The sequence below is a fragment of the Caloenas nicobarica genome, chromosome 12, assembly GCF_036013445.1.
Source record: "Caloenas nicobarica isolate bCalNic1 chromosome 12, bCalNic1.hap1, whole genome shotgun sequence".
In the NCBI taxonomy this organism is placed as follows: Eukaryota; Metazoa; Chordata; class Aves; order Columbiformes; family Columbidae; genus Caloenas; species Caloenas nicobarica.
Window position 1 is genome coordinate 19,590,135 of NC_088256.1, and position 142,461 is coordinate 19,732,595.

The 142,461-nt window shown below is 48.1% G+C and overlaps 2 protein-coding genes across 2 annotated transcripts; both read left to right on the forward strand.

Annotated features, from left to right (window-relative positions):
• The first annotated feature begins 5,210 nt into the window (after positions 1-5,210).
• GABRA3 (gamma-aminobutyric acid type A receptor subunit alpha3) lies at positions 5,211-65,802 on the forward strand. Its single transcript, XM_065643024.1, has 9 exons — positions 5,211-5,314; positions 9,614-9,735; positions 33,942-34,009; positions 37,981-38,201; positions 50,065-50,147; positions 53,859-54,002; positions 55,357-55,509; positions 58,083-58,294; positions 65,473-65,802. The coding sequence occupies exons 1-9, from the start codon at positions 5,226-5,228 to the stop codon at positions 65,800-65,802; spliced, it is 1,422 nt and encodes a 473-aa protein (XP_065499096.1). The 5' UTR covers positions 5,211-5,225.
• A 33,449-nt stretch (positions 65,803-99,251) lies between these two features.
• Positions 99,252-133,235, forward strand: LOC135993363 (gamma-aminobutyric acid receptor subunit gamma-4). The gene is made up of 9 exons (XM_065643173.1): positions 99,252-99,316; positions 104,659-104,807; positions 105,008-105,075; positions 125,147-125,367; positions 125,952-126,034; positions 127,479-127,616; positions 129,148-129,300; positions 131,614-131,816; positions 132,942-133,235. Exons 1-9 carry the CDS (start codon positions 99,261-99,263, stop codon positions 133,233-133,235), a joined length of 1,365 nt encoding a protein of 454 aa, XP_065499245.1. The 5' UTR covers positions 99,252-99,260.
• The last annotated feature ends 9,226 nt before the right edge of the window (positions 133,236-142,461 follow it).

The window sequence follows — 142,461 nt, forward strand, 5'->3', positions numbered from 1 at the left end:
CCCCACACCAGCTCTTCATTCCATAACCCTCCCCGAGATACCTGACTTGGCAAAGATGTGGAGCAGCTGCAGGTCCTGGGGGCTGTGAGCTGTGTAGGATGTGTAAGTGCTCAGCACTCCTTCAGCTGATGCCACTGGTATAGGTGATGACCTAAGGACACTGCAGGTACTGGGGTACTGCAGTGACTGGGCAAATATGTCCTTTGGGCTGCTTCACGAATGCTACCTGCGTGATGGAGACTATTGCTCAGTGAAGCAAATTGTTCCCTTGACTGTGCATGTTCCAAAGAGGCAGTAATTTGGGAGACATGCTGATGTAGCTCCCACAAATGTACCTAGGTGGGTTTATATGGACCTTTTCTGTCTTCATTCCCTTTCTGGTGCTTGCAGTTCCCCCCTCCCTGGGCTGTTCTCCCAGATTTTCTTGCAAGCTTTACCTTTCCGTCTCCACCTCCAGAGCTCTATCTGTCTTTCCCTTGTCAGCAGTAAGCCTGTGCTAATCACTCTTTCTTAGGGAGGCATTTCAGAATATTTAATGGTTTCTAGAATACAGATTTCTGAAAAGATCAGGGACAGTATGTTAAGTCAGGAGATACCCCATGTTAACGTAGTTACTAAGGTACCTTGCTGATCTGGAAGGTACCAGCACGTTTTGGTGGTGGTTTTTTTTTTTCATTCGCAAACCTACCTCTGTAGGAGCAGGTGTTGAAGTATGTTGCTGTCTTGGGGAGAAGGAAGCTTTTCCAATTCTCTTTTCCAGGACTGCACATCCAACAGAAATGCTGTATTTCTCAGGAGTGTTGTTATGCTATGATGCTCTGGAGATTGGACAGACTGCATGTGTTGGAGAGGAGTTGGTATGTTTATGATGCCTTTAGGTAGGTGGTTATAAAGAAACCTGCCAAAATCTGGAGTGCTTAGAATTGTAAACCTAAAGTATTGCTGGATTCCAGCTGCAAAGTGTTAGCGGGGCTCCTTAGAAAATCTGCATTTGATTCAGCTGTGGAGGTTACCAGCAACTGCAGAATTGGTGACGAATGCATTTGCTAACTGTGCCATTAAGAAATGAGCAATGGACAGATGGAAGAAGGAAATGTGGAGCTGCTTGGAACACGTACCATCCCTATAGGCTCCATCTCACACAGGCATAGATGAGAACCAGAAGCTATAGGGTGATGTTATGTGAAAGAGGGTTCAGTCTAAGGAGTTGTACCACTCTATTCCGAGCTTAGAAATCTTCACATTCTGCTTTTTTCTTCATGGATATGATGCAGTTTCCTTTCAGTGAGACCTGGTAGGAGATTTTGTTGTGGTGTGTGTTTTTTTTGTTTGGTAGGGTTTCTTCGTGTTTCTTTTTTTTTTTTTCTTCTTTGAGACTATTACTATCCAATTAACATTCCTAAACCCTCAGTTACATCAGACCAGGGATCCCAGCAGGTATTCAGATCAAGACATTGTTTCAGAGGCTTCCTGAGTGGGGAAGTGACAGCTGAATAGCATTTTGTCTAAGTACCTTCTGCAAGGACAAGCACCAGTTTGGGCTGGAGGACCCCAGTGTTACTTTTCCTGAGGCAAACTCACGGGTGTTTTCATTCCTTTCCTTTGCTCGAGACAGTGCTCCAGACCCCCGCCTGCCTGCTCTGGGGTGGGCAGTCTTTGCCAAGCGCAACTCTTTTTGTCTAACATCTGAGGAGCTCTGTTACTGGGCACTTGAAAGCAAGACTGGTTTTACACTGGCTGAGATTGTGTGTGTCCCTGTGGTTGGTGCAATGCCTGGACTAGCAAGAGCCCCAGGAAAGGGGAGAGGTGATGCTGAGAGCTGCTGTGCCCTGGGGACCTCACTAGGCTCTGGCTATGTGGAGGTTTGGAAGATTCCTTAAACTGTATGAAGGGTGAAACCTCCTCCTCTGCAAAAGTCTCTTTGCATCCTCCAGAGACACGTTTCCTGCTGGGCAAGAGGGTCATGAGCTCTGGAAGGGGGGTTGTTCCTCCTGTTTCTCCAGCAGTACCGCATGGCCAGCCCTGGCTCAATGTCCCAAGGCTACCAGGGTCCATCACCAACAGTTAAAGCCCTTGTGTTAATCAGGAATGTCAGCCACAATCCTCAGGACCGAGTCTGCTTTTCAATCCATCTCGAGGTGTAAAGGAGGCAAAGAACAAGGAAAATGCCCCGCAGCCTGTTCTGTCCAGCTCCCCAGGAAAAATATACAAGAACCAAAAGAAAATGGCAGAAAACAGTGCCAAGCTATTTTTCATGCTGTGATATCCTTCCTAAGCCCATAAGTGCAGCCATAGCAAACCAGCCATCTGTGTACTCTCATACCCTGTTTTGGGGGCATTCTCTGTGCCAGCAAACCAAGCTGTGGCTGGCAAAATAATCACTTCGGGCAAAGAGCGAAAACAGATTTTTCTCCCAATGCAGGTATATAGAACTGGTTCTGATGCTTAAAATGAGAGTTAAGCACATGTCTAACTTTATTCAAGTAGCCCTGTTATTCTTGGCTAGCACCTTCTTCAACAGAACTATCCAAAGTAGAGAATTAGCACTTCATCTCCACGTAATATTGAAGGAAACTGTATGAACCAATGTTTGATGGAAATGCAATTGTTTTGAGCTTCTTGGCACAGATGGGCAGGCATGTCTTATACACACCTACATGGAAGATGTAAGTGCTTCTGGTGTTTGTCACTGTTCTTGACCTTATCTCTTTCTGAATTACCTTGCTGCTTCATTTTCTGGCTCTCTTTAGCTGCTCTGTCCTGCCTTTTGTGTGTCATCTTTCCAGCCCACAGTCTCACTAAACCTAATAAAGATAGTCCAAAACCAGCCAAAACAGTTCCTGCAGAGCCAGGAGGCACTTGCTGCAAAACCAGAGGGTCATAGTTTGTGTGTATATCCATGGTCAAAAACTGCTGGCAGTGCAAGTTGTGCCATAACAAACCATTTATTGAAATCAGCAGTCAAATGGGAAAGTGTTGATTTCAATGAAATTTTTCAATGGTGGTGTGGGGAGAGGAAAGGGAAGCCAGCAAAATAAATATATTTATATATATATATATATATATATATTTTTGCTTTTGGCTAGTGTTTGAAATCACCTTGGGGAAAAAGAAATCAATTAAATCCTATTATATAATATGCAAGTTTAAGTGAAATGAAATGGAAAAATTGAAAGAGAAATCTGTTGAGGAGCTGCTAATTGAAGGAGTTTTGAATTTGCCTTGTAAGAAACATCAACATTTTAGCCGCCCTTGTTGTGATTTGGAACAAGTCTCCCCTAACTGTTGGAATTGCCCACAGAACAGATGTTCAGACTCTTAATTTGTGCTTCATCAGCAAATACTTGAATTTTCAAGACTGCCTGTCCCTTCTCAGATGAAGGGTGGCAGGAGCCAGAGGAGCCATCCCAAATTAGGGCTTATCTCACCAGAGGTGGAGGTGTCCCCATGCCAGAAGGCTCCTGCAGCCTCTGGGGAGTGTGTGCTCCTTCGGTGCCAGGGCTGTGCTTCCCCAGGTAGCATCCTGGTAAAATGTGCCTGAGCACACCAGCAAGTGCTCACGTGCACAAAATTAACCCATGCACTGATAATTGCAAGGTTTTTAAATGAGTGATGGGGAGGAAGGCAAAGGTAACACACGTCTGAAGTGTGCTCTGTGCAAGGCAGTACTAGGGCCCATCGCTGTTTTTCCTGTGTTTGCCATTAGTGAATATTTTGCCAGAACAAAAGCTGAAGTGGGTGGATAAGGACTTGTAGTGTCTGGCTCTTAACCTGCATGGTAGCTGATGTCCTCCTGGAGCTGTACTGAGCTAAAAAGCAAGGAGCAGGCAGAGCAGCCAGGAAGACCATAGGGCCAGAGTGTTGTGGGGTGACTGGGGTAGCTAAATGCAGAATTGTGGCGCAACACATGACCCAGCCTGGCCTTGCAACCCTTCTCCTCCTCCATTCAGCTGTGGCAGGGGTAGCCAGATACACATTGCTGCACATACATGATTTATGTTATCTCCAGGTATTTCCTTGCTGCTCCGCCGCTGAGCTTGCTGCTCTCTCTGCATGGGATTTCTGCTGGGGCTTCCCAGCTCCAGTGTCTGTGTGTAGAAACCCTTGGTAGCACTCTCATAGCTCACTTGCCCCCTTCATCGTGGGGCACCCTCTGCTGGCTGAGAAACACCATTCAGGTGATGGGGTTTGGCTTTCAACCCAGCACCTTCTTCAGTGTTGGAAGGAGCTGCCTGAGGCTGCGTCATGTTGGTGCCTATTGAGTGGGGAAATTCAGAGGTCAAATTTGGCTGGCAACAGCATCTTGTCTTGGTTTCTGCAGGCTGTGATTGAAGTGAGCCCTCGTTTATGGCTTTGGGGGCTGCCAGTGGCTGGTTGTGCCTGGCTGCCACCGTGCTGGGCTGAATCTCGTGTGTGCCAGAGATGAGGTGGTGTGCTGGGGAGACATCACGACAAGCTGTATTTATACAGGCTGTTGCTTGGCAGTGCTGTTCCAAGGTGCATCAACATAATGAGATACATAAAAGGGGAAGACAGCTAAATGTGCAATAACATCATAATAAAGGAAAACCGAGCATTAATGAAAAATCTGAGCACACTAAGTGCAGTACAGTCAAACACTCCCACTACCTTGGGCCTCAGTGCCCAAACTTAATAAGAATTTCTGGCAGTGTCATTACTAGAATTAAATGAGAGACTAACTGTCCAGAAAAAAGATGTTTGGAAAAAATAGGTCTTGAGAGTTTGCAAGTGGTTCTGCTGTGCAGGTCCCCAAGGCAGCATAGCTAGTGGGGGGAGCTGCTGCAAGGGGAGGGCAGCGACTGAGAGTGTGGGGTGGAGGAGGAAGCGGTGGGTGAAAAAGTAGTGTGGTCATTTTGGAAGTGGAGCTATGCACTGGGCAGCTGCTGGATGTGCCGTGAAAGTGGGGTGAGGGCTTGCGTGTGTGTATGTACACGCTTGGCTCGGAGCCTGTGCTGCGGCTTCCCCAGCGCCAGCAGTGCTGCAGGGAATGCTGCTGCCTTTGGTCCCCGGAGGGGTCTCTGGGACTTCAAATACAGAATCCCAGAAATACCGACTGCTGGCTAACATGGATGAACTGCTGGGAAAAACTGAACTAAGCAGATTGCTTCCCTCCTAGTAAATAAAATCTCTTTTCTCTTCTTCTCCTCTGTGCCCACCCTGGCAGGTTTTGGAGGCTCGCTTGCCGGTCGCTGCGTGCTGAGGCCATGGCACTGAGGCTCCTGGGAACGGGGTCGCTCTCTCTTGTTAGCCTTGGAATCCTAGTCCTGGTTTTGACTCTCCCTGCTGATGCTGGGTAAGGTGGTGAGTGCTGAGGCTGTTGGCCAAGGCTGCAGTCCTTTTGCTGTGCTTAAATATCCCAGGGCCAGTACCTGTATGAAGTAGTCCAGGGCAAAGCACTAAAAAGTGTCTCTCCTGTGTTGGACCCTCCCCTTGTCCCCATCCCTTCCACCCGGGGACTGTTCAGTCCCTCCTGGCTGAGCTGACTGATTACATTAGCGTTATTTGAGGTGCTCTCACCAAGGACAGTTGTCAGCATTTTTTTGCAACAAAACCGATTTTCAGATTTGGCCTCTGCACGATTCACTCTGGCTTGGATGAATTTTAACCTGGAAGAAAGATTCCCCCACTCCTCTGAATTTTTTAATACTCTTGTAAGGAAAAGAAAACAAAACTGCTTCTGTTCTTTGGCTGTTTATGGTATAATGACCCACAAGTAGCACACCTGATCTGCTGTAGCCTGGGGGGGCTCTGGGCAGCTGCTCGCCCTCTGCCTGGGTCGATGTCCCTGGGTGCACAGGCTCTGGCTGTCCCGGCACAGACAGCACTGCCACCAGTCTCACCACCCCAGCCTCTGGGAGCTGTTGGGGAAAAAAAGGCAAAAGCCTGCTAGTCTGTGACAGGCTGTGCAGCCCTCCTGTGCATCCCACCAGAGCCGCTGCTGAGGTTTGGTGAGCTCAGAGAGCCCTTCGAGGAAGGGAGGCAGAGACACCCCCAGCACAGCCTGCCAGCCCTGGAGAGGGAGGAGTTCTGCACAGAGGGAGGGAAATGCAAATAATACATGACATCATGAAAAATTTAGAAAAGCCTTTAGAGTGCCAGGTACAGAGACTGAAATGCTGTCTAGTGAGTTACAAGTCCAGCAGCGATAGAGGATTTTCACGCATGAAAAACTGCCGGTGCTGCTGCCCCTGCTTCCCCCATGCAGCCCTCTGCATGCAGCTGTTTGCCGACGTTCCTACCCTGTCCAGCCCACACTGCTTTGCCTGCTTGGATCTAATTTTGCATAAGCAAATGCATCCCTGGAATGTCTTGACATGTAGATGCTGACCCCTGTATCGATGTAACTGGCTGCCCATCCCTGCCTGCATAGGCACCTGCAGCTCCAGGCACTGGTCCCTCTCCTGTCCCCATCCTCGTGCCATCTGCAGGGGGGTGTTTGGACCCCCGTGCCCGCCACCCTGCCTCAGCCTGCCCCACCTTTGCCCTTGTGCTTCCCATCACATCTTCACTGATGCTGCTGCTTGCTCGCTGCTTGCCGTGCGGGTATCGCTCAGGTCTGCAGGAGGATTTGTTTCCTAAATTGCATACAAGGGGAGCCTTGTTGGGAGGTTAGTGTGCCGATGTGGCAGCCAGCTCTTCAGAGAGCATGTGCACAGGGATGGGTGGTGAGGTAATGACTTTTCCTCAAGCCTGTCCTAATTAAATTTGCTGTAAGCCTCTGCCTTCCCTGCCTAAAGGCTTTTAATTATTTTAAAACCATGATCCCAATAACTCTTTCCAGTTCCTTAGAGTTCTTCACTGGGGCTTTGAGAGAGATAAATGAGACCTGGGTTTATACTTTGCTAAAGAGCAGCTTTACCTTTATGTTAAGGTTAGCTGAGTCAGCCCAGACCTCGGCTGGACTGGAGAATTAGCCCAAATCAGTTGCCAGACAGAGGTGCTGCCGTCTCTCCGCCGCATGCACCGTTCTTTCCCCAGTGCCTCCTGAGCGAATCCCACGCTGCTCGCATTGAAGTCAAAACCTCAAATGTCAGGCTAAGTAAAACGGCTTTGAAATTTGTAAACTCATTTTTCCCATCACTGCTGAGCCTCCGCCAGGAGTTCCTTCACAAAAATCTGTCCTCTTGCTCTTTATATTATGGGTAATTTTTAAAGATAGCTTATAAAACATTAATGAATGAGCTTTCATGAGCATGCTAGCTATTCATAAGTTATAGATGGTTATATACCCATCAGCAGACACTGGTACAGATTGCTTTTAACCATGACATCCATTGAAAGCGAGTACAATTGAAACCTCGCTAATTACAGTAGGCATTTGTTAAATTCCTCAAAATTCCAGTTACTGCAGGGAGTTCAGCTATTTCAAATATTTCACATCCAGATGAAGAGCCAAAACCAGTGTTTTGATTTGAATGAGAAGTCTTGAAGGCCGTGATGCAGTTTGTAATATCGGTGGTGTTTTGATGTTTTGGATCTGACAGGTTGCATTAGGGCTGGGGCAGGTGTTTCCCTGACCATTCCTCACCCCCCATACACTATGGCAAGTGCAGTTTAAGCCCTTTGTTACCCTCATTGGGCTCGTGTAGGCTGAGCTTCCTGGCTTGACCGCTTCTCCCATGATAGCTGGTGTTGGTTTGCTAAAAACCAGAGGTCAAGCAGCCTTGTGAGAAGTGGGATCTGATCCCCGGAGAAGCTAACCTCGAGCACTTGAAATGCAATTTCCTGGAGTGTTCGGCCATTGATGCCGACGCAGACTAATGTCAAAATCGCCCAAAATGGAATATTTCAATTAGCTGCAGCATAGTGAAGAGTATTGATTCAGCCTGACACTAAAAATACCCATACCCTGTTCTGAATTTTTCCTCTTTTGCTAGAAAATACACTTTGCTCTTCTTTTATCTTACAGAAATTGGGTTTTCTGTTGGGTGCACATTTTGACAGAAAACTCCAAGCCAGCTCTGCTGCTTGTCACCCTACTCACCTTTCACAGAGTATTTACAAACGGACCAGCATTGTCAGGGTAACTAGTCTAACCAGCTGGGATGCAGCAGGATTGAGCTTTGAACTCCTTAAATAATATTCCTCTTTTTCTTTTTTTTTTCTCCAGTTACTTCCTGATATGTGCTTAAACCAATACCTGCACACACTGAGTGGAGCAAGAGAAAATGAGGCTGGGGAGAAGAAGGAAAGGGGCAGAAGTGTTAGAAAGCAGCACTTTAGGGGCTTCTCTAGAGTGGGACCCTGCTTCAGAGGGTCATAAGTGCTCTCCGTGGAAATTGCACCCACGTCTTGCGCTGCCAGTGCCTCCCTGGTTTGCTGCATTCATGGTCCTCATCTGGGCAGTGCTTCCCAGTCACCGATCTCTCTGGGCAGTGGCACGGGGCTGATTTGCCCATCGAGGCTGTTCCACTCCCCAGGGGCTCCTGATGCCGCTGCTGAGGATCCCTTCTCCTCCTCTCAGCCTCTTCTCCCCCTGCCTCGGCTTCCTCAGCCATCCCACTGCTTCTCTGTGCCTCTTAATCTTTTTTTTTTGGCCTCATTGGTGTCTCTTTTATTCCCTCTTCCATCTTCCTTGCAATCTCTGCATCTCCATACATTTTTTTCTTCGGGCTTCCTGTCACTTAATCTTCTGCCTTTCCATTTGTTTTGGTCCTAACAGCTCTTTCTGGTGGGGAAAGCTGTGCTTGGAGCCACAGCACCGGTGCTCTGTGTTGTCTGAAATCTCTAAAAGAGACAGCCGGTTTCAGAAGGATTCGCAAACTTCTTTTCTGTTGATTGAAAGGGAGACACAAAATGCAAATGTATTATTTGAATCCCTCAGGCTTGCAAAACTGCATTGAAGATTTTGTTTGGTGAGATGAGCTTTGTTTGAGAAATTTACTACTTATTTTATTCCACCTGGGGCAGAAAATGCCCTCAGGAAATCATCTTATTTGGGGGCTTCCAGGCTTCTTGCATGAAGCAGAGATAAGAATGTGAAAACTCATTTGGTTTTATAAACACGGAAAGTTCAACAAACCACAGAAATGGTTCATGAGGAGTTTTAATGATGGACTTTGGCTTCAAGCCTGCTTTACTGAATTCCTACTTTTCTGCCTCCCTTCCCTCTTCCCGGGAGCAGAGAAGAAATGGCTTGATATGGTGAATAACTGGCACCACTTCTTTCGTGCTGCCTGTAAGGAGATACTGGCACTTGAGTAACTGAGATTCCCACAGCCCCTGTTCATAAAATGCCCCTTCTTAGGGCAAGTGAGGGATGCCGGGGCAGGGGAAGGGTCCCTGAAAAAACGGGGCTCCTGCCCATGGTGCTGCTGGCCCTGAGGATGGGAAGGTGGGGAGGGGGCGGCGGGGAGGTGATGTCTCAGCTTCCATGGCGAGGGCTGCAGAGGCCAGAGGGAAGTTGATTCAAGATGCCCGGTGGGGAGTCCTGCAAGCACATCACCTTATCAATAGGCACATCCCATCCTGCAGTTCAGGGTCCACCCCAGCACAGGCTGGAGCATAAACCAACATCCCTTCATTTCCAGTAACTGTTCAGAGCAGTTTCCTTCTCTGATTTTTTTCTTCTTTTCTTTCCCCCGTGTGCCAGGCTTTCTCAGAAGCACGTTTCGGATGTCGTCGATGACAGCAAAGATAACATCACCATTTTCACCCGCATCCTGGACAGGCTGTTGGATGGGTACGACAACCGCCTGAGACCCGGACTTGGAGGTCAGTTGGGTGGAGAGATGTTGTTTGCTATAGTGGTGTAGCTTTAGAAATGAGAGGCTGCACAAATCACTTTTTAATAAGTCTGATGCTGTCAGGAGGAGGGGCTGGTTCAGTGCCGGCATCAGTCTGTCACTGGTTTCCCCATTTTGAGCCAGTGCTACCTTCTTGTTTGACATTTTGTGAGAAGTGGTGCAAGCCTCTGACTGTTGTGGTCTTCTGTGACATTACATTGATAGGCCTGTAGATGGAGCAAATATGATTAAACTTATTTCTGCTACTTTTCGAGGCATTACTGTTTCAGAAATGATGGTACTACCAGTTTGCAGGACCTTCAACTCGTGCTGGTGTTGCTTTTTAGTCAGTGGGCTTTGTGGGGAAGGCAGACGTGAGCTTTATTGATGAGACGAGAGAGACTTAGGCCTGTGTGGCTTCTTGGTGCTCTGTTACCAACTGTCATTGCTGTGGGAGAGATGATGACCCCTCTCAGGTCCAAGGGGCCACTGAGGTGATATCCCTGCACTGCTCTGAGCTCTCCTGCTTGGCTGCAAACATGCTGCTTGGCCACGATTTCCACCCAAAGCCAGAGTCACTGTGTGCTCCCCCATTCCCTGAAGGTCCTGCTGCCGAGGGAGGCTGGGAATGAGCTTTCCTCAGCTCCTGCATGTTGTTGGGGGTTCAGGTAATATAGTGCTAGCCTGGAATTGCACCCTCTGCTCCTCAGAGCAGCCTCCTTGCCTCTTGCCAGCCCCATGTCCACCTCTGCGCCATGGCCCTCTGCCCTGAACCTGTCCAGGAGTACTTTGACGCGAAGCAGAGACCATGCGAAATCTGGGGAAGAAGGGTTTCTCCAGTGAGCAACCTCACTTCTGATGGGCTGCCATGCTGCAGGACCCGGACAGGAAAGGGTTACTGTGTCTGCATAAGCCATCCATCAATTTTAGTGCTTTTGTTACTTGTTTCTTTCCCCCAGAATTAACTGTGTTCCCACTAATAGCTTTGCTTCCTGAAGTCTCCCCTATGGCTGTATTGATTTAACTGAAACGAGTTCTGGAAGGGGACTAAGAGGGCATTTATGTTCACTGTAGTCTCCGTTGCAGACAACCCCGTGCAAAGTATTAACAAGAGGACTCCCAGGAGTCCCTTGCTGGGGAAGTTAAAACCTTTCTTGGAACATCTCTGCTCTGTTGCTTTAGATCCTTTAATAACGTGCTTAACATAATAAATTGTATTTGCCTGAACCAGACATTGCATTTTTAAAGACTGCTTTCACCTCTGATTTCCCCTCATGGGGCACTTTCATGGACCCAGACAGGAGGTTCTGACAAAGGCTACAGGTTTTGGGGGCTCTTGGCTGTCAGTGAGTTATCCTCAGCATGTTTGTGTGTATGGGGAGCCTGGTGAGCTAGACTCTCCCCACTTTTAGCTGGACTTGTTTTCCCCAAGTCTGGGCTTTTATTCCTTGGAGGTCTGTCAGGGCTCCCATCAGGAAGAGCCTTGGATGGAAAGACCTTTCCCACTGCAGCTGGTGGCCAGAGAAGCAGAAATTATCCTACTGCAGACCCCAGACTTACGGGTTAATCAGTCTGGGATGACAGTCAGCAAGAGATGGGCTCCTCCTGTCCAAGATTGTGTGAGATCTGTGAAAGGGAATACTTTGCTTCAAATTAGGATCTGTGGTGCTGGGTGACTCAGTGACTTACAAGGTGCCTTGGTTTTCCTGTGAGACAGCATTGGGTAGCCTCTGTAGACCCAGCACTGGCTCTCCCCATTTCCCTCAGGAATATCTTCCACTTGCTTTTCTAGAGATGTCAGGCAAGAGCATCCGTTAGCACCATGCAGTCCTGGTTTGGTGTCCACGCAAAGGTCAGACATCATTGTATTGTGCCCGTACACATGCCAATGGAGAGATGGACTGGCCTAAATTGTGGATAACTGTGAAGCAGGACATGCTGACTCCCTTCTTGGCCTTGGTTTCCCTGCTCTGTATGAGACAGATCCCCTTGAAAACCATGAGCTGGGATACAAAGGGCTGAGCAGTGATACAAAGGGCTGAGCAGGGTTCAGGGCTGCAAAACCTCTGGGGTTGCTCCGTGCCGTGCTCCCTGTCCCTCGTGTTCAGCAGAGCTGTCTCCTTCAGTGCTGGGAACTGAGCAATGTTTGTTTAGGCTTTGGGAAAAGAGACTGTGTAAGCAACAGAGTGTTGATGTGGCGACTTCTCCCCTCAAGATAGCCTCTTTGTATTTATTTTCTTATCCCCTCTGTTTTCACCATCTGCTGCCACCCACTCTAATAGCTCCCATGCCAGAGCTCCTCATCCTACCAGGATGCTACAGATACAAACTGAAGTAAACCAGTGTTGAGGCTGCTCGGGAGTGCCTGGTACTGCAGAGCCAGTCTCCAGGTGAAGGTGATCCTGTGCCTTGTCCTGTGCCTTGCTGCTGCTCCTGTCCCCAGGAGGTGGCTCAGGACACTCTTCTCCAGCAAGGAGTCCTTGCAGTCTTGATGGCACTTAGAGGTTTGTGAGTGTACTCCAGGCTAGCTTGGGAGAGGAGAAGATAACTGTCAGACCCCTTCTTCTGCAGGAACAGCCCATAGTGCTGGGGATGTGACCGTCAGTGTCACAGAGAAGTCTTTGTGGCTGGTAAGAGGTTTCTCTCTGTCTCTGCCAGGTGAGCTGGGGCTGGCTTGCTCTTAGGGACAGAACCGAGTCTTCTGTTTGGCCCTGTGACCACTGAAATACAGTCTGGGCTTGGAGAAGGGGTAGCTGCATAAATAATTATGTTATAGGAGTAGAGTGATGGAGAAGAAAAAGAAACTGTCAACAGATAACCTGCATTTCCCCTGGGAAAACAGAGGGCAGATTGGTTATTAAGTCAGAAAAGGAACAGAAATGGACCCCAAGGGGATGGAGACATCTGTTGTCATGGCCAGTCTTGCAGGATAAGAAAATCTCCCACTGAGAGAGTTTCTACGGACAGCACTGGCCTCCACTCCCGGTCTGCAGCTGTGCAGTCATGCAGATCTTCTGCCCAGCCCCACAGGGGCTGCGGTGAGGAGCATCCATTTATAGCTCTGAAATTGTCTTTGTTGGGGTTCCCTGCAGAGCTGGCTCCAGTTTAGAACCTGGAGCTTGCCTTGGCTGCAAGAATTAGAGAGAGGAGATGTGGCCAGAAGGAAGAGGTATAACTGGCTGACAAAGGGAGAGATATCGTATACCCAAAAAGAAGAAATGCTTGAAGAGTGAGATGTGAGTGATAAGGCCCGTGAGTGATCCTTCAAGAATGACTGATGCAAAAGCATACATTGTATATCCTTGTGCTGCTTATTGTGAAGAGTGATTGAAGTTCTGCAGTCCTTACATGGCCAGTGCAGTGCCCAGCACAGTTACCATGAAAGGGGATGCGGTGGTCGGGTTGTCTGAGGTTCAGTGATGGTCTCTGGGCAGCTGTACCTTCTGCAGCCTTGTTTCCTAACTGATGAAGTCTGGGTCCATTGTGCTGCAACCAAAACGCAACCATCTTGTGTGAGTACCTGGAGAGGGTTAGGAGGGGAGGTTTCCAGACTCATCTCAGCCTTTTGCTTCCTTACAGCCTCGAGAATCCTTTTAACAGATTTTTGGCAATACAAAGCTATTGGGGAGCACCTTACTGCCCTGGAAGGAGGCACATGGGGCCTTTCTGTAGCTGTTTGCAGAACAGGGTAGGGATTTCTTCCAGCTCAGCAGAGACTGCCTGCTTCGCGGGGGCTGGGGTGTGTCCGAGTTGCTATTTGGTGTAAGGATTTGGAATCCAGAGGGCATCTGGAGCAGTGATGGACAAAGCCTCTGTATCGGGTCATCAGGGGAAGCCTGTGCTCCAGAAAACTGTTGGCCTTTTCCAGGTGATGCCAAGGAGGAAAAGATTTTTTTTTCCCCAAGGAAGAGGAAGAGAGAGTAAGCTGTTCAGTTTTCTAAAGGATGGGCTGTAAACTTTCTAGATAAGCCAGTTTCTCCAATTGCAATTAAAAAGTAATTTGTACCATGTTAAGCAGCTAGGCTAGGATCGATCGGTGTTATCCCTCCTGGATGCAGCATAACTTACAAGATAACTCACAGTATTTCCTCAAAGCTTCTACTCCGTGTCTCTGGACTCCCTAAACAGCTGACTTGGCCCCACTGAGGAAGCGGTGGCTGGCACGCGTCCTGCTGCTCTGTCTGCGTGACGTGCTTCTGGACAGATGAGGCTTAGGAGCCTACTGAAGTTTTCAGAGCATGTGGTTTACTGGGACCAGCAAACAGAGGCAACTGGATTAAAGCAATGCTATTCCCTAGGCAGAGCAAGGCACTTGGCCCCTTTGGTTTCGTCTCCCATGGGGACAGGCCATGGCACCCATTCCTTGTCCTCAGGGTTGGCAGCGAGTGGGTCCCGTCCAGGCAGTGGGGAAGCCTCAGTTTGTACCACCACAACCTGGCATATCTGGAGAGTGGAAGCAACCCAGGCTTGTGGCTGCCTCTTCTTCCTCATCTCCATTGGGTTGCTCTTTGTGTGGTGTCAGCATCTCCCTGCCCACATTGGGCTCAGCGCAGATCCCCTTGGGCTTGAGCAGGTTTTGGTACAGTCAGGCTTTGCTTCTCACAGTAGGATCAAATCAGGGATGCCCAACATGGGCTCGTGGTGCCTTTTATCTGGCCTTACTATGTCAGCTCTGCCCGGCTAATGGTTTTGATCTGTAGCCACCTGTTAATATTTATCTTGCTGATGCATTCCCTTTATTCTTTTATAAGTGAAGTGCACCTCAGTTGAAGATTTTTCTTGCCTCTTCTTTCTGTGGTGCAGTGTTTCTTTCTGCTTTTTTAATGATGGTGTATTTTGACAGGATGGCTTCTGAGCAAGTAAGAAACATCTGTATCCCTGTCTCGCCACCTGTATTTCACTGATTCAAGTGCTGATGGCCAAGAGGTTTTGGACTTAAGTGCAGAGTAGCTCCTTTTAGGTTGAGACATTCCTGTGAGAGGCTTGGTATGTTACACCTCAGTGCATCTGTCATTTTGTCCTGACCCCCTGCAGGTAAGGGCTTGTCTGTTATTATGTAAGCATTAGGCAGAGGGGCTGAAATAGAATAATTAAATTATAGAACTGCCTTCTCTTCAAAAGTAGTGTTCTTCAAGCTGTAACAATGAGGGCTTATCTGGCTGGCAAGATCCAAGAAAAGTCTGTTTGCAGTGAGAGACACCTAGTAGAAATTGTTCTACTAGTAGAAATTGTTAAATTGTCCAGGTTTAAGTTTAGAGAACTTTTACTTCCTAAAATCTGAATGAAATGTTGAAAATGCTGGGCAGAGGGGTGGAGGCAGGGCTGCTCTTCATCCTTGGGCAGAAGCATCATGCACAGCCCGTCGCTGTGGGCGCACCTGAGCGGTGGTGGCAGAGTCCTGCTGTGGTGCGTCCCACGTCCCATTGCAGCAGACCTGGTCCCCAGGTATCCAGGGAGGATGGATTTGGTCTGGCCTTAAGCTCTTCTGTGGGTTTTTCTCACCTGTGCATGATGAAGTTGCCTACTGTTTGTCATAAACCTTATCTAGATCTACTGTTTGTGCAAGAGAAACATTAGATGACAAACCTAGTAGTCCTTTGTGGTTTGTTATCATTTCTAGGGTTTCAAGACACTGTTTATTCTGTTTTCCTATCTTAATGTTCCGCCTCTCCCAACTTCTCATCTCTTCTCTCTGATCTGACATCATGCCCTGTATTGATTACTCCAGGGAGGAATTTGATCCTTTCTTAGAAAAAATCCATGTTTTATCTCAGGTTTTTGTCTTTGTCTGAGATTTCTTGATGAGTTTTAATTTGAAGCCGAGGTATTGCCTGAACAGCATTTTCTTCTATAATATTTACCTTTCTGGGCAATGGGGACCCTGCTCTCTCTTGTCAAACTTCTGAAGCTAAGATCTATGAACAAATTTGAAAAAGGTTGTCTTCCCCTCGCGTGCAGCTCTCCAAAGGCAGCTTTGCTGTGGATTTGCACAGCCCCGATGCTCTCCTCTCTCGTGCAGAAATCCCAGTTGTGCTGCTGTTTAAACCTACGGTGTACAGGGAAACGGAGCTCTGTGTGAAAATGATGCACACATCAGAAAGCAAGTGAGGAATACGGGCTTGACAGCTATGCCTAAGGGTGAAAGTCTTCTCTTAAATAAGTTATGAATTTGCTTAGGGCAACAAGCCTGTATCAAAGCTTTGGGGATATCACAAACACTCCGGAGGGGTTAAAAACCCATTGTGAAATGAGATTCATGGCTTTTGCTGGTCACCAGTGACAAGGCTGTCCCTGAGCTGCGTGTTCCTGGGCTCTCCAGAGAGGCTGTAACCAACCCCCATGCTGCCAGGGTTGTGGAGGGGAAGGCATTTCTCATGCTGCTTTGGATGCCTTTATTTAGATGGTACCTTCATTTGCTATCTACAGTTCCAATAAGGAGCCTGCCCCAAGCTGCTAACCCCTCCATACATCCACACGTGTAGGCAAGAAGTAAGATTTTTCCCAAACGGTGAGAAATTTTTCTAGGAAAGTGAATCCATTTGGGGGAATTTTTACCCCAGGAATTTGTACTGGAGTAACATCTCAAAGCCTCAGTGCTGGATCAAACACCTGCGGTGAAGGGGTGCGAACATTGGGCAGCTGGTCCGTGCCCGAGGGGAAGCTGGTGGGTGCATGTAGGAGACAGGATGATGCTATTTGTTTATAATGACTTTGGAAGAGGGGAGCTGATGTTTAAGCGTGTTGAACGTGTGTTAAATGGTTTTGAGAACATTAGTAGATGATGTTATAGATGGCTATAAACTGCTTGCAAGGATATCTTTATTGATCTGTTGAACTATACTAGCTACTAATTTATTAGAATTTCTATTCGTTTAGTCCCACATAAAGGATTTATGATATGTCTTTGACATGGATTGTGAAATAAGATTTTTTTTTTCTATTGGGTATTATAGAGTTTAAAAACAACTTTAATTGGTTTGTTCTGGGAAGCCGGTGGTCAAACCAACTGGTCAAATATCGGGGAAACAGCAGTTATTTTATTCATTGAGCTAGAGGAGAAAGTGTTTGCAGCAGTCTGTGTACCTATACAGAGCCACCGATTATGTCTGATGAGGCAAAGTCATTGATCATGTTGGTGGTGACTCTCAGCCTGGTTCCATCTGGAAGAAGCAATCAAATCACATCTACCTGGGCCCCCGCGGTGGGGGGATTAATGCCGCTGATTCAGACCTGTTAGCTTGTTAATGGTCTTTCATTTATTTAAAGGTTATTGTTTGATTAAATAAAAATATTGGAGCGTTCATGAGGCTTTGTAAGATGCATGGGGCTTTGTGGAGTGAGTTGCTGCAAGATGATGAGGCCAAACCAGGCAGGGTCCCTTAACCAAGTACTGTCAAAAGTCTGAGGGAAATTCTCATGCTGTTGTAGTAAGTGGCAAAACTCTCGCTGAGTCTGGTCAGGCAGGAGTTTTGTGTAATTGTTTCTTTGTATATGTGTACCGACCTGCAGTTTACTTTAAAAATCTGCCTCTGAAGGACATACAGCTCATGTTTATTAAAAAAAAGTCTTGATGGAGTACTGGCAATTGTAAGCACAGAGTATAGCCTAGAGAGAGGTTTTAATCTGCAATTTACATTGTGAGAAAAGGACAGCCTGTTCACTTTTCCTTCTAGAAGAACATAATTCAAACCAAAGTGCTGAGAACAACAGGCATGGAAAAAGCATATGATTTATTTCCTCCCCCACTCCCAACCCAAACCTGATGGAAAATCCTATTGATGGCAAAGTTCAGACTGAATTAGTGAATGGAATGATTCATGACTGGAGCAAAATAAATTGTGTCTGAAAATTCAAGACACTATTTCAACCTTGCAAAAGTCATTTCAGATATTTCACGTCTCTTCTTTTGGAAGGATCAGTTCTGATACAAGGAACTTTGTCAAGGAAAGGTTCTGACCATAAAAAAAAAAAAAAACAAACCAAACAAACAAACAAAACAAACAAAAAAAACCAGCAATTTGGCTTACTGCACCCATCTGAATTCTTGTTGAGGAACTTGTTTGTATTTGTACAGGCAAGATCAGATTTTTGCAGTCCTGCATTCCTGCTTACTTCCTTGAAGACATGTCTCCTGGAGAGCCGTCAATGTCACTTTAGACACTTAAGGTCACTGTCCTGCCAAAAATGAGGGTGCAAACTCTTCTTTCCACAAGTTGTGTTTTCTGTAAAGGGTCTATGCACATGTGGGAATTGAATTACAGGGCTTTGTGCTTGCAAGATTAAAGCTCTTCCCTATGGAGAGATGTACTTGGTTTCACCTGAGTACTTGGAAAAGCCTTTTCCTAGAAAAGGGCCCTGTCTGCTCACATGTGGAAGGGTTAAAGAACAAAAGCGTGAAATCTCCTTTCTTCTTTCCTGATCAATCTAACTATCACTATGAGAGAAGCTTTCTGATAGCTTCTCCTTTTTTCATGTAACGTTAATACCATTAAGTCCACTTTGGCGAGGAAAGTGATGTATAATTAATTTGCAAATGAGGAAAGCGGATGTGATTTCTATACAAAAGAGAAGGTCTTAAACTGCAGAAGACATCGCATGGCCGTGCTGCAGATGGGACTTTTCTTCTCTGGCCGAGCAGGAGTCCCTTGACCAGCATCCCCCTCCCAGCCGTTGTGTTGGGACCCTGAGGTCCCAGGCTGGGCTGGTGTCCTTGTGTGCCCCCCTCTGTGCTCACATCTTCAATGGGTCCCAGTTTGCTCCCAGCCAGGAAAAGAACTGAATCTAACAAATAAGGGGGGAACCAGGTGGGACAGGAGTAAGGTTAGGAGTACACAAGTGCTTCTGAATACCTGTGGAGCAAGTTGGTTGAGCCAGCTGAAGGTATCTTTAAACCTCTGCCTCCTTCCACTGTTCCTTTTTTTCCTTCCTTTTTAAAAAGCCTTGGCTTTATTAGAATTGTTATTATTTTGGTGCAGAAGGCATTAAAAAGGGAAAAGAAAAAAAAAACTCAAACCCTATCTGGACTGATTTGTTCCCAGAAAGATGTTTAATTTTGTATGTATAATTGAAAGGGGCTAAATATAGCTATATTAATATTTATGGGCCTTATGTTCAAGTCAATACAAGAGTTGCTGTTCAAGGCAATTAAGTTTTACCTTTTCACATCTAGGATTTCAGCATTTGGAGATGACATTAGTTGTGTGACCCGCATCCAAGAGAGAAGAAACTAAAAGCATGCCATAATCTGTCAAATATGATACCCTGTATTTAATATTGTTTGCTGACAGGCAGTTTGTCTCTGGGAAGGGTGATCTCAGAAGCAGGATTGCTGTCTTAATAGGGGGGAAATTGGAGAAACCAATAGGCTCAGAAGCTTGCAGAACTGTCCCCACAGCCAATGTGAAGTTTTGGGAGGAACTGGACTATCTCATAGCATCAGAAAGTGGGCATTGCCCACCTCTGCCATGTCAGGAGCTGCTGGGGATGAGGCGAAAATGATTATGGTGACAGTTCATGGAGTCCATTTGTCTTCATGCCACCTCCACCCATGAGCAGGGACATGGGAGATGCAACTGTCGGTAGATGCAGGGGCAGGGAGGGCTGTTTGAACCCCATTCCTGGGCTGTCTGTGCGTGTCTGTGGGGCTCGTCACAGCCTTCATGTCATTAAAGCACGGGGAAAGCAAATCCTGCCCAGAGATCTGAGCTGCTGTAGGGAGCATGTGCGCGGGGAATTAGGTCGAGGCTGTAATGATGAAAACAAGTCAGTTTGCGTTAATAACAAAGACAAAATGATAATGCGCTTGATTTCCAAAGCACTGCCTTTCAAGAGAAGGGTATCACTAGGATAACATGACAAGAGCCCTGGCAGTGGTTGAATTGCCCTGCATTGCCGCTTTTTGGAAGCTGCAGTTCCTCACTGCTCCAGTTAACAAAGAAGCTGTTAGACGCTGTAAAAATCTCTCTACTGATAAGGACTGTCTGAAACCCTGCCTTTCAACTAAATTTGATCAGCATGTCAGATTTTTCCCTTTCTTCCCCCTGGACTCTAATAAGTGCCTTTAAGAAGGAGGGCTGCAGTAAGGAGCCTTGGTCACGGCTGCTCTGCAGCCTCCGCGGGGAGCGAGGGGTTAACCTGCCCTCCCCAGGGCAGATGCTCCCAGCAAGGGCTGCAGAGGTTGTTCCAGCGTGGTCCTTATCCCTCCTTCTCACGCACCCCATAAATTTTGAAGCTTTGTGTGGGTGTGTTTCAGTTCTTTCACTGGTGCATTGTGTATTTTGGTAGCTGGAAGCCTTTTAACCCCCTTCACTAAGCATCAGGGGAACATGTTTTCTGATGGCTTTCATTAGCTTTTGCTGTTGGAGCACAATAGCTGCTTAAACAGGGAGGGAAAAGCAGAAATCAAAGGGCACACCCGCAGAGGCAGAACTGGTGTCCACGCTCCTAGTGGTTGGAAATGAGTTTTTGATTCCAAATGGCCCTTCTGAATTCAGCCTTGGCTTTGGGGATTTGCACCAGGTGACACTGACCCCAGCAGACTAGTATTTCCAATTATGGATGACAATATCCTTGCCAAAAGATGTTGGCTTAATAGCAAAGGATTGTTCCTTGGTGTGTCTGAGAGCAAGCCAGCGCAGGGCTGAGTCCCACCTTGTTTCTATTCCCAAACAAGGGCAAGCCAAGCTATATATTAAGGAACAAGGAAATTGCACCAGTTAAATTTAAAAAACTCATTTAGCTAAAGCAGCACAAGCCCCCATGAATATTTATCTGATGTTATGGAAGCATGTGGACTCCCACCTACTTTATTAAATTGATTTTCAATAAAAATGCCAGTGGAAGACGTTTGATTAATGGCGGGTGGGATGGTACAATTAATGTGAAGTCTGGAGTCAGCAAGAAGTGTCCCCTGAGCCTGTGCGTCCCTGCTGATGGCTGGGCTAAGAAAATGTTTCTAAACTTCTCCGAGGGACAATGGTGTTTATCCATGTCATTTCTGCAATGGGGTGAACAGGAGCTGCTGTTTGGTGCATGGTTTTGCTGAGGACTGGTATCCTGACCTTGAAGCTGGTGTGCGGCTTTTGCTCCCAGTGCTTTGCCTTTTCCCCTGCTTTTCACACCTCTCCGAGCAGGCTGCACCTGAGAATTAAGCCCAGCAGCGAGCATCAGTGATCGTGTTGGGTTTGAGTGAGGTTCCCTGGGCCTTTGCATTTAAACATGCCTGCGATTAGCTCCATCAGCCTCTGGATCTGTTTAGCTCCTGCCAATTTACCTGCTTGGATTTGTCTCCTGAAGGAAGGCAATTTGAAGCTGTAATGTTACAGCTCTATTAGAGAGCTGTAGCGCGGTTTCCCGCAGGGACCCCTGCTAGGGCTGGTGCCGCCTCTTTCCGATGAGCTGTCGGGAGCTTGGGTGGGAGATTCTGAGTGTGGTGCAAGTTGGGGTCACGGATGCTGCGGTACCGGGGGGGTTCTGCTGAGCTGGGGAGCCTGGAAATCCCTGGAGGACAGCGAGGCTGGGAGCTGCCTGCGCAGCCTGAAATAGAAACTCTCCCTGGGGTTCTTGTTTCTTTGGAAGCTGCTGTGGGTGGGATGTTGCATCTCACTTTCTCCACAGAGGGTACCGCGAGGCTGTGAATGGCTGCAACGGGGGTGCCTGAGTGGCACCAGATAACCCAGACCTGGGGCACAAATCCTTCCCCTATCCAGTGTGGGAGCCCCGCACGGAGGCTCCCTGATGTGTTCGCCCTTTCCCAGAGGGCACATGGTGCCCAGGAGTTTTGGCCAGATGGCACAGGGAGAGCAGCCGGGGCAGAGATGGTGTGGATGCTCCTGATGTAGCCCTCCAAGGCTGAGAGGCTCTTGTAGTGGTCTCTCTCTTGCAGAACTTTGGGTTTTGTCTGCTTGCAAATGCAATGGTGACTCTCTGCTTGCATGAGAAGAGGGAGTCCCCGGGCAGTGCTCGTGCCAGCACTAGTGAATGGGTGCAGATATTTTCAGCATGTGCTGAACTGGTTGGGCATTCCCCTGCTGCACTTCCACTACTGGGGAGCTGGGCTGAGCAAGATTGGGCATGGGGGAAGAGTGATGGGAACACGAAGGAATAAAATAAAACAAACAAAAAAAGGGAGCAAGTGCTGGCTGATATGTACGTGGCAGAAAAAGAGAAGAGAGTTCTTCTTGAAAACAGAAGCTGAAAAAAGGCAGATTGGCAGCCAGCATATTCCTGGAGACAGTTTTCTCCTCTGTAGGCTGTGAGTCGCCTAAGAAACGTGTCAATAAAACACACTCACAGGCACTGTCTCTAATAAATGTATATTTAAGAGAGACATTTCTTCAAAACTTCTGCTAGGAGACGTCTAATTCTGAAGGGATGGCATGAAAAATGGCATCTCTTGTGGAAGCAGGGAGTTGCCATGGGAACTGGAACGCTTTGAATGCACTTTGCTGAAACAAGAAGACATTCGCCCCAGCAAAGGAAATTAAAAATTACATCTGGAGGCATCTGCCCTCTGCTTGTCTCTGATGGAAGTATTGGAGTATTATGCAGCATATCATAATTCATGTAGTGGGCAGAACTGAAAATTTGATGTTTGTTTCCAAAGTTTTGTGAGTAACTGTGACAAAAAGCCTTCCTGTCCATGGCACAGACAACACTGGTGTCTGAACAGTGCTGGAGAGGGTAAGATTTAGAGCCATAAGGGAATTTCATCTAAAAGAGTTTTGCTCACTTGGGTGTATAACAACAGCTCAAATGCATAAATAAGCCCATCTGACCACATGTGGATCACCCCGCTGCTCCTGGTGTTTGCTGGCCCTGGTCGTTGGCTGGGGCATGCCAGGGGAGAGGGGGTTGACGGGGGGCATGTGCACGTCTGGGGGTTTATCTTGCACTTCAGAGACTCTCTGTTTATCCTTGCAAGTGTGGGGCAGCAAACACAGGAGGAGCTATTTCCATGTGACAGGGGTGGACTCTCGGTCCGTGCTGCCCAACGCATTTCTTGGTGTGCAGAGGTACCACGGGGAGCTGGGGGAGCCCAGGCGGTGAGGAGAGCTTGACATGCTGTACAACAGGATTCTAGAATCAGAGGAAATGTTAAATTGACCACTGCAAGGCATCGTGAATTAAATAAGTTTATTTGTACCAAGTATTGGCACTGCTGCAAACTGGATGAGCGGTAGCTGTGCAGCCCAGTGACCCGTACGTGATGGGGGAGAGACAGCTCGGGGGAGACCTTGGCTCCGCTCACAGCTTGGTGATCACGCAGGCGAAGACCATGTTGGGGTGTGTAGGGGAAGGAAAGCATTTATCTGTATTCCCCTGGGGGTGGTGGTGAAGGATGCCAGGAGCATCAGCAGAGGCACACCATCGCAGGAGCTGATTGAGTTCTCCCACTGAAGGAAATGCCAGCCAGGAGCTAGAGGAAAAGAGAACCAGAGTGCAAATTACTGTGTTGCTCCCTGCTGTGGTTTTCTTGTATCTTTGTCTCAATACCTGACATTGTCTTCAGGGGACAGGCTTGAGAATTAAATGGACTCTTCCTCTTAGCTATACAGCAAGCCCCAGGACCCACTCTTTTTTTTTTTCTTTTTTTTTTTTCTTTTTTTTTCTCTTTTTTTTTTTTTGCATGCTACAGTCTACTGTGTGGTCTGGCAATGCTCAGCCTGCAGAGCAACCTGGAACAAGAAATGGTCAAAGGCAGGGCTGAGGCTCAAAGGCAGATGGGGACACTGAGGCACAGCAGAACTGCATTGCATGTTTAGTGCCATAGTGCAGATTAGCACCGGTGGTGGGACTGGAGCTCAGAGCTCTGCCTGCAAACCCCATGCACTTGACTGAGACGTTGTCTTTATTCTTTCTCCCTCTGCAATAATGCAGTGTCTCCCATTTGATTTTTCTTGCCTTTCCCTACTTGCTCTCTGGCTTTCCAATCTTTCCTGTTGTTTTCTGTGTATCAATGGTTATCAGGTTAGCAATTCCAGTTTTGTATTGCACCCTCGTGCTTATCTTTTTCCCGGGGATCTGCCTTGAGCTCTGAGGAATTAAAGAGCTCAGTAATTGCTTTACAAATTCTAAGGATTTTACTGGCACTGATCTGAAGGTTTTTTTCAGGTCCTCTTCAAGCATGTGAGTGGCCTGTTGGGAAGTGATGATTTCTGTTAAAGACAGACTTGCTGAGAATGAGTTAACAAAAGGTTCAGCGTTTTTAGGAAATGCCAGGGCTGGTCTGCAAGCTCCCTGATGGAAAAGCTTCAGAGGTGCACCACGTCCACGCAGGTTCTGGATAAGCCTGGTCTAATGACTGACTCTCCCAGCTGAGCGACACACTGTGAAGGGATCCGCCAAAGGGTTCTGGTGCCTCATCTCTCCTGTGTATGTGCAACTGAAGCCAAAGCACTGGGGCACGAGACCTGCTGCGGTCCTTCCCTGAGGGTGCTGTTCACCAATATCCCTTGATGTGGTCAACAAGAACATTGGCATTGAACCCTAGAGAGGGAAATTAACTGAAGATGAGGTCAGGAAGGCATGACCAAGATGGAACACGAGTGTTTTGTAGGTAACACAGAGAGGTTTGCCCAACGCAAACTACTAGTCTGGCATTTTTGCCCTCAACTCATTGCTCACTCCAGTGCGTAGAGCCACGCAGGCACCCTGCAGGACTGTGCTCACCAAAATCCTCCTGGCTTTAGTTTTGTTAGGGCCAGAGCAGCATGTACCAGCCAGCAACATGGTGTTGTCTGAGTGCTCTTTCCCTGTCCGCTGGGACCGCCAGGGATTCCCTTCCCCAAGCGCTTCTGGCTTAAGCATCAAGGACAGACTTTAATACTGAATATGTTAAATTATGCATGCTGATTTACATTCACACATTTTCTCATTGTGTTTATAAAATATAACAAACATGTTTATGTAGGATCCCTCTTCCATTACCACAGGGTCTCAAAGCACTATAGAACCTCCAAAAGCACGCTCGTACATACATATTCCTCCTCTGTCTTCATAGCATCTGAGGGTGTCCTGAGTCCTTAAAATAGTAACTACAGTAGCTTTGTTCATTCCGTCTTTTCTGTCTGTAGCAAAAATAGCTCAACTAATTTGTAGTCTCTGTTTATAGTCTGTATGTGTGAGAATGGGGCGTGTGTGTAAAGCCTCCATGACTGCACATCCTCTAGCAGTTGCTGCTTCTGACTCTCTCTTCTATCTGACTCTCACTCTTGTTCTGTCTGGACTTGATGTTTATCAATAACTTGCCCTAGGTCGTGATTCTAAACTCTGGATGTGTATTTTATGTCACTTAATGAAATAATAAGAATATGTGCGTGTGCACGCCTTCACAGGGCAATGAGGGAAAGCTCAATTAAAAAACACGAACCAAATCCATAGCTCTTTTTAGTCTTGTGGTATTTTTTTGCCTGGGTTCCTAATGGAGCAAGGATTATCATATCTTTTGTTCTGCCTTTTGTCTTCTAAAAGCTTTTGAGCCTGTTGGCTGATCTGAACAAAACCTAACAGAAAGGTAGATATCCTGGAGATTTTAAGTCTCTGCAAGATCTGTGGAATTTTGAAGCTGAGTGGAAAAAGACCCAAAGCAGAGAGTTACTGGATAGGATTAACTGGTGTTAGGCATCAGAAAAACAGGCAAGAAAAGCTGATCTGTGGGAAAGCAGGGTTTTTGGCTCTGCTGTTTGTAGAGCAATATCTCTCCTAGGCTGTTCTGCTGGATTGAGCTCTAACCTGCATCTCTTGCTCTTGGTAAATGTGAGAAAACACCTTTATCCAGCATGGGAAGGTGTGAAATCCATGTAGCACCTTCTACAGCAACATGTGGACTTACCCACCACGCCAGGTATGCCTGGAACGCCTTATCTTTTGCGTGTTAAGGCAAAGGGGCAACGTAGCATGGTCTGTGCAGGGAGTTCAGACCAGAAAACTGGGCTACCCTGTGGTGTTGTTCACATGGAAGTGCTAGGGAGGGAGTGCAATTTCTCCCCCAAAGGGGACAAGTAGATACCCTCTCAGGACTGTGCTGGAACACTGACTCACTGCTGGTTTGGAAGCAGGGAGGAGCAAGGTGCGCCTGACTCCTCTGCTTTCAGCAGTAGTTATGCCTTGATCCAGACTCTGTAGCCAATGTGTTATGTAGGTTCTGACCTGGGTCAGAGCCACAAGCCCATGCGTAGTGCATTTGGAGACTGCTTAGGGATTTCTCTTCCAAGAACTGAGCTGATCTTCCCTATGTAACCCAAGGAGTTTGTGCCCCGGGGATCACTTGGGAATTAGGCATCCATCCAGACATCACGGTGTGCCATAAATCCTAGACAAGCCGTGCTCGAGTGGTAACTGGATCACTTCGTGGTCCTGCATCTTGTTGCTGCAGAGGACCCTGGATGCGGCCGTGTTAGAAAGCTGTGTATGCAGCATGCTGTGTGAGACAGGGAATAAATCTCTTCATTGCGTCAGCTCCCCCTGGCCCTGCAAAGAAAGAGAGACAGGGCAGCAGGCTGTCTCTGATGGATTTGACAGGCATCATCTCACTTCTTCTGGGCTGAAAATTATGCACATGTAATTGTAGACCATGCTGATCTCTCTCATCATGCGTGAGTGGTTTTGTTGTTGGCTGCCTCTTGAGAGAGCCCCTGAAATTCTGTTGAATTTCTTGCTCCCCCTGTGCTGAAGTATCCGCATTGGGGGGAGAAAGGACAGAGAGTGCAACTGGAAGAAGTATCACATTCGTCTCTGTGTTTACAGATTTGATGACTTCTCTCTAGTCTGGCTGGAGGACATGCAATTGTAGTCACTGGTGTGCCATCACACCAGAGAGAAGGTAGTGATTAATCACTGCAGCTCACGGAGCAGCTTCTCCGGAACTGACTGTACAGTAAACGCTGGCAGTCCCAGGGGATTCAAGCAGCAGCGGTGGGTGATAAGCCAACCTCTGTGAAAAGATGCCTCGACACCCCAGAATGGGAAGGACAGGCTTGATGTTTTCACGGAGAGCAGTGGGTAGCTTTGTTTCCTGTGTAAATGTGATGCCTTTTTGACCATAACTCTGCAGAAGTCACTGGGAGTGTAACTGAGGGGGTGGGATCTGTTACACAGAGTTATTCCAGCTGTACGAGTGAGACAGGGCAACCACTTCTGTAAGCAAGCAAACAGGCAAGCCAAACTGCATTAGACAAATAGTTCGTGACACATAGAGCTAGATACAGATCTGATCTAAAGGTCTCGTTGGCAATCCCCTGCAGGCTTTTACTCACCCCTGCTTTTGCTGAGATAAGACATTTGTTTCAGACATTTATATTGTTTCTTTCCTAGCTGTGTAGTTTATTCTGCCGAATACAAATTTCCCAGTGCTCAGTCCTTGGCTGACCCCAGTTTGCAGCGGATGAGCATCCCATCATCTTTAACCACATTGTCTCAGGTGGAAGCACGAGGCTAAGGCCAGCCTTCATCCACGGGACCCTGGTCATCCTCACCTCTACGTTCACTAGAAAGAGGCAGATGCAATCATAGGGTGTCAGGTCTGGGTGGGCTGACCTACCTCTGGGATTATCCTGACCCCATGGACAAAATGGGGCCAACGGGGTCTCTGTTGTGTCTTGATTCTTCTGCCCAAATGAGTTTTCCTGGAGACATGTTTGTGCTTTAGATAGTTCGGGGAATTAAAAGTAATGCCACTGTTTGCTCTATCTGACCTGCAAATGACTGGGCCAGCTCCCAGCCCTGCTGGTGACACTCTTGGCCGTGATCACTGCTGTTCGGCATTGACTTCTGTAGGCTGTGTATTACGCTACCAAAAGTCTTTGCTTCTTACTGATTTCAATTGTTTCAGTTCTGTGTAATTCTATGTATGGAGGTGGTTACAATTTATTCCTATGTAAGGAAGGCTGCTGACAGGACCAAGGCACTCTATGTATATTCTGGGTTATTCTTTTATGAAGCACGTGTGCCTGTTGCCGTTCACTTTTGGGAAAGATGCCCAGGCTGAATTTGACAAACCTGAGTGAATGTATGTGATATGAGCCTTGGTATTTGCTTTTGAACAAGTAATTTCATATTCAAAGATGCTGAGGCACTAAAGCAGCCAAGCGACATCTGCACATACGTGTTTTGACTTTGGGACTGGGTGTCTGAAGAAGCTGACTGTGACCTCTCTATGTGTTGTCTAAGATCCTTAAGTCAAAACCAACTGAGTGAAGCGACAGTGCTGAGAGCTGCCCAGATCTCTCTGTGCTCTAGCTCTTCCTTTCATACATGCTGGAGGAAATGCCAGAACCTTCTTGTGTGTGTGTGGTGGTGGTGGTGTTGTCTCTATTCTCCAGCCTTCCCACCCTGACCCATGCACAGCCTCTGCTCCCAGGATACATCCCAGGTGCAGTAGGGATGTTTGCAGTCCTGACATTAGCAATGGCTCTTGCTGCTTTGTTGCCTTTGCGTGGCAGGAGCTCCATCAGTCTGTGTCCTTGGAGTCAGCTTTATCCCCTGGCAGGGCCGGACAAGCCTAGGAGGCATTAGCAGCACTGCAGTGATGTTCACTGAAATGTTTCCTTCTGTGTAGCTATTCCTGATCTCCCTAGCAAAAAAAAAAAAAAAAAAAAAAAAAAAAAAAAAAGCCAGAAAAGCATCTCTAATCTATGTGGTAGAGTCTTGCTGGCCCTGCAGCAGCGAGGGCTACATCAGGGGTTTCTTGTGTGCAGTTGGTCATGTAGAAGATGTCATGTCTAAGATGTCATGTCTCGATTTCTGCAGCTCTTGCGAGGGAGGTTGTGGGGAGAGGCAAAGTTACCATCTCCCATCGGGCACCTGTTCCTCTGCTTGCGCCTCCCTGTCCTCTCCCAGTACTGGCATGTCAGCCCCAAAGGCAATGTCACAGAGATGGTACCCCATGCCATTCAGAGATGTGCCCTTCCTTCTTCAGTGCCTCTTTTCTTGCTGAGAGGAGGCTAAAATTGGAAGAAAGATTAAATGATTAAATCCCCCAGTGAAAAGCTGAGAAAATGAAGAACGAAACACCCAAAAAGCTCCTGTGTGCAGCTGTAAAAGTTACTTCTGCTGCTTATTTATTGGCATGAGCATTTAAAGCATGAGGTAGAAGTTGGTAGTATAGACCAACTTCTAGTGTTTCCCTTCCCGGGAACGCTGGGTTAACTGTAAATCACTGTCCTGTCCAGTGTGCTTGCTTTGGGTTATGTGACACAGGAAAGAGTTACACAGCATCTCCTGTCTCTGAATGGTGACACTACCCTCAATGCAGGATGGCGGGAGTCCTTCCCAAAGGATTTTGTCTGTTTGAGGGGACGCTAGACAAGTCCTTGGGAGAGGATCACTGGCTAAGGGGGCCTCATGAAGCTGAGAAATTCTCGAGCTAAGGCTAAATGCAATTGCAGTCTAGGAGGCTGTTAAAGGGCTTTATCAGCTTGTTACTGCACTTTTTAGTCTGCGACCATGTTTGGAGATGAGATACTGGGCTGGCTGGGGTCCAGAGCAGTTCATAGGGAGCCCAATGCAGAAACATCTACCTCCAGAAGCTGGCCTGGAGCAGACATGGTTTGTACCCCTAGGTGCAGAAGAACCTGAACAGCACTGTTCTCCTGTCTAGACTCAGCCGTGCCATCACGCACAGAAACACCAGTACAGACAGGTTTTTCACCTCCAAGGTCCCTTAGGTCCCAGCACAGCCCTGGGACAGAGCTGGAGCGATGCCACACAGAGCACAGTTTCAAGGAGGTCCCCATCTCCTCCTCATCCAGCTTATCTCCAAGATAAGGCTGTGCAGCCTCCTTGACGTCAGCGCAGCAGCCAGGAATCCCCGGCACAAAGCTGCAGTGGCTTCGCCCCTGTTTTAATAGTGCGTATTGTTTGGGAGCCTCCAGCTCTTGGATGCAGGCACGTGTTTTTTGCTAGCTTGCGGCATAGCCTCTGGGAACCCCCGCCTGGGAAACGTGTGACTGTGTTCAGCACATCTGCAAACCTCAAGAGCTGAAACACAACCGGCTGAGTCAATTATATTATGACTGAGGTTCTTAAATAAACAGCATTTGATGAGTGCAGCGGGATGTTTAATAAGAGCCTCCTCAGCCCCCCGTGCCCCCCGCCTCCCGTAATCACATGTAGAAGCAGCCCTACAATCTACAGCCAGCAAGGGGAGAGGCAGCGAGGCAGTGTAATTTGTATTCCAGCTCTGCTGCTGCTCCTAGTGCTTCCAAGAACCGAGTAAAAATAGCCCTCTGTCATTTTGTAAATAATAGCTATCTCCTTACAGGCTCAGGGAGTCACGAGCGCCTAAAAGAGAGAATGTGGGAAGGGGGGATGTCTGCCTGGAGCCAGGGCCAGGAACATGGGCTATAGGGACTTGAAGGGAGGGGACAGGGGAAGGTGGGTGAAATGGAAACCCTGAAGCATCTCAGTGGCAGCCACTGCTGCTTTACACCTGCATGCACAAGGGAAGCAAGCGGCCCTGCTGGTGTGGGGCTCAGGGCAGCAGGATCCGGCCCTCTGTACAAAGCTAATAGGGATGTTTATCGCCTGCACAAGCAGCTAGAGCTGGCGTAGTGAGTTCTTGGAGAAGGGTAGCTTTTAAAGAGCAGGTAGGTGTAGGGAGTGCCATGGTAACGCTGTGGGAAGGGATGTTACAGCTTTTGGTTTATGTTTGCATTGCAGATCTGCCCAGCTGTGGGGCATTTCTGCGGGCAGGAGCAGGACAGCATCGCCTGGCAGGCAGAGACAGGGTTTGTACTGCCGGGGAGAAGGGGCAGCTCTGATTAACCTGCGGCACCTTGTTCCTGCTCACACGCTTGCTCCAGATGTTTTTACAAACACAGTTGTGCTGAAGCTTGGAAATAAGCTGAGCCTACAAACGGGAAAAGCCCCCAGACAAGGGAATTAGCCTCGAACAAATGGCTTGGGAACATGATGTGCCACTCGGGTGTCTAAATTCTGCCCATGTTCAAATGTTGAACCTCAAATCTCTTATTCTTCTAGTTTTATGACGGTTTCATGGTCTTCTTTTGCTTGCCCAGTGTGCTGGTGGCAGCAGCTTGGGGCACGGTGAGGCTCAGCAATGTGGCCAAAGGGTCCAGATGCCAAGAGCCATCCCGAGCCCTCCTGGGCAGTGGGGCGCCAGGACACACCATTCCTCAGCGCAGCTGGAGCTGGGCTCTGGTCCTTGCTCCGCTCCAGCTTCCTACCTGAACCAAGCCTATCCTTTTTTGTTTTCCCAACTATAAAACAGGACTGGCAGCACCCGCCTGCCACCTGAGCAGGCTTGAAGGCTCAATTTGTGCACGTAAAAAAAACTTTGAGTCACAGGGAAGGATGATGCTAGGAAAGGAAAAATGCTATTTAATGTTCTGCAACAGGTCTAGGAAAAGTACCTAACCCCGCTACGGTACAGTCCCCAGTTATTAAATCTGCTGAGAACTGGACAAGGCAGCCAAGCTTCAGTGTGAGCGTGTCTGTGGACTGAGAAGGAGATAAGGATTTCCCTGACGTGTCTCTGAGCAGAGGCAGGAGATGCTCCTCTCTCAGTTTTCTTTTGCATGCAAAATAGATGCAGTTTCTTCTTGTTCAGGCTCAGGGTGAGCAAGTGTGAGGGCAAGGAGGGAGGAGGCTGGCTGAGTAGTTCCTGATTTCTCTGGAAGAGGAGGTCTCATCATCTCAGCACAAGCTCAGGCAGGGCTTCAAGCAGTGCGGATGCTCTTGGGCTGTAGGATCATGAAGGAAACAAATCTCTGAGGATGGAGCTCACTCTGTTCTGCTGGTGTTTTTCTTATCTCTGGATTTCCCAGCTCTGCTGAAATCCCTGCTTGCGTAGCAATGATTTAATTTCAGAAATCCCTCCGGATCCCAGCCAAATCCTGCCCTTAGGAGCACATATTAACAGGGAAAGTGAAGTCTGGCTTTTGCCATGAGAGATGCAGGAAGCCCATTTTTTGAAGTGCTGGGGGACATCAATAAGCCAGGGATCAAGCCTACCCCCTCAGCTCATCCCTGCACTGGGCGCTGCCTTGCACCAGGTTTGGTGGGTCCCCATGGCCTGGCTGGGGCAGGGTGTGTCTGTAGTCTGGAAATGGGGGATCCTCTTCAGATACAGGCTGTAATTATTAATATTAATAAATTATTAATACATTAATGGCATTTATTAAAGTCATTATCTTTGATTGGATTTGCCAGTAGATTGAAGGGGTGAAAAGGGGTCTCTGGAGCTCTGTGACATCCAGGTTACAGCATGATAAGAACAGAAAGGCTTGTGTAAACGTAGCAGGATTGTATCAAAAGGTGTCCAAAACTAGTTCTGCCTTTTTATCTCCTCATCACTTCCTTAATCCCTTCCCTTGTGCTGGGATGCTGAGGATCACATCGTAAAGCGTGGGTCCCTTCATGGACCCCTGCCCCTTGGGTGAAGGGACAATTCATCCTGCACCTCACAAGGAACTTGGCTTCTCCGGCCATGGCCAGCCACGGATCCTGATCTGATAAACCTGGCCATAAATTACTATCTTGGGCAAAATGGACACCAAGAAGCGGGGAGAAGATGGGAGGGGAGGGAGAGTTTTTGTTTTCTCTAAAACATAATTAGCTTTCTCTCTCTGCATGTGTTAGCAGAAAGAGCCTTGCTTCACTAAATGTTCTTCTCTGCTGTGTATCTCACCTGGGGACTTATTTGAAGGGAGACAGAATACTCCAAGTGCTTAAGTCTTACAGAAGTAACTAATTTTGTGTTGTCTTGTTGGCTTTCAGGTGTTTCAGAAAGTGTACTGCGCACATATTTCTCTTTAACCTTCTTTTTATTACACCAGGACAAGATTAAGGGTCACTTATATAGCACAATAATATCAGCCACAGGCTGCATCAGAAGCTTTCCAGCCATAATAACTAGAGACATGTATATGTATATTTTAGCCATTAAGGACAAAACTATGACAGAATGGATTATCTTATCTTTTGGATACAAAACTTTGATACAAAACTGAGCTTCATAGTACTGCAAAATAACTGTCAGGGGACAGAAGGATTTCCTTAAGTGAATTGAGCAACGGGTTGACCAGGCTACTTGCAAAGCTGCTGTGGTGGCCAAAATGGGGTTATACACATAAAACACAAACTCTTCTTTGGGTCTCTGAAGTGGTTCTTTCATTGGGAAAGCAGCTCTGAGCCAGTTAATGCTGTACAAAAGGAACCCAGTGGCATGATCTGTCCCAGAAGTGATGAGGATTTATGGTAACATAAAGCGAAACTTAAGGCACCTCATCCATCATCTTTTTCAGCACAACCCAGTGGGCAGAGCATTGGATCATGAAACTGGCAAACCGTTATGCCTTGATTTCCCTGCAAAATGGGACAGCAGCAGAGATTTCAATTAGGAAACACACTGAAATAGTAATGAAGTCAAGAATGAGAGCTGTATGTGCTGTTTGGCATGGATAATACCTGCTGGTGGCTGTGTTCTGCAAAGTACTTCAGTTTATCTTTACCTGAAGGCGTGTGATTAAGATTGCCCCTGGACTTTAGCACTTGGGGCAGAAACTGGGGCTCTGTGGTTTTGCTGGGGCAGTGAGGATGCTGTTCAGCATCCACAAGGGTGGCACGGCTTGGGATGCAGGGGAGTGTGGGCTGCAGGTGAGGAGCAGCTTTGCAAGAGCAGCCGCTCATCAGGAGCGAAGCACTGAGAAAAGCAAATGTGGTGGCAGTAAAAGGCCACCAGAATATTGGTTCTTTTTACGTACAGATAAGCCTGAAGCTGTAACAAACCCAGGGTTTCCTAAAACTGGTGGAACATTACTAGGCTGTTTATCAGGCTGGGAGACACAAAGGGATTTCAGATTAAAACGAGTTTCAAAGCACCACGGCTTACTTCTGTATTGAAAATGTGGATCTGTGCCACGTTATGTATCGTGTAGCTGCATACATTTTGTAAATACGCATTGTCTGGCTGTGCGGGACATATTCATCCTCAGTGTAAGTGTGGAAAGCAGCAGAGCTACATCAGAGATTAATTTGCCCAATTACAAGTGATAAAATCAGCCATTGTTCAGGGCACAGCAGAGAGCATGATGCCGGCTTGCTGAGGGCTCACCAGGGAGGTGCCTGGCAGGAAAAACCACCATGTAACAAAACCCAAACCCTTCCCTGTACATGCAAATTCACTTCTCTAATTGCTTTTTTCCTTCTGTTTTGTTGTTGTTGTTGTTGTCCCAGACAGCGTAACTGAAGTCAAGACAGACATTTACGTGACAAGTTTCGGCCCTGTCTCGGACACAGATATGGTAGGTGCTACTGGCTGGTTGCCTCACTGGGAGGGATGACTTCTCCTGCAGGTACAGTGGATGTGTGCCACCCTCATCCCCGGACAATTTGGGCAAAAATGGGATTTTCCTAAATGACAAGAACATGAGCAAGGATCTCAGCTGCCTGTCCTGGTGTGACTGCCTCATCATCATCATCTCACAGGCCAAGGGGAGCTCAGTGAGGGTGGTACGCAGGGATTATTTCTCAGGTGTGCTTGGGCTTTCAGAAACCAGTTGGGAATGCAGCCTGGGAGGGTCAATGCCTTTGCACTGCTCAAGCACACTGCAGGCTTTAGAGTCTTTTTCATTCCTGCAGTGCAACCTAATGATGCAGGAAGGTCTGCCTATGGGACCAAGACCTGTACGTGGCATCCTCCAGCCATTACATGCCTTGACAAACACCTTCACTGTAGCCAACTTCCCTTGACCTGTGTTAAAGAAGGAGGGTGCTCCCTGGGAAGAGGGGAGGATGCCAGAATCTGGCCTGTTTTGGTGGCAGCACCAGAAGAGAACAGTTCACCATCAAACTCTCCTTGTGGCTTGAACTAGAAGGGAGGCAAAAGAGAAAAAAGAAAAAGAGTGAACTGATTACAGCATTTTGACATGTTCAGGGAAAATTATTAATGAAAAGGCCTGAGGTCTGAATTTAGGCTTGTATTCCCACAACAGTTTGTCTTCTAATTAAAACAGGACCGTGGAGCATAATTAATAGTGAGCTTTCTCAACAGCGTTTCTTGCAGCTCATGTTCCACACGTGCCCAGAGAAGAGTTGGCTGTTGACGGTTGCTTAACGTTTCAAGGGTGCCACATGAGGACAGTTGCACGTTCACGGCTGAGGCCCTTCTGCACATCCAGTCCCAGAGGAGACCTGGTGCTGGCTTAGCCCAGGCCAGCCATGGGGGGTCCTGGCCTTTGAGGGAGCCCACTTTGGGAGAGGGAGCAGGCCTTGCTCTCACCAGCTGGCTCAGGCAAGAGCAGTGTGCCACAGCTCTTGCAGCCCCTCCGGAGCTGGGAAGGTTTAATTTTCTGTCCTCATGTGGCCACAAACATCTCTTCAGCTGCCCCACGGACAGTCCTGTGCCGACAAGTGGAGGAGTTGAGCGAGAATAAAATCTCAGTGTTTCATTGAGGTGCTAACCCTGTCAAGCAACCCCATGTTGTTTTGGAAAGACTGCTGCCTCCAGGGCTAGAAGTTAACTTGATGTCCACGTAGCCAGAAGCATTAATCTCGTCTGAGTTCTCTTTCTGTCTCGCTTGCTTTCCTACCACAGTAGAGACCCATAATATATTCAGCAATCTTAGCCCTTGGGGAGTATCTGATAATTACTTCCAAGGTGGAGCATATTTGATTAAAGGAGTGTGTATAATGAACTGTGAAGAAGAAATATGAAGTATTGAAAAGGGGAAGGTATCCTCTGCAATGTGATTTGACAAAATGAATTTAGAATTAGGGAGACAGTTAAAGAATAATAAATTATTTCCCCTTTACATTCTTTAGTTCCATGTATTTTACAAATGCATAGCGAATGTGTTTTAGCATGCCGTTCTGGTGCTAAATGCACTTAGAAACGTGAGAGAGAGAAACCTCATCTCCCCAGGAAGCGTGGGGAGAGCCGGCTCTTCTGCGGGGGTTCCTTTCATCTCAGGAGTGGGGAAGTCCCTCCTTCCCTGCTCACATCTGCCTGGTGATCTCGCTCCCATCCCTCCCACAGCCATTACTCATCGTGATGGAAAGATGCTCCTGCGCATCTTGATGCAGACAGAGACTGTAATTATGATGATGGAGGAGAAGCAGGTAAAGCTGCTGTGGAGAGTGGAAGAGCAGAGCTGGTTACGAAGCGTGGAGGAGGATGTGCAGACCTCTTCCCTGAGATGCTCCAAGGAACTTCTAATCTTTCAGTTTGGCTTGGAAAGTAGAGCCTGATAGGACCTGACATGTGCCTGAGTCTTTGGTAGTGAGCTCTTGCAGCTTTGCCTCAGTTCCCAGGAAACCGAAAAAAAAAACCTGCTTTGGTGGATGGACTCTGGAAACAGACTCAGTCTTGATCTTTCCAGTCACTTCTATAAGGCGGAGAAGAGCGTAACGTAGAACTAAGCGTGGTCCTCGGAAGAGGTGACTTGAGAATGATGCTTTCATGGAAAGAAATACAGAAAACAGGGAGAGAATCTAAACATGATTTCTCTTTTCTTTGGGAATGATTCCTTGGCATAAAAGAAGGAAAACAGGGCCTGGGAAGTTGTTATAGAAGTTTTGCTTCTTTGTGTTTGTTTGGTTTTTTTTTTCTTTTGTTCTGTTTTCTTGGGGGGTATTTCTTCTCAGTTTGTTGTTGTTGTTTTTGCTGTTGTTTTTGTTTGTTTACTTTTAATAAGAACAGGGAGTCTGAGTAACATAGCTCTTCTCCTGATAAGGACTTTTCCCAAACCTACCTCCTGGGACTGCACACAGGCTCATTCCTTTTGTTTTATTTCTTTACTGAGCTTAAAACCACAAAGTGAAGATCAACTCCATGAAGGGGCAGAATACCTTGTACAGGGCAGAACCTGTGGGAATGTAGGATCTTCTCTTTCCTTCCCCTAGCCAAGCTCCAGAAACTTCATTTGTGAGCACGAGTGACTCTGTGGCCAGGGAGCAGGGAATAATTTCTTTACCAAGATGCTTTCATTCTGTTGCCATCTGCTGCAAAACCTGTAGGAATTTCTATGACCTATAGGAAACTGATGTGCGGCAGCTTTTAAACGCTGCTGAGAAGAGCTGCAGGAAAGAAATCACTCACAATGATAAGTTTAGTTGGTCCTGCAGCCTCCAGGAACCCATAAATAAAGACTATGAATCTGCAATGGCAGAGGAAGAACAGCTGTCACAGACATATTTTCCAAAGCCCTCGTCTCTCTCTGAAAGCCTTGTGAGCTAATGAGATCCTTCATGAGCAAGAGGAGGTGCATGTTGTAGAGGTGAGCAGTGGTGCAACTCATGCTGATGGGCTGAAGACTTTCCCTCAAGTGACATGAACCCTCAGAGGACATGGGGTATCTGAGGTCATGGGGAAGAGCAGTTCCTTATGCCAGGCACTGGGCAGATGCATTTAGTTTTCCTTTGGGGTGGCTGCGAAGCCATAGTGCCTTTGCTGCTTGGTCAAGTGGTTTCTGAGGCTGCACACACCAAGCAAGGAGCTGGCCCTGGCTATAGGATTTCAAAGAGGTGACTTCTAGATGACTTCTAATATCCCCCCCAACTGGAGTTTGGCCTAGGAAATGGGTTTCCACACTAGCTGGAAGAAAAAGAAAAAAACAAAAGCAACAGAAAAACCCAAAACAAAACAAAACCACACCAAAGAAATGGGGGAAAAAAAAAAGGAAAAAGATGAAAAAGAAAAGAAAGTCACAGCAGGATCTCATAATGTAAGTTTGTGAGGTCCTTGATTCAATGCTTTTCTAGAGGTGGCCTGGGGAAGAAAATAGCATTAAGACAATGTCATGAAACTTTTTTTCTTTTTTTTTTTTTATGAGCAGGGCTATAATTACCAGTACCCTGGCTAAATTCCCTCCCCTGGAACTTTAGTTTGGCCTTTTAAAATTCCCGTGGAGATGCACACAATGGTTCCCTCTCCTGAAACATCTGGATAAAGGTGATGGTGCAGCAGGGCTGCCCCAGGACTGGCCGCTGGAGGCTGCATTGCAGCTCGTTTGCAGTGGTCAGAAACACTGAAACACAAGTTTTGGTGTCATATGCGAGTCATTACACAAAATGTGGTAAATGTCCTCTATCCTCCACAGATTTCTCCACTGCCATTAATCCCTACTTCTTTTTGCACCATACTTCATGTCAACCAAGGTGTGCCATAACACACTATACTCAATGACCATAGATATTTATAATTTCTTGAAGTGGCTTGTTTGCAATAAAGAGCTGAGTACAACAAAACTTATTTTTCTCTCCTTTCTCCACAAAGGAATACACTATTGATGTCTTTTTCCGGCAGTCCTGGAGAGATGAAAGGCTGAAGTTTGATGGTCCCATGAAAATACTTCCCCTGAACAACCTGCTGGCCAGTAAGATCTGGACTCCTGATACCTTCTTCCACAATGGGAAGAAATCTGTCGCCCATAACATGACAACACCCAACAAGCTGCTGCGCCTGGTGGACAATGGCACCCTCCTGTACACCATGAGGTAAGTTTGTGTCTGCTGGGGCTGGGTCTTCCAGGTCTCTATACACATGCAAAGCAAGGATGCGACCTCAGGGTGCACTACAGCAGGATTTGTGCAGACTTCCACTGACTCTGTCAGCACACTTGAGTCTTACCCTGCTGCTTTCTCTGCCATCCTTGTTTCCTACCTATGTAGCATCACTGATACTCAAGCAAATTTTTACAGGTAGCTTTTTTCTTGTCATTCATGTTGATTTTTTTTCTTTTATGTGGTGAGGTAGAAGTGCTGAGATCTTTAGCTTGTGAAGTTGGTGCACCACCTGACTTATTTTTATTCCTGACTTCTGATGGAATATGAAGTCAGGTTTCTAGTATTGGTAAGGGAACATTAAAATGGAAAAATTCATTATTTTCCAGCAGCTTGAGAACAGATCTAAATTTGTTCAGCATGTTACACTGGAGCCATTTGAAACATCTAACGAGCCCAAGCTTTCTTGTGAGAACAATGGGGCTTTTTTTCCTACTTCATGGAATCAAAAATCCAAATCTGTGTAATCTATGCAAATCATTGGGGAAAAAAAACATCACGAGCTTATTAAAAACTGTGCTTTGGAGGTTCCAGGTAGTTTAACCCATTCCGTGTCGTCCCCAGCTGAGCTCTCAGTGGGAGCCCCAAACATGAGGTAGCCCTGCAGTGATCCAGCCTGTGTGATCCCACTGTGAGCTCCAGCAACTGGGACCTTCCCTCTAGAACACAAGTTGCTGTTGGGGAACCGTGTGTCTCTGGATTTCTCAAGAACAGCCCTGGTACATGCATTTATTGCTAAGCTGCAACAGGTGGAGAGCATGAAGAGAAATGCCTTTGGGTTAATTGTACATTCACTCTGGAACTATTCAGAGGTTTCTGTACGATTGTGAGTTCTTCACCCACGTAAATAATGTTTGCCACCTGTGGCTGGTGTACTAATTTGCTTTCTGAGGTAAATGGGCTTATAAATGAAACAACAAGCTACTCATAAATGCACAAGAAAGGTACTGAGATGGTTTTGGAAAGGCGTGAATCTTTGTTTTCAAAAATTATTTTCACTGTCTCCGTGTTTGAGCTGATCCTGTCTGAAAACAATCTTCACTGTGGATTCTGTGTGCTGAGATGCTGCACTTTCCTCTGGTTTTTGAGGACCAGACAGAATTTCATCTCTTCACAGTTAAACTGGCCGTGAATCTACATACTATCAGCAGTTTTTACAGCCTACATTGATAAACAATGTTCTGCTTTTGTGCAGCAGTTCTCAAATATGAGCTAATCCTGCCAGGGCCCTGGGGGTTTAGGTCTGCACACATCAGTGATCTCACGTTACTGAGGCAGATGGGGTAAATGAAGGGAGAAGCCCAACTTGACTTAAGGGGTTGGTTCTGCTCCCAGCTCTCTGACCTGCATGTGGATGACTAACGCTCCCTTCGTTTGTATCATTGTCTGACTGTAAAGTATTATAGGAGCTACTGGCATAAGACAGAAAAAGAAAAAAAAAAAAAAAAAAAGAGGGACTAAATTTCAGGGTTTTTATATCATTTCACTACTTCTATATTCAGCAAACAGCCATTAGCTTCAGCAAGTTTTGTGTGACTGAGAAAGTATTGGATTTACTTTTCCGTTTATGGCTGGGCAGGTGCCAGGATGGCAGCATCATGAGGCTCTTGGGAATGAGCTTCTTGAAGAAAATGGAGTCGTGGGATTTTTTAAAATAAATACAACGCATCCTTCAGTTTAGCTGTCTCCCAAAGAAGCGGGGAATGAAGGGGAGTCTGGACCTCCCTTTGTGTGTGCCTCTGCCCCCACTAAATGTACCTCAGAGGCTTATAAGAGGTGAAGATCCCACTCAGAGATACCCAAAGGTTGATGGTTGGATCTGAGTCCTTTTGTCACGTGCTGTATTGCACGGTACCAGGAGCTGTAGTGCATGGAGATCTTTTCCTTATCCAGCACAGACTGATGCTGTGCAGATGTGTGTGGAGCTATCCTGCTGGGACTACGGCAGTATTGGACCAGCCCAATGCTGGAGATGTGGTTAGAGCTGGCCAGATCACCATCTGGAAACCCTAGACCGGTACACTGTCATGCAGTTTGACTCCTGTGACATATCCTCCTCCTTTACCTTGTAACAGCCAACATCCTTGAGGGATCGTTTCTGCTGATGTGCAATTAGAGGCATGCCTCTTGCTATTTATCCTGCTGTGAAAACCAACTTATCTTAGTCAAGGCTTACATTTATAGATGAAGTTGCTCTGGTGGAACAGCAACTCTGACACATGCATCCAGCAAAATTACACCTGTGTGACAATATTTATAGCTCCTGGAGAAGAGCCTCTTCATCACTGACCTGAGCTTCAACAAGTTGCACACTAGCTGTGGCCGAGCATCCAGAGATTTCCTGTAGTCATGGCACAGCTTCTTCAAGGATGGATGCAATGTCACATTGCAAACATCTGAGTCAGGCCTTGGCACCTGGGTGACAAGACGGCCTTTGTGACTGCAGCACAAATTGCATTTCTCTATTCCCGTCCTTCTGGCTGCTGTGGAAGGGACAGGATTACTGATCCCTCTGCCTCTTCCCTGCTTCTCCAGCTACCTTAGAACACAGTTTTATTATGTAGCCCTGCCTCTGCAGTCTTGTTTTTGAAGCTCCTACAAGATGCAAGTAGTTCCCAAAAGCCCAGCTAGGGCTTCAAAGGCTCTGGTGTCAGACCTAAGTACCACAAAGTGGGAATTGTGTGTGGATTTACATAAGGTACAGACAAAACTCAGCTGCTGCAACAATCTCTGGATGCGCTCTCTGGCTCGAACTGTGTGGGGCACATAGATAATGTTTTGGTTCTTCCTGGCCTTAAAGCATATGATAATAGTGAAAGCTTAATGCTGTTTCGATGGGATTCATCTTTGTGAATCCAGGCTTTAAAAAGCTCTCCTGCTTTTCACAGGGACTGTCAGAGTGGCATGTTGAGGCTTTGTGGTTACTGTCAGAGTGGTTCCCAGACAATACGTGCTCAAGTTCTGCACTTAAAGGATATTTTCTTTAACTGCGATGCTGACGCATTCAGCTGCATGCCCAAAGACTTTGCCTCAAGAACCTGTATTGCTAAAGAGTACATGAAGTCCTCAGCAGCAGGGCATGGGCACTTGGGAAGGATGGTCGGTGAACCCCTGGGTGAGGCAGAGACAGAACAGGAGGGTCAGCTGAGTACAAAGGCACCCAGGACACCTGCAGTCCTACTGGGGCTGTGGAACCCTAGACAACACCTCCTGTACCTACCGTTGCGTGCTCGGGGATTCAAGCTTCCCAGGCTGCTTTTTGAAATCTCAGAGCTTCACAGTGTCTCTCCCAGCAAAGGCTTTGGATTGTCTTTACTGCCTGTTTTCTTTTAAGCCCCAGGCAACTTGTGAGAGCTGTAGGCTGGAGCCTGCAGAATTACCCCAGGCCATGGATTGTCTCCTTTCTGCAAGAGCAGCAGTTGGGACATCCCGGCACCAGCTCCTCTGGTAGCACCGACTGGCAGCTCCGTGGCTGCATCCCACATCAGGGCTGATCCCAGACAACGGCATAGACAGATCCAAGCAGACTAAAGCTAGGCTACTAAGCACAGAAGCATATAAATAGATGAGATTTGCACAGGTTGCTTTTCTCTGCCTTATGGATTCCAGAGTGGATCCAAAAGCAGAAATGATCTATTTTCCAGGCTTGGCTTTGTGCAAGCAGACTTTTATAGGGAAGTTGTCCCAGGAGGGAGAAATCCTCAGAGATCACCTTATCTTGCTGCATTTCTGCCATCATGGGCTGAAATCTCCAGGGGCTGGGGGAGGATGCAAAGTGAATTCAGGACTTTCAGATCCCGCACAAGGATCCTAGAAGCAATTAAACCTAACCTAGATTTTCACACAGCCTAAACTGTAAACACTATTTGGCCTGACTGTGGTTATTAATGAATCTTCTAGAGGAGAAATCAGGACAAAACTCAGGCAATATCCCTGGCATAAACAAAGTCTGTTCTGCTGTGCAGGGTGCTGTCATGTTTTTGTACCACACATACACCAAGGGATTATTACATTTGCATCCCAGAAATTGGACCGAGAGTCTCGCTCATCCTGCAGCACGATGCAGGTAACAACAGGGGCTCTAATGACACATCAAAGGCTTCGCTAAGCTCCCGGTAACCATGAGAACGAAGCTGAAGTGGTTTGTTGTACCGTCAGGCTGGGAGAGGTATGTTTAGCCTGATTCATGCTTCTTGCCATTGTACTGAGCAGTTCAAAGGACTTCCCATGACTTTAAAGGGATAAACATGGTTTCTCTCTTGGATGTTCCACTTTTGGTGCCATTGCAGCAGCAAAGTGAAGAGAAAACACGAGGAGTTTGGGGTTTGGTTTCAAGACAGTTCTGTATAAGTTATTGCTAGTGCCTGGGACAGGTGAGCCAAAGGATGCAACAGCTGGATTATGTGATTGCTGGCAGCTTGGTTATTTTTCACATTCTGTTTAGGCTTTATAATGACATTTCAGGGCTCAGATGCCTGGACCTGAACAGGGCATCAGAGCAATGAATAAACCTCTGTGGCTAGCTGGCCATAAGCTCCCTTGCACAGGGTAAGGGGCAAAGATGAGAATTTCTGTAACAGGCTCTTCTACCCAAATGCTGCAGAGGCAGTGATAATTGTCTGGGAAGTGAGATACATTCCTCTAGGTTTGACATTTTGACGTTTAATTAGGCAAAGCGTATGGTGCTGAGGAGTCCTTAGCCAGCAACAGGAGGTGGTGGGGAAGGCCAGTGCAGGAGGGAGCAGAAGGGGAATGTGGGCACTCTCCTGAGCAGTGATTGATTCCACAGCTCACTTAAATACTTCTGCTAATTAGCGCTCTGAAAGATGTGTACAAAAGAGGCTGCAGGAGTGTGTGTCACCCTTTGTGTGTCACCTGTGAACGTGCTGGCTTCTGGCTGAATGAAGTTGCTGAACCAGACTCATCTCACTGGAATGACAAGGCATGTTCTTTCTCACTTAATTTCAGGAGACTTAAAAGCTCCTTCACTTGTAGGTGGAGAAGTGGCAGATTAGGTTGCTTTTTCAGTGGTTTGTTGATGGATTTATTGCAGTGTTGTATACTGGCTCAGCTTCTTCCCCATTTGCCACCCTTTTCCCTGATGATGTGAAAACCCCCCAACTCTTTCTATAACATACCTGTTGCATGCCACACCCCGAAGGTATACAGTGAGTCTGTACAGATGTTGACTTGTTTTCCTTTTCCCAGATGTGCTTCACACATTAAGGCTACCAGCTCTGCCTCCTGTGTGTTCAGTCCCATCAGGAGTGGTTCGGCTTTGACCTCTTGTCCATGGCTGACCACGGTGTACCCGGTCCAGCATTGCCCATATAGGTAGTAGGACAAGCCATCTGTGAAAAGAGCTAAATCTAGGTTCTGCAAGGCAATGTCAGTTAAATCAGTTTGCTGTTTGCTGGAAGCATATGTTACCTGATCACACTAGTGATGTTCTTCTTCATCATCAGGCAAAGGTATTAGAGTAGCTGGATTCAGAGTACTGCATCTTTTTACGATTACATTGTCTGCTATTAGGAGGATCAGTTAATATGTGTGCCTGTTGAGGAGACAGTGCTTGAGCTGCATATTATTTTAGCAGCATCTTTACTTCACGTGGGGCGTAAACTGTCAGAGTGTCCCAGAATAAGTGGATGGCTTTTTTCTGGTATCATTGCTGCTGCTGTCACTGATCTAATGCAGGCTGGTACTCCTGCTGCAACCAGGTCTAGTTGAATGTGGTAGTATGCAGCCAGTCTTGGGTGGGATCCTAATTTCTGTATTATCCCTCCCCTGGCTATTCCCTTTTGTTCATGTACATACAAATTGAAGGGCTTTGCATAATCTGGGATTGCTAGGGCAGGGGCAGAGGCTAAGGCTCCTTTTATTGCTTTAAGGGCTCACTCCCTTTCTGGGCCCCACATAATAGGTTCTACTTTCCCATCTCTTGTTGCTTCTGTTGGGGATTTTGCTAGTTCTGCTAACCCAGGGATCAACAGCTGACAGAATCTTACTGCTCCAATGAATCCCCATGCCTGTTTCTTTGTGACTGGAAGTTTTACTATAGCGTCTACCCTTTCTGAGTCTATAGAACCATAGAATAGTTTGGGGTGGAAGGGACCTTCGAAGGTCATCTAGTCCAACCGCCCTGCAATGAGCAGGGACATCTTCAACTTTCTCACTTTCTCACCGCCCTTCCCTTAAAATATTTCTCACCGCCACTCCTTTAAAATAAAACCTAAGTATTGCACTTCTTTCTGACAGAGCTGAAGTCTGGACAGACATGTATAGTGTCCTTTTTCTGCTAAGGCAGTACGTAGATGGACAATGTCTACTGTACAGGCACTTTCACCTTTACTCGCTACTAGTAAATAATCTACATATTGCACAAGAACTGATTCACATAGCGGTTTTATATCTCTTAAACCTCTTCCCAGCGTTCACAAAAAATTGTAGGAGACCCTGCAAACCCTTGTGGGAGACATATCCAGGACAGCTGCTGTTCTTTCCACGTGAAGGTAAACAAAAGGTGGCTGTCCTCGTCTAGCAGGATACTGAAAAGGGGGTGGTTAGAACAATTACGGTAAAACATTTTGCCCAATATGGTATTTGTAGGAGTAGAGGGATCAGGCACTACTAGGTGCGGGGGACTACTACGTGCTGGTTAATTGCCCGTAAGTCTTGTACAAAGAGATGCTCTGGGTCTCCATCTTCATCTAATCTATTTTTCTTTACTGGGAGCATAGGAGTATTGTAGGGTGACTCACATACTTTTAAAATTCCTTGGGCTAGATATCAGCTTTTGGATACTTTTTTCTGCTTCTTGGGGAATAGGATACTGTTTCACAGCTGGGGGAGCTCCCCACTTTGTTTTTATGATCGCAGGCTGAGCTGAGATTAATGGTCCTACATCTATGCTGGTTTCACTCAACAATTTTGCAGGCACTGATTTTAATCTCTCTGGTATTTTGAACTCTTTGTAGGTCTCTTTGTTAGTGCTCTCGGTAATTACATTCATCCACATGATTATTAGATCCACCCCCTCAGGCGATAAATGTATTTCCATGTCTAGAGCCTGTAAAAGATCTCTTCCTAATAAACACGCTGGGGAGTCTTCCACTAATACAAACCTTCCCCATGCTTCCCCATCACTGAGTTCCAAGGTTGATTAGTAAATACGTGCAACACAGGCAGAGCCACCCCTCTCCTCTCGGCTGCATAGCAGCAGGATTAGGCAGCACATTAGAGGTCATAGGATAGAGTCTGGCGGCCAGCAGAGTAGTACCAGAGGACAGAGAAGAAGTGTAAGGTGAGGCAGACGAAGTCTGAATTCTGTCATTCGGGGCACTAGCTTCAGCTGTGGCAAGCACTTTGTTTGGCGTGACCCCTTTTGTCACAACTCCCCAATTTAAGTGCTTTCTTTCCCACGCCAAATCATCCCAAACACACCAATAATCCACGTGTCCCCGGAAGCTGATTTTATGCTAACCAAATTCTACAAGAAGTAGGATACCACCTTGCTCAGTAGTTCTGCCCTATCGTGTTTATGCAAGTTCCTGATTGTACGAGCACAATAGTTCAATAAGCTGGGGCATGGACATAGGCTAAGACAGTCAATATTTCCTACAGCCCGGAGAGGGCAGGAGGGTATGACCAAGGCCAGCTTGTGCCCAGCTGGTCTGTCCTGCCATCTTGTCTCCTTCTGAGACTCTCTTTGGCTCCTCTAAATGGCATCCAACCACCAGACCCACCATCTGCAGTCCTTTGAGTCGTTCAGCCTTACTCAAAATGGCTGTTGATCACAGCCAAGACTTGCAAACAGTACAATGGGTGAAAAAGGCCTTTCTGGTTTTTTTAGGACAGTGCAGGGTATATCAGAAGGAAAACACTGATCACAGGAGAGGTCCTTTGGAAAGGCTGACTTTGGGAACACCCATTTAAGAGCCTTTTGAATTAATGAAGTAATTAGTGAACCCAAAGAAGGAATAAGAAGGTAAAACGGAAAAGTCTTGTGTGGCCTACTGAGGGAGATGGGAAACGCATCAACATTTCCTTTACATAGGTGACAGTGACAAATATTAGAAGCAAAAACTCCATTGCAGTTGGAAAGGACACAGAAAGAATTGTTTGGTAAGATCCACGAGGACATGCTTGACAAGCTTGCCGACCAGGAAGCTCCCCAAGTGAATTTTGAGCAGACAGAAGAAAGCATCACAAAAGAAATGGAACAGGAGGTGCCAATGCTGTTAAGTCCACACCTTGCTGCCAGGTTTTCATACCTGCTTCTTGAAATCCTAATCTTCATCCAGATTAAGAAAGAGAGGCATCAGATCAAATGAGCAATTTGTTCGTGGTGGCCTTTGAGTGTTCAGAAGAAAGTAATTCCAACTGTGTGCTTGTAGGCTTGTCAAAATCAGTCAGTCTTTCCATTGACTTCAATGAGTCTTGATTGAGGTCCTAAAGATCAGGTCATCTTCTCTCTCATGTAAATCAGAAAGAGTGATTTGTTTCCAAGTAAGTTATGTTGGCCATACAGTCATTCTTGGATTGGCTGAGGAAGCCAAGCTGGTGCCCAACATAATGCAAGCGGGACAGTCATCATCAGCTCTTTGTCGGTAGAATGATGATTATTACAGGACACAGTGGTCACTATCCATGTACAAGGATTCACAAAAGATTGACAGACTCAGAAAAGGTCCTTGGTCTCTGGTGCACCCAATTGCCTAGATACAGCCTCTGAAGCAAGGAAGCTGTAAGCCACTGACTGCTGGGAGATGACAGTAAGGTGTGGTTTGTCGTGAATTCACCCAGGTTTCGTACTTCTCTCTCAGTAGCCACTGGGCTCCTCTACTGGAGATGGAGTCAGCCTGCATAGACCCAATAGACCCGCTGTGATAAACCTTGCCAGAGCATGGAGCATTCCATCAGCCATGGTTGGGCTATCAGCCCTGGGGACCCAACAGTGAATGGTGACTCAACAGCCAGCCCCTTGGGGCTTTGGTACAAGTAGTCCCCATGAGTGTACGGGGACCATGTCCTGCTCGTGCTGAATAGCTAAAAGCTGTTTATCAGGACCAAACCTGTCTTGATTGTGGGAGTTGCTTTTATAGGGTTTTTGCCGCCCTGTGTCACAGTGGGGCCAAGGTGCCCAGTGGAGACAGGACAGTGGTACCTGGCACTGAAAACCAGCAGAAATGAGTACATACTGCCGCTGAATTAAGGAGGAGAAAGGTATCACTGAAACACTGTGGGGCTAGGTTCAGAAGATCTGCAGGAGCCTCACCACTTTCCTTTGATAGCTCATATGAGAATAAGGCATAGACTTCCCCGTGGTGCCATCTGCTCTGCAGTGCTGTGACCCCAGTGACCGCTGCAAAGGGGTCACCTGCCTTACCTCCCATTCCCAAAGGCTGGGTTAACTGGGATTTAAACCTCTGCTGTGGTTGCTGCTGGGGCTCCAGGTCACACAGGAGGATTTTGGCCACCGAGCCCTGCCCCGTCGAAGTTGCGGCAGCTTCCAGCTGTGCTTCTCTGCTTCTTGATTTAATGCCTCTGCCTGTCTCTCATGGGGATGCCAGCTTTCCTAGAGCCTCTAAAAGAAGCAGATGAGGCTGAACATGGGTCTGAAATCACAAGGTTCATTTCCTCACCTGGCAGAACAAAATTCAAAGCCAGCGGAGAGTTTCCAGTGCAGCCTGGGCTTTGCTGCTGCTCCGTCCCCCGCCCGCACCGGTGCCCGCCTGTCACAGCACCATCTGCCGCTCGCAGCCGCCATCGCCACAGCCTCGGAGATCCTCTGCCACCTCCAAGCCACCGTGTTTCTGCTTTGTTCCCTCACAGGAGTTTTTAGAGCGATTTGCGAAGTGCTTGGTTTTGTCCACCAATTTTTTTAAAAAACGGTCTTTTTTTTTTTTTTAATCATTTAAGGTTTGTCCATCTGAAAGAAATAACCTTTATTTTTATTTTCTTTCCCTTCCTTTTTTTCTTCTTTGCTTTCAGCAAACAAAACCTGAACCCTTTATTTTTTTCAGTGTTTGATTTGCATTTGACCGAGCCTCAATTATTTTCTATGAAGAATAACTTGCCTGAAAGTTTTTCCAGCTGAAGGAAAATACCTCAATAGAAGCTTTCCACTGTGCTGCTTTAGCAGAGTTTTCTACAAGCCACCTTTAGCCTTAGGTCTGTGCACTTGCCCTTTGCATCCACCTGTTGCTCCTGTCATGGTTTATTTGTCATTTTGCCGAGGAATGGGTCTTTTTTCCTACAAGCGGTTCCTTCAGAGAAGATTATATGAGACATCTCCTGGAAAGCTGTCTCTCCTGGCTCCACCTCCTAGGCTGCAGGCTTTGCAGTACTTGTGGAAGGAACAAGAGCTTAGACCTACCTTTTTCAGAGCCTTTTATAATGGATCCTTTAATACCTAGCCCCATGTTCTGCAGCACACTGCTTTTATGGTTGTGCCTCCCTCATAAAACTGCTTCCTGACGAGGTATCCTACTGGGATTTAGCGGATGTGTAAAGCACACGAGTTGTCCTGCAGCCCCACGAACAGCCCCAGGACGTGCAGCTCTCTGGCTGCCCGCAGCATCCTCTGCAGTGCCACCAGCGAGGAAGGAGCTGCGGGCGGTGGGATGAGGTTGTCCCCCACGCACAGGGCTGTGTTGTGCCCTGGTGCCACACCTGCGACTTCATGTCTGTGAGTGACTTTTTTTCAGCAAGCCCAGTAGCGCTGTGGCTTCCTGACTGAATAATCTGCCAGCCCTCAGCTCCTTCCAGACCACCAAGAAGAACAGGCTGTCGTAGAACCACAGAATGTCCTGAGTTGGGAGGGACCCACAAGGCTCATCGAGTCCAAGTCCTGTCCCTGCATATGACAACCCCACAGTTCACACCGTGTGTCTGAGGACGCTGTCCAGTCTCTTCTTGAACACTGTCGGGCTTGGGGCCGTGACACCTCCCTGGGGAGCCCGTTCCAGTGCTCCTGCACCCTCTGGGTGAAGAACCTTTTCCTAATGTCCAATCTAAACCTTCCCTAGCACATATCCCTGCCATTCCCTCGGGTTCTGTCACTGGTCACTAAAGAGAAGAGTTTGGCACCTGCTCCTCCTCCCCACCTTGTGAGGAAGCTGTAACCGCAACGAGGTCTCCTCTCAGTCTCCTCCAGGCTGAACAAACCAAGTGACTTTAGCTACTTCTCATACAGCTTCCTCTCCAAACCCTTCACCAACTTCGTAGCCCTCTTCTGGGCACTCTCTATCAGCTTAATACCTTTTTTAACCTATAGGACCCAGAACTGCCCACAGTGCTCCAGGTGAGGCCGCAGCAGTGCGGAGCAGAGCAGGACGGTCACCTCCTTCGAGCGGCTGGCAGCGCTGTGCTGGATGCACCCCAGGACACAGTTGGCTCTCTTGGCTGCCAGGGCACACTTCTTCCCTGGAAGCCCCTTCCCTCTGCTTTCCAACATGGTCCAAGAGATGTTCCCTGGCCCCAGGCATTAATGAGATCTTAGTGCACAGTGCATAAGCAAACAGGAGTCCTGGGCTTTGGCAGATTCTGATTGCACTGCATGGATAAAGATGAACTCAACAGAGCTGAGTTTATACAATGGGAAAGGTGGCCAATGTGTGTGCCCGCTGTTCTCTCCACAGATGATGGCCTTCTGCCTGGAGACCCAGAGGTTAGCGGCCACATTGTGGCCTTTGTTGCCTTTGATGGATGCAGGGCAAAGATGCCGTGGCAGAAGGGCCAGCTGGGAGCCGCCGTAGCTGCGTGTTTCTGATCATGCCTGTGTTTTGTCTTGTAGGCTAACAATTCATGCGGAGTGCCCCATGCACCTGGAGGACTTCCCAATGGATGTGCATGCTTGCCCGCTCAAATTTGGGAGCTGTAAGTACTCTGATCAGCCTCTGCAAGGAGGTGGATGCAGAGCTAAAGAACAGTCCTTTGTGTGTCTACTATGTTCCAGTATTTTAGTGACAGTGTTATTAATTATTGCTAATGATAAAATGACCAAAAATTTTTTTCCGGTATCTCGTACATGCAGTTCCTACCATCGTCAGAAATGGGCAGCATGAAAATCTGTGGTCAGTTCAAGCTCACAGAATGGGTTAGACACCTATGGCTTTGCTGTAAGTTTATTAGGGTAGTGGGAAGAACAGCTCCCCGTTGCTCTCTCTGCCCTTGGTGGGCAGTGCTGCCTCTTCAGTGCTACGTCAGTAGGACCGGCGTCAGTGGAAAACTCAGAGGTGCTTTTCCTTCATCACAAGGTGATCCTGGGGGAACAGATCTGGGAAGACAGCAGTGGTGTCTATTGCTAGGTGTCCTGTCCAGCTTCCCTACATCACTCCTGCCAATGTAGGGAGAGCTTGAAATCTCTGGTTCCTCTGGGTCCATTGTCCAATGGATCTTACAAACCCCTTGTTCCTCTTCAGTCTGTCAGGCAAGCTTCTCAAAGCAAAAGGCTTGGAAACCCTGAGAATCTCCATCTCAGTACCCAAGGGCCCTGGTTTAAGGAAGATTTGCAGGCTGCTGGTGAGCTGGAAGCTGCTCCCAGCGTCCCCGGCTTGCAGCTGCTTATCTGCCTGGGCTTCCCATCCTTCCCAGGAACGAGTTCCCTCTTCTCTTCCATATGCCAGTTAAATTTCTTTTGGTTTTGTTCCTGAAGTGAGTGGGAACCGAATTCCAAGTCACTGGTTCACCATAATGTGGAAACAAATTTCCTAGTCCCGCTCTGCCTGAAGTCTCTTCCAAGTCCAAGAAACTGAGCACCACTCTCAGTCTATGTTTGCATTAGATGGAAAGAGCTACCCACCTCCAGCTAACGAATGAGCCTCCGCCAGTAATATCCCTTTTAGACTCTTAAGAAAATAGAGAATCACAACCTTTCTAAACTGGTACTTCCTTGCTGTAGCCATTTGGGAGTTAACTAAGAAGAAAGTTGAAAAGTTTGATTGATACCAGAAGAAATCATATTTATCATGTGCATCTGCTCCTCTGCCTCATGACTAAATACATCCATGAAAGTGGATTATTCAAAACTACTAAAATAAAGTTATTTCTTAGGCAGCACCTAATTAAATGTAGAACTCATTGCCACAAGACATCACTAAAGCCAGTAAGTAAAATAGCAAGCCTTAGAGAAGGATGAATTATTAATGTTAATTGACCTTGCGAGGAGGGATATAAACTCTCATACCTCAGGCCTAAACTCTGGGATTATTACAAGAGTTGCAGGAAGGCAGATTACTCCACATTTAATTGCTTATAATGTTTCTTGGTGAGGAAAAAGAGATTAATGTGCATATTTCTGCTGGAACACCCTTTGGGGTTCTTCTTGAGTATTTTTCCTGATTTGGCCTCTGAACGATGATAGTTTTGACACAAGCGGCTCAGAGAGCTGCCCCTGATTAACATAGTATGGCTCTTTCTAAAGCAGCCATCCGCATAGCGTGTGAGCTCACCTCTCCTGTGTTGGAGTAGGATTAAACTAGTGTTTGCACCAAAAAGCTGTCAACAGCTGGAAGCTGCTTGTTTGCAAGAAGCTTAGAGTGGGTCAGATTTGTAAGTAGAAAGACAATGCCAGGGCCGGGTGTGGTGTTCAAAGGACAGCCGAATTTTCCTCAGTGACCACCTTCCAGTGACCCCCACAACCTGACTGGTTCATCAGTGGTTTCCTGTCCCTGTGCCACCATGGCAGCCACCCAAAGGGGCAGAGAGCTTGCAGGAGAATTAAGGGCATCAGGTATTTCAGATAGCTTCAGCTGCCCATCTGCATCATTCCTTGGACCAGGTGCAGTGAAGGTGATGGCTATACCTATCACCATACTCCCTGGAAGATGGATGTACGCAGCAGAGATCAACTGTTTCTAAGCCAGTCATAGGACATTTGTATAGGAGCTGAGGCTGGGCTAGCAGAAGATGTTGAAGTTACCAGCTCCACTAAATGTCAAAGAGCTGTCCTTGTTTGGATTGGATGAGACTGCATTGCAAGCGAGGCATTGTGCAGAACCAAAACAGCTTCGTGGCATTAAATATGTTCCAAGTATCCATGCCATGCTTATGTGACACCAGATACTCTTCTGTTCCAGACAACGACGTATGGTGGCAATGAAATTGTGGGCAAGTTTCCTTTGTAGACTGATAGTGGCGGTGGGTGAACTGGGACTGGTAGAGCAGGAGGTGCTGCCCATCAAGGTGGAAGAGCATTGGCAGAGCTGTACAAAGCTGGGCCTGAAGGAAGATGGAAGTCTCCAGAAGCATGTTGAGAGCTGGAAGGAAGGGAAAAGCAGCGTGTTGCATGTCGGATGAGAGATGGCAGCCTGCATCAGAAGTGCTTAGGCAGCACGCTGGCCTGCTGAGAAACGTTGGCTGATCATCAAAACCACTCCTTCTGCTTTTCACAGCATCTGCTTAGTATTTAACAGGCTTGCCAAAATCTACAGTGCAGGGGTAACAGTGGTTGTTTAAAGAAGATCGGAGAAATCTGGTTGTCTCAGGACAGAATTGTCCACAAAGCAGGAGCTGAGATGTTTCTGTAGCAGACTTGACCCATTGCTTGACCTGAGCCCAGCCAAAGAATTCCTTAATGTTTTAAAAGGAGAACCTGGTGGTAAAAATAAATTAAAAACTTGTTTTAGTGAACTTTATTCTTGCCTAAAAAACTGGTGTCAAGTGGGTATGGACAGGAAGCTTGGGCATTAAGGGGAGAAGTAGTTCCTAGTAGAGTCTGGAGAGACTCAATTTCTGGATACGATAGGACTGGCAAAACCAAGAACATGCAGGCCCATTGGGAAAGAGAGAGGTCGTGGGGACAAACAGGGATTTGGTCACAAAGGCTTGTGAAGGTGCTGGTGACTGTGCGTGTTAGAGGTGTTCACATAAGGGGAGTTGGGCAGGTGCGATGGAGAGGGGAACTTGCCAAGCGCCTGGAAGGATGCCCTGAGCCCAGCCTTACCCCAGGCAGCAGTCCAGCAGAGCTTGCCTGCTGTTTCTCTTGCGATGTCCGGGCAAGCTTTTCGCAGCGCCGCCCTCCCTCGCTGCCCGGTGGATTGGCCTGGAGGCTGGCAAACACAGGGTCATGCGGGGGAAAAAGCACCTTGGTGGGAGGGCACTCCACCTCCAAAGCTGAGAAGCTTGGAGAGGGCTGCTTCTGAGTAAAGACTTTTTTCTTCTTAACCTAAATTTCAACCCCATTTGCATTTAGCCTTTCTTGCCAGCTGCTGCCAGCACGACTCTCCTGGTCCCTGGCATGGCAGGGCTGTGGTTGTCCTGCTGCCCCAGCAGCCTGCTGGTCTGGACGCCTTCCTATCTTGTCTCTGCTTGGAGCAGCCCTCGCGGAGTCAGCACATCAAGGGGACAGCATGTCTCTCAATGACAGTGCTCTGCCTCTTTTTCTAGCTCCCTTCCAAAAACCCCAGCTCCTTTTTGCTCATTTGATTTAACAGTTGCTGAACTGCCTTGGTCTCTGGCCATGCTTGGCTGTGCTCAGCCATGTGGCTCTGAGGAATGCATAGCAGGGATTAATTTGGCTGCAAGCTAATTTTGATATATTTTAGGTCAGGCTGAAACACAGACCTCATTCTTCTTTCTCTTCCGCAGATGCCTACACAAAGACAGAGGTAATCTACACCTGGACACTGGGAAAGGATAAATCGGTGGAAGTAGCCAAGGGTGGATCTCGCCTGAACCAGTACGACCTGCTGGGCCATGTTGTTGGGACAGAGATGGTTCGATCCAGCACAGGTACTTATGGGGCCACAATGCAATGCATGGGCTGAGCACACTGTCAGACAAGATGGACCCATGGGCTTTGAATGCCACGATTTGGCGTAACTATAAAGACAGTACCTGTGGGCAGTGAGCACCACAGAACTTCCCAAACCATGTGCTGCTGGAGAATATGGCTGGGAACATGTGGAGCATTCATCAAGAGGCAGTGAAGGGTTTAGCTTCCATGGTTTCCACTGAAAGAGCCTTATCACCCAGACTCTCTAGAAAACTGATTTCAAGCATCAAAAAATGATCTGCTGTGCAGAAAACTTGCCCCACCTTGCCCAGCTGGTTCTTGGTGCTGTGGGTTCATTTGTCTTGGATCTCTTTCCAGTCCCTCAGGAGAGCATTGCGGGCAGGGGAGATGAATGCAACATAATGTTCAGTGTGATTTTTACTGCATCTGCTTACACAAATATTATCATAGCTAATAGAAGATTATCCCAAACAAATGTTTCCTCTGATTAATGACCAATATTAATCATCTTTCTCTCCCATCTGCTGCTCCTCCCTTCCCCTCTGAATCCAGGTACTGATAGCTTCTGTTATGTGTGTCTCTCATCTTTCATTTTTCTTTCTCTTTTTTTTTTTTTTTTCTTCTTCTGTATGCACCAGTAGTTCTCTCATTTGAGGATATTTCCTCTCTGGTGCACTTGATTTTAATAGTGTCTGTCTGTAACAACTCACATCACCTCCCTTGGGGAAATGTGGGGAGTCCAGGGAACTAAACATCATAATATCTGGCCCATCGTTCTATTTAAGTTGTAGTAAAATGTACAGATGAATAACCTGAAGTGGCAAGAAAGCTGCTAAGGGCTTCTATGTGTAATGGTTTAGCAAAGCCACGCTCACAACAAAAAGACACGATAATCCAACAAAGTATCCAAAGCTTTGGGTGGAGTAACAGGGTATTGTGGGAAAACAGGGACAGCTGCTTCTTTGGTTTACAGCCCAGACCTTTAATGACAGAACTTGCCCTGATTTTTGAGATACTTACAGTGAGGAAAGGTGGAATATTTTCAGGATTGTCAGAGAAAATAAAATCCTTTGTCCTGAAATCTTGCTGAAGCACCGTTAGGGTCTCTCTGGGCTTGAGGTATCTTAGCCACAATGTGGCTCCCTGGGCTGGAGCAGAAAAAGGACAGGAGCTGGGCCAGGAGATTCCCAGAGGCATCTTGTGCCTGGGGTGAAACAGGGAAAGGCTGGTTGTTTATTGAGCTGTTTGTTCAGGACAGATCTTTAGCGGTTCAGAGATGGGTTGGTGGTCAGCTGGACCCATCCTGGAAAGCACTGGTGGCTCAGCATCTCTAACCGCCTGTCTCTGCAGGGGAGTATGTCGTCATGACCACACACTTCCACCTCAAGAGGAAGATCGGGTACTTCGTGATCCAGACCTACCTACCTTGTATTATGACGGTCATCCTGTCCCAGGTCTCCTTCTGGCTTAACAGGGAGTCCGTCCCTGCCCGAACGGTTTTTGGTGAGTCTGGGAGGACACGGGAATCTTCTCAGGTTGGGAGAGAAAGGCACCACAAACTGACTTATCGTCAGAACTGGTCTTCTCCAGGACTTGACCAGCATCGCTGAAGCTGCTGGGGGTTTCTCAGAATAGCTCTCAGTGTCTTCCCAGTGCACTGAATCACTGCAAAAATACTCCTGTGTTTCTGTTACAAGCCAAGCCATAAATATTAACAGTAATCAAGGTATTGATCATCTAATTATATGCATTTGGCTGTGTCTGCTTATCTATATTGGCTTTTGAGTTGAGGAGAGGATAGGGAGACATTTGAAGCTCTACCTTTAAAACTGCTAATGAGACCCTGGTCAGAGCTCCACATAACAAGTTCCCGGGCTGAGGCGGTATAACTGCATGGTAAATAGTATATTGTGATTATTTTCTTCCTCTGGTTTCAGATCCTCTCTGCGACGCAAAGCATCAGGCTGGCATTGCACATATATTTATCAATTTTGCAAACATTTAATAACAGAATTGGTTTGTGCTTTCCTGCCAAGACCTACAGACACTCACGGGCCAGGTGTGCTGGATGCTGCAGGATTGTATTTCCTGGAAATAACAGTGCCCAGCACATACCGCTTAACAGAGAATATATTGGCCAAAAGTCACCAAGCAGAGAAGGGATATATGGTACCACCTGCTCATGTTTTTGAATAAGGCAGAAAGCGGCGTGATTTCAAATATCATGAAGCATTTTCTCCATTGCGAGGGAGTCGTGGTAGAAATACTTCCCCAAACTCAACAAGGCTGATATCCTCCTTTCCGGACCCTTTCCACAGGCCTAGACCTCGTTCCTGTGCTGTAGACTGGAACAGGACACAGGGAGGGTCACAAGTGGTTCTGCACCCTCCTAGGTGGACTGGGAAGGAATCATTATGGGTTTTGTGTTCACTGGGGCTCGTGAAATGTGGGTCATGAACAAGTTCTAAAATTTACAGTTGACCCCAGCTTCTCCCCCTTAGCACCAGGTTGCTTTCCCTTCTCTGGTGACACAAATCCTACAACGATCCCCAGCGCTGAGTGCAGCTGTGGGGAGCTGGGTGGTCAGTATGGCCAAACTGGTTTGCACAATCCAGACTGCAAAAGCTGCATTCAACAGTGATAACAGTGAAGAAGAGGGTATATGGCCCCTTAGCACCCACTTTTTGGAGTTTTCATTCAGCAGAATGGAAAAGGGAGGACTCAGACAGAAATCACATGGAAAATAGGACCAGCTCAGGCATACAGAGAGTCATCGATGAACTTTCCTCACTTAGCTGTGAATCACTTGCAATTAAACTCCACAAAGTGGACACTCGGAGCCCATGTCTGTCTGTGCCCCAGGTCGACTCTTACATTTACATCAGTTCTGGAGTGTCTCGGCACTCCCGACACCAGAGTTGAACCCTTCTCTGAGGATATTTGATTCCCTCCTATGTTATCCTGAGATTTACAGTTAGATTTCCTCAAGCAGCAGCTCAGATTGAGCAGGAAAGAGCTGACTGAAAAATTAAACCCTACCGTTGTGAAAAATGTCTTTGCTCCCAAATTGCCTTGCTTTCCTATTAAGAAAATAATGAGAACTCCAATTGTTTATTCCTTTTTGCTGCCCCTCAGAAAGTATTGTCGACAATATTATCGAAACTCTTCAATTACCAGGAGTATGGCTTAAGGGAAGTGAAAATTAGTCAATATTTTTATAAAGTTTTTAATGCATTTTTAATTGAAAAGCACATTATTGGGGAAAATGGATAGCAATGGTTGCTTGCTTTAATGAAAAAAAAGCTTTAAAAGGCTTTTTACAACAGATCATTTTTTTAAGCTAAATCACAGTGACACTCATTCTGGCAGCCTGGGCGGCTGACGGCTGTCTGGCTGTGACAGCAGGACCCAGGATCCGAGATGTCCACCCGTGGAGGTCACGAGACACTATTTCCAAAATGTTGAGAGGACCACACTGGATGAGTGGCCAGTTTCTGGTCCCCCATGAAGTTCTCAACCATCTAGCTGTCGTTTTTACTGTTATTTTCTTATTTTTATTTTATTTTATTTCAAAAGTAACTAGAGGCTTCTCCGTGGGATATTCTACATGAGGGAGCTGGGTCTAGCATCATACAATTTACCCTACTAGCAGATGATGAATTGAATGCAGGTGTCTACCTATGAGCTAAGACTCTTTTACAGTGAGTAGAGATCTAGTTAATGGAGCTTGGGGAAGACTAATCTCATCCTAATGCAGATGTTTGGCATTGATGATATGAATTGAAGATATTCAAAAGTGAACCAGAGAAAGCCCTGAGCAACCCGGAGTTGGCCCTGATTTGTGCAGGGGCTGGATAAGCAGACTCCCAACCTGGACTGTTTCATTATTCTATGGAATGCACCACAGACTTGTGCAGGGTAAGACTCCCTTAATTATAGCGAGAACGTGAGCCACATGACTTAGAGGATGGCTTCTAAATTTACATGATGGAAATAACAACTGTGTGGTTTGAGGACAAACTGAGTGAGTACGAGCATATGGTCTCACACCATCCTTGTCTCCTGCTTTTCCACAGGCGTCACCACCGTCCTTACCATGACCACACTAAGCATCAGCGCAAGAAACTCCTTACCTAAAGTGGCGTACGCGACGGCCATGGACTGGTTCATAGCCGTCTGTTACGCCTTTGTGTTTTCTGCGCTGATCGAATTTGCCACTGTCAACTACTTCACCAAGCGCAGCTGGGCTTGGGATGGCAAGAAGGTGCTGGAGGCTCAAGAGATGAAGGTCAGCCCCGTGGCCAAGGCCAGGGAGGAGGGGGCGGTGAAGAAACGCTGCATGAGAGAGCTGTGCTGGGGCCAGGAGTGGGTAACATGCAGCCCCACAGCATTCCGGGAGGCTGGATGCTACTTACTGGGGTCCCCAGCTCAGGTCTTAACTGGAGCGGTTCTTGAGGGTCAAGGGAGGCGGAAGGGCTTGGAGGGCTGGTCATTGTGCTTAGCTGGAGGAAAGCCCTCAGGCATGATTGACCACTTTTCCCTCTGTCCTTCTGCATGACCACTTGCTGGTGGAAAGGTGAATGCATGCATGTTTTGGCTGTGCCCCACCAGTGGTTTCCTCTCCTTTCTTTTCCCTTCAACTCATAAATGCCCATTCCATGTTGCTAGCATGCCACAAAAACCCAAATATGCCACGGGATGCCAGCCTTATCAATGGAGACAGTCCCATTCTGCTGTGTCCCCTGCAGCTTGTGTCTCCGACTGCAGGTCTCCCCTGGCACGGGCCAGCATGGTGCAGTGATGGGGAGCTCTAAAGCTCATGCTGTTGCCCACAGCTGCCGGCAGCTGCTGCTTTGTAAGCTCAGGCCAAGAGGGTGGGTGGGAAGCAAGCAATCAGAAACGGCAACTGGCAGTAAATTAGTGCCTGGTGTTACCCACGTTTTCCCTTCTCGCTAGGCATCAGCCTCTCTGGCAGCTTCCTTCCTGACAGCCGCCGCTGCCCCTGCTTGTGCCCCCTCCCTCCTCACTGATTGATTCTTGGCTGTGTAGAGAAATCACTCACTGTAGCATGCTGCTCCTTGTTTATATTTATTGAGTCAATTTGAAAATCAGCTTTGTCCTTGTTCTTGGTTCTGGAGCCTTTATATTTTTTCTCCTTTGCATTTTAACGTGTTGTTTAAAATTGTTGTGGGGTTGTATGCAAATACTTGGCAGAGTTGCAGTTAACTTTTGGGAAGAAAATAACAAGCCACCTCTCTGAGATGGAGGTCAAAGCAGGAGAATGGAGGCCTTATGGAGAACCACAGCCATCACTGAGTGTTGAATGCCTCTCTCTTGTGTTTCTTGGACTCTATCTGTTTGCTTTTGCAGCTGTGATCTGAGCAACAGACTCATGGCAGAAAGGCTCCAGCGGAGGCTGCTTGATGGTTTTCTACTTCCATCGTGAACAATAACACTAATCTAGTCCCTAGAGATGAGAGAAGCCTTTCCCGGGTCATTGGCATGAGTGAAGGATCAGAACAGGTCCTCAAAACAACCATGTCCCTTTCAGGGATGGGCAGACAAGCACAAATACAGGATTCACAGAGTCTTGAACAATTATGTGAACTGGGCACAGCCGAAAAAGCAGTAAAGGCTCAGTTTGTCAGAGAAGCAGCATGCTCCTTAATTTATTCATTGACCCAGGACTGCAAGACTAACAGTGCTGAAACAATAGGGTAAGAGCATGCAGAATGTTTGAGCAAGTGGTAATCAAACAAGAAAACTAAGCAGGACCAGGAACGTTTCAGAGGGAGTGCTCTTTGTGAGTTTACTGCAATTGGTATGAGATTGGGGAATCAGGAAGGACTCCAAATTTGTGGATGCTTTTTCAAGCCAACCCTGATCTTAAGCCAACCTTGATCTTCGTCTTAGAAGGCTAATCCACTCCCAGTCTCTGCAGCTCAGAACGTTCCCTGAAGAGTGGTGGGCTTTCAGGGAGCTTGGGAATACAAGGTGTCACCATATTTGCTTTTCATCTTTATTCCGTTGAATACTTCCAAGTAGTGAATTTGCCATGCAATGAAGATGCCTCCTTGGCTCACTTTCAGCCTTTAATTAGCTCTTCTTGAAACAATTGACAAGCCAGGTGGTTGAAACCACAAAAGAAAGAGAATGCAGAAGAATAACTATTGGCATTTCAAAATGTTTGTACCAGGAGTAAAACTACCAGTGACAAGCACAGGCTGAGCCCTGGTCTCCAGAGAACCTTCCCCAAAGCCAAAAAGAATGCTCTTTATTGATGTAATGGCAAGGATCCTCACTCTAGGTTTGATTGTTTCCTTGCATGAACATGAACAAAGAAATCAATAAGCATCAGCCCTTCTCTCACCTTAAATGTAGGCAGCAGCAATGCTTCCCATCCCATTTGAAAGAAATCACTACCTCTAAAAAGCTGCTGATTGCTGACAGACACTCCCAATGTGTTCACCCTTGGGGCTGGTTTCATTCTTTCTTTCTCTCCTTCAGCCAGCCCATTAGTTTAGATGAGAACAGAGCATTTTTTTCAGGTAGCATCTAACATAATGGGCTGATCTTGGTGAATGGCTGATCTTGGTGAATTGCTGATCTCCGCATCATAAATGATCACGGTGATGCTCTGGCTGTAGCCACAGTTGGTTTCTGATTCTAGCTGGAAACTACGCTGCACATACTCTGTAGGTCTCCTGTAATGAAAGGCAGGCACATATCACCATAGATGTCACCAAAAACTCCCTTTAGTGCACATGCTGATAAGTTTTGACTAATGTTTCTTGGACCCAAAGTCTTTGCAAGGCTTTCCTGCCTGCCACCAATAATTGCTAATTGGGCATGAAGGATTTCTTCTCTTTTTGTATGGCAGGGTGGCTGCAACCAACCTAGATGTGCAGATTGAATTGGGAAGAGGCAACTGGATTCAGTGTGGAAAACTTGTTAGTAAAGATGATTTTAAAGAAAACATCATGAGGAGAAAGGTGGCAGAGGTGGTAGATGGCAGTAGTTGAGGAGTGAGAGGCCAAAGAGATTGAAAGATGAGCGGTCTCCGTAGTCAGCAAAGCTCCCTATCTCCAGCATCCTCAAAACATCTTGTGAAAAGGATCGACTTCAGGACAGAAGGTCTGTGTCTGAACAGAGTGAGATTCATTGCATCGCATCCACCCCAGCCATAGGAATGCCCGTCTCTGGAGCCAACAAGGTCACTTCCTGAGCAGCTGTTAAGTGAAGATCTGGAGACACAACCATTAACAGTGACTTCACCACTGGGAAACTCATGAAGTCTACAAGGATGACATTTACCAGAAAGTTCTCTGCAAAAATTGTTGGTTATTCCTCAGGATGGAAGATGCCTTGGATCTTTGGGAGATCTTTACTTAAACCCACTTCTGCCTGCAACACAATAGCTATCTGTAAAATCTGATTTAGCTCTCTGTCTGTGCTTGTATAACATTGCCTTGAAATCCTGGGTGACAAGAAGCGACAAAAACAATACAAGTAGTTGCAGTCAGACACATGACAACAAGGAAGAACACACTTTGGATGGAGGAATAGTCCTGGATCTTTATCCTCTCACCCTTAAGACAATAATCCTGTAGTGTGTGGTGACAAGGTTAGGTCTAGGCTTTTTATGTACTTTTCACGTGTCGTTTGAATAAGAGAAAGTCATCAAAAAGCATCCTCCAAACCTTTCTGTTGATACAATCATCAGGGTTTTCTTTCTTGTATTTTGGAAGTGATAGTCATGCTCACCATTTGCACTAGGTGCCCTTTCCACCAACTAAGTAAAGCCTAGCTTTTTGTCCAGCCTGCTTCAGCAATTCTGAAGTTCGCCCCTTAAAGCAGGTCACTTGGGAATCATTTTGCTTTCTCCTTTGTTGCTTTCAATTCATGGCATCTTTGTTTCAGTCCCCTCCTTGTCAACAGCAAGGAATGAGAACCAATCTTGACAGGCCACCATTTTCGACCGCTTTCAAGTCTTACAGGCTCACAGGGCTGTTCAGACCCATCTCTTTCCTTTTTTTTTTTTTTCTGCCTCACTATGGTAAATATGTTTATGCTGGGACTTTCCCTTGCTGACCACGTTCTACAGCCCATGAGTCCTTTGTCCTACCGCACTTGCGATCACCTGTAGCTCTCCATAGCACTGCAAGTGATTTATGTTCTCAGCATCTTTGCTAGTCCATGTATCGTTCTTCAACAACACTTCACCTTTTTTCTCTCAACGCTATCTGTGTGGAATGTTGGGCTGATTGTTGACTCCATCCAACTTCTGAGTCTTTGTCTGGTGATCCAGGGAGTGTAAGATTATTGGGCTCAGGCCCACATAACGTGAAGGAAGAGATGGGAGGGATGAGTGGTGCCAAATCATAGAATAGTCGGACTTTGAATTATAGGATACAAGTATGTCAGAGACTAGAGATGCTTGGAGGTCATTAAAGTGACTTTCCTCTATAACAGCAAGTGGCAGACACCTTGCATTTCTTAAGTACTGCAGGTATTAGTGATGGTGACCTTCAGAGTGGCCTGTCAGAAGGATAGTGCTTCCAACCCAAGTTTTTAGCCAAGAAGCAGGTGCAGAGAACTATATCTATAGCAGATCATAGGCAAAACCAGTAGTTTCCGTAATTTAGAGGTTCAGCAATTAGCTCCTCAACAGAGGCCTAAAGATAAGAATATTAAACAAAAACGCTATTATTTCTTAGCATGTGTGCTGTGGAAGAACTTGTCAGATGGCAATATCCAGGGAACATATTTATCACTATACCAGCCTTCACAGCTTTCCCCTCAGGAAAGCAGCGCAAGGACAGCTTAGTGCTGTGATTCAATCTCCCTGTGCCCAAACTGGGCCATAAATGTAGTAATTGCTGTGCAACATAGATGTGTTAAATAGGACAAGTTTTCTAAGGAAATGTGGGGTTTTCTCCTGTTTTTCTTCTTTTCCCTTCTGTTTCAGTAGGACGTGGAACTCCTCACAGATACTGTGCAGCTGACAGTAATAAGAACATTTTTTGCTTTGTTTTATTGTCAAAATCTTGCCCCAAAACCCTTATTTATAAAGCACAACCTGGTAAACTTCAGGCTGAGCCGTTTCTCCTGACGTCTCAGGAGCAGAGCACATGGCCTTGGTGGAGGCAGCGTGTGCTCTGGGTGCCTCCCAAAGGCCACCCAGGCTCCCAGCTCTGACCAGGGCAGAAGATGCCATGGGCAGCAGGAAAAATGCCCAGGCTGTGGGCTCCCAAGCCTCTGCACTGTCTCAACAGCCTGATCTGAGGTCTAGAGAATCCCAAGTCGATGCCTGGGGGCTCTGGATCACAGTAATAGGAGCAGTAGCTTGCTATCACCACCCACAGGATTTGTATTTGCCTGATTTCCCTCTGTTTCAGCCTGCTGCTTCCAGATGCCTTTGGCCAGGTGAGACAGATCCACTTTCCAAGCTCTGGGACAGAAAAGCTAGCCAGGTTGAAAGTGTCATGTCACTCCCAGTTATCTTACTCCTATAACAAATAATGTGGCTGATTAATACTAAAATAGTCACAGTGCACTTCCAATTGCATTTTGCGAACAACAATCTGGTTTTCTTTCCTGATTATTAATTGATTTTATTACCACCAGTAGCTGTGTTAATGAGTAATCATACGTAAGCATATTTAAATGTTTTACAAGGTGAAACATCTTTAGTCCTTTATTTGTCTGCTCTTTAGCAGGAAAAGTTCACCTCCTGTGCAGGGGGTACATGTTAACATGTCTTTATGATTGCAGAAATCAGTCACTAAGTTAATCATTAAAGATCATAACACCCTCTCCCATAAAAGACTGAATATGGTCTGATCAGTGGTTTAGTTTGATCTGGAGTCTGAATACATTTAGACCTCCTTCTATAGCAGCAAGTTAATTTCTGTAATTGCTGGCATTATTATGAGGCTGCAGGGCCGGCTATGATGTTATTGGAGAGGGATTTAAAGATTGCACAGAAGTCTGCTTCTAGTGTCCCTCTGAAAATCACTGTGGAAAACTCATTTCCTAAGGTAACCAGAAATATCTGTGGTGATGGTGGACACATCTGAAATGGAAGTACAGCGTGAAAGCTAAAGCCCTTGGAGCAGCTCTGCAGAGCAGACTGGGTGAATATGGCCTTTCCAGCTCCCAGTGCTATCCAGCGATGCTGCCTGCTACCAGTTCCCAGGCTGGGATGGAGAGATGAACAGGTCCTTCTGGCTACATGTTCTCCCCTTCTCCTGATGGTCACTTTGTACGTGGCTCCCTTTCACGTACACGCAAGACCAAGCCACGCACCACTGGGAAATGCCCGGATGAGCCTTAACTTGTGCTTCTGTTGCTTTTAAATAGAAAATAGGATCCAAAGTCACGCCTTGTTCTGAGTTTAGATATTAGATTTCCACCATGAGTCACTGCTGTGTCTGATGTTGGCTTTTGGTGTAATTACAATGGACACTTGTACATGAGTACAAGACGAAAGGCTTCTCTCTGCCCTACAGTGCTGCATTGAGCAATCCTGAAATCCAGGGCTAGTGTCAATGCCTTCCATCTCTTCTGTATCTTACCTGGGTAGGTCATGAGGTGCTCTAAAGGGTCCCAGGGGCATTTTGGACATCATGATGTTAAATTGAGAGGTATTCCTGTGAGGTATTCAGAGCACTGAGGCAGTGTATGATATGGCCGTGTAATATGGGGAAAAAATATTGCTATGCTGTCACCCACATTCTTAAAGCCATTGGCTTTCTGCTAAAAAAAAACCCAAAACCACGAAAGTACAATCCTCTGTGATGTCTCCTCCTCTCATCTTACCCAGGAAGCACCCAGCAAAGCAGAAAATCAAATTCTTCCCCCAAGATGGCCACAGAGGGTGTCATTCTTTTCTAAAGGCTCCATTCCTGCATCATCTCCCCATGGCTGAACCTTACATGCAACAGGTAACACCGTCCAGTTGAGAGAGAGCACAGTTTGAGCCTGCATGCACTCATACTGACCTGGCGGCACTTGGACTATCAAGGACTCGCGCGTCTGGGGCAGCTACTGCTCGAGCGTAGCTGCACACACCTTTTTATACCACTACTCCGATGTAAGGGGCTGCAAGGAGGTTACAAACCCAGCTCTGTGGCTTCAGTTGTTTGATGTGCAGCAGGACCTCACCGCCAGGCCGGGACCTCTTTGTGCTGCGTGCCAGGCTCACATGAAGTAGCTGATCCACCCTAGTCCAGAACGCCTTTATGCTCCAGCAGCCTGCACAAGTGGCAAATGTCATGGTTTCTGGCCACCTTCTCGCCACATTTTCTTTCCCTTCCACAGTGCCGACTTCTTAGTCTCTTGCTCCTCACGTCCTTTTCCATCTTCTCATCTGGGCAAGCAGGTAAATTCGGAGGACAAAATGTTTTTCATGCAATTCTACAGTCACTTCACCTCTATTATGTTTTTTTCTTCCACCTTCCCTAGAAAAAAGAGCCAGTGGCACTAGCGAAGAAAACCAACAACACCTACAACATTGTTGGCACCACATATGCCCTCAACATTGCCAAGGACCCCGGCCTGCCCACCATCTCCAAGAGCGCTGCTGCCACTGCTACTGCCACCAACGTACCCCCCAAGATGCCCCGCAGAGAGGAGAAGCTGCCAGAGAGTAAGAAGACATACAACAGCGTCAGCAAGGTAGACAAGATGTCCCGCATCGTCTTTCCAGTCCTCTTTGCCATTTTCAACCTAGTCTACTGGGCCACATACGTAAACCGGGAGTCAGCTATCAAGGGAATGATCCCCAAACAATAAAACCGGTCACACAAACCTTCCATCAGTGAGCATCATCCAGGCAGGAATTCTCCAGGGCTTTCTTATTTCCTGTTTTGTTTAATTATTATTGTTCATTTTATGTTATTATTATTACTATTCAATTGTTCTTTTATAATGTAAACAAAAGGGTGATTTTAATTTAATCCCATATGCTTTGGTTTCATTTTACTTTGTCTTTGATGACGAAAGGAAAAAAAAAAAGATCAGACAAGTTGTGCCTCTAACATCATGAGTTTGTTGTCCCACATCCGTCCAAGTCACCTTATGCTTCTATCTCTCCTCTTCCACCTCCTGCCATTCCCACGGTCTGCCTGCCACTGCCATTCCATGCTCCGCTCTACTGGGGGCTGCTGTAGTCCACCCCACTTCTCCTCTTCTGCAATGGACTGCCCTAGCATGGTGGATGCTCCTGGTGGCCTGGGCTCAAGGACGTGGAGACCTCCTGAGTCAGTCAGTCAGCCAGGCTGCTCTTCAGTGCCTGGCACTCTGTGCGAGGTGGTAGGTCCTGCCTTGGCTGCGGATGCAGGTGAGAGGGTATGCTGAGGGAGCAGTGCGGCATGGGCCGGCTTCTAGCCCAACACCTGCTGGGGGCGAACGCACCACTGCTGTGGTTAGTGGAGCCACTGCAAGGGTGGAACAGGATGGCAGTATTTTGTAGGTATCTACAGGGCTTCTTGCTCTGTCTTCACCAAACCCAGCTGCTGGTTTTCTCCATGTCTCTCCCCAGACAAGGACAGGTGACAAATGTCCTGTCTGCCACCCTGCACTCTTGGAGCAATTCATGTTAGAAGGTGGAGTGGTTTTTACCAGAGAAATAGTTTTTCTCAGGGTCAGTCAGGAAGTCAAGGCAGGAGCTCTTTAATGCCTTGGAGGAGACAGTAGCTGTGAGGCCGCATGCATTTAGCATCAGGACTGGAAGTCACGGAGTTCACGTTCAGATGAGTGGTTCATCATTTTCTCTTGGCCCCATCCACTTAGCCTTCTTGGCATCTCCTCTCTATCCCAGCCCCTTCTTCCAGCTCCTCATTCATATTCCTTTGGCTACTCAACAGTCCGCAGTAGTATCTCACTGCTTGCAAGTGGATTTAGGCAGAGAAGCCCCTACCTCTCAGGTAAGCCGCACTGATGAGGAGGAGCACAGCCCAGGGAAGTCCAGCTCATGGCGCATCCCTGCTCCAGTGCACCAGAGCAACAGCAATGTTGGTTCAGGCCAGCTCAGGTGTAAGGCGTTTCCTGTGGCACACACCCGGGGCCACTGTGCCACCTGTGGGTATGCGTCACGGGACAGTTGGTCCACAAATACCTCCCTGCCCCCGGTGAACAGGTAGAGCTGAGCATCCTCAGCACCATGGGAGAACAGCAAAGGGGCTCTTTGAAACAGCAGGGTGATACTGCTGTCCCAGAGAGCCATGCGAGCCAGGTGGCATCTCACAAAGCCATTGAGGTAAGACCCAGCTCTAACACATGCACCCTCTTCCAAGGAAAGCCTTCCAGTGCCTTGGAGAGAGGCTTTTTCTCCCTTCTCAGCCACCACAGTCAAGGACCCAAAACAGTTGTTTTCTCCTTCCCAGCAGCAGCAGCACAAGATGGTAGCATCCAAGCCATCTGTCCCCCTCCTTGGTGTCCAGACACATGGATACGCTGTCCTCCAAGGAGGGACATCCTGTGCCTGGTGAGTTCTCATCCCCCGCCCATGGGCAGCACTGATCCTGCCAGCAGCCCTGCTCCCATTGTGGGATGCACCCCCTCTTTCCTGGGCGTCCCTCTGACCCTCGGGCTGCCCCCTGAGCTGTCCCCAGCACATTTCAGGTGCATACAGCCAGGCTGAGGCTCCAGCACCCCCAAGATGATGTCTTCAGCATTGCTTTGAGCCACTGTGCTGAGCTCAGTTTCCCCCTGCCCATGCAGCAGCGGGGCTGAGCCAAGGCACAGGATTTGCCCCACCTGGAATATCCATGGGGATGGCGGGACGGAGCAGGGAAAGCCAGGGCACTTCGTCCTGTAGCATGGGCGGCATTGGTGTGTGTCCTGCCCATCCCTTCCCAATCTTGCTGGCTCAACAGCAATGCAGCCGCTCCCCCTGCCTACGGCTGCGGTGAGGAGAGGAGCTCGGAGACATTTAGCTCAGCCCCCAGTGCATCCAGTCCATGAGCACATCCACATCAGTAGGCAGCATTGGGCAGGAGGTGGCAAACCCCCCCGCAAGCCAATGCTGAGGAAACCATCTCTCCCCATCCTCCCCCACAGCATCTGCACCCCAAAACACCCATGACATTTCTACAGTGCCTTTCACCCCTGGGGGCTCCCTGCTGTGGGGTGAGGAGAGGAAAGCCTGGGAGCTCTCCCACTTTGCACCCAGCGTTGGGTTCAGGAGCAGAGGGAGGGAGGGCGCACCCTCTCCAGCCCTTCTGCTGGACAGGGAGCACGTCCCAGCTGCTTTTGCACCTGGGGCACCTGGTTCCCCCTGGCACTGGCCCCACTGCAGCCCCATACCACTCACCACCAAGTCCCCCCTCTGCTCCCTCCATGCCAGCACCGTCCCCTCCAGCAGTGAGTGCCATTGTTACCACCCTTCTGCTCCCTGGGTTTTCCAGTGGGAAGTGCTACGCTAACTGGCCATGAGGCTGTTTGTTTTGGAAACAACTTGGATGTCATTTTTTTAAAAATAAGCTAGATGAAGTGTATCTCATAAAACATTCATGTCACTATAATACTCAGGCCTAAGTAAATGGAATAGAAACCCTAAAAAAAGCAAAACAAATACAATAAAGTGGTAACAAAGAGTATATTGTGTTTACTAACAGAATTACATCAAAGGCAAGTTTAAACATGGGATCTAGTGACTTAGCTGACTTGAGCCGGCCCCAGCACAGAGGTGATCTCCTCTGCTAGCCTGGGCATTCCTCAAAATCCCCTCTACTCCGGGAGCCACGTCCTACCATGCATCGCCTTGCTACGTGTTCCCGTGTCTGGTGGTGCCTGCTTTGCAGAGCTCTCCATAAATTGTCAGGTCTTACCATCAGCTTCTCAGCGGCCTGAGCACCCGTTGGTGCTGCCCTTGCTGCCCGCCCGGGGCCGCGCAGGCTCAGTGCCGCAGGGTGATGCTCCTGGTGCCAGGCACAGCGCCAGGGCAGCGCCTGAGCCTCCTCCCTTCCTGCGGGTGAGCCGATCTGTCTCGCCGAACTGTCGGGGTGAATCTCCTGCCTGTCTCTTCCTCCAGTCCTTCCCTTCCTGTGACACTGAGACTCCTGTCCAGGACACATTCCACCGATCTGGCTTGCCGGTGACACCTGTCTGCTGGCTCATCTTTGCTTTTCCTGACTCCAAAAACTTTGCCTGATAAAAGGCTGCCTTCCTGGATCTGTGTTAGCACGCCTTGAAAGCCAAGTCTGTTCCCACCAAAGCCTGGCACCGGCTCCAAGTCTTTCTGCCAGCTGGAAGCAGAAATACCGGCATCCTTTGCTTAAAGACAACAAACCAAACAGGATTTGTAGTTTTGCTTCCAAGCAGGGAAGCATTTCGGGAAGATAGCTAGTTATAAATAAGTGGTTTAACATCTCCTGCCAGCAGACATCATAGAGAAGATAATGTTCTTTTTTTAAAAATCTATCAGTGGCTCAAATTGGGATGTTTCTTTCCCAGCTAACATGAGGCTGATGATGGGGGTTTCTTCTACAGACATGCTGGGCCAGAGCTAACCTAGCATCAGTTACTGGGGTTTACTGTTTGCTGTGGTGGTATCTAAGGGCTCCATTTTTATAATTTGTCCTGTATTGGAATAGATCTGTACATGGCCATTGATAGTCTAATCATAGCTATACACAGAGTGGGCACTTCATTTCACTGTGAACGTCAATATTTCTTTTCTTCTGGCAAGGCCCAAAACCTCCTTGACTTGATGAGAGTCTCCCACGCAGGAATTAGGAGTCTTTGAGGGTGATAGAAATTATCCATCCAGTCTGGGCTCCTGTTTTGTAGCTTGCACCACCTGGGATGCATATGGTGTATTCCAAGCCTGCAGCTGGATTTCTTCTGAAAATGTCAGAAGGACATTTTGGCACTGGCAGCTTGCTTCTTCCCTCCTCTGAAACTGCATATGGGCAAAAGCAGTGTGGCTTAGCTGAGATTCTCCAAGCAAGGGAGGCAGCGTGTGGTGGCTGCCGTGACATTTCTGCGGGGTGACCTGAGAAGGATGGGGAAAAGTTGTCTATCAGTGCCACTCGTTCTTCTAAAGGGCTGATGTAGTTACCCCCATACAATGTCTTGAAAGCTTCTTGAACCGAGCAGGACTGTGACACGTGAGACAGAGCTTCCCAGTTCTCTTCCACGCACCGAGTTCAACATAAGCAAAGCTGGTTTTGCCACTCCTGTACCGATCCCTGCCAACTTGGTGGCACTGGTGGGGTCCCAGTTTGTTTGCTGTAGGATAGGCCCTGTGTAAGCAGACCCCACGCCTGCTGTTCCCAGACACAAGCCATTGATGCAAACAAAGTCAGGACCAGCCTGTTTCCTTAAGCCTATTCTACAAGGTGCATTCATTTCTCATCTGCTGCTTTTGTTTCTTGCGCCCATATCTTGGATTCTTTTCAGCCATCCTTGGGGAAGATCACAGGGCTGTAACACATACGAGGAAGAGGTTTCTCTTGCTCCACATCACCTCACGTGGGAAGACCCTCTGTTCTGCTAAGAACCTCGCTGAGACCTTCAGAAACCTGGAGCTGTTGCCTTTCCTGGAGGGTGCTGTAGAAATGGCCTTTTTGCAGCTGCTGGAGGATCGGAGCAGTTAAACACACGTTGCTGTTAAAGGATGGATCACAGTCGAAGCGGCTATTGAGGACAGGTACCGCACTCTCCCAGCTTGCCAGGGCATGCCATGAGCAGGAGAGGACCAGGCAGCTCTTGAAGGACTCACTTGGGGAACAGTCTGGGAGGGACATGCTAGTGCCCCCCTTCCACGTGCTTGGTCCTGGGGCTAGTGGAGAGGCCCTTTTCCCCAAATTGTGTGCCTCTCTAGGGCCACACTTTAACCCACCCGCTCAAACACTTGTGTGGATTTTGCAGACTGAAAACAATATTTCCCTGACTCCTTGCTGGCTGTTGGGGATGCGGAGGGCTCAGCTAGGGTGAGGGTCACATTCATGGAAGCATAAACGCTCTATTAATGTCAAAGTAGGGAGAAAAAAACCCAAACAGTTCACCAATCATTTTTCCATATCAAGCTAAACTACTCCTGAAGGCATTTTTGGCAAGAAGCCACAGCACAGATGAGATTGATAGCTTCTAGGTATAAATATTTACAGCTTGACCTTGTTCAGTCAGCCAAATGTTTTTACATATATATATATACATGCACGTGTATATTTATGCTCACAAACTCTTTATACCTAAAAGTCAAACCTCTTTGTCTTTGAAAGAGCAGATGGCACTTTCAGTTATTTTACCTCCCTCTCATTCTCTTTGCTAAATCTTCTGGAAGGAGGTGCATCCCCCTCCAATGGTCCTCAGGTGGCTTTGGAAGTGGGAACAAAGGGAGCGAGGGAGAAGAGCCTCTCTCCACACTGGGGTCTCGGTGCAGGCTTGCTGCGTGGACCAAGGTCACTGCTGGCAGCGCTGCCCGGTACCTTTCAGGAAAACTTAGTCGCAGATGCCACAACTTCTCCCACACAGCCCTTGTCCTACCCCACACTCTATGATGTTCCCAGGCAGCGTGGCTTCTCAACAGCTGAATGCCATAAGCAATTCGTCATCCCCCTATAGCACAACCAGGGAATGTGTAGCTCAGCATTGCGAAGGGGTGTGAGGTCTCTACCCTGAGCCTGCTGAGGGATCACAAAACCTAGTGAGATCCATTCCAGCTGTTCTTGGCTAGAGGAACACCGCAGGTAGGGGCCGCACTTCAGCTTGGACTCTTCTGCAAAGAAAAGAGATGTGCTGGCACTTGGCCACTGCTTGCTGCTTATCCAGGTGGGATGTGCTAATTGTGGGAGGGCTCATCAGAAGCACAGGCCTTTGCTGCCCCAGTGTTCTGGACCCACACCTGATCTCACCTCAGCACAAGCAGGACCAGAGACAGATGCTGGGCAGCCCATGAGCAGTGAGGCCATGGTAAATGAGGGGTGTGCAGCCTTTAGCAATGGTACCCAGCATGAGCTCCCTTAACGTTGCACCTTTGTCTCCCCCTGTTTTAGGAGAAACATTTAGGTAGCAATCCTGAAACTGCACTTGTAGCTCCTGTATTCCCTCTTCTGCTGCTGGAGAAAGGCTCTTGCGGTCAGCAGCAATCGCTGCCTGTGCCTTGTGTTGTCCCAGCCATAACAATGAAGGATGTCACCACCCATAAGCAAAGAAAGCTGGTTCTCTTTCTAGGTCCGTGATGGCCTCGCGCCATGGGAATCCGTGCTGCTATAAACAGCACAGAGCGTTAGGCTTGGATTAGTCCTAACGTTTGACCTGTCATCCTTTACCAAAAGAGGGGTTATGCTGGTTTTTGCTCATGGAGTTCTAGGACAGAGTATGATGATCTAGCTACTCTTCCCTATTTCCCATTGTTTCAGTCTTTACCAGTGCAGATTTCTTCTGTACACAGCTTTGACGATCCCATCTGCCTAGAGAGAGAAGCCTGGTCCCTGCTTTGCTACATGAATCAGGATGCTCCCACAGTCTTCAAAGCCTTCTGGCTTTTCACTGCTCCTTGAAGGTCCTGTCAACTTGATAAGTCCATTGGCTCATATTATGGTTCTACCAGCACTCCATTTCCCCCGTAAAGTCCATTAATTCCTCCTGTCTTTTTGCAGGGCACCCAGCAAACATAACAGCAATCATATATTGAATTATTCAATCTTTTCAACCACAAAAAAGTAGGGGCAGAGTTGGGAAACCCAAGTCATTGCCACATTGCCTTTGCCAGGTTGTATTTAGAGTTGAAGGGCTTCTCTCCATTGTCACAAGGGAGTTTCTCAGCCCACCAAGTCTAGTCAGGTGCTCACAAGTGTCGCTTCATCTACTAGATTTTCACTGTCAACTGACTTGGGGATAGCCGCAGGCAAACGTCCTATCTGAAGGTGAGGGCTCCTGCTGCTTCTTTAGCTGCAGCCCTTGTGCCCAGGGTAGGAAAGTTGCATTTAGCATCGCACTAGGACAGCCCATCATGGGAAAGAGCACACCATAACAAATGGCCAGCGAATATGCTCATTTTCACTGCCTCAGGTTCAATCTGTGCCCCAGTATGTTTTCTGCTTTGTTTTCCATCTTGTGAGACTCTCTTTACTCCATTATGAGAAAGAATCTAGCTGGCAGCAGTTTAATGCATGACAATCCTGTTACTACAGCTGTAAATAATTAACAACTGGGAAAAAAAAAGGCATTTTAAAAATTTTTTGTTGACTTTATTTTCTCAATTGACTAGCTGGTAGCCATTTTCTTAAGGGATTTCTCACGGAAACTGTGACCTTTCTTCTATTTCTCTCTCTCTCTTCCTGAGATTTGTGTTTCAAATGCTTTTTGGTGGAATGTTCAATGCCTGTTTGTATATTTGAATCGTATTTTTCAACCTTGCTGGAAAAAAAACAATTGCCCATTCTAATCGGCAGGATTTTGAGTCCTGCATTCTTTTTCAGCTTTTAGCTTTTTTCAATAAGTTAAAGCAACAGAAAAATGTCTCAAAAATTACAGTGAAGTTCTGAAGAGAGATTAGGAAACATCAGAAACAGGAACTATATGAATAAGATCAGAAAGTTGAGTGGAGGACTCTTGTAGCCACATAGAAACCTCCTGATACAACACACAAGGCAGGACTAGACCTCTTCACTGAATTAAATCACTCTGCTTTTCCACTCTACCCACTCTCTTGAACTCCGATCAAAACAAATAAAAATTCATATTTTAAAAAAAAGTGTCATTGTTTCTTCCATGGTCTGTTTCTCAAAGCCAAATGATGTTGACATCTTAATCCAGTGTTTCATATACTCAGCTCTGATTCCTTATCAGCAAAGGGCCTCTCCCTTTGTCACGTGTCTACATATAGAAACAAATATATGGTACTGCTGTGCATCGTCTTGATGCGTCTTATGCAGAGCCCAAATACCAGCTGCTTCCCAAGGGACCTTGCCCTCCCCTTCTCTTACCTCTTTCCAAATACCTCTAGAACATGTTGCATCGTTCTGTCACTTGCTGCCTGACGGAAGGAGGAGCCAGTGGAGTCCCCCATCAATAGGTTGGTGCACACTGGAGTCCCAGTCGATCCTTGTCTCCTCCCGTCAGACGCAGCAAGATGAACCGGGCAAGGCCGCTGTGACTGTCCCATTTGGGGTGCCAGAAAATGTCCCAAAAGGTGGGATCATTACCCAGCGTGCAGACACTAATTCACACACAGTCAAGGTATTTGCTTTTTTTTGCAGTTCTGTGCAGAAAAGGGTGCTAGGCAATTTTTTGCAAAGCTAGCACACCAGAGGCAGCCTCAGTTACATATTCATACATTTCAACTTTTAATTACTCCTAACATTTGACACATATTTGTGCCTACTCAAAGCTTATTGGTCTAAAGCTTTCTTGCGTTGGTTTAAAAGGTGCAGTACACGTAAAATCTTCTATGGATGCTCAGTGAGTAGGGGTCTTCTCACAGACTGAAACACAAGAGGTTACATCTGAACACGAGGAGAAACTTCTTCACTTGGAGGGTGGCAGAGCCCTGGAAGAGGCTGCCCAGAGAGGTTATGGAGTCTCCTTCTCTGGAGACGTCCAAAACCCACCTGGACACATCCCTGTGTGATCTGCTCTGGTGACCCTGCTTTAGCAGGTGGGTTGGACCAGATGATCTCCGATGGTCCCTTCCAACCCCAACCATTCTGTCATTCTGTGATTCTCCTGGAGGCGGGTAGCCTTTGACAAGGAGGTGTGGTTTTGTATTAAAATGAGCATCTAATGAGCATAGTTCACCGAAGTTCACAATATACCACTAGTCCTTGCCAAATTTCAGGGTTTGTTAGTATGTGTGCACTTTATCTCCAGATTTGTCCCTCAAGTTCCTCTCATAAGTAACTGTCACGGAGGCACCCCAAAAGTCAACCTAGGCAGGCAATAAGCTCCAAACACACTTTATTCTAAAGCAAACTGTTTAGCAGAAAACCAGCTGGAAAGGCGGTTTATCCAAAATTATTCGGCACTCCAACAACACTACAAAACACAGGCTCAGCTACTGGTTTGGAGTTAATTACCACACAGCCGATTCACAAACTGAAGGGATCGGATCCCCAAACTCTCAAGCGATGATTCAGCTGGAACACAGGAGGTTCCACTTAAATACGAGAAGAAACTTCTTCACATTGAGGGTGACAGAACACTGGCCCAGGCTGCCCAGGGAGGTTGTGGAGTCTCCTTCTCTGCAGACATTCCAAACCTGCCTGGACACCTTTCTGTGTAACCTCATCTGGGTGTTCCTGCTCCGGCGGGGGATTGGACTGGATGAGCTTTCGAGGTTCCTTCCAATCCCTAATAATCTGTAATTCTGTGAAACAGCTTCCAGGCATGACTTGCAATTTACCGTGGTCCAGAGACCTTTGCTGCAGGGAGTTCTGATTGTGGTTACCCTGGTTTGGGACGTTTAACAGCACGTAAGCTGGCCATGTCACATCACTCAGTGTGACATACGTCCAGGTGATAATGTGGTCTCCTGGCAAAGAAGTTCAAGGTGTAGGGGCTTCATTTGAGCACTTCATTGCATGTTCTTGGAGGCATGAGAAGTTATATTTAGCAACTAATACAAAGGAGGATTTTTCTCACTGGGTAGGAAGATCTGAAATGAAGTAAATCTCTTCAAATGCAAAAGCAGAAGAAAAAATCACCTGCAAGAAATGCTGAAGTTCTTCCTGTTGCACTAAATTTGAAACATGTTGCCCTGTGATTTTTTTTTCTGCATTTTTGCCTACTCTTTGGTTTAAAATATTGATGATTTACCCAAATCCCACATATTCAATGAGGACTTTCCCCCTCTCAATTACAACTGGGAAATAGCGGAAGAAGCAAAAAACTCCAGTGCATCATCACTTGCTTTCCACGCCTGAAGAAGGAACGAAATGCCCTCCCTCCTTCCCCGGATTCCCTGAGCACCATCTGGATGCTGCACCAGGGACTTGCTGGCGGGACAATATCTCCAAACATATTGCAACCTTGAACAAAAAAGCTACGCATTTTAATTTGCTGCATTCAGCTGAATCCTCTTTCTTGCTCGGAGATTCAGATGACAGAAGAGGCTTGGGAGCACCGGAGCTCACAGCTGCTGTGGCAGATGGATAGTTACCACGGGTCTTAGCGGTACAGGCTGCATACTTATGTCTTCCTGAGGAAGGAGCATCGCTTGCGACCTCGGCAAGAGCAGGCAAGGAAGGAGCCCACCACCGGTTTAAACCATAAAAGCTGGAACCTGAAGTTTTCACCCCTTTCCCCGCCACCTCCCTGCCTCAGTCAAAACCACAGGGGGTTGGTCCCAGTCTGAAAAGATCTTCCTGACTCAGAAGACAAAAATAAACAGCGATGTGAAAAGCTTCCCTGCATTATCACTTCTCTATTTGAACCTGGAACAAGGGCCCTGAAGAGGAACAGAGTGTAATTGCAGCGTCCACAGAAAAGAAATTCTAATGAAAACAGGCAGAGCCAGGAGAATTGGCAGAGAAGAGGCATAGCTGAGCAAGTATTTATTACCCCAGCACTTAGTGCTCAGGCTGACAGGTGTCTTAGGAATGCAATAGCCAGATTTTGTTATTAGGTGCTTATACTACAGCAGCGCTCGCTGCGGGGAGGAACGCTGATGTGCTGCTACTGAGGTGCCAGATGTCAGGGAGCAAATAAATTTGTCCCCTATGCCAGGCTGTAGTGTGACCAGCGTAGATGGGTCAGCCCCACAGCCCCATGGAGGAACGGGTTCCCTGGGACACAAGTGGTCATCTTTTGCCTTCGAAGGGTGGCTGTTCCAGAAACCTCTTCTGCAAACCACTTCCTCACGAGGTGGGGGTGGGTGCCCCAAAATGAGCCCTTCATGCATTTGGGTGGTATGTTCAGAAACCCCAGCATCAAGGCAGAGATCCCTCTGCAGAGGGAACTGTCTTTTCTGGTTCCTTCACCCTGTAAGATGAGTAGGTCCAACGCTGCACGACGCCCCTTCGTGGGGCTCTTCCCAGGACCATCACCACGCTGGCTGCCTTGTAAGCAAACAGTGCTTTCTTTTGCAAAGCGCGATTGCTCCTGATCGAACTCATCCATCAGCAGCTTGTCAGCGGGAACATGGTTTGAGACTTTGCGGTCCCCCCACTCCACAGAGAACACCCTCGCTTGGCAGATTTGTGGCTTGCTGGGATTCATTCTCCCTTACACTTTCACGCGTTGGCAGGCTGCGCGGGCCCGTGGGGAAACCGGGCTTCACCGCCACAAGCACACACTCACACTGCAGTCAGAGGTGGGAAAAAAGTGGCTGTGACTTTCCACTGCCGCCACCACCTTCCCTTTTCACACTTGGTGGACAGGTGATGTGTTAACAGGGGAGTCAGGCAGCCTGGGGATGCCACCCCCATCCCCACGGCTGCCCTTTTGGCTATCAGAGAGAAAATGTCTCTGAAAAACAGCACCAGGTGATTTTCTGCCTGAAGAGGAGACATGTAGGAGGTAGCTGAGCATTAGGCATTTTATAAAAGCACTTTGTGATCCCTGATAAATAGCAATCTAGGAATTGACAGCGGTGGTTTCAGCAGAGGTGGTATTGCAGCTGTGATAGTCTAAGGACATAAGTGAGGCAAGGCTGGTTGGAAAAAGCAATATTTTTTTATTATACAGATAGTACAGCTGGGGAAAAGAAACCAAGCCTTCAGGCCTACAAACTCTCCTTCAGGTATGGTGTCGTAAACTTCAGGCTTAGTCCTGGGTAGGACCGGTCTGGGCTATCTTCATTAGTGAGGCAATCAGAAAGCAAAAGCTCCTAGCTCCTGTGCACAGTGTGCTTATAAGGGGAAAGGTACTTCTTGGGCTTTTGTGAAGAATGAGGGAGAACGGGAGACAAAATACAGGGTGTTTCAAAAAGATGGACCCAATTTGAGATCACTGTATCTCTGCAACCATGAACCACTCATGAATGAAACCCTTAGCACTTGAAAGGGCCGGGCATAGAGTTTCAGCTGATTACCACTTGCCAGCTGAGAACTTGCGATGCTTCATATGACTGTGTAATTGTAACATGCTGCCATCATGAAATATATTGCTTTGGAACTGGGTCCACCTTTTTGAAACACCCTGTAATACAGCTGAGTTTATTCAGAGAAAGAAAAAAAAGTATGCAGTGATCTGAATTTAAAAAGAAAAAAAGATATAAAAATGCATATAATACAGGCAGACACCTTCTCTAAAATCAATGCACAATTTTTTCAGCACATTCAGGTTTTACACTTGCTCAAGAAGCCCGGGAGCAGTAAGTCTCTGGTCTGACCCCAGCTCAGCTATACATCAGCTCAGACCTGTGCTGTAAATGACCATAACTCATCTGCCCATCTCCCAGCAGTCAGGGGAAGCTGTTTAGGCTCCTCTTGCAATTTCTCTTTGCTATTGTGAATCTTTAAATATCTGCGCCAGACTGTAATCCTCAGTTTGACTGTAAAGCCAGCCTTCACCTTCATACTGTCTTATTACATCCAGCTTAAATTATGAGGGGTAGCGAGACAGGGTTGATAAGGGGGATTTATTATGCTTGAATGACTATCTATAGCAAGTCGTTGCTGAGTGACTCCCTCTCCCTCCTCTGAAGATCAGCTGCTTCCAGAATACACTCATTTTCAAGTGTGAACCCTCATTCAACTGGAATTGGAGGACCTCACTGATATCCTCATTGGGAGAGGAGGACTGGGTTCACCTGACCACGATTATAAAGGGAAGCATCCCTGAGCAGCTGGTTTGTGAGGGTCCTGGCTCAGAGGAGAAGTGGAGGTTGATCTGTGGTGGTCCCAGGCAGAGGCAGCTTTGAGGTAGGAGTCTGTCCTCACATGGTGAGTCTGTCCTCACATGGTGGGTGGCAGCGTGATGTGCTGGTTAAGGAGCAGAGATGTGCAGAGGCCCTTACCTTGGGGTAAGGATGCTCCAGGTGCTAGAGGGAAGGAGCCCTGGGTTCATAATATGATGGCCGTGGGGAGCTCAAGGTGGTGAGAAGCTGCGTTTCACTCAAGGCAGCAACTCTCTTCCCTCTTAGGGTTTCCATGCAGACAGCACAATGCAAACCAGCTTCCTGGAGGCGTGCTGGGAGTCAGCGTCCCCACTGGGGACACTAGTGCCTGGGAGCTGCAGGCAACTGTATCACCTCCCAGGGTGGAAATCAAGTCCAGCTTGTAACAGGGCAGAGCTGCTCTACTTCTGTAGCCCTGCAGGGGTACTGAGAGGAGGTCAGACTTTTTGCTGTGTTTTTTAAAGAATGATTACTGGGAAGTTGGGCAACATTTTCCTTCCTTTGCTAAGTTTAGAGTGTGATTGTTAGGCTGCTTGTTTGGTCTTTTTTCAGTCCTGATGTCTGGGGAACTCATTTGTGTAATTTTGTTGGGTCCTGGCTAATAATGACGTCATGTAAAAACAATTCATTCTGCTGGACTGAGAGTGGGCTTTGTTGTCATGGTAACCTTTGATTCAGAGACTTGTGGGAAGGAGTCAGGTAAGTGCTTGAAATTGCCATATTTCACCATGGTTTCAAATGCCTCAGAAGTCTGAGACCCATTTTCCATAAATGAAATTTCAAGTCTTGTTGAAGTACTCTGTAAACAAAATTAATTTATTGCCTGAAGAAAACGGAGAGGAATTTAGCTGAAGAAAATACTTCTAGGAAAACTGAGGTTTTGTGAAGGACTCTCCAAAATAACAGGACTTAAACACCATCAGCATATGCTAATGCTGCTTTGTTCCCCAAAACTCAGGCCTGAAGAGAAAAGAACCTTTCCCGTGAGGGAAGATAGTTCAATGGCCCTCAGGGCTGGCCCAGTAAGGTGACCTATGTGCTGAGAGGCTATGAAGAGGGACAGAAGCAAGTCTGATGGGAACAATCTTTAGTTTCAAATGCATCCCCCACAATTAAGCTGTGTTTTACCCAGTCTGAATCAATTAGTCTCTCTGTTCCCAAAATTTGGGTCAATATGTACTACATTAGTCAAAATACTCTGGAAGCCAAGATATTCACTCAGAGCTAGATATCTACATGCTTATTTGGAGATCTGATCGTGAATGCTTGCGGCTTCTCTGAAAATCAACCTGCGATTGTTAGCCCCTCTGGATACGAGTTAGTTTGAACTGGGGCTGTAGGGAGACATTTCCAGCTGGAAAGCCCTGGGCTTCTGAGGAGGATTCCCAGTTTGGAGCTGGTCTGTAAAACCAGCAAAAGCCGTACAGTGTGGCCTGCTTTCCAGTGTCAAAATCAGCCTGAACCCAAAGGCATCCACAAAAGGCCAAAGTCAACATTTGGCATCTGGATCCAGCCAACACTTTGGTCAGGGGTCTTTGATTCTGTAGCCCCCTAAATATTCTCCAAGGGGACATGCATGGATCTGCAAGTGAAGCTGTTTGTACAGACTGTAGTGTGAAAGGAGAACCTGGTGCTGCATTACTGTTACCAGGATCTGGGTTGCAGCATTTATCTAAACCCTCTTTGGCATCACTTATACCCCTCTGAAATGCTGTGTCTCTTCCTTTGCCTGGAACAGGGTGACTATTTAGGAGAACTTTCCTCCAAAGGTAAAAGAATCCATTGGCACTTTAACTCTTGCATAGGAAATGTCCTTTTCTTCAAGGCAGGTGGGAAATGAAGCTGTTCCAGATAAGCTGCAATTGGTGGTTTGGGGAAGGAGGAGGATAATGAGGTGAAACCCAGGTGGACTTGTAGAAATGAACTGCTCAGGTGCCAGCCTGTCGAGCCTCCCAGCTGCTGCAGGAAGCAGAGTCACCATGTGCGGACTCTTTAGGACATGTTTTCAAGCAAAGGGTTCTCTGGGACCTGGAGCACAGGCTGGAGAAGACTGCAGCCCATGCAGGGATTGTGGCAGAGCTGGAACTGTCTTGTTTCTGTTCAGGGCGCTGCTCCAGCGTGATGGATGTTCAGAGCAGCTCCTGTGAATTGCAGCGGACCTGGCGGGAGGAGAGCAGGTTTCTGCGGCAGGATGCAGCATGGTGGCGAAGAGGAATCTCTGTGGGGGTGTAACCCCAGGGTAGAGCAGCAAATTGGGTCTGTGCACCTTGGGCTCGCAGGAAGCCTGTCCCTGGTGTATATGGGAAGAGCCTGAAATAGAAGCGTTTTGGAAATAGCGAAAAAGGAGCGCTTCCGAAGGGCTCCAACCCTTCTCCATGTGATTTGCTCAACCCTTCAGAGCGTTTGTTGCTTTTTTTGGTGGCTGAAGCTATTCAGAGAACTTGACCTGAATTTTTGAATCGCTGTGGATGCCTAGAAATTGCATTTATTTAAAGCAAATAAGTCATTTGCTGAAAAAATTTTGGCCAGGTATGTGCAGGAGAAAAGGCAGGTATTCTTAAAATTAACTCAACATTAGTGCAAGTGTTTGCTGGGCTCACAATCTGCAAGTACAGAAGAGCCGCTGTACTGGGAGAGCCCAAAGCCTTGTCTAAACAGTGTGCGATTTCTGATAGCAGTCAAACAGCAGATGCTTCCTATAATCTTAGGCTCTCTTTCACTCTCTTGCATCTTGCAGAGCTTCACCAGGGTACTCTCCCAGCCCCTGGCAGTCTGTGGCTCGGGGACTTGCCTGTAAAAGCCACATTCTTATGATTAATTATGTTATCCTTATGCTAAGGAGGCTGAGGGGTGACCTCATTGCTCGCTACAGCTTCCTGAGGAGGCGAAATGGAGAAGGAGGTGCTGACCTATTCTCCTTTGTATCCAGTGGTAGGACATGTGGGAATGGTTCAAAGCTGCACCAGGACAGATTTAGACTGGACATTAGGAATAATTTCCTCTCTGAGAGGGTGGTCAAACACTGGAACAGGCTTCCCAGAGAGGTGGTCAATACCCCAAGCCTGTCAGTGTTTAAGAGGCACTTGGACAGCACCCTTAATAATTTGCTTTAATTTTTGGTCAGCCCTGAAGTGGTCAGGCAGTTGGACTAGATGGTCATTTTAGGCCCCTTCCAACTGAAAATATTCTGTGCTAATAACTCTGGATTGTTGTTGTCCTGTGAGTTGATCCAGCTGCTCCTTGAACTCCTATCAACTGTGTCTCCTGCAGCAGCACACCAGAGGATGGTTCCTAGGACAGCATTTCAAAAAATGGTTTCACATCAGCCTGGGAAATCCCAGAATGTGCTAGGACTTCTCATGTGCCATACAGGCTTGGTGCCCCTGCTCCATTGTTTTCCCACTGCCTGAAAGGGCTGCAGCTCTCTGATAACCTCACCCAGGTTGTGCTGTTCACACTGGTTGTGCAAAGTGACTTCCCAGCCAAAACTTCAGTTGTGGGCATTGACTGTAGCTCTGCCCTCTGGGTAATGGTCACCTTTCCTCTTGGACTTACAGGCTGCAGAGTCACAACCTGTTGCGCCTGAGGGCTCCCCACCTCCTGGAAAGAGCTGCAGAGGAGCAGAGTCTGTTTTGCAGGGTGTTGCATTTTGCAGGAGCCAATTGAATGAATATCGCCATGCTGCAGCTCTTTCCTGTTTGCAGCATTTGAGGTAAATGAGGCTTACGTAAATGGGGGACAGATGAGAGCTACGTGAGGGCAGTGGCGGAGCGTGGAGATGCTGCCTCTGAGCCTCCCTCTGCCCTGACCCCAGCTTCCCTACGGTTCTGGCTCGGGCTGCTAATGATGCTGTCACAGTTCTGATGAGGCATCTCCGTCCCCATCATCACCCCCTAGCTATTCCGACCCTCTCTTTGCCCTTGATCTGCTCAGCAGGAGCACTTCAAGCTCAGGCTGAAGGGCTTCTATGGTTTTGCTCCTGGCTGCTGACTGCCAGTCATGCCCAACAATAGCAGGGAGTTTTAATGATGTAGATAAATATTTCTTCAGAGCACAGAGTTCACTTTATTGGTGATCAGGACAGCTTTTCAGGGACACAACATGGATTTAGAGCTTAATCCCTGGCTCATGCTGTGTTGCAAGCACTGTCTAAAACCTTTGTGGACACCAAGGCCATTTTGGAGTTTCAAAGTTAAACAAGCAGTCTCTCCCCCTCCTTGTAAACACCAGCAGGATTTGAGAATCAAAGCCTCAGTTGTGAATGTGTTCTGGCTCTTAGGTGTTTCCCTGCCTTGAACCTGCTTGTGTGGCATGACTCCAAATCTTCCGAGCTTGTTTCTTGTGCTCAGGCCAGAGCTGGTCAGAGAAGTTCAAAACAAACACAATCCCCCTGATGAACAAATATGTTTTAAACAAAAGGGGCAGTGAATTTCAGCATAAATTAATATTAATTTCTTTTTTGAAACTTTTATTTGCCATCTGTGATCCTTGTGATTTAAAAAAAAAAAATCATCCCATCATCCATTCAAAGACAGGAAAGGACTAGTGGGAGCTTCACTGGCTGACCCTGTGGCATAGAGATCACCTTGCCAACATGAACCCAATGGTTCATCTGTGCCTGACAGGCTGAAAATGGCTCATCAAAAGTGCTGAGCAAAGAGTTAAAAATTTACCAGGATGAATTCAACTGATGCAGTTGGACTCCAGTGCAGAGTTAATGTTGCCTTTAGAAGTGGGGGTTCAGCCCTTGCTTTGAATTACACTTTCCTGGCCACCCCTAAACTTCTGGAAATATCCTCCAAATGGAATATGCTTGGGAAGAGAGAAGGGAAACACAAAGATAACCAATAAAGTAATCTGCAAGGAGAAAAAATTAGTGGACAATCGGCTTTGCTTTGCCAGCGGTTGAACCATTCAGCCAGCCACAATAGTGTGCTCCCTTCCTATTCTTTGTACCAGAGCCCAGTACACTTGTGGTTATTATCTTGCCTGGACCAGATTGGTGTTGACAAATAAAGCCACAGGTAGCTTTGATTTTCGTTGTGTGCACGGTCAAAGGGAAGGAGTCATCCGTCCCTCGGTGTCTGTTTTTTTATTTTTTTTTTCATTGTCCTCAATCTGCTTTACTGCCTCTGCACCGTGGTGCAGAACAAAGGCTTGAATTGTGGCAGATGAATGAAGTCTTTGAAAAACTATTAGAGCAATTAGGCACTGAGGTATGGTGCAGGGGGAGAGCAAAGGGGTCACCGCTTCGAGGCCTGGAGTGCTCTGAGTTTTAGGGAGGTTTGGGCTGGCTGTGGAGCTGGTCCTCTGGAGGGGGAGCAGAAGGACAGAAATGCAGAGAAAAGCCGGGAGTGGTGGCATCTGCTGCCATTAGCTGTTCCATGACTGGCTACCCAAGGTAGCCTGAGGGCAGTCAAAGTATTTTTGGCTCTGTTTCTCCATCCTGAGCTGGTATGGGAAGCAATTCCCAGCCCTGCCAAGGGAGAGAGGGGAGTGTGAGCCTGGGAAAGCAAAGAGGCAACAGGACAATGGCAAATCATGGGAGATGACTTGATGAAATGTGGAGGGTCCTCTGGGAAAGTGAGGAACCATCCGTGTACCTGCCCCTGGGCAGGTACTGGGAGGTGGGACAAGAGGCACAGTAAGGACTTGGCTTTACTCACTGTGGCCTCTTCTAAAATGTGCTATTATTGTGCAGATCTCTTTCCAGATGTACTTGGAAAGAAAATTGCTAACAAGGACAGTAGTCGATGGGGAACACTACACAGCTATCAGTGCTAAGGGCACATGCTAAAGATAAGGATTATTTCTTCCATTACACAGCTGGGGAGCTGAGCACCGAGAAATCCCCTGCAGGCTCCAACCAAGACCACTTCAGAGATTAAGACAGCCCTAGACCATGGTATTTTTTGATGGATAATACTTCTTCACGTGATGGGAGGAGGGTCTGGCAATCTCTGGGCACTCGGATGGCGAGCAGTAACAATGTGGATGGGGGAGCAGAAATAAAGACCCACAGAGTCAAATCACTGCTCGAAAAAAAAAAAAAAAAATGCACTGAGGGCGAAAAGCTAGAAAAGGGAATAACCATAGTACAGCACTGCCGTTAATTTAAGGTTCATCAGATGTGAAGGGGGGTGTGGTGGTGTATGGGTTTCCCTTTTGCGCTACTGTCCCCAGAGCACTCCCTTTATCCTTTAGTCCAGGCTTGGAGGAAAGCTTTTACTCTCCCAAAATCAGACTTTGTGGTAAGGGAAAATGAGATCATGACTCTCTCTTGCTGGTAGAGTGGTGTGAAACAATGGTGATATAAAAAAGTAGTAATCTCTTTAGAAAAGAAAGGCCTGGTCTCACTTGGCAGGTGTTATTTATTTTTCCTAGCAGAGGGAGCAAGAAACTGCAGCTGGAATCTCCGGTTGGCTTCCCAAGGTACTGCTGTGACATTTTAATGATCTAATTCCCCTCAAAGGTGGCATTTTCACTTGTTCCCCTGACCTATCGCTGTACATTCGCCATGAAACAAACTATCTGCTATCAGCCCTGACATCTCAGAGTCAGAGTAAAAAAAATAAGGCTGTGATACTAATGCAATGAATGGACTCTTCACCCTGTTAATCCTTATGAGGACGAAGCTGGCCGTCTTCCCCATGTACTCTAGGGCCACGGGCTCTTCAGGAGAATGTCAGGGTGACAACATTCACCTTTGCAGCTCCCACCAGCAGAGGCTGTGACTCAGGGTGCACCTGTGTGATGTTTCCCAGCCCATTTACACTCTCCTCCTGCGCAGCCAAAGGTGATATTCATGCTGCTGGGACCCCTTTCTTGCCCTGTAGTACAGCTCTGCCCTGTTTGGAGGAGTTGCATCAGGCTGAAGTGTTGTTTGTGATAGGCATGTTTTAAATGAGATACTCTGCCCCACAGCCAGGCTCTGGTTTCCATTCTCTGGAGATAAACTAGTTCAGGCTGGTGTAAAATGTGTGCAATGAATAACACAACTACAGCAAAGTAGTTTATGCAAAGCACTGATGTGAAAGAAGTTTCGTAAGAGGCTTCATGCTTCAAAAAGGCCTTTTGTCAAAAATAGAAGTGTTTTCTCTAAGAAAAAAAAATCAAGTTTCTTGTACAGTCTTACTGTCATGCTAGTGCTGCTACCAGCTGCCATGGAGACCCTCTTTTCTCCCAGAGTGAGAGATGCTCTTATGATCCTTTTCTGAGCAGGACAGAAAGCAGAAGTGGCTCTTTCAGGAGTGCCTGGACTTGGGACACCACCTGCCACCCCCTGGGGCAACTGGCCTTACAGCAAAGCCCATTGGGTTTTGAGGGGACAAGCTGGTTAGGGGACACAAACCGGGGCCAGTCTGGTAGGAAACAGAGATCCTGGGGACAGATGAACTGCTGACATGACCTGTGAGGGAGCAGAGATGGGGAAGCTGGTTGGGAAACATCTGCCTCGAGACCAGGTCAAGCAAAAGCAGCTCAGTATACGTGCTGCTAAATTTGCAGGTAAACGCTGGTGTCCAGCACCAGTATTTTGTTTTCTTCTTCTGGGAAGGAAACAGCGATACAGAAAACCCCTAAACAGACAAGACACTGGTGCTCTCACTGTGGGGCAGGGCAGCTACAGGGATGGGGAGAATCTAAGCAGAGAAACCAGGCCATGGAAATCAATGCAAATGACTTTGATTGTGGAGTTTCAAACCCATTTGCTCTGTAGGAAGCACGGCTGTCAGCAGGGATAGGCAGTGAGAGGGGTGGGATCTCACAACTTGCAAGATGAAATGGAGAACGTGGCAGATGCCTTTTTATTTTTTTTTCCCTAGCATCAGAGAGGGCCCTTAGCATCACTTTAATGGGCCAAAGGGGGACGATTTCAAGCTCCAGTCCCATGCTCCTGTGTTTCTGTTGGTCTAAGTGGCAGCATGACGGGTGATGTTGGCACTGCCCCTGCACGGTGGTGGGGCCAGTGAGTGAAGGACACCAGGCGGGAATGGTGATGGTGCTGCAGCAGCGCCCCGATGAACCATAGAATGTCCTGAGCTGGAAGGGACTCACAAGGATCAGAGTCCAAGTCCTGTCCCTGCGTGTGACAACCCCACAGTTCACACCTTGTGTCTGAGGACGTTGTCCAGTCTCCTCTTGAACACTGTTGGGTTTGGGGCCGTGGCACCTCCCTGGGGAGCCTGTTCCGGTGCTCCCCCACCCTCTGGGTGAAGAACCTTTTCCTAATGTCCAACCTAAACCTCCCCTGGCACGTATCCTGCCATTCCCTGGGTTCTGTCACTGTCACAGAGAGAAGAGCTCAGCCTGGCCCCTCCTGCTCCCCTGCTGAAGCTGCAGCCCCACGAGCTCTGCCCTCAGTCTCCTCCAGGCTGAACAAACCCAGGGACTTCAGCTGCTCCTCATATGGCTTCCTCTCCAAAACCTTCACCAACTTCGTAGCCCTCTTCTGCATACTCTCTAGCAGCTTAATATAATTTTTATCCTGGTGCGCCCAGAACTGCCCACAGTGCTCCAGGTGAGGCTGCACCAGAGCAGAGCGAGACAACCCCCTCCCTGCCGGCTGGTGATGCCGTGCTTGAAGCAGCCCTTCCCGGGGCACAGGGATGCCTGGTGCACCAGAGACCTGCAGGGATGTCCTCATGGTGAAGCAGCAGACACCTTCCATGAGCCGCAGTCACAGCATGGGAAGGGACGCTGCTGCTACAGTCAGGCTCTGTACCCTGGGAAGCGCCCCCGGGGAGCCCTTGTGTGGGGCAAAGCTCCAGTCACGCCAGCCATCAGTTCTAGGCACTTTTGAAAAGAAATCCCTTTGGGGCAGGGGCTCTGTTTCTGTCCAGAGCTGCACATGGTGGGGTGTGTGCTTCTGCTCTAGTTTCTGAATGACGCTGTTGTTTTAGGTTAATTATCCTCAGTAACTAATCATCACCACTCACAAAAAGGGTCTTCCCTGCTAGTCAGGAGTCATGTAGAATATTAACAGCTTTTTATTCCCTGCAAACGCAGCTCCAGTTTGGCCCAGGGACTCCCCTGGCCCTGGTAGCTGCCTCGGAGTGGCAGACCCTTGCGGGGTGGTTGGTCAGAGTCTGGGTTGTCCTGACTTGTGACTTTTTTAACATAATTTAAATACAGCTAGCTAAAATCTCTCCATGCTCATGCAAAGCTTTGCACAGGGTCTCCTCGACTAAGTCTTTTTGACTTCTCCCTGCTTCTAATAAGTTTCTGATGCAGTGAGGCAGCTGGAACAAATCCAGTGATGTGTCCAGCGGTAACACATCAGTTTTCAGAGATGTAGCTGAAAAAAAACCCCCTAATAACTGTAGTCATTGCTTTTGCTATACTTAAAAAAATAAAATGAGGAGGAAGGTGGCTTCAGGATGTTTCTGGTAGGGCCACCCCTGGTAAGGAGAGACCCCAGGAGACCTTCTGGCCTCAGGCTCCTGCAAGCATGGGCATGGCCATGCGCTGCCTCTCCTGGCACCTATTTTTTATCCTTTTCCCTGGAGATCCAGCTGCCAGATCCTAAAACGGGTCAGGCATATGGGATCATGGCATGAACAAATTCGGCTGGCTCAAGTTCAGGTTTATAAGGAACTCGGTTGCCTTTTTATCTTTTTTTTTTTTCCCAATTCAGACCAAATCCCCAACATAAATTATGGGAACCAGGCGCTTCCTGGCGCCTGCAGCTGCTCAGCAAAATTGACTTTTCCGTCAGCGCTGCCGCTCGTAGCGCAAACCTGGCAGCTGAGCGCTGGACCCAGTCGGAGCCTCGCTTTTCAATTCAACAAAAGTTCAGCCAACTTGGAGCATTTCAGACTCAGCAAATTATTTTCTGACAAAAATGTTGGTTTATTGGGAAATTTCCGGCTGGCTCTAATTGGGACAGCTGTTAAGGCGGCAGTTTTCACAAGAACTAAAAGTTGCTTTCAGATGAGTACAGCTCTTAAAACGGCTGCTGCTTTGATAGCTGCTTGTTGCCTTTATTGTCTGATTATTGAGCTTAGTATCTCCCTGCAAGCTTAAAAAAAATCAACTTTGCCTGTCTCATCCTTCTCTTTACCAAATATTACCTTCTGCCCATCCTCCTCTTTCAAGGAGACTGTCAGTTCAAATTTGACCCTAAACTTCAGCTATGCAAAAATTAACGTGTATAGCATTTCAGATTAAGAGAATTTATTTTTCCCGCCCCCACCCCAAGCTTCCCAGGGTTCACAAATACTGTCAAAAAGTCAAAGCAAATGTTTGCCTTGTTGCTTTAACATGGGAGATCCTGCCAAGAAAATTAACGGGGCCTGTCTCCACAAAGCAAACAAACTCATCTAATTCTGATGGCGGTACTGAGAGATGTGCAGCTTGCTAGCTTTATGTAATGACTTGGGTTTTAATTTAATTGTTTTTCCTTTCTAATCCCACAAACACTTTTGCCACCAAAGAAGGGAAGTTGAATCAAGCATACGAAGGTTCCTGAATAACTCAGGAGTCTATGAGCTGGAAATTTTATTTCCTTAAGGAGCCGGGAGCTGTAAGGGCTTGACAAAAGCCCTTGGTAAAACAATATTATGGGTCTTTACTCACTATTTCTCACAAAGCTGGCCCCACACTTGGACACTTGACCGCTGTGGAGTTGCTTGAACATCCCAGCTGGGCACAGTGAGAGTGCATGGGGCTGGGGCTGCATCGAGAGTGGCTCTCCAGGGAATACACATTGCTGATATGGAAATTGCTCCGGAGCAGAGCGAGGAATGGTTTAAACTTGGTTCACATTGAATCAAAACATTTTTTTTCTTTTTTTTTTTTTAATATGGCTTTCCAGTGAAACAGGAAAAATGAAAAAAATTCATCTTGTCATCTCAATATGTTGTTCAAACCAAAACAGTGGTTCTTTTCCTACCTTTTTTATTTAAAGAAAGTAGAGTTTTAAATGAACAATGGTGTGCTGAAGTGGAAAAACTTGAAGCATTTAATTTAGAAAATAGATCGATGAAACATTTTGGCATTCTTAAGGAAAACATTTTCTTTCAAAACAGGTTGGAAAAAGTGCTTTGATTGCAGCTGTTTTTTCTTGGATTGTGGTTTTGTTTGTTTTTCTTCTCCTCACATAAACTAATTTCCAAATTCTGCCCAAATTTACCAGTTGTTTAGCTGCTTCAGGACTCTGTGCACTAGATTAACAGTTCATTTAAAATGAAAAATCTTTGACTGCAAATCATGCGTATACAAGGAGCTAATGGGAGACTCCTGACCTTGAGGTCCTGATGTGCAGTTTTCTGCAGCTTGCGCTGGGACTGGCTACCTGACAGCTGTGCATCCCGTAATTCCCCGATAGGCAATGCCCTGTGGAGTGCGGTTTTGCTCCTGTTCATAAATAGGCTGCTAGAAAACCGTGTGATGCCAGCGCTACCCCTCTGGGCTCTGTGCTAGTGCCGGTGCCGTTCCTACAGGAGAAGAGCCCAGCAGCCTCCCTGGGGTCCCCAGGCTGGTGGGGGAGTCCCTTCTGCAGGACTCTGGGACCTATGGAATATGTACATTGCCTCACACCCAGCTGTCGACGACAGTCCTACCCCTGGGTGGCAGAGGGAAGGAATTTAAATAAAGAGGAGTGAAGTTTATATTTAGAGCCGGAGGATGCTCCTTCATCAGATTACGCCAGTTTTAAGTAGGTCAGGCGGGAGACCCAAGATATCAGAGTCCCCTTCAAAGGCATCCGTCCGTCACTTGTTATTCCAGGCATTTCCCTTTTGCTCTGCCTTCTTTTCACAGCCCTGGCCCTTTGTTGCTGCTTCTGGGCTGCGCTGGCTCTCGCTGTGCTTCCCAACACTTGCTCCTTTCATTGCCTTTCCCAACCCTCATCCCCCTGGCTCGGGGACAGCAGTGGCCTCAGCCACGACATGAAGCTGGGGGGTGCTCAAGGCCACTGTTTTTGGGTGCAGCCGGAGGGGAGGCTGCTTGCATGGGGTGCTCCTCACAGTACTGTGTCCCCCCATGCCTGGGGTTTTAACCTGAACACAAATGGTTTGAGGTGAAAGCAAGAAACATCCGACATGCAAAAGAATTCCCCAAATCTCCCTGTTGAACCCTTTCATTCTGGGAAAATAATTGTCTGCCCTGATCAGCCTGAGACCGCCTGTCTGCTCTCCCCAGCAGAATCAGCATCCAGGAATCCTTTCTGACCACTTTCCCCTGTAATCAATCACAATAATAAAGGCTCTGGACGCATACAGGACCCTTCCTGTGTGTTCCCAGGCTGCCTTGCAAACAAACGCACAGTGAGGAGGAGAACGGCTTTACAGGGTCTTGTTGCACGGCTCTGAAATTCAACCCTGTTGCCTTCATTACCCAGGAAGACTTAAATCCCCTCTCCTTCTGCACGGGCAGGTCTGACACAGGCGAGGGGATCGGCGTGGAGCAGCCCTGAGGCTGATCCTCCAGCAAAGCACTTCAGTGTGCATTAAGTCATTTTTTTCCCAACTGACTGGGGTTATTTGAGTGCTCGTGATTACGGGCTTTGTAGGGTGGCAGCAGGGATCTGGCACCTGGGAGGAGCGGGGCTTTGCTGCTGATGGGAAGGAGCTGCAGGCTGGGCAGGTCAGCGCTGCCTCCTGCCATCCCCGCGGGCAGGCGTCAGTGCTGGTCCCCAGCGGGTACGGCACCGGCTGCTCTGGGGACAGGGATGATCCGGACCCTTTTGTCAGCCACGCTGGCACGTTCCTGCGCCAAAATCACCAGCAAGTAATACCCGCTTGTTTTTATCGAGCCGTTTCCTTCGCTCGCTCTCAGGCTATTAAATTTTTCAACTCTCAGTGGAGTTGTGGTTTTTTGGTTTTTGGTTGGTTTGTTTTTTTTTTTTTTTAACGCAAGGCCTCCTTCAAGCTGATCACAAGGGAATGCTGAGTGCTTGTTTTTTAATATTCTGACAGGTGCTATTTTGCTGTTTGCTTGCGATGATTCAGGACATTTGCATCTCTTTGTCCTTAATTAAAAAGCACTTCACCCTTGCTGCAGGGGTATGGCAGGTATCTCTTGATCTATTCATTTTGGGGGACTTATAATCAACATATCCACTCTATCGGTGCGGGTGCATTTCTGACAGGGGGGTGAAGCTTGGCGCAGTGTGGAGAGCTGTGTGGGTGTAATTATGGCTTGCTCTTTTTTTTTTTTTTTTGGATAAGTTTGACTGCTATTGAAAGGCATTTTCTGACAGCCTTATAGAAGACAGGAGTCCCCTGTCCACCAAACACATGGGCAATGAGAAAGGCAAAATTTGCTGCAAAGCCTGATGCTGGCAGAGCTGCCTGGGGAGTCGGTGAGTCGGTGCTTTGCCTCCCCACCGCAGTATCTAGCCAAGAGCCTGCAGACAGGCTTCCCCCACTTTGCAGGACCCCCATTAGATCCCACCCTACTTGCACAGGCATGACCTGCTTCAACTTATCTACGTCTCTGCACCGTGACCCCTCCTGCGAACACCCCACTGCTGGGCACGACCCTTTGCAGAGCGCGAGACAAAGGTGTGTGTGCTCGGCGCGCTGCGTTGGGGTGCATTTGGATTACGCGGGGGTGATCCCTGGTCTCTGCCATGCACTTTGCAAGCTGAAAGTGCAGCACCTTTCATAGCAGGACCTTATTTAATGGCAACACGTGTTGCTCTGGTCTGTCAGGGAGGCTAAGAGCACCTGTGAGCCTGTCAGGCAGCTGTGACCCCAGGAATGGGGCTCCAGGGGAAGGGATCAAGCTCTGGGTGCTGAGGTCCCATAATTGCTTTCTGATATTCCAGCCTTAACTCTTCTGTCTCCTCCCATAAAATACCAGACACAAAAACAGCTCCAGCAAGGCTCCCGCTGCTGTTCTCAGTGTTTATCTGTTCTGCTTTTCCAGGCTGGGACATGCAGGCTCATGGGAACCTTTGAAGATTATTTCTCTTCAGTTTTCTGAAGAGACTTCAGCCTCCTCTTGAATCTTTTTATTTTACCTTCTTTCAACACATTGGCCCGATTTCTCTGAGACTTAACAGCGACAAACAAGATTAAGATTGGAGCTTAGTGAATATTAGGAGATCTCTCATTCCTGACATGTTGGCAATTACCAGATCCTCTTTTGGAGAGGTGCTGTGTGTGCAGGCATTTCTGCTCCGATGACTTCAGGAGTGCAGGAGCTGGAGGGCACCGAGCACGAAAGCCACGGCTCACAGTGTCGGCTTCTTTGCACTTCAGCTGTCACTAATTGCTTTCGGCACCCAGAGGGGCTGGGACAGAGTGGGAGAAAACTGAGAGTGAGGGAGATGGTGGATGCTGGGCACTGTGGCACCAGCTGCATTGGCTGGGTGGGGTCTGGATTTCCATCCAATGAGGTGTGAAGACTATTCAGTTGGAAAGTAAAATCTCAAAAAAGGAAGGTATCTGAGTGGGGCTCGCTATGCCCGGCGGCCACAGCAGCACAGCCCAAACACGTGCGCGGCACAGGGTTGATCTAGGTCAGTGTTTCACAGGAGATCCTGGAGCTGAGGAAGAGAGCAGTGCTGGCATTTCTTCATGTACTCTTGCAGGCACGGGCTGAGGAGCATCACGGATGCTCACAAGGACGTGGAGGTGGAAGGGGTGTAAATGGCAGTACCAGCAGCAAAGGGCAGCTGGCCACTGGATGGGGTCTGGACTGGGAGCCCTGCTCTGCCATGGACTTGGGGGGAACCCTAGTGACGTGACCACAGGGGGCTCTCAGGGATGCCATGGGGGACAACTCTCCTGCTCTGTCCCACCTGGGCCAAGAGATGGAAGGAGAGGCGGTCCTGTTGCTTTCTCCCATCTGGGAGCAGGTAGTGGCAGCACAGAGGATGCTCTCTTGCCCCTGAATGAATGATGCTTTGGGCCAGAGGTGGACAAGGGGCTGCCGAGCTGCTCTGGGCGAGGAGTGGGCGCTGCCCCTGCCCTGAGCACGTGTGTGCTGGGGAGCCCACATGCTGGATGGGTGAAGTGGATCGAGGTGTGCCAAGCCTGTTCTCAGCTGGCCACGTCCCTGGTGAGCTCTTGCTAATCCAGCCCTGTTGGGGTGGCACAGTCCCCACTGCCTCCCTAAAACACAACAAAAAACAGCCCCTCCAAAATGTGTCCCTTGATTTCAGGCACTTGAGCAAGAAGGGCATTTCCCTCTTGCTGAAGGAGACACTGGAGGTTTGCAGGGTTGAAAAATGAAGAGGCATCTGTGCTGGGGCTTTTGAGTCAGCTCACCTGATACCTGCTGCAGGAGGGACCGCGTTCTGCCTCAGCTCTGGGAGAAAAGCTGCTTTCACTGGTTTCTCCGCTTGCCAACCACCCTGCGTTATGCTCAGTCTGTCAAAATGTCAAACTGCCAGGCAAATCGTAGAGCCAGGGCAAGAGGCAAAGCAGAGTGCAGGACCCAGACCAGCTGCTGGAAACGGTTGTAATTGCAACAGCTAAACTCAGCCACAAATGAGCAGTTAACATTATTTACTGGTGTAAAAACATTCCCCAGCCATTGTAGAGGGAAATCATTGAAATCCCTGCATCTCTGGACAGAAATGCCTAAGGGTATTAACAATAAAAGGCAACTGTGCCTCCCTCTCTCTCTCTCTTAAATGCTGCCAGGGTGATGATGTGCCCACAGCTGTGCCTTCAGAGCTGCAGGAAGGAGAGGGTCAGGCAGGGTTACTGCTGGCGAGGTCCATCCACAGGCTTGTGGTCATGAGCACCATCTTCTGCACGTGTGGGCTCTGCTCTGAATCCCAGCGTGTCCTTTGCAGAGCCCCAAACCCAGTTTTTTCCCAGATATTGAGCAATCCTGGAAGGAATCTCTTTATGAAATACAGTTTGCATCCCAGTGACAGTTTTTGTTGCCTCCATGACCTTCCTGGCTCCTTTTTCCCTACCCTGAATTGTTGTGGTATGGTTTTACGAGGAACTAGTGTGTCTCCATACAGAGGCAGCCACATTTTTACGGTGAAGAGAAGCAGCTGCATGTCCCTGAAGTTTGTGTCAGCGGTGCACAGTATTTAAAATATGGATGTACTGCCTGGGAGTTATTCTGGGGGCAACATGTCAAACTGCCAGCTCATGGTCCTGTACAGGGCATACAACATCAGATGTACAGATCGCATAGCTGTGAATTCCATTTGAAAAAAAGTATTGAAACACCTGGTGCGCAATTTGCTGAAATTTTTCCCTTTTTTTGTCAAACACCACCAATTCTCTTCCCCTCCCCACCCTTTCCCATGTACATTTTCTCTTTTCACTTATTGATCCCTAGGAGGAATGTAACGTGTTAAGCCCTGAGCTGAGGAGAGCGCCAGAAAGAGCAGAACCATAAAAGCGCAGGAAATGGCATCTCTTTCCCACCCCCAGGATGACAGCAGGAACTGCTCTGACACCCAGGATCAGATCACCCATCAGTTTGGAGATCTCTTCTCACTAAGCAACTAACTTTGAAGAGGGATTGTCCACAGTGGAAGGGATGTGGAGACTCCTTCAGGCCTGGCCTGATGTAGCAGCAGAGGATGAGAGTAAAGTTCTCGTTCCTGTCAATGCTCTTGTCACCCTCTGGGACAGCTTGCACCAGCTCTTGCTACGGCCCGGGCTGTCCTCCCACACCTTCATTCTCCTTGGAAAGTGTTCACGTCACATTTGTTCAGGCTCCAAACACATTTTTTTAATCTGTCAGCACTGCAAGTTCACTCCAGCACCTAAAAACCAAACTGTGTCCTGTCTGCTTCATATATCATCGCTGTCCATAACGGTGGGAAGCCAGAGCCCAGCTGGAGGGTTATTGATGTCGTGTGAGCCCAGATGCAGCATCTGCTGCTGTGCCTGGTCTGCCTGGTGAGCCTGAACAAGACAAAGCCTTGGCTATGTTGAACAAATGCCCTGGTGGAGTAAACAAATGTTTCTATCATGCAGGACGTGCCCCAACTCTGAGAAAACGGTCGAGGCTTATACAGAGGTTTTCATCCTCCAGGTTTTTCAAAGGGATCCTGTAACCAGCTTCTCCTCAGATGTCCTTCATCGCTCTTGTCCCAGGCGTGTCGGCAGACTCAGCCTCACAGATGCTGCTGTAGGACACTCGTGGCCTGACCAACCTCTGCCTTCTGCCCGAGCCCGCAGCTCTGGGCATGGGGAGGAGATCCACGGGAAACCTCGGCGTGGGAACCTGCCTTGCTCCCAGAGGATGCATTGACTGGGTTACAGTACAAGCCTCGGTTCATTACCAGGAGGAGAGTGAGCATCAAGGACAATGACTCTAACTGCGCTCTGTCCTCAGACAGATGACGTGGAGCGGTGACGGGAGGAGGGGAAGGCAAATTCACCTCCATGCAGCACTTCAGAGCTGTCTGCTGCATAGCCCTGGCAGTGCCTGCCTGCAGACACCCCGGCAGCTCCTTGTCCTGGCGTCCCCAGCTCTGCCAGCAGCGCTCTCAAGTCTGACCTGTCCCTGCAGACCCCTGTGGGATCTGTCTCTGCCCAGGGTCCTCCAGTCTCATTGTGGGTCGCCTTGCTCCCCCACCCTTGAAAGATACCTGCCTGAGGAGGATTTTGCAAATGCCAAGATCCTGAGTTTTCTCAGAAACAGGCTCCTAAACGCCTTGGGTTAATACTTTCTCCACTTGTACCTATCTTTCCGCAGTACAGCACTCCTGATAAGGTCCGGAAGAAGAGCAGTCTCCTTGGAGAGAGACACTCTTTGGCATTGCCTGAGGCAAGGAGTGACCAGCGCCTCGGGCAAGAAAGAAGAGGGCAGAGCATCGCTTCTGCCTTCACCTGCCGCTTCAGCCTGCAGTCATCAAGACCACGCACCAACGCGAGAGCAGGCAGCACAGATTTCACGACTGACACTGCGAAGGAGCTTTTGAGAGAGCACAGCGGGATTCAGAAAGGGCTGCAGGTGTGCTCAGACGCGTACAGGACTCTCTGGCTGTAGGGTGGCTCCCTCTGAAAGCACTGCACATCTTGCAAGGTTTGAGATCCTGGGCCGGGGCTCAGAGTGTCTCCTTGTCCCACAGGGCTAAATCCTGCAGTGAGAACTGCATGATCGCATCCTCAGTTACTGTGGCAGCATGGCCCACCGGGCTCTGTGCTCGTGAGGACTCTGTAAATAATAGGTTTTATTAGTTTGCCAGTTAAACTGAAATACCAGAAGGGACAAAAAGTATCTTGAATAAAACATTTCATCTCCTGTTTAAGTTTGGAGAATGCCATGACAGCAGACCTCAAAACAAATGTCTCTTCAAAGTGGAAAATAGGGGCTGTGTCTTCCCAAACCACTAGTTCAGGACATTTTGTCCTTCTCAGCGTTTGGACTGAGGGTGGTTTTTCCTGGTCAAAATCATTCACCACAAATTTGAAATGGGTTTCTCCCAGGCTGAGCCTGTGCTGTTGGTAAATAAGGTGTTTTCTTGAAAAGCAGTGCTCTCCCGTTGCTCTGCTACACCATCAACCTGCCTCTTTCTTATGCTTGGTCCAAGTAAAAGACTCAGTGCCGGTTACGAGAAGAAACAACTGTAGATAAGGAGAAGACAGAATCACAGAATCACAGAATGTTAGGGATTGGACCAGGGAGGACAGCTGCTCGGATGCTCCCGGTGCATGCAACTGTCTGGAAGGTGTGCCCAAAAGAGCATCGTAAATGGATGTTGTGATTCCCTAACACTGCTCAGACCATCTCCAGCTCTCCAAGCACCAGTTCTTCCCACCTCTCTCCGTTCTCAGGTAGCAGAAAGGGGTGGTCAAAATAAATCAGTCCTGTGAATTTCCCCACACACCATTTCACATCCTACGTCTTGAGGGGGAGCTGAGAGCACATATATGAACCCCTGGATTTTCTGTGATCTATTAATGACCAGAATTCCTCAACAGCCATATCCTCCCAGCAGCTGTTCTTGCACTTTTCTCAACTTCGCCTTCATCTGGACCCCTGAAGAACTTCTGGGGCTTTCTTTGAAGCTTAAGGGGCTCTTTTCACCTTCACTGCTGCTTTGATATTCATTGTTTACTCTCTTGACATGTGCTTCTTGTAAACTCTGCTATCCCAGAGCTGGTGGCTTTGCATGCAGTAAAGGAAACATAATTTGCAGCTGCTTCATTACAGGGAAATGCCATCTTGGAGCTGAGATGCCTGCAGCTGGCTCCTGTGGCTGTGAGGCTGCTCAGATCTCATGCTTGAGGGTTTAAGGTGATTATTGAAACAATCAGCAAGGGAGAGCCTGCATAGGAAGAGCCTTGAAAAATCCCCCAGGTGTGCTGCTCTTATTTACTGCTGGTACTCCTGTAGCACTCCTAGTCCCCACCGAGACGGGTCCTGGCTATTAGGCACTGAACATGCTTAGGGAACAGGTATCTCTGTATCTGGCCGAGTTGAGCAAATGAGTCAGTGGTTACCAGGATGCTGCAGGTGGAGAGCAGAGAAGTGATTTGCCCATGCTCCTGTGGGAAAGGCTGTGACAGGGCCAGGAGTGACAGTCAGTTGTCCGCGGTCCCGCTCCAGTCCGGAGGGGTGGCACCAAATCTCCATTTGTTGTCAGTGTTACCAGACCCTCTGGGAGATGTGGGAGCAGGCCCTACTAGGGACAGGCTCCTGCAATTCATGGCTGTCACCAGATGGTGAAGGACAATTATTGATGCCTCATGTAGCTGTAGCAAAGTTGGTTCTGAGCAACTCTCACCCAAAACTCACCAAGAAGGAATCTGTTATTCCTGTTTACAAGTCAGCTGCCAGCAGTGAAAAGAAATGCCCAAGTGCAGCTTGGCAAACCGTGAGAGCGGAGAGTGACACGCTGAAAACCCACAGCCCATCTGCAACCCCTGGTTGACCCCTGCCCTCCCACGCGGCCTCCTGGCTTCTTTTGTGGGACAAGTGGGAAAGGACCCTCTCCCGGCTGCATGTCCCTTGCATCTCAGCCCAACGGGGACTGACGCCTTGTATATTTTAACAATAATAACCTACGCTTTATTTTGGGAAGAAAAAAAAAACCACACACACAAAAAACCACAAACCTGAACTGTCGTGCATTAAAAAAAAAAAGCTACTATTAAGAGAAATGAAGCGCCTCGTTATGCAAAGGAGGAGTGAGAGATCCTTACACCAGCTGACGGTGCTCGCTCCCCGGCAGCAGCCAGAAACGCGGGTTTGACTCCGCCGTGCGTCCCCCCCCGCTGGCGCTCAGCCCTCGGGGGGGGCGCGGGGGGAGCCAGCCCCTGTGCGGGGAGGTAGGAAGGACTCTGCGCTGAGCCCCTCCCCGCCGCGGAGTCGGAGAAGAGATGCCCAACTTTCCCCTTCCTCCCCGGCGGCGCGGAGCGGTGCGCGGAGCGCGGAGCCGGGCGGGCGGTGGCGGGGCTGGAGCGCAGCGCAGCGGGCAGCGGGGGGGCCCCGCCGCCGCCCCCGCCCCGGCCCCGCGCTGAGCCCCTCCGGGGCGGGCGCAGCGCCGCCGCCGCGCCCCCGGGGCCGCTCCGCTCCTCTCCTCGCCGAGATGCCCGGGACGGTGCTGCTGCTCTGCCTGGCCCTCGGGCCGGTCCTGCGCGCCAGGTGAGCTCCCCCCGCGCCGACCGGGACGCCCCATCCCCGCCTCAGTTTACCCGTCGAGGCAATGGGACGGGAGGGGGCTGGAGTCGCAGAATTTCTCCCCACGCCTCCCACCCCGGCTTCAGCGGGCATTTGGGCACCTCTGTGCCCCCAGCGGTTCCTTTCAGCCGGCTCCGAGGCGGGATCCGTTCTGGTCGCGGCAGCACCTAGTGCCTGCATGTCCTGTGCACCCCAGGTCCCCCTTTCTTATGCTGGGAATCCAGAAGACACCCATTTTCCACCCCACCATCACCTCACTGGGTGAATCCTGCCGGGGCCTGAGCCCCTTCTGGGGTTGCCCAGGGCAGGACCAGAGGGAGCTCAGCACCTCCTGGAGGCTCCATCCCTCACCGGGGTATTTCCACGCGGAGTTGGGCTTGGTGGGAAGGAGCTTGCATCCTCTTCCCTGCACTCCATCCCCTGGCACCCCGAAAGCCCCTGCAGGGCTTGCAGCCTGGCAGGAGAAGGGCAGCGTGGGGTCTTGCCTTTGCTCTACAGGTTGGCCCCGGGTCCCAGCTCCGAGTGCCGCTGGGAGCCCGATGCCAGCCCGAAGGCACCGCTGAGCTGGGTGAGGAGGCGAGTGGAGCGTGGGGCTGGCAGATTACGATTCTCTCCCAGGGCCAGCGGTTTGTAGCGCTTTTCTGTAAACAGCGATGAAAGGCCCCGTGCACAAGGGGTTTTCAAGTTTCTTTTTCCCTTTTTTCTTTTTTACAATTCCTTACCTTGCTGGTGAGTTTAATGGCCAGTTCGGGGAAAGAACATGTTGTCAGCAGATTGTTGCCCCCAGGGCTAAAGGGAAGAGGGATTTTACTGGCTGAAGCTAATTGGCAGAATAAGCCGCCTTAAAGCCGATCAAATCCCATTACAAATGCAGTCAGGGACAGAGAGCATGAATCCTGCTACTAATGGTCTGCTCTGCCAAGGCTTACCGACCTCGGGTGTGGGCAAAACGTCCATCCCTGCCACTGTCCTCCAGGGCTTGGCCTTCCTGGGGTCAAGGCAGCGAGAGCTGTCCCACGGCTTGTGCCGTGACACCCAACCTCTCGCCAGTGCGCTGGTGCCAGGGGGCATTTGAGAGCCAAGAGGGGGATCCGTGGTGGTCCTGGTTCTTCTGCCCTACCATCCCTGCAGCACACTGCCACAAGCACTGCATTTCGAGAGGGTGAGAGTCGGCACGATCACATGGAGGAGCAGTTAAGTCATGTATGCATATGCTCTTGAGCAGGGAGGTTTACCCTGTAGCTGGCCCAGCTTCCCTTCTGCCCATTCCCTCATGTCTACCCGTTCCCTGATCCCTGCTTTGCCAGGAGCAGTGTCTGTGCATGTTGGAGGGGTGATGGAGCAGGGGAGGAAGCCTGTGGAAGTAGAAGGAGAGAAGGAGCAACTTATATTCGGGTCTTACTCCATGTTCACTGCGGTTTTGCTGGCTTCAGCTTGGAGGGGGTGAATCTCACCTGCCCCGCACTTGATGGTGGGCACTGGGGTGAGGAGCCCAGTTCAGGTGCTGCGTGTGTGAGAGCTCTTCTCCTGGCATAAGCTGCAAGACCTGTCCCCTGGTGCTGGAGTGGGCTGGATGCTTTGTGGCAGGTGACTCAGCACTCCCCAGACGATCTGCCCACCACAGACTCTAATTCAGAAGCATTTCCCAGGGCACAGCCTCAGCTGGGACCAAGGCACCCAAGTCTGAGCTACAAAGGCAGGGTCTCTGCACAGTGTCGCACCACTGGAAAGCTGGGCTTGGCACATGGTTGAAACCGTGCAGACTTGACCATTGGGGCTTCATGGAGTGTGCTGTGAAAGAAGAGGTACAAAGACATGTGAAATGCGTAGGGTACAGTTTAGTGATCACCCTATCTTTAAATCCTCTGCCTGCTTCTGATTTAGGGTAATTTTCCTGAAGGTTATGCGCCTACAACTCTTGGAGGCATTGGGATGGGTGCCTAGAAGGACACATTCGCATGTGGTAATTAGGATTGACTACAGTGCTTTTCAACCAAGGGAAATGTTGTTCTTGCGTTTCATTGCTGTCTGTTCCTTGGGAGGAGGGGAGGCTTTGAGCTGCTTTTGCAGAGGGGCTGGACAATCACAGCCCCGGTATCTGCATCTGCTCTGGGACATTCCTGTCTCAGCAGTAGGTTTGTCACCTCCCCAGGGGGTACAGGTCTCAATAGAAAATTTTACAGGTCTCAGACTTGGTTAACACACCAGGTTGCAAATAGTAGTGTGTATGCACCCTGGTCAAGCACTATCAGTTGTCCTACCAGGCAAGGAGCAGAAGTGCCTTCAAGGGCTTGTAGCACATGTTGCTCTTCCCCTCCTCCTGCCAAGGGAAACCTTGTCAGACAGCTTGGGCAGTCAGGGAGGGAGCCAGCCACCAGCTCTTCAGGTGTATTTTGACCATAAGTGTTCTTGGAAACCTCAGCAAAACAGGTGTCTGTTTGAGTAAAACAGAATGAGGGAGGCAAGCCAGAGCTCTGTCCTGCTGTAATGCCAAGGGTTGCCCCAGGAGGGTTGTCCAGCCCCATGCATATTTGTGAGTGCATCCAAAAGGACACCTCCCCGCCACGCAGGCCTCCTGCTCTGGGCGCCAGCAGGACCTGCCACATCCTCAACCGCATCTGTCAGACCAGGGGTTTCCTTGCAACCTCCTCAGCTCTGTCCTGCCGTCATCCCCCTGCCAACAGTCGTGGCTGCCCCATGGCCGAGCGCAGGAGCGCCGTGAGGCGGGTATGTTGACAGTTTGACAAACGGAGGTGAGGAAACATGGCTCTGCCTTTCCTCCTGGCTGCACGGAGACATATGAGAACTGGCTGTCCCCTGTCACTGAGCCAGTCGCGTTGCACGAGGAGCTGGAGCCGCCGGGCCAGCAAGTGTTCACAGCACGTTGGGGATCGCTGCAGGTCTGCAGTGTGACATTTCCATTAGCAGCTGTGGGGCGACGTGCGCATGTCACCTTAATTCCTCTCCTCTGCAATAGCTCTTGGACTCTTCTCCTCTTGATTTGAAATGGGGCCACTGGGAAAAGAGACTGGGGAGGAGGCAGGGGCTTGCCTAGGATGGCATGAGGGTCATACTCCTGACCAGCAAGAGCTGGGGTGTGTCTGTATATCCACAGACACCCAGCAAAAGCATATTTTCTCCAGCAAAAGCTGGCTTGCTTATGATAAGATGGCTTAGTATGGTTTAGTAGTCCAGGATTAGCTGTATTAGCAAAAAGCATATTTTTGGTAGCATCACTGCATCTGTAATAGGAATGTGACTCCCTGGAAATGCTACCCCAAGCCTTAGGGTGTTGATCAGCAGCACTAAACGGGGGCAAGCCAGAAGGCTGAGGTCGGACTAACCGGCCTGGTTCAGTTCGGCCCCAGAGGGATGTTTTGGACTCTACTGTGGCCTTACGCTTTGTAGGAACTGGATTTTGGCAGGGCAGTGAGACACGCAGAGTTCAGTGCTGGCAGGTGACTTGTCTTGGGCTGATTTCAAGTAGAGTCAAGGGAACACTGAGGCAAGGTTTTGGTGTAGCTGTTCGCACTCCGCAGCCTGCATCACCCGAAACACTGACAGCAAGGGAAGGCAGTTAGGATTGCTTTTCCCTGCCCCGAGCTGGGCTGTGGGCAGAGACACGTGTCTCTCTTTGTGCCCTGTAGGAGCAGGGCCATCCCTAGATTTTGGCTCTGGCCAGCTTTTGGGTGGGCACAGCCGTGGTCCCCCGTGTCCCCTGCAGCTGCTGGGTGCCGTGGAGCTGTCTGCTCGGCTGCATTTCGAAGGCACGCCACAGCACGACAGCCAGACGAGCCCGCGCTGCTGCTGCTCAGATAGAGAAGTGAGTGCATCCTGACAGCGTCACTGAAGACTCCTTAAGCATCGTTAGAAAGTGCAGCACAATCAGAGAGGAAACAACAAGCTGATGTGCCCATATCTAAGCTCTGGCGGCAGGACTCCAGCTGCTCGCAGCCCAGCCCTTGTTGGGGGACCCATCCCAGTGCCTGAAAGCTGGGGAGATCCAGACTTTTAAAGCAACTGTGAAATCAAGTTTTACCTGGGGTTTTAAAAGAGGAGCATCTGATAAATTGACTGCAACATGTCAATTTAATGCCTTTTTTCCCCCTTCAAGTACCTTTGCCAGGCTCTGCCTCCCCAGGCGCTGAAGGGAGATGTGTGTCGGTGCTGCCTGATTGCACCTCGGAGCTGCGACGCTCCAGATGGGAAGTGTCAGCACGGCGGCAGCTCCCGCTGTGAGACCCTTTCTGGCGCTGGAGCAGGTGACACGCTGACATGACAGACATCGAGGGGGGTGTGCTGGGTGCGGAATTGCTCGGCATCCTCTCCCACATATGGCTGTGTCGTTCCAGGGACAATCTTGTGAATGAGCTGCCCAGAGCAGCGGCAGGTGGTTAGAATTTCCTGGGTGACCATGTGGACCTAATTTAATTAGAAGGTTTAGGAAAACTCCTTCAGGAAAAGGGAGGGGGTGTGAAAGGTTTAGAAAGGGCAGATTTGCAAAGCTGTGGGAGAAGCTGTTGCTTTGCGGATCATGTCCAGGAGAGGATGCAGGCTTTCCTTGCGTGGCTTGGAACTGGAAGATCAGGAAGATGGAGCATCTTTAAACGGAAACTCACGCCAAAGGCAGGGGAGGAAGGGTTGGTGAGTACAGGGAATGGGTTGTGGCAGGTCTTGGCCAGAGGGCAGAGGAGTTTGCATAAGGCTTTAATTTCCCAGGCTCTGTGCAGGGCAGATGGTTGTGTTCCTGGCAAGCCAGACACGCATGCTGCCTGCTTGGTAGTTTTTAGGACCTCTTTTCTCTAAAATGCATTTGCTATAAATGCCTTGCTCCCTAAAAATGCTGTTTGTTCTCTGACTTCTTTGTTGGAGGAAGCCCACTTCAGGTGTAAGTGACAGGCAGAGCAGCTGAGGTATTTGGGGTCAACAGGCAGCTCCAGGAGCAGGAGCTGCTGGCAGCAGAGAAGGGGCAGGAGCACAGGGGAGGGCTCCCGTGTTTTGGGGATGAGCAGCGTGTCTCCCAAGGGAGCTGGGAAGGATGTGGAGCACCCCATGCCTGCTAGTCCTGACTGCTGGCAGGAAGGCCCCTGCATCTCCGGGGACCCTGAAGTGAGCAAAGGCACCAGGTGAATTGTGTCTACTTAGCAGCGTGGCTGAGAGGAGATCCCTGAGCTCCTTATGCTCTGCCCTTCAGCAGCACTGCATGCTCCTCCTTTAGTATCTCTGAAACCCAGCTGTGCCCCGACGCCCACAGAGTGCCAGAGAGATGCCACAGCGATGTCTTTCTCCTTTTGACTCCACTCCAGGTGCGAGAGCACAGAGGAATACGATTACGATTACCTCAGCATCAATAAAACCTGGGTCCTCACTCCCAAGGCACAGGAGACTGATGCCACACAGATCCTCAACTCACTGCTGAAGAACTATGACAACAAGCTGAGGCCTGACATTGGCAGTAAGTGTCCCCTGAAGCTCCCTGTCATGGGTAGTGACCTGGCCCTGTTGTGTCTCGTGTTTTCACTGCTTTCGTGGCTGTTGTAGTTGGGATAGTTGGTGAGATGGAGCTGTGTTGATCCCAGATGCTCCCCTGTTCCTCAGCCCTTCACAAATGATCCTAGCCCCAGCTCATCAGTACCTTTTTTATTTTCTTTACAGTCAAGCCTACGTTTATCGATGTGGATATCTATGTGAACAGCATCGGGCCGGTGTCTGTCATCCAGATGGTGAGTGCTGCCATTGCTGCAGTGTCACGGTAACACCACAACTGAGAGCGTGGGAGGCGGCTGCTGGTAGATTGTGCTGTGCTGGCTAGACATGGCATGAAGGTGATGTTCTCATGAGAAGAGGTGTATTTGTTTCCCTTTCCTTGGGAAGAGGTGCTCTGACCTGCTGACAGCTGGAGCTGGAGAGTCTTGACAGCCATCTATGGTTAGGAGCAAGGTACTCAAGTGCTCAGTCCTTGGTCAGTTCAGCAATGCTACCATGCTCACAAGTTCAGGGAGAAGGATGACGATGCTCTTTGATCTCCACTGGCAATGTGTGGATGGACACCCTTGCTTTGACACCAGGACACTCAGGGCGGGTTTTACCACCCTTCTTGAACCAGTGCGATGGTGGCTGGGAGGGGGAGAAGCACATGTCCTAGGAGGACTAAAATAGGTACCTGCAGGTGGTTTCCATGGCAATGGTCTGATGGTGTGAAACTCAGGTGCCCAGGCCTGGCCTGCGGTGCCAGGGAGGGACAGGCGGGTGCCTCAGGTCCGACAGCTCTTCTTCAGTGTGTAGCACCTTAGATTGATGCCACCACAACTGTGATGGTTTCTGCTCGTGGCTCAGGACCCTGTTGTACTGGGAGCTGTGGAAACACTCAGAGATGCTCTTTGATCTGAAGAGTCTCCAGGCCATGCACTGGAGAGAAACTGTTGATTATTTATATTTCTCAGGTAGCTTCCATTATCATTTTCCTTGTAAAGTCACTTTTTTTTTCTTTTCTAGCAAGAAAGAAACCTGACTGCTGTCAGGTTTCAAAAGACTTATTTGTTCCACTGGGCAGTGGGGTGGAGAGTACAAAGGAGAAGTACAGTCAGGACAACTTGGCTTTTCTTGTATCTCTCAATGCAAAACGCAGCAGAAACAAAACCAGCCCCCTTAAACCAAAAAAAGAGAAAGTTCTCAGGATAAGCATGTTATTTTTAGTTTCCCAGGTAGAAAATTTCCACCGAACAAACCCCTCTGAGGATGGAGAAATGGCATCGTGATTGTAGCACCACTTTCACTCCAAAAAGCATTTTGAAGCAGCCCTTCTGACCGGCCACCACCAAGCATGTGCAGCACCTGCTTGTGAGCCGCCAGATAGGCGCCTGGCTGGGCGCTTGCTTGCATGGTGAGGGCACCATCAGGAGCCCCAGCAAGGATGGCCTCAAGGCAAAAAAAAAAAATTCCTTTTGTTGTTTATGTGGACCTGGTTTCTGGGAGGAGAACCACAGCCCGAGCTATGCGGACGTCATCCCTGTCTGGGGCAGATACTGCAAGCTCCTCCATCCCACGTGAGACACGAAGCCACAGTGATGTAGGAGCAGCGGTGCAGGGACTGGGAGTACTCAGCTCTCCAGCCACTGCTGTGCCTGGAGGTAGAGCGTAAGAGTCATGTTATAGGTAGCTGTCCCATCTGCTTTGCACTGCCCAAGGATATGCCAAGAAAACCATGCAAAACCACAGTGCGTGTTCTCATTCCTTCTCTTTCCTCCTCATCCATTTACTTTACCCCTTCCCACCCCTGTAGGAAGCTCTGCTCTCTATCGCAGGAGCACCACATAGCCATGAGGATGGTAGCAGTAGAGAGCGACTTATAAAATCCAGTCTTGTATCCAGCGTTCATCTCTTCTCCTAAACAGAGATACCAGGCACTGCTGTTAGTCTGGTTTCCTAAGAAACACAGATTATGCCATGGTGATGGGTGTGTGAGAACATGCGTACGTCCATCCCATTCTTTCAGTATTTTAGATCCACTGGGCTAATACCAACCATATATGGCCGCAGCTATAGGAGCTTCAGGAGTACTCAGCATCTCTGATATTTTTGTGAAAACAAGATGCAAGGCAGTGACAATAGCCAACCCCACCAAGGATGTGTGAACTCAATCCTTACTAGACACTGGAGAATCGTATGGGATGGTGTTGCCGAAGACAGCCTTGACTATTCCTAGAGCAGCTTATCTCATGTGTTTAGTTCTTTCTAAGGGTCAGCAGAAGCTTTTATGCTTCATGAAGTGGGGTTCCATGACTGTACAGGATCCCAGGGCATCCCAGCACACTTAAAGCAAACCAGGAGTGCAAAGGCAAGACTGGTACTTGAAATTACCTACACCTGCAGGGTTCTGCTGGGCAAGCTGCTGCCATGGGCCTAATCTACCCATCTGCAGCCTTCCTACGTGAGGAAGGTAGTTCTGTTTGTGGGAATGGCATGGTGAGGAGCTGCTTGGGCAGGGGAGGGAACCACTCAGCACAGGGACAGTTGAGGGATTTCATGGCATCAGGTACAACTGGCTGTGCTGTCTCTCCAAAGTGCCCAGATGCTACAAGTCTAGGTGTCCCTGCTGGGTCCCAACAGTCACCAGTGATCTGCAGACACCTCCATGTGACCCCGCAAGTACAGTCTTTATGGACTTCTCTCCTTCCTGCAGGGCCTGTTGTGAGAGGACAAGGGGCAATGGCTTTAAACTAAAGGAGAGGAGATTCAGGCTAAACATGAAGAAGAAACTTTTTACAATGAGGGTGGTAAAATACTGGAACAGGTTGCCCAGAGTGGTGGTGGATGCCCCATCCCTGGAGACAACCCAGGCCAGACTGGATGGGGCTCTGAACAACCTGATCTGGGTGAAGATGTCCTTGCTTATGGCAGGGGAGTTGGACTAGATGAGCTTTGAAAGTCCCTTCCAAACCAAACTATTTGATGATTCTGTGATTCCTAAGCTTGAATCTGTGATGCCCTTGAGCTGTAGACCCTTTCTCCCTGAGATGCTTGGCTGATATTAAAGGTACTGAGGACAGCTAGATGCAGGTCCTATAGCCTTGAATGGCAGCTTTCTGCTATCTCTACTCCGAATACCTCCTCCTGCTCATGAGAGAGGCTGCATCCTGCTATAGTGTCTTCTGAAGCAAAAGAAAAGGGTGGTGAGAAAGCTGCCACAGTGTCACCTCTGGGCTTGGCTACTTCACCTACTTGTTTTGTGTTTGTTTGCTTTTCCATGATGATGCAATGAATTAAGTCATTCTGTGGATCGTGCCAGACACTGGCAGGCTGGCATCAAATGTATGATATAGATTATCTTTGCTGGGGATATGTCATTCCCACTTTGTCCCTTTTTATATAGCTTCTCCCAACCTGAGAAGCTTTGCCTTCTCGCAGCTGTCAGACCTGTCCCACAGGCCTGATTTTTCCTTTTTCCCATGCGCAACCTGCTGAAATGCACATTTCTGAGGGAAGGGAGCCAGAACGTGGCTGGGGGCTAGATCTCTCCTGAGCCCATGGTGAAATTTCTCTGTGCTGCAGATACAGAGGCTCATGTAGGCTGGAAGGTCCACTGGAGGGGAAATGTCCCATTGATCTCTTTTAGGTGCATTGCAATGACAGGGTGTTACATAAATATTTCTCTTTCACATACCCAGGCTATGCAGAAAATAAAAACCTCATTCTGCTTTTAAGAAATCTATCAGCATTACTGTGGTTATTAGCTTGGACCAGCGTGGTCTGTGCATCTGAAGTTGAAGGCTATAGGATGGCCTGACACGCAGGTGGAATAGAAGGCTCCAATTAAGCAATGTAGTCTGAATACTGGTGTCCTGTGATCTTTTGCTCACCTCTCAAAGGGTTAACTATTCACTGCTACCTTCAGCCTGGTGATACTCTGTCAGGGCTTGGGAAGCTGGCCCTGCGTAGCTGCTGCTCAACCTCCAAATGATAAATCATGTCAGGGTACAAAACTGATTCCGGTCCTTAAAAATGAATAGGTGATTTGAAAATGCCCAGTGCTGGGTGTAAATTTTGCATCTCCCTCATCAATCACTTGTCATAAATAACATTAACATTCGGAAGTCAGCAGAAGGCAAGCAGGCTTGGAGGGGGAAGAAATGTAAAGTGATTTCCTGGTATCTTTTGTAGATCAGAATGTTAGTCTTGTTTCCCATTTGGATAGTTGAGCAAATTTTACATTCTTTCCTCCCTGGGGAAAGGACTCTTTGTATTCTGCCAGCCAAAATGTGGCAGTGACCAGAAATAAAGCTAGAAGACAGTTAAATGATAGTGAGTGGACGAGGCTTGGTTGAAAGAGAGGCTGAGAGGGAAAAGGGTGCAGAGAAGTGGAACCATCAGGTCCCGCAGCTGTTTGTTCCGGTCACTGCATGGCCTGGGGCTCCCTCCCCATCCCCATGAACCTGTTGTCTCTGAGTGGGATTGGGGCACTTGGCACTTCTCAGGGTGGTGAGAAACTCCGTTTACACCATCAGGGAAAGGATGCGCTCGGCCACAAGCCCTTCCAGAGCTGCCTGCTGCCGTTGGGTGCCGGCCAGCAGCACATCAAGCCAAATGAGTTATCGCCCACAGTGCCTCAGCTTTCCAAGCCGTGTCGTGGCCCTGGATGCCCAATTAGATTCCCATTAACACAGATAGTGTTTAGGTGTCCTTGGCTTATCACGAAGCTGAGCCTGGTGCAAAGACCCACCTTGGTTCCCCCAGCGTGTTTGTGGGAAGAGGTGCCAGGGACGGCTGTCAGTGAGGACTGATGGAGGAGACTTTGGGTTCAAATTTTATGCTGACTTGTTTGCTGAAGGGATTTGCTCCTGGTTTTGTTTTGTAATGGCTTTATTGCTATAGATTATAGCTTTAACTGGTGTCAAGGGCACCTAGAGTTCTGGATCACCTTCCTTTAGGAATGCTTAACTCTCAGAAAATGATGCTGTAGAAGTGGTTGCCAACTATTGGGGCTGAGCGTCTTTTAGTCCTGAGAATGTCCGTGAAGTGTCCATGAGAGCCAGCATGTGTGGGAGTGGAAAAAGTGCTTCTGCTCTGAGCTTGGAGATGGAGCAACTCCTGCCCAGAGCTTCTCAGGTTCCTCCCAGAGGTCAGAGCTGAATGCCCTTTTCTTCCTTGCTTGCTCAAAAGCAAGCATGAGGCTCAAGGAGTTGAACTCCAACGACATAGCCCAAACACTGTGGTAGCCTCTTGGCTGAAGTGAAGGGAGACAAGCCACTCATCCAGGGACCTGTCTTGGTTGCCTGCGTCGGGTGTCTGGGATCAGAGGTGGTGCAGCCAGGGCCAGTTTAGATGCTGGAGACTCTTCTCTTTGGTATGTGCAAGGAGATGCCCTTGTGTGCCAAATTCTGTAGCAAAACTTGATGACAGCTCTTCTGCTGGGATTGTGCACAACCTCAATCTCATTACATAATGATAATAAGATGGAAAGAGCAAAATTGGCCTCTGTCATTCACCAGGGGCCAGATTCTGCTGCATCTGAAGTGCCTGTGATTTCCAGGGGGCAGGGCTAAGCTTGTGCTTCTGTTATTTTAGCAAATTATTTTCTTAGCTCTGCCTGTGAGCAGGGGACTGGAACCTGAAGAGATTGATATGTCCAAATACACGTGTTGAATGTTCAGCCCTCTCCTCTTTAGGAAGGAGATGCTGCGCACTATTAAATTCATAATACTGTGCTGGCCGCATTAGTTACCATGCAACACTAACGAAATTGGGGATGAGGAATGTGTTTTCCCACGTCTGGAGTACTGCAGAATAGATTTAATAGATTGCATGTACAGTGTATTTGTGAAAACACTGTGAAAAAGGGGGAGGGAGAGAAGGAGGAAATGTTTATTCGTTATCAGCTGATGAATAATTAATTTACAAACGTTGTCTTGTTAAATATAAATTAAATCCTCATTTGACACACTTTATAATTTAGAAGTATAAGCCCAGCATGAATGAAGAGAACTCCCCACTGACTGCTTTCATGTAAATCCCGAGGAGCCAGGGAGGGAGGTTTAGCTTTCAAAGTTGAAGCTGACAAGGAGTAGCAGTGAGGAAGAGGCTGCTGTGACAAAGCCAGCTTGGGGACTTGGGGCACTTTGCTTTTGGGTGCTTTAAGGGCAGGGAAGGCTCAGCAGAGCCGGGAGGCAATAGTTGAACACACCACCCTCTTCCAAGGATTCCTCCCTCCCCGCTCAGAGTTGCGGGTGGCCGAGCTGCTGAATCAGGACTCTTTGAATAAAATCCCCATTAGTGCCACGTTATCAGAGTGCGCAGCAAGCCAGCAGCTGCTTGTGAATGGCGGGGGCCCAGATGCCCAAGAGTGGAGCTAGACTCTACAAAAGCTGTACGGGGCTAAGCCACCCTCGCAGAGAGCCCTTACGTGGTTTGAGGCACCTCCATGTAGAAGCAGAGCCGCGTGCCGAGGAGCAGTGGCTGTGCTTGGCTGGAAGGCAGTTAGTGTGGGAGCCACCGTGGGAAGCCTTGGGTCACAGCCCTGGTGTCCCGCTGCAAGGCTTGGGTAAACATCTTCATTTCTTCTTAATAGATGGGAAAACCAGGACCGGTAATAATTGTCTGGCTCTGAGGAATGCTTAAGTCTTCATTCTACTTAGCTTTGGCTGCTTTGGAATAAGTAGGAAGGAAACGAAATGAAAATGGCACAGTTTTTAAGATGCTTGAATGTGTTGCTCTGGAGCACAAGATAAGCCTATAGGTAAAGGAAATTTGTTACCTCCCCCCGCTTCTTCCCTGATAATAATAGACCCCAGCGGCTGCACAGCACTTCTCAACTGAAGAGACTTAGAAATGCTTTACAAATCATCTGTCTAGGAGGCAACAGCCCAGATGTACCCACTTCTAGGGTGGATTGCAGTGCCTGAAGCATGCCACAACACTCTGCCAAGGACTGCACGCTCTTTTTGGCCTGCCTGGTGTGCAGCAAGAGTCGACCATCAGCATAAATCTAATGAAGTCACACAAGACATGCACTTGTGTAATAAGCTAGGTCAGGTTTCAGTCCCTGATAAAGAAGCATATCGTAGAAATTTAAAATGTTGGGAAATAGGTATTGCTCATTAAGGGCCCTAGTGCTTTTTCTCGCCATTAGTTTCCATGCCTGAGTGATGGCTCTCTGCCACCGGAGCTGGTGGTGCATTTATAATGTCTTCACAAATACCCATTTGCTTGGAAAGTGCCTATATCTCTGGATTCCTTAATGTTCAGGAACACTCACCTGCGCCCATTCCTGTGTGCCCTAGTGCCAGAGGAGTGACTATTCCTCACGTAGCTGCTTATGTTCGTGTGCGGCAAGGTTGGGTACATGGAGAAGGGCAGCGGCCATCCTGTAGCCATCGTTTGTCATTGTCTTAAGAAAAAAAAAAATCACGAGGCTGCTGAGGAATAGCACCAGTCACGTATGACTTCCAGGACAAATCACAAACTGCAACAAAAGGTCTAATGAAAGAATTGAGTTACTCCCATCCTGAAGGTATCCCAAGAGCTTCTGCAAGTTTCAGGGTCTGCTCCCAAACTGGAAAAGGAATGATTTATTTGCTATGAATAATTCAACCAGCTCCTTTTATTATCCAGAACATACACTAATCCCCTCTAGATATTTCTGTGTGACATCCATGTCGGTATTTTATTTATAGGCTCTTTATTGTGCAGAAAACACAACGCGTCTGTTATCAGGGAAAACAAACAAAAAGCAGGGGGATTGCCTCTAAAGTCTGGAGCTAAATAAAATATGAAAATCTGGACAGCTGCCTCCTGGGGGGAAAAGTGCTTTTTTTCAGAGGCATTTCTGGAGAGAAAAGCCCTGAAGTTAATTAACATCTGTGCTCTCCAGTTTGACACTCAATGGGGAATGTGGCCATACTCAGTCAAGTTTCTTAAACTTCAGCATCAGTCCTGGCACACAGGTGCCTCTACACAGCCCACAGCTCGGGCAGCCTCTGGCCCTTGGGCAACACGGGGTAAACCACTGTTCATACCTAAGTAAGCAGCTCTTGTACTTTTCTACATTAATCCGGTTTCCAGGCTTCTACTGGCAGTAACACTCAATCCTGCATTCATCTTGTGCCAGCCTTTGGAGAAAATTCACATTTCTTCATCCAGGCTGAATGCAAAGGGTTTTTTTGCACCGAACCCTTGCAGGCAACCTGGGAAGGGCGCTTACTGTAGGTGCTTTCCAAGTAGCCAGTGTGCTTGCCATGCCCGGCCTGAGAGCATTGTAACTCATAATTCCTCACTCTTACTCACAGAAAATCTTTCTAACGCAGCTTGTGACTACAGCAGCTGTTCCTGCTCTCCCTTTCCAGAGGTCTCTGACAGCAACTGGGTTTCTACTTGTTAATAGACCATGATGATATTTTCCAGTGACCAGGAGACTGTCCTTGCTGGGGCCTGGACCAGGCTGGAGGGATGTCCCCTTCCCTGGCAGCTAGCAGTTGTCTCGTGGCTTGTGTCACGGTTTAGACCCAGTCAGCAACTGGCCACTTGCTCACTGCTCCCTAGCCCAGTGGGATGGGGAGGAGAATCAGGGAAAAAAGGTAAAACTCGCAGGTTGGGGTAAAACAGTTTAACAGAACAGCAAAGGAAAAGATAAACAACAACAATAATAACAATAAAATAAGATACAAAGCAAGTGATACACAATGTGATCACCCTTCATCCAGAAAATCAATGCCCAGCCTGCTCTGCTCCTGGCAATTTCTTCCCCCAACCAGCTCCCCCAGTTATAAAATAAACATGGTGCCATATGGTATCGAATATTCTTTTGGCTAGTTTGGGTCGGCTCTCCTGGCTGTGTCCCCTTCCAGCTTCCTGTGAAAGTTAACTCTATCCCAGCCAAACCCAGGACAGTTTGGTAGAAGCTTTGCCCTCTGCAGTCGCTGGGCAGCGGGAATGCAGCCTTGCCCATCGCACCCAGGTGGGGATGTGCCTGGGAGATGTGGGCTTGGGCTCAGAGCTGCCTCACGCGGCTGCATCTTGCGAAGAAAAGCGTGGATGCAGCCGCGTCCATCACGAGCCCGTCGGCTAAAGGAGTTGCTCTGCGGTTCCCCAACAGCCCCGCTTCTCCATACGGAGACATGTGTGCATGGACAGGCCAGGAAGCATGTGTTTGATTTGGGTACTGATCTGTCCCCTGAACCTCATTAAATTGATTCTTCCAAGTCAAAGGGAAAGCACTATCGTGTCAAATTTGAAAGATATAGGCTCTGAGCTGTACCAATAGTTGTCACTTGACGGGCTGAATTATTTTTAAGGCAGAGTTGATTTATTTGAACTGAAGGCTTTAGATCTCTCCACAGGAGAGGTCTGGGTATTTCAGGTATGCGAGAGCCAAGTCAAAGAGCTGGTCAGAGGCTGGGGTTTCTGGTCTAGCATTGTAGAGGGAGAGGATCTTGTTCTCCCACTTGGGACGAACAGTCAAAATTCTTAAACATTTCTGAGGGAAAGTGGATTTAGGGACAATCAAAACGTTTACATTTAGTATCACCAGACTGATTTGATTTGCTTTTCATATGGTGATAAATTCTATAAGTAAAGCGTGAAAATGAGTATTTGAAAATAAAAATCAAAATAAAGTGAACAAAATAGAAAAGGGTAAAGCAAAATATTTTGTTAGTTTACTGAAGGAAAGAAAGTTCTGAATGAAATGATGAGGTCTAGGTAATTCATTTTAGATCTTGACAATTTTAATTTATTTTCGACAAAACTTCATTTGTTTTCGGTAGAAATCAGTTCCATTTATTTCCTGCACTGCCAGATGAAGCAGTCCTACCATCTGCCCTAGAAGGCTGATGTGGAATCTGCCTGCTGTAAACGTGTTACGAAACGGAGACCATTTCTCAGGATTCAGTGGTTGTGGGTGACCAGAGGCAATATGCTTCAAGGACCTCTCCATGCCTCGATGTTAAAGGCTGAATATTCAGACTATTACATCCCATCTCCGTGCACAGGAAGGGTTTAATTGCCCATGATACAAATTGCAAACGAGCAGCAGTGGAGCGGTGATACTGCCAGCCAGAGCCTCCCCATGGCAGCGGGGCCGGCTGGGATGAGCAGCGCTTTGCTTCTCCCTGCAACCCCTTCATCTCCGCGATGCCTCCAGGCACTTCCTTGATGTCTCTGTGTCTTCAGCTTGGTGTCTTTTATGCTGGTAGGAGATAACGTGTTAGGGTCAGCAAGTGGGTGGGCAGGTAGATCTTCACAGTCACCTGCCGTGATGCCTTACGCTGGTCGGCACCAGCCCATTCTTTCCCACTGCAGGTTTGGGGACGCTGCAGCTGGTTCAGACCAGTGCTGCTGGGACTGGCCCCACCAATTCCCAATGCAACAGCTCTCAAAGCCCCAGAGAAATCATGCTGGCTGCATGGGGTACTGTGGGTGGGGTAATAAGCCTGGTCAGGGGTCTTGGGCTTGGTATGTGCTGGTAGCATGGAGCTGATGGTAGCTGGCATAAGCTTTGATTGCTCATCTTTGTGTCCAGAGCGGTTTGCTGTGAGGATTTCTGTGGTTGTTCTCTGACTTGCAGTTAGCTGGCAATGGCTCTAACCATATGATCAGCTTCGCTCAACAGGAGAATTGTGGGTGGTGATAATGGCTCACCTGCAGGCAGGCGCACGTGAGATATGTGAACCAAAACACTTAGGTGCAGGTGGGAGAACGCCTTGTCTCCATGTGGCAGGGGAACAGGGAAGGTCAGAGCAGGGACTTTGCAAGTATTGTAAGCCTTGTTTCCAACACCTGCCCTTAATCTGCTTCTCTTTCCCTGTTACACCTCCCACACCAGACCTGTGTCCCTTGGTCTGTCATTCTCCTTCATAGACACGCAAAGCCACCTTAGCAGTGTAGTGAGGACAAGGAAGGGAAGCAGAACAGTGGGGCAGAGAAATGGGAAAAATTTGTGGGAGTTAGGTTCATTGTTCCTACAGTCACAGGGAGGTTGAAGGATGAAGTTAAGATGATAACCTGCTGATCTTCTCTTCATTTGCTCCTTGAAAAGAAAATCTGAAGGCAAAGAGAACCATAATCTTCAAGACAATCATTTTGTTTCATGATCTGGCAGTGGTGGAGTGACAGACCTGTCCAGAGCTTGGAGCCTTAGTTTATCACATGAATCTGCACCTTGTGAGAAGGCACAATGGACCCTGCGTCTCTCTGCCACAAAAAGCAACAGTGGTGACATGGCTTGGAACGGTGTGCCAGAGGGATTTGCAGAGTAAATCTCACCAGGAGGCTTGGGGAGGAAAGGTCTCTGCAGAGAAGGTAGGGGATGGAAGGACCACCGGGATTGGAGATGTCGGGCACCCGGTTTGCACTGCAAGGAAGGAGTGAGCCATTGCATGAAGCCAAACTCCCTTCTTGCAGCAGTGAGGTCGGGGGCTGCTTAGACACTGGTCAGCAAGAGGGGAGATGGAGATATCTCAGTGTTGCTGCTGTCACAAAAAACAAAGGCAGGTCCAAGTTCTGGGATTTGGTAAGGAGCAGCAGAGAACGGGCTGTCCAGCTCTTGGGGACTTTGAACTAAGCTCAAGAGCCAAAATTGTTTGGTTTCTTTGTATGTATGATTCTGGGATATACAAGCTCTGCCAGTGTATTCCTTATACGTCTGTGTAGAAAACCTGAACCTTCATCATTTTCACTACTCTCCACTGTCCTAAAACCACCTAGGGGAGTTGAGAGAGGTAGAGTGGTGGAGTTTTAAAGGATGCATCTGCATTAGGCTGGGTCTCCACAAAACATTTCAGAGCTGGAAAAAAGTACTGGGAACACTAGCCCTCAGTTTCTGAGGAGAGGCTTTTCCAGCCACCAAGTGACATGGGAAGAGAACAGCCCAGAGCGGCAGAGCTCTGCAGGTCCTGCTTGCCCAGTGGCTGGTGTCCTGGCTTCCAAAAGACCACCACAGCTGGCCTGAGGTGTAGATGTATGTCTGGAAAGCAGAATCAGCTCTCCTGGTGTCCCTTCTGTAACTGCAGTCCTGCTTGCTTTGCCCTTCAAATACTCAACAGGGGAGACGGAAAGAAATGGTACTTTCTCTGTAACCTGATTCATTTCTCTCAGCTGCTTTCCTCAGCCTGGTGCTCCCTTGAACTCTCATTAGGACTGGGCTGTGATTTTTGTGGTGGCTTGAAAAAAAGAACTGTGAAAGGAAAAACAAAAAGAAGCAGGGAGGAGCTAAATCAAGCGACTGGCAGGGCAGGAAGAGAAAGCTGGCAAGCACAGTAAGGAGACATGAGAGACAACATGAAACAGGTTTCCTTGAAAGAGTCAGTGGAGCAGAGTACACTGTCCTCACCTCCTCCTTCATCTGGGGCCAGGAGAGAACAGCGTCAGAAGTGAGGATTTCTGCAGAGGGCACAAAACTCTCTGCTTTTGTGAAAGTGGAACTTTCTTAGATTTTTTTGAATGTGCTTCTTTCCTTGAGGATGCAGATTAGAAGAGGATTTATACAGGCAAACAGTGGTTTTCCTCCTCGCCAGCACAGGCATTTCTGTACAATGGATTGCATCCTACAGACGTGGGTGCACTGGGCTTTCTCAGACCAGTTTTGGTGGGAGGAGGACAGAGTAGCATCAGGTGGCACCTCTCAGATGCCAGCCTGGATCACTGCTTCTGGAAGAGCTGAACCTTGCTGCTCACCCAGGGCCAGTGTCCTCGTGATGCTTTGTGACTCCTCACGTGGGGCAACCCGTTCGCCCACCTCAGCTTGTGATTCAAGTCCCAGGTGCAGGGCAGTTCCCCTGGCTGGTGGCGAGCATCGCTTCTTCAGCATCAGCTCTGGGCTCCGCTGGCTTCTCCACCCTGTCAACATGCTGCCCATGGAGGTGGTTTGACAGAGCTCAGTGCCTGTTGGAAGCGAGTGATCCTCACAAAGGAGGCCATAATTAGGAGAAGGTTGTAGTGATTTTCCTGCTCCTTATACACCATCCCTGAGCTCCTGTGACTCGCCACTCTAGAAGGCTGTTGGGACACAGGAACGCTGCCTGACATTGTTAGCCCTTTCTTATCCCCTCTGGTTTTGCATGCTGCTGTGTCATGCCATGCAATTCCTGCGCTGGAAGGATGCTCCTGGCTCTGACCCGCACAGAAAGCAGAGCTGCTATGGCTCCCTCTCTCTGCCACCCTTTCCTTCCTGTCTTGACCTCAAAGCACAGCTTCTCTAGCAATTTCTTCATCACTATGACTGCAGTGGGAGGGACTTTGTTCTCTTTGCACGACAATCGGCATCCAGTTGAGATCACTAGACACCTTTCAGGCCACGAACGTACAGCCTTATTAGACAAAGCAAAGTCCTGTGAGAAGGTTGGAAGGGGGTGGGAAATGATGTGATGCTCGAATAGGGACACTACAAGTGAAGCTGCTTCTGTCTGAGGAGGGGTATGGGCAGGGTGGTAATGCCTTCCTTGCTGAGGCAGAGAAGAGTGGTGAGCAACAGACCAAAGACAGTGTGGAGAGGAACGTGAAGAGGAGGAGTAGGAAAGAAGACTAGATCAGGGAGTGAAGGGAAAAGAGGGAAAACCCAAGAAATGCTGGAAAGATGAAAAAACCAGCAAAGGTAATTGGGCAGTGGATGTGGGCTGCTCAGTCCCTGAGCAGTAGGCTGTTCTGGGGTCTGGCAAAGCCAGTAGTGATGCCAGTGGTGGTCCCTTCTGCATGAGGTACCAGGTTGGAGACAGGGAGGCAGGCGCAGCTGGGAGACTGTCTCCATGGGGACAAACTGACCATCCCAGATGCTCCTCCCCAGGATTGTTTAGGACTGGACACCTCAGGTGATTAATGGGATCTCCTACCTTCCTTTGCCTGGTACAGGGGAGCTGCAGCAGCTGCCCTCCCAGTCCTGGGCAGGATTAGACTGCCCATCCCAGTGTTTCATTTTAATCAGAGTGGGTGGCACGGGAATGGGAAGTGCAATTAAAGAAATTCCAGCTTCTTATCTGAATCTTGCCAAGCTGTCCTGAAGGACCAGTCTTGGGGAGTTAATTGTATGCAGTGAGAAGGTTTATCTTCTAGCCCTTTCAAAGGAAATTTCTTTTTTGTCTCATCAAACAACCCACGAGCTTAAAGGACAAATAAACAAGAGCACCTGCCTGGAGTGCTAAGTATTATCTTCCAGTTATCCATGTGCTTCTGTCCCCACCTCTTCTCTTGCCCCACCTGCTTTCTTCTTGCAGCACAAAGTTGCTTCACACATGACATCATGGGGAGCATTTAAGCATTTAGCAGTAACTTTTGACACGCAAAGAAGACTTTGGAAAAATATGGCTTTGCTCTGCAAGCAGCTCAGGCATTTTTTAGAGATCATGGTAACTGGGTTGCATCCTTGTTTGCATCAGAAGGTGCTGACACATGACTTTCCACCCATGTCCTGTCCTGAGTGGTGAAAAAACAAACTAAAAGGAGGCAGCTCCTTCCCCATCGTGCTTTGCATAAAACTTCGTTGAAGTGTTCAGTATCTTCCCCTTTAATTAATTCTGCCCCATCTGCATACAGCATCCTGTGTCCGTACCTCTGCCTTTTCAGTAATAACCTCATCAGGGAGAGTGCAGACAGGCTGTGCCTCCATAAACCAGAGTCTGGCTGATGTCATGTCTCGACTGAAGGACTTTCCTTGATCCTTTGGGTAATGACTGTTAATCAGATGCTAAAACACACATGTCTAGGTCACATGCCCCTGGGGCTCACAGTGGGAGACTCCATGTGCCAGGGTATGTTCCCATGAAAAGAACAACGGGCACCATGGCAATCAGCGGTTACTCTGGGGTTGCATGTGAGGAGGACAGCAAGTGATGGTACAAGGGAACAGCTCAGAAGAAAGGGTTTAGAAGGGAAGAAACAGTCTGGTGTGGTTGTCCGTCATGAGTATAAAAGCCTGCATTTAGATGTCCCTGCTTGCACATGCATGGGAACCGGCATGAGCAGAGGTGTGTGGGAATGGGCAGGGACAAATCTCAGAAGCCAGCAATTGGTTTCAAAAGCTCTGTCCAGTTCCCATCTGCAGAAACTCCAAACGTGAGCAAACCATGATTGGGGAGTTTGCAATCAACAGAGCAGCATGGACAGCGTGTCTTGTTTGAAGGCTCCTGGCACAAGCACAGGACATAGTGATGGTTTTTAACAGCAAGTTTGTATTATAAAAAGAACACGGTCTCAACTGAAATTCCCTGGGCAGAGGTGAAAGTCATTCAGACAAGGACAGCGCTGCCAGTGTTGCTGCAGAAGTGAAACAGATGGGAAGTTCAGTGTGTCACCTTGAAAACACAGAACCTGAGAGCTCTGCTCCTTTTGTCCTTGCACGCTCTCCTAGTCACTCCAGCATCCTGTCCAGAAAGCTCTCTGGGGTCTGATTTGGAGAGAGGAGGACCTTGGAAACATAATGAAACTTAAATTCTCATTCTTTTGCTCTTTGTGTTGGGGAGATAAAACTCACCCAGAGTAAGGACACAGAGCTATCCACAAGCGAGGAGTCTCACACCACTAACAGGAGAACTGAGAAGGGTGATGCTGCCCAACTGCTTGCTGAAGTGGTCAGCATCAGGCATTAGCCTGTGCTGTTAGTACATGTCCTCTCTGCTGCTGCCTTGAGAGAGTGCTTGCACGTCATGCTAGAAGTACATTCCTGCCCGCGAGCTGTGGGGACAAGAAGTTGTGCATCAGATTTGAAGATTATTCTAAAATGTTATTTTATTTAGTTACCCAAGTGTGGAGAGCATCTCCAGACTTTTTGCTGTTATTGAGCGTGTTCTCTGGGAACGTAGAGCTGGCTGTTGGGAGCAGCCCGGGGTTTGTCAGAGATGTTTGCAGGCTGGGAGGATGTGTGGGATGTTGTGGAGAGTAAAATGCTTGCCTGTGCAGGGCTGTGGGGTGTAGAGTTGCTGAACGCAGGTCTGTCTGAAGGGAGGATGCTTGGGCTGACCCCTGTTTTGCAGAAGAGGGAGAGGCACAGAGCAACCTACCAGCCCATGAAAGAAACACACTCTGTTCCTGGCTCTCCTCCAGTAACTCCTGAGATTTTCCTGAGTTGCGGCACCGCAAAGAGTTTGCCTGTAACACGTGCTTTGCTTAGCTCTGTGATTGGCAGTACGGACCCATCCGATTCACATCAGCCCACCCAAAATACTGGCCAAAATACTTCCCAGAAAAGCAGCTTGCTTTATGGTACTGCAGCGAGGGATTTGCTTGGAGGCTCAGAGAGAAGGGGGCTCTACAAATAAAGACAAATATCGGAACAATAAGAGCTAGAATGAGACTGGCTAGGATATGAATTTCTCAGGCTCACTGTCATTTAGGATTTTTCCAAGCTGTCTCTCCAGCAGAGGAAAATGGAGGAACCTGTTTCCAGGTCTCTGTCTCCTCTATTTGGAGGTTTTCTTGTTGCTGTTGAATACAAGCGAAGTTGCAAAAAACATCTTTAAATGCTTAATTTAATCCTAATTTAGAAAGACATCTCAAACACATTCCATGGCTTTGCTTCTCACTTTGGCATTTGTCAGAAAGCTGAGCTCTTAAAGAACACAGAGAAAGAAGCTCATAGATGGATACAGAGGTACCATGGGGTCCCAACTCCTCTGTATCCTCCTAATTACATCCTTGACAGGGGGCAGCTGAACTGCACACACAAGCTTACTTTGAGCCATTTGAAAAGGATTTTCTGGCAGTGCACAGCTGTGTTTATTTGGTGTATAATTCTCTAGGGCCATGAAGATTTGGGCAGAGTGGCTGGGATGATCCAAGGAACATGGTTTAGGATAGCACACAATAAGAACAGTGGCCAGAGTCCAACTCTCTTGTGCTGGGGACAGGCTGATTTCTGAACCTCTCTGTTTTCTTTTGCATTGAAAAGTTTGGGATTTTCTTTGAAATTACTTTTCACATGGAAATGCCGTAGCTTTTCTGTTAAACTGTGTTTTTAAAAATGAAAGATTTAAAGGGTGCAGTAAAATCTTTTTTGTTAGTGTTTTATTTTTTCTTCCAAGATGAAATATTCTTATCAACTCCATATTCCCTTATTTCCCACAAATGCTCTTTACAGGACAGGGGTTTTTTTTCCATTAAATGTATTCAGATTTTACCATTTTCTAGAATTGGGTTTCCACCAGCATCTGTGGTGCCCACGTGAGGAAAACGAGGGCTGATCAGTGATGTGCAGTAGTGCTGGGCAACGACAGTGACCAAGAGCCAGCAGAGACGTGCTGAAAGGCTGAGTTGGACACGAGCCCACACAAGTAGCAGCAGCAATGCTGCAGGGTGTTCCTCAGCATTGCATAGTTTTCAGTGTTTGTCTTATGGGTACTTTATTATTTTAGGGCTAAAGTTTGATGTAAAATTGCATGCATGCCAACATGTGTGTGCTAGCCCATGTGTGATCCAAATGGTGCAGCCTAACTCTTAGAGTGATTCCTCTTATTTCACTAGCTCCTTCTGATGAAAACTCTAAAAAAGCCCATGCTTTTACAGAGAAGTTAACAACCTCCATGTGCAGCATAACAGATGGTACAGTAATGTTGGAGGAGTGTTTTACAATAACCTTTTTCCTCTCGGGGAATTTGAGGTATTGCGAAGTCTCTTTCTGATGCTTGAGAATGAATCAAGGACAGAGAGAAACTACAGGGGTGCAGGAGTTCAAGAAGCAGCACTGCCATAAGTTTTAGGGGCCGAGCTCATCCTGCCAAACTTCAGCTATTCAGCCTTGATCAGTCTGAGCTCTTCTAAGATCAGTAAGAGTTTGAGGCATTTCCAGAAGACAACTTGCACTAGTTCGTATTAGGATCTCCCTCCAGAAGTACCTCTCCCTCTCCAGTGACTGTAGGGAACCCATGGTCAAACACCTCCTATTTTAATCACCTTGGTCAGATGCCTGCAGCTAAGTGGGATCTGATTAATGCTCTGAGAAAGGCCTGAGCACTGTCCCACAGCTGATCAGTGCAGAGCCGCAGTCATGCAAGGTCCCTCAGCATCAATGCAAACCGCGCCTGGTGGGAACAGGTGCTAAAGTCTTCAGGAACTGTTGTGGTTTAACCCCAGCCAGCAACTAAACCCCACACAGCCACTCACTCACTCTCTCCCAGAGAGATGGGGGAGAGAATTGGAAGGATAAAAGTGCTTCCAAAGACCAGAGCATTTTTGTATAAATCTTGCCTCAGATAATTCTGAAGAAAATACATTTGTAAATGCCAATATTTCCCAATGGGTTTCCCACCTAGAGGCAAGGGAGCCAGCTCAGCTCGTACATTCTTCCTCGTGAACAGCTGTGCTTATGATAGCCACTGAAATTAGATCAAACTACAGGACAGAGACAATAACAGCTCAGATTTTTCAGAAGAGCTGAATGACTTGTGCACTACACCTTTTGTAAAAACTGGCTATGAATAGCGCAAAAGGAGGTCTTCAATGGTGATCCCTTCAGAAAATCTGGGCTTGACAACAAATACTAAACCCCTGAGACAGCTGACCCTCCGCTCTCACAGAATGTTAGCATTGGTTATCCCAGAGCTGAATGCTGAATTTTACAGCAGGACATTTGACCTGAGCAGCCAGCCCACAAGTGAGATCTCACAAGTGACTCCCGTTAGGAGTTAGAAACTGGTAGTGGCACTTAACATGGATTTATGATTGCATTTTTGGTTGCTTTCTCCTACACCGGAGATATTGCTGAGAAGCAATGTAAGCTCACACTGGCTCAAACAAGGTTTGCAGGGCTGGGGGAGAATACGTCAAATGTTGTGTTATTTTGGCCTCAACAGCTGGCAAGGAAAAGAAAACATCCCCAAGCAGAATAAAATCAGCCCTCCCCATATATGCAGTTTTCTTGGGCTGTCATTACCCCATCTTCTCCCTGCTGTGCCAATGCTGCTTTGCCTTACTGTGGGCTCTATTTCACTGCTTCACAACTTGATCCATGCCTTCATTACCACATACCCAATGTCCATGCATTACCCAGTGCAATCCAGAGCATTCAGATGCTGGAATGGGCTCTCCCCACCTTCTGTTTTCATGCAGTGGCCATGCTTGTGCTCTTGGCTTTGGGGGCTGCTGCTATCGCAGCTCTTTGTCTCCTCGTGTCTGTTTTGAGTGAACTGTAGAGGCAACACCATCACTTTGAACATGCTGCATCTGTCCCCATTTAGACATATGTCAGGACCTCATCCCTGTCACCTTTACTTATCGCTGTGTCTAACCAGGCTGAAGGATCAGTCCAGAGAGTGACTCGACGACCTGGTGGCAAATACTCTTTTCTCCTGATCTCATTCCTATGCAAGCGACATTTTAGGTACAAATCACTCATCACCGGTTGGCTGACAGTGGAGCAAGGTCAAGGAAAATGAAGCGGGCAGTTTTGTGCTGCCTTGCTCTGCCTCCCCGGGCAGGACATGCTGTCCAAAGGAGCGCCCTTAGAGTGCCGCATCTATTTTAACAGCACGCTGTGGAAGTCAGCTCTGAACCAGCAATGGAGGGAGGATGTGCTGCAGTCGTAAAAGTTCCACCAAGATAGATCAATAGAGAGAGGAGAAGAATGGGAGGGAGAGGTGAGCGAAGTCAGACGTTGTTCGTCTCTGCCCACAGGAGAGAGGGAGATGATAACTTCGTGGTCGTGGGGTTTAAAAGGAGTGGAAGGGAGTGAACTCCAAGTCAGAGAGGTGCTGTCAGGAGCAGGTGACAGCCTTTAGTGTGGGCTGGTGGAACTGGATTTGAGGGGCTGGTTCAGAGAGCCACTGAGTGCCAGACATGCTCCTGTACAGCACTAATTAGCAGGTTCTCAGCCAGGCTGAAAATAATAAGGAGCAAATTGACTTGCAGCAGCAAGCAGCAGAACAGTGGGCTAATGACGTGGGCTATTGCCAGCCTGATCCAGACAGGTACTGCACCCCAGAAATGCTGTTTATAGGTGAGCTAGGACACCCTGTCTCTCAGCAAAATCAAACGTCCTCATTATGGTGGAGACTCTATTTTCTGTCTGCAAAAGGCTCAAGCTTTTGAACTTGTTGCTCCAAGAGCTGGGTCCATAGCAGTCCTGCCCCAGCTTCCTTCTCTAATCTTCAGAAAGGGTATTGGTCCAAGAACCCTAGTGCCCCAGTTGTGTGACATGGATGTCTTGATCCTGAGCTAAAGATGAGTGTGGAAAGTTGTCAGTGGTCACTGGCACCTGCTTCCAGACTTAAAAAGCAAATGTTCCAGCTATGACTCCAAAATGGTGGCCTGCAGAGCAGAGGCCAGGGGTCTGCTTTGCCTGAATCCGTCTCAGAAAGACATGTTCTTCCTTCTCTTTCACAGGAATACACCATTGATATCTTCTTTGCTCAGACATGGTATGACCGGCGTCTTCGTTTCAACAGCACCTTGAAGGCCCTCACACTGAATACCAACATGGTGAGCCGCATCTGGATCCCGGATACCTTTTTTAGGAACTCCAAGCGGGCTGATTCCCACTGGATAACCACTCCTAATCAGCTCCTCCGCATCTGGAATGATGGAAAAGTGCTCTACACGCTCAGGTACATCCAGCAGGCTGAGGTGAGGGAAAAAGGAGCTGGTCAAAGTAGAGGAGGATTCCAGGTACCCTGGGACAGAGTAGTGGAGATGTCTCCCAGTGCTGGTGGGAGTACACATGCAGTGCTGGTTACAGAATGGGCTTCCTCTTCCCTGGATGAAGGCTTCAAAAAAAATCAAACTGGTTTTCCGTATCGTACTGAGAAAAAAGTCAAACCTACAAATGGTTTCCTAAACCAAAATCCTTTCAAAGTTTATGTTCGTCAGTCCAGCTATTTCATACTGATAATAAACATTTGGCTTTTGTTCCCATAAATTGTCACTCCCATAAAAGAATCTGAAAAGCTCATGAAACAAAAAGGCTTTTTGAACGTGAAAATTAGATAGTTTTTCTCACTTTGAAAATATCCAAACATATGTTTTGTTTTGCTGCTGTTTTGAAACAGTCCTGCAAACAGACTGATTTTCAACAAATTAGTGTTTCTTTCTCGAGGAAGTGAGCATCCCTCTGTCACACTGTGATGTTGGAATCAAACCACCTTCACCAACACAAAATCTTGATCTCCCTCTCTTTCTCTTCCTCTCTCAGGCTGACAATCGAGGCTGAATGTCTGCTACAGCTGCAGAATTTCCCAATGGACACTCATTCCTGCCCTTTGGTTTTTTCCAGTTGTGAGTACACATATTTTTAAAATAGTTTTAGGAGGCAGGCAGAGAAACTTCAGTAGAATAAAACTCTTCTGGGAAGACTATCCTCCCTTTTAGCTACATTTTTCACCTAGTCTCTACGACTCTCATCCTTTGCTATTACCCATTATGCCCCGAAGCATCCTCCTACTCCTGGGCTAGCAGAAGTCTTCAGGGACAATTCACAGCACCTCTGAGTTGCTCCTTAATTTGAGTGGATGTTTGGAGGTGATTATTTCACTGACCTGGTCATTCTGACCTACTAGACAGAATGTCTAGTCTATCCCTTCAGCTGGCACCCGTCCTGCCTTGCATCTTCCCACTTCTGCTGCTTTCTCAGGGGACAGCTTGACTTTCCAGACCTCAGCCCAGAGACAAGCCCACTTTCTGCACCCAAGGCCATCACAAAACAGGGGTAATAAGACCTCATCTCTTAGTTTTCACTTGTCCATTGTCATCAGCAAACGGGGCTGCTGATGTTGGCACATCTTCACTGGTAATTTTGCAGGGAGCCTTTCTGCACCAAGACATTCTTGTCCTCATGCGTTGGTTGGAAATCTGATTTAGTCATCTTAGCTCGGGTTCACGTCTCCTGCTTCCCCTGCCACTGAAGAGATGGAGCTCATGTGGCTCTGAGGTGCTTCAGTGGGAGGCAGCATGCTGAGGAGATACCATCCTCTCATCTCCCACCATCCCTCATTTTTTGCTAATTAATAGTACATGCCATAAACGCTTGATAATTAGAAGCACGCTTTTAGTTAGCTGCCAAGCTCTTGCTCTTTCCCTCCTCTGAGGAACTCTCTCGTAGGTGTCGAGGTCCCTACTTCACAGGAGGCTTGTTTCTTTGTCAAGAAAGCCAGAGCCAGGAGAAGCCATGCTCAAGCCTGCAGGAGCCAGGTCTCCTTCTCCACGAAGAACACACCCTTTCTTTTCCATACACAGATAGCTCCCAGGGCGAGAAGTACAAAGATAGTCAGACCAGCCACAGCTGTGTAACCTCGCCTGTTGGCATCTTTATGTTCCTGGTGTACTCATGCTTGGGGAGGGAAGGTAGTCATGAGGAGTGGTGAAGGCCCCATGCTGCCCCAGGGAGCTAAAACTCTTAAAGATTTCAGGCCCGGGGAGTCCTCTTACACCAGCTCAAGTCTCATTCCCACCAGTGCAGCCCTTAGAAACGCTCCATTTCTATCATTGCTTTTCCCACCCCTAGGATTCGAAGCAGCCCACAAGGGGAGATGCTGTCCCTACTCCCACTGCATGCAGGGATGCCTAAGGGAATCTAAACAAAAGGCATCAGAAACGCTTGCCAGAAAGCTTCTTGTCTAGAAAACAGCTAGAGTGAGATGCCAGTGCTTTTGCAGCCAGGGTGGTGAACGACATGGAGGCACATGACGTACTCTTTCATTTATGTCCCTGCCACTTTTCGCAGATGGCTACCCACGTGAGGAGATTGTCTATCGCTGGAGGCGCTACTCCATTGAGGTCTCCGACCAGCGCACCTGGAGGCTCTACCAGTTTGACTTCACGGGGCTGAGGAACACCTCGGAAGTTCTCAGGACTGGGGCAGGTGAGGCAAAGGGAGACAGCCCACAGAAACATGTGTTCGAGACCTCGTGGGAGGCAAAGGAGTCATCAGACAAGTCCATGGTGGTGGGGAAGGAAGGTCACAACAGCACAGTTAGAGAAATGTAAAAATGAAGGGATGGACTAGAGGGAGCAGAGGTGATAGAGATGAGGGGTGAGGGGAAGACGAAGCAGGGGTAGGTCAGAACCACTGATATCTGTGAACTGTGGGGTGACAATGCTGATGTGAATGGAGCGATCCCTAATTGAAGGATCAGGAGAGAGTGGTCACGGAGCTCAGATCCCCTCTTGCTGCACTATGTGCATACTATGTGATCCCTGGGTGATGCTTGGAATTGGAACAGGGGTGGGGAAATCAGAACTTGCAGGCCTCAGTCTTCCTTGATGTAAAGTTGTGTGGGGCTGGTGAACACCTGAATTATGTTTTAAGAGACAGGAACAAGGCCGAGCGTGTGAAGAAACAATGGAATGGAGGCCCTTCAACTCCTCCTCCTCATAATAGCTCACATCCCCTTTCCTTCCCACAGACAACTGAGAAACGCCTCTTTGGGTTCCTGCAGGGGGGGCGAGCTCATATTTTTAAGCCCGCTGAAGCAGCAAGTTCAGGTAGTGCTGCTTCCACTCTGCAGAAAGCTGCTGTTGCCAACACCGGCACCAGCCTCTAACCGGAGTAGAAAGGCAGCACAAACTGGGAGAAGAAGCGGTGCAGTGAAAGTGTGTTGAACGCACCAGTGGCTGTCTGACATTTGTAATTCTCTTTTTTTTGGTAATTGCTTGCAAGCTCCATCTTAACTCTAGAGCTGTCGGGTGGCTTTCTTCCAGTACTCACTAGGAGCCTCTGAAAAAGAAGAAGAACCTCAGCTGTAAGTTGCTAAATGAGCAATTAGGATGTACAGCACCACATGCCTTTTCCAGGGGCAGAACCAGGGTCTCAATGAAAGCGATTGAAGGACACCTCCTTTGTCACAGCTCAGGTAGTTAGTTGGCAAGCCAGGCCATGTAGCCTGTTACAGCTAAATAGCTTCTATAGAAAAGAAACCCTTGCAGCAATGAGCTGAAGATGAATGCTCTCTAGTTTCTTCCCTGAAATTTTTCCAGTGTGTTTATCAGTGTGCTCGGACACACAGCCAGGCCAGTATAAATGCAGCCTCACAGCCACATAGCCAGCCAGGCAGATAGCCCGTTAGGCAACCACAAAGTGAGCTCTTAAATTAGTCACAAAGACGTCAAGTCAGACAGCTACAGAGCCAGCCGGGTAGCCACAGAGTCCACTAGCCACAAAACCAGCAAACCAGCCACAATGCCAGCAAGTCACCAAACCTGCTCAGCCAGCCGCACATCTGTCCGTGAAGCTGACAACGTGGGCAACCGCAAAGCCAGACACAAAACCAGATAGCCAGGCATTTAAAACAAGAAAACCTCATCGGAAACGCTCCACATTCTGAAAATTTGCTGATTTTGTGCTTTAGGAAGCTACATGTTATGACTCCAATGTCTCTGATGCTTTTTCCTAGGGGAGTACATGGTGATGACAGTTTCTTTTGACCTAAGTAGACGTATGGGTTATTTTGCCATTCAGACCTACATTCCCTGCATCCTGACTGTTGTTCTCTCCTGGGTTTCCTTCTGGATCAAGAGAGACTCTACGCCAGCCAGGACATCTCTGGGTAAGAGACAGGTTGTTGCATGCCTGATGCTTGTTGAACTCTGCAAGGCTAGCAGGCTGGCAGTGATGGGGTACAAAATCTCCTAAAGCACTCTGCCATTTTCCGGCATTATTCAGCTTACTGGAGGCTGGTCCACTCCTCCATCTTTCTGTGTGTAACACCATCCTCAAGCTTAACCAAATCTCCAGCTGTGCGGGCTTGGGCTACTGGATTCTTTCAGGATAGCACAACACTCATATCTTGATCTGAGACCTGAGCCTAATCTTTTCCAAGTTGACAATGTGTTATTCTCATGTGCCAGCAGGGAGAGGGAAGGGGTGAGCTGTGGCACTGCAGCATTGGCCAAAGGGCTCCTGTCACATGCAGGTGACCTGCACTTCCTCACGATGTTTCAAGGGTTCAGTGTAGGACCAGCGACATAAAGCTTGTAGGGTGATGAGTGAAGTTGCTCAGCTGTATCCACAGAGTCCCACGCTCTGGCAGGATACGGAACGCTGATAAGTCCAGCCTTTCTGTGTCAGTCACACCACACTGGGAGTCCAGGATGTGGCAACAGCTCTGCCTATTGTTTAGATTTTCTCAGCAACCTGCGGTGGCTCTTTGAGGCAGGAAAAAGCTTATGCTGATTGAATCCCGCTCTGGTAGGCACTAGAGAGGTCTTTATGCATCTTTAATGCGGTTCGGCTGTATCTGCATTTTGCAGCAAGCTCTGCTTCCCAGCACCGTCCTTCCCATCAGCCCCACCGACTTTCCCTTTAATTGGAGGTGGCATTCCCAGCCCTGGCTGCAGCCTCTGCAGGGAGGGAGAGGAGAGGCGAGGGGCCAACACTATCAGGCAGGACTATTCAGAGCCCATCCATTATGACCATCTCTCCCCACCTCCCTATCAAAATCAATTTCTTTGGTGCTTATTTTGAGAGCAGGAGAAGGAATGGGGTGTCATTTCCAATGGAGGTGAGGCTACGCCATGATCCGTAGCTGGGAAAGGAATGAACAGCAAGAGGCAAAATGTTCTGAACAGCAAGAGGCAAAGTGTTCTGCACAGCAGACACCACTATGGTGGCTGTCTCAAAAAAACAAAGGCAAGTTTCCCGAGGAGGGGAGCCCTTCTCTCTGGGAAGGGACCTCAGCACATCAAGAATAATGTATTCTCTCCACAGCCCCTGTTGTACTTAATACAAATGATCCCCAGTACATTTCAAGCCCATCAGCCTACATTAAGGAGATGTAAATGGGACCAGTTCCATTGGCATTTCAAATATATGGGAAGTCACATCACATCTGCTAATGCAAAGATAGCAGGAAAATATGAAAATCTCTTGCCACGCTCCCATCCAGAGCCATTGGGGTGACCCCAAGAAAGGGTGGCAGGTGGATTTAGATAACTGTTAGAGAAGGAAGAGCAGGTGGAGTTTCTGTTTCTTTTCCACAACCTAAAAAGCAGTAGATAAGATCACAATACAGCATCACAGGATGATAGGGATTGGAAGGGACCTCAAAAGATCATCTAGTCCAGTCCCCCAACTCTTGCAGCTGATCTTTTTTTGGCTCCTGATACTTTATCTCTGGAAACAGATCTGTGAGTATTACTGCTGCTGCAAAAACAATTTCAAGCCCCATTCAAGTGATGGTTTTAAGCTAGAAGAGGGTAGATTCAGTCTGATTGACCTAACCCAGTTGAAGGTGTCCCTGCTTATTGCAGGGGGGGGGTTGGACTAGATGACCTTTGAAGGTCCCTTCCAACCCAAATTATTCTATGATGAGCTTTGCATTTGGCTAAAGTCATCCTGGGAAGAAAATGCTCAGAGACAAAGGGAACAGGGGCCTTTGCTTTCCAGCTCTGGTTCACATCAGACAGAAACAGCAGTCCTGTGTCATCTGAGACATTGCCATGCTTATTGCTGACTCAGCCGGACATCACTGACTGAATCCCAACTCACCTGTTGCCTGCCCAAAACCATCCATCAAGTCTTATTGCCTCTTAGCATGTCCTTCCTTTGGACACTCCTCCCATCATCCAAGCCATTGTTCCTGTCTACAGCCTTAGGCAGAGTTTGAGTTCCCCACTCCTTTACTAGTCCACATCGATGTCCTGTGTGACACGTGGGTTTTGAACAGCTCTTTTTCCATGGAGCATTGTTAGAGGGCACCTCAAGGCCAGAGTCTCGATAAGTAGAGCAAAAATAGCACCAGGCAACCAGAGGAATTTCTCTCCCACAGGAAAGGAAAAATGGGGATGTTTTGGGGGCTGGATGCATGTAGAAGACAGAAGTGCTCCTCTTCATTACTTAAACCAGCTCTTTTCTCTCTTAGGTATCACAACTGTGCTAACAATGACCACCCTGAGTACCATCTCCCGCAAGCACCTTCCCCGTGTTTCCTATATCACAGCCATGGACCTCTTTGTCTCTGTGTGCTTCATCTTCGTCTTTGCAGCTCTCATGGAGTATGCTACACTCAACTACCTGGTGGGAAACAAGAAACCACTTGAGCACAACAACAGGAAAGCCAGGCTGGTAGGTCGAAGGCACCAGCTGAGGTGGATGCTGTTAGAATCCCAAAATATTTAGAAATATCCCTCCTGAGCCTCCACTGGCAACTGCTGACATAGTTTAGTGCCTGACCCATACCATCTTCATAAGGTCCTCAGACCACTGTACGTGCTAGGTCTGAGCACCTGAAATGTGAGACAGCACCAGAAAAAGAAGCTGAGGCTCCCCTAAAACAAGGAGGTCCCTGTAAGTGCCAGGCACACTGTGATCTCTTCAAAATTGCTGGACAGCTTATCAGTATAGTTTAGGATGACTCATGTGACCAAATGTAAATGTCTACTTTAAGACAGGGTGATCCACACCCAGGTTCTTCACCTCTACTGATTTGGTGTCTGTGGCTTACAGAGGTATCTTAGGTCACAGAGATGCAGAAACTTACTTTGTTTTGTGGTCTGTCCATCAGAGGACATCATGAGTGTGGGGACAGTGAACTCAAAGTGGTCATCATCCTCTTGAGATCTGCCCGAGCTCATGGCAGGTACTGCTGACAGACACATCAGCTGAAACAGGCCTCTGAATTGGGACAGAACTGAAACCAAAAAAGACAGATCTCTTCTGTGCCAGCCTCGTTTCCTAGCACAGGTGGAGAGAGCTCTTCCATGAGGCTGATATGTCTCCTCTCCTGGGCCAAGAGGTTGGGAGTCACACACAGGCTTTCCCCAGCTTTTCTCCAGCAGCTGACAGCAACCAGAAGACATATCTGGACTGTATGCTGTGTATTCAAAGACAACTGAGCTGAGGGGAATGAGGGAAGAGGCTAGCACAGCTGAAACCAGACAGGTCCTGTTTCTGCACTGACTATTAGTGGCAAAGATAGGGAATCAGGAAATTAGATCTTTGCTGATGAAGGCTACTCCCTAGGGTGCCAGGGATGAAACTCAGTCATACAGGGAGGTGCCAGTCCCCACAGTATGCCAAGGTGGTAATTTACAGCCACATGCAGAGATGGGGGATGATCAGTCATCCTTCTCCATTGAACTGCGACTATGCTATGAACTGATCGCTTGCCAATTTGATGAGTTTTGGTGTCTAGAACATGTTTTCTTGCCTTTTCCTTCCCTTTAATCCACCTACCCCTCCTCATTACAGCCACCTGCCAGTGCACAGGTGATGCCGTCCTTTACCACCATCAACATCAACAACATCATGCACTGGCCCACAGAGATAGAGGAAGATGAGGATGAAGACCCTAGCTCCCCATGCCTGGAAGGAAAGGAATGCGAGAGGTTCTTCTGCTGCATTGAGGACTGTCAGACGGGAATGTGGCGGGAAGGGAGAGTCCGCATTCACATCTCCCGCCTGGACTCCTACTCTCGTGTCTTCTTCCCCACTGCCTTCCTGCTCTTCAACATTGTCTACTGGATTGCCTATCTCTATCTCTAGCCGTTCTTTGTCCTCAGCTGGACTGGACTGGAGACCAGCAAGATGGGCTTCTGAAGGAACATAGAGAACAGCATCTCTTCCATCGTAGTTGATTGTCGGTCTGAACAATCCAATCTGGTGATTCCCTCTTCCTGCTCTCTCATCTCTTCTGAGAAGAACCAGACAGCTTTTTTTTAGCCTTCTAACATTTCTTTTTAGAGAATCTACCTTTCCCAAACAGCTCCCTCTCTAGCACCACCAGCATTTTACTCCTTGTAAGATTGCCCAAAAATGTTTTATTCCCATCTCAAACATTAGGGATTTTGTCAAAACCAAAAACCTTAATGCATTTCATTTTTCCACCCAATCTTACACCAAAATTCCATGCGAAGTGATGGCAAATGGAGTTTTCTACATAGTTGTTAAGACTGCAGAAGAAATAAAGGAGATCTTACAACTTCTGCACCAATTCAACCAGAATAGACTTTTTGGAGTGCTAGAGGCTTGGAAAGGCCAGACAGAAAGAAGTGTGAAAGAGAGCAGCAGGACAGCTTTCCCACAGTAGCTAGGCTGGGCTAAAATGTTTTGAACCTGTCCAGAAAGCTGCCAGTGGCACCGACAAGGATGGAGTAGCTGCGAGCCTCCACCAGCTCCCTGTAGAATATCTGGGGAGCGCTCCTCATGGATCACTCCACTTGTTGTACCAAGTGGCACCCAGGGCATCCACCCACAGAGGCGTTGCTGATTCTCATCAGATGGTGGTAAAAAGCATTTCACAAGTATGAAGGGCCCATCTGCCTTACTGGAGCAGACTTCAGGGCCCACGGTGACTTTCGGCTTTGCGATCAGGACATTGAGCAGGCTATGGAGCTTACGTTGGGCATAGCCAAAAGAGGGAGAATGTCCTTACGCTACAAAGAGCAGAAGAAGTCTCATGAGCCAGGTGTGAGGCGGCTTTCTTTGGCCTGTCTCATGTGAGCTGGGCCCTGTTGTACCGTGCATCGTAGCAGGGCCGTTCTCTTCTTCACAGCAACACTTGTTGAGACCGTCAGATCTGTGCTTGGTAGCAGGTGCTGACCTGAGAAAGGGGTACTAGAAAACAGAACACGATCAGCTACCAGTGCTTCACCTACCAGTAGAAGGGAGAGGGTGTTCCTGCCGCTCGAGTGTGTTTCCCTGCTTTTTTTTTTTTTTTTTTTTTTAATTTCATAAAAAAAACTGACTTCACTACAAGACATTTCACTAAGATTTCACTATGGCTCCTTCCAGTTCCCACCAATACTTGTCCCTTTTCTTCCCAAAAATCAGGAAATGGAGCAAGTCATCCTTGGTATATTTCAGAAAGGTCAGACATAGTAAGGTGGTTCCTTATGGGCCATCTTAAAGGGCTAGAGAAATGCATAACACAGTCTCAACTGGGAACAAACTACATAAGGCAGAAGAGGAAATTTAGGCTCAAGGTCCATAATGTGTAAATCAGCTGCATCCTCATTTATACCAACTCCTGAGGTAGCCCACAGCATGATTGTGAAAAGCAATGTGCCATTAATAGTTACTTACTGTGTAAATTACAAACAAAAAAAGAAATTTTTAAAACCAGCATGTTTTAGAAACAATTAGTACTTAAAATGCTTGTCAGGAAAAGAAAGCTTGGCAAGGCTGCAGAGAAAAAGTTAGAACCGGCTGGCTCACAGCACAGCTAACAGGAGCAGGAGGTTTTACGTATTCTTAGAGAGCAATTTGATCTGGTTTAAAGATGGATTTTGACACTGTTAAATCTGATCTGAGTAATGAAGTGTCATGTTTAATTCATTCATAAATACATCCTTACCTTGGTTCCAGAGAAGCAGCTAGACCGCCTAATTAAGTATACAATAGTACAACACTCAGCTAAGTATAACCTAATGGGGGTCAGAACAGCATAGCTCTGGAAGGGGAAATTGTGCCTGTCTAACCTGTTACAGTTCTTCTTTTAAAATACCAAGTAAGAGATAAAGGTTACCCAGAAGCATAATTTGCTTAGCTACTCCGACAGCTTTCGAAAGGATGGGAAGAAATTATGGCATGTGGTTCTAACTGAGGAAATTGATTTAGCAAAAGAATTATTAAGGAGGTTCTAATTAGAGGAAATTAACTGAGGAGAAGGGAAAAAAGAATTGTTAAGGAGGCTCTAATTAGAGGAAATTAATGTTTTAGAAAGAAAGTCACAGAGAGGGAGAAGTCTAAGAAAAGAATCAAAACAACTTCCAGACAAGGAAAGCTGCCGACTCCCAGCCAAGCAGGTTGATGTTCTGCTCCTGATAGCAAAGTGCTATTAGACGTAGCAACAGAAAAACCTCCTGTGACTCAACCATACACTGACGGGGAGCTGTATTGAACAGGGTCCTGTCATCTCTGTGGGGAGCCAAAAGGAAAGAGCATCCTGTATTAAAACTGGTCCACATGACAGGCTCTGAGCAAAGCCTGTCTTCCCATGTCAGAAGGCAGTTGCTGGCATGTGCATGGGAAGGGGAACCCCAATAGCAAACCAGGGCCTGTGCCAAACATGCTCATTAACAGTACAGTGGCATAAAAGCTGTGCAGGCAATATAGGCTGCAGTGAACAAGGGCAGCAAAATGTGGAAGCGAAGCATGTGAGAAAGGGATGGTGGAAGGGAGAATTTAACACCTATGTGCAAAAGAGTCCAAACATCTGCAGTTCACTGTAGCTTTGAAGTACTCAGGAGCCTTGACAGACACAGATGATTGTCACGGGCACCAGAGTACAGACATCAGCCCTAAAAGCAGCCTTGTTGAAACAGACCTTTTATAGAATCAGCCAGTAGAGAAGCAGAGTGTACAAGAGACCTAAGAGGATGACAGAGCCTTGGGCAAAGTAGACTTGCAAGATTATAAGATTTCACCAACAAAAAAAAAAAGATAAAGCCAACACACACCTAGGTAATTTAACCAATGATGGAGGATTTGACAGTGGAAAATAGTCTAGTGTGGGCTGGAGCACAAGAAAGCTGATTACTAAGGCTGCGGAAGGAGGAGGGAGGGGGCTTTTTGGCTTAGGGAAATCTGTGCCCATCATAAATAGCTCAATAAATAAAGGCATGCACAAATTCAGTCATGTTTTGAAGTTTATACAGTATCTCAAAAAAAGGAAGCTAAGAAAAGACAGAAAGAAAAATCCACCGTTTTTTGGAACTACTTTGCAAAGCTCCACTTTCCCGAAAAACGCTTTCCCTGCTGCGAGCAGGGAATCCAAGGCACAGAGACATCCATAGCTGCGTGCAGCCCTGCTCAGCAAGGCAGCTGGAGCAGAGCCCCACTGGTCCCCTGCTAGAGCAGCATAAACCACCTGCCCTTCCCTGCATGCTGCGGTTTCTGCCGTCATGCTGGAGTGGGCTATGGGACCGCAGAGTCTCTCAGCCCAGGACAGCTGTTGAATTTTCACTAGTGTCTGACTGGCTCACTCCAGGTGACACAGCCCGAGAACATGGGGCTGAGCCGAGCTGTGCCGGATAGGAAGAACGGAGACACCTGGGTGGCTGCGCCACCTCCTCGTCTTATGTAGGTTTCAACTTTCTTCCCCACACAGAAACTCGGTGGAGGAGCCACTTATTGCCACCATCACAGGTGAGTTGGTGCTGGGCTTTCCTCACCTCCTCCCTGCCCTTCCTGGGGACAAGTGAGTTGCCTTCCCACCCCCAACACCTACAGAGGACCTCTGTCAGACAACTACTACATTACAAGTTTCCTTACCAGTGGCTGAAGAGTGTCTGATGCTGACTATCATGGCTGATCCCATAGCAGAACATACATCCAAAGTTAGGGAACTTTGCTGTGAACAGGGTGAGTTCCACATCTTTCTGGACAATCATCCTTGGAACTTCCAGGATGAAGTCGATGATGAATTCATCTGCCACATCTGTCTTTAGGCTCTGCTCCAACCTGTGGACATATGTACTGTTTCAAATGCCTTGAAAACTTCATGCAGGAGTATAAATCTGTCCTGTGGATCAGAAAAGGCTTTCTTTCCAGCAGTGCCACAAGTGGCAGAAAGTTCTGCAGCTGAAGTGGTATCACTAGAGACTGCAGAGGCTGGACTGGTCAACCCATCTTTTGAGGAGGCTGAAGAAGACCTTCCTCAGAGAGTTAGAGTTACAGCTGAAATGAAAACAACTGAAATTCACCAAGAAGACGTGGAAGAAGAGTTGAGGATGAAGATAGATAGGGGTAGAGACGCCCCACCGGGAAACATTGTTCAAGAAGAATTGCAGGATTCCGTCATTGCTGCAGATGAATAGCACCTGGGGACCATATTCTTCAAGCAGATGGTGTCAACATCAGCAGTGTGGCTCACTGCCAACTGTCTCCTTGCTGTGCCACCCAGGGCTCAGTACTGAGGCCAGTTCTGTTTAATATCTTCATCAGTGATAGGGACAAGGGGATCAAGCATATCCTCAGTAAGTTTGCACATAACACCAAGTTGGGTGGCAGCGTTGATCTGCTGGAGGGTAAAAAGCTGCTACAGGCTGGATTGATGGGCTGAGGCCAATTGTATGAGGTTCAACAAGGCCAAGTGCCAGGTCCTGCACTTGGGCCACAACAACTCCAAGCAACACTACAGGCTTGGGGAAGAGCGGCTGGAAAGCTGCCTGGTGGAAAAGGATCTGGGGGTGCTGGTTGACAGCAGCTGAACACGAGCCAGTGTGTGCCCAGGTGGCCAAAAAGGCCAATGTCATCCTGGCTTGTATCAAGAACAGTGTGGCCAGCAGGACCAGGGCAGTGATTGTGCCCCTGTACTGGGCACTGGTGAGGCCCCACCTTGAATCCTGTGTTCAGTTTTGGGCCCCTCATGACAAGACGGACATTGAGGTGCTGGAGAGAGTTCAGAGAAGAACAGCAAAGCTGCTCAGGGTCCTGGAGCACAAGTGTTATGAGGAGCAGCGGAGAGAACTGGGGCCCTTTAGCCTTGAGAAAAGGAGACTGAGGGGAGATCCTATCACTGTCTACAACTGCCTGAAAAGAGGTTGCAACATGGAGGGTGTTGGTCTCTTCTCCCGAGTAACAAGCGATAGGATCAGAGGAAATGGCCTCAAGTTGCACCGGGGAGGTTCAGATTGGATATTAGGAAAAAATTCTTCACAAAAAGGGTTATGAAGCACTGGAACAGGCTGCCCAGGGAAGTAGTTGAGTCGCCATCCCTGGAGGTGCTTAAGAGATGTGTACATGTGGTGCTTTGAGACATAGTTTAGTGCTGGACTTGGCAGTGTTAGGTTTACAGCGTGATTTGATTATCTTAAGGATGTTTTCCAACCTAAATGATTCTACGGTTCTAACATCTGGCTAATGATGGGGACCGGAAATTATCATCTCAGCACTTGTGTTTTATGGCTTTTGTTTGAAAGATACAAGGAAGTCAGGAAAAAGTTTGATCTATCATTTCTCTGTCTCCAATTCCAAACTTACCCTTGCAAATTATGCCATGTAAGGCACCATTTTTAGACTGTATGCTCTTCAGGGCAGGGACTCTCTTATTGTGCATTTGTACAAGGACTAGCACACTAGGGCTTGATCCTTGACTGAGATTTCTGGATGCTACTTATTATAGATAATAAACAACAGTATGGACTACCCATCTTCAGCACCACTGTCTATCCACACCTTGTAAGAAGGCTAACAATTGTACCTCATTCCCCTCCTGGTGGGGTTACTGGAGCTGACTAATATTTTTATTTTTCCCAGAAAAATATAGCTTGTTGGAAAGTGGGGAAAAATGTTGTCCTGATATTTTGGGGGTTGGTGGGGGAATTTTCTAATTTTTTTTTTTTTTTTTTTTTTTAGTAAAGAAAGACGGAAGCTGCTTCAAATCAATACTGCGCAGAAACTGTCTCTACCATTTAAAATCATTGTTTCTAATGCAAGATAAACCCTTACTTGGTCCACTCAGTATGTTGCCATGTTTCCCCAAGTGTTTGTGGGGTTGGTTTGGCATTAGTATTTGGTGGAATATATTTTGGCCTTTCTGCTCCCAATTGGGAGACTGGTGACTTTTGGGGTGATCATAATCAAAAGGACACCCCCAGGTCTGAAGAAGGCCTCCCCCAAGAGCCACCCAGCTGCATGGACGAGCAAAGGCAGCAGTGCCTGCATGGCTGCTGAACCCAGCTCTGGGCCCACACAGCCACGTATGGGACATCTCACCCTTTGCTCCATTGGAGAAGCATTCATTAGTCATGCCTGATGTGACAGGGAAATTAATTGGCCTCTCGCTATCTCCCCACCCAAAACACTGTCTGTCTCCTTCAGCCCTGTGTCCCTCACCGTGTCCTGCACAGCCCCACCACGCCGCCACCCCTCCTTCAGCTTTGAAGCTCTCCTAAAATCTCCCCTAAATACGCAATTTACCAGGGGAAGACAGGAGCATTGATGTCAATGAAAAAGCCCCCTTTCCCTTAAAAGCACCACAACACCATCCTAGCACAGAAAGCATTGCAGGAGGCCTGCCTGAGGATGGCCTGCCACCGAGAAGACCCTTCCAACTCTCCCCTAAAACCCATATGTGCTTCATGAACTTGTAGGGGGATGCGTCCCCACCATTGTCTTACTGCACCCACTACATGGAGCGGGGCTGAGCCGTCTCCAAGAGGCTGCAGCCCACGTCACCTCCCACCTCTTATATTTCCTCCTCTTAATCTTTCTTAGGGGGTTTATTCTGTGGGTTTTGTCCTGCCCCCCGACTCCGTTTGGGGCCACCCAGGGTTTTCCCAACACACTAGCGCTCAGATCTCACCCTCCCTCCCCTGTCACTGTGGAAACCATTAGGCTGCAGTGCTCCTGCAGGTGCTTGAACTATAAAATCATCATATTTCTAATATGTTTGCTTTTTCCCCTTTCTTTCCCCACATTTGGGTGCCCATGTGCCCTGGGGCAAAGGGCCTGTCATCTCAGGGAGGAGCTCCCTGCAGGCACAGTTCACATCAGCTCAGAAAGGGAAAACGTCCCCCCTCTCTGCAGCACACATTATATCCCTTCAAGCGCTGACAGTTCCCAAAATGTTAAAAACAAGAGATGGTGAAGGTGGGGAGAGGAAGGAGAAGATAAAGTTATATTAGTCCTTACTTTTTATATTCCTAAAATACATTCATTATAATTTGTCTTCCTCTTAGTGCCTCAGATTTATAGGCTTTGGGAAGGTTGGATTTAAGGAGAATGAACGTGGCCAAAAAAAGTTTTAGTATGTGCTCCACAGGGCAAGAGAGGAGACATGAACACCTCTGCCTGCACAGCCCCAGCATGGTTGGGATGGGAGCTGCCAATTTGTTGTCCCCTCTTAGAGAAATGGCATCAATTGCCCAACAGCCCATTTGGGGCAGGAGGTACTGGCTGTGAAGCGTTGGGGTATAACAGGGCTAGGCTCCCAGTGTTCCCATCAGACCGGGTGAGGAAACCCAGGGGAAATGTCCTATCGCCTGCAGACCTTCAATAAAGAAGTGTGTTTCGGAAAAAAAAAAAAAAAATGGTTTGGTTATTTTTAAGGATGGTGCACGATAAAATGTAGGCATTTTTCTGTCAGAGGAATCTCAGGTCTTTCAGGTTTTGTTGTTGTTGTTGCTGTTGCTGCCTGGCGTAATCTCACCCCTCTCTCCTTGTTTTTTTCCCCCTTCTCCCCACATCTTCCTAAAAAGTAAAAAATAGAGTTCAGGCCTCATCCACCCCAGACACACTTCTGGCACCATCTGAGCCCACGTGACAATAACAACACCGCGGGATGGAAGAGAGCAACCGAAGCCTTAATAGTTGCTGTAAGCAGGTCGGCATAGCAACATCTCCAGAGAGAGCTCTCCATGGGGTCATTTCCATTCGCTTTAAAGCCCACTTGGGCTGCTAGAGTAGTATAAAATGGACTTAGAAAAGCTGTTAATTAGGATTAGCAGCTTCAGGAATATCAAGGCACAGTGCTCCAAGCTGAGCCATTTATCTGAGAGAACTCAGGCCTCTTGACTGCCTTCTGAACCGAGGCACAGGACACCACAGCTTTGAAATCAGACAGCAGAGCCAATCGGTCATCTATGAGAGAAGGTTCCTAGCCCAGCTGCACCTCTCCTGTAATCAGATCACCCTTTGCCGAACTCAAATTGTTGGCAGGTCCAAGGTGCATCAGCCAGCTCTAGAGAAGCAAGGGAGAATGGATGGACCCGTCTTGTCAATACAAGTTGCATGTGGTGTGAAATCCACAGTGCATATGGTGGGTGCCCCTGGGTGAGGTTTCTGGATGATACATATGCCATAACAGGTCTGTAGGGCTCCAAGAGAATGCAGCCACTGTGGACAAGGATCACAGAATGTCCTGAGTTGGAAGGGACCCACAAGGGTCCCTGCACAGGACAACCCCAAAATTCACCCTGTGTGTCTGAGGGCATTGTCCAGTCACTTCTCAAATACCATCAGGAGTACTAGCTTCCTTGCATACATCACTCTTCTGGAGAAATACTTTAGGTCTGGTCAAAGCAATACCCATGGTAGCAATTCAGGCATTCACACTGCAATCTGTTTTTCAAGATCACACAATTCAGGGCTGCTGGCAGCCATGCTTTCAGCTGTGTCCATCATAAAGAGAAAAGTCTTTCACTATGTTGACAGCTGGGCAGTGTTCAGGCAGATCTGAAATCAATTTTAAGGCAGAGCTGGGCCTACACTCTTCTCCCATTTTAGCCACAGAAACTCCCTGTAGCCTCAAATAATATATATGGCAGCAGAGACCCACCTGGCCAGAAAACCAGAAATCCCAATCCAAGAGTTTACAGGCAGCATCTTGAAAATGGTAGGTACCTGCTGTGGTCCTTGCCATAATGGAGGTTTTCTATTGCTCCTGTCCAGGAAATGTCCTTCACCAACCAGCCAATCCTTCTATCACAGAGCTTCAGCCAGCCCCTGACAGCGTCCAACAAAGATCAACAGCTCAGGCAAAAAAAAGTCAAGACTGTGTGAGAAGAAATAGTTGTAGGAACAATTTAGTAAGTTAGAACTTTCACATCTCAAAAGAACATGTACAATGCCAGGTGAATAAATCTGTGAGTACGACCATATGTTGGTGCTTTGGCCAAGCAGGTAGAATCATGGACTCATAGAACAGGTTGGGTTGGAAGGGACCCTTAAAGGTCATCTAGTCCAACCCTGCTGCCATGAGCAGGGACATCTGCACCAGCTCAGGTTGCTCAGAGCCCCGTCCAGCCTGGCCTGGGATGTCTCCAAG

Bases quoted from the DNA above. Each gene is read 5' to 3' on its own strand.
- LOC135993363 (XM_065643173.1), top strand. From the start codon at position 99,261: ATGCCCGGGACGGTGCTGCTGCTCTGCCTGGCCCTCGGGCCGGTCCTG. The intron at 105,076-125,146 runs GTGAGTGCTGCC...TCTCTTTCACAG, and splicing joins CGGTGTCTGTCATCCAGATG to GAATACACCATTGATATCTT. The intron at 127,617-129,147 runs GTGAGGCAAAGG...GCTTTTTCCTAG, and splicing joins AGTTCTCAGGACTGGGGCAG to GGGAGTACATGGTGATGACA.
- GABRA3 (XM_065643024.1), top strand. From the start codon at position 5,226: ATGGCACTGAGGCTCCTGGGAACGGGGTCGCTCTCTCTTGTTAGCCTT. The intron at 5,315-9,613 runs GTAAGGTGGTGA...CCCGTGTGCCAG, and splicing joins ACTCTCCCTGCTGATGCTGG to GCTTTCTCAGAAGCACGTTT. The intron at 58,295-65,472 runs GTCAGCCCCGTG...CACCTTCCCTAG, and splicing joins TGGAGGCTCAAGAGATGAAG to AAAAAAGAGCCAGTGGCACT.